Raw genomic sequence first — 127,500 nt, forward strand, 5'->3', positions numbered from 1 at the left:
CGGGGACTGAGGACTGTTCCAGGTGACCTCACCTAGGTACCTTCTTAACCCTGATAATCTGCCAACCGAAAGTTTGGGACTCTGACCATATGTCATTGTTTTTCGTTTCCAATTTAGGGTGAACCTTATGTAGATGAAAATTTGTCGTATGAATAATATTACTGAACAAAAACATTCTGTAAATAACATTATAAGCAGCAGTCATTAGTCTAACTAGACCATACTGCACTGTGCGTCACACTACAATAAAGTATATTGTCAATTAACGCTGTAAATAAGTTCAAACACGTATTATATAACAAAATAATGTAGTAACTGGAAATTATCAACAAAGTAATGTACAAACTGATACATAAATATAAATAAGGTCATTTGTTTTGTCACATTGATAGTTAATAATAATTACTGCAGCATTAATATTAATATTTACGACACTGTTGTAAACTCTCAAACAATGGCTGTACTGTGAAGGTTTATTTTATGGATTATTAGCAGCAAGTTGTGCCTGAGTGGAGGACAAGAAATAGTGAACCACCCCCACTGTCTTCAAACCTGTGGACCGACCAGCGGGAGGAGTTGGGGAGGACAGGAGGAGTTGTGGAGGGACGGAGGAGCACACACACACACACACACTTACAGGTGTAATTAATAATTTTTGTATTATACTTCTACAAAATTCCTGTATTTAATTAACATTCCACTTACTTACAGGACGCAGCCTAAGAGAAAGATTAATTTTAAACTTCTGTGCGACGTTACTGCCCACAGCTGTGTGACGTTACTGCCTACAGCTGTGTGACGTGTTACGCCTACAGCTGTGCGACGTGTTACGCTACAGCTGTGTGACGTTACTGCCCACAGCTGTGCGACGTGTTACTGACTACAGCTGTGTGACGTGTTACTGCTACAGCTGTGGACGTGTCACGCCTCAGCTGTGACGTGTTACTGCCTACAGCCGTGTGACGTGTTACTGCCTACAGCTTGTGCGACGTGTTACTGCCTACAGCTGTGTGACGTGTTACGCCTACAGCTGTGTGACGTGTTACTGCCTACAGCGTGACGTGTTACTGCCCAGCTGTGTGACGTGTTACTGCTACAGCCGTGTGACGTGTTACTGCCTACAGCTGTGTGACGTGTTACTGCCTCAGCTGTGATGTATTACTGCCTACAGCTGTGTGATGTATTACCGCCTACAGCTGTGTGATGTATTACTGACCAGCTGTGTGACGTGTTACTACCTACAGCTGTGTGACGTGTACCGCCTACAGCTGTGTGACGTGTTACGCCTACAGCTGTGACGTGTTAGTGCCTACAGCTGTGTGACGTGTTACTACCCAGCTGTGTGATGTATTACTGACTACAGCTGTGTGATGTGTTACTGCTTACAGCTGTGTGACTTGTTACTGCCACAGCTGTGTGACGTTACCGCCTACAGCTGTGTGACTGTTACCGCCTACAGCCTGTGACGTGTTACTACCTACAGCTGTGTGATGTATTACTGCCTACAGCTGTGTGATGTATACTGACTACAGCTGTGTGACGGTTACTGCTTACAGCTGTGTGACGTGTTACGCCTACAGCTGTGTGACGTATTACTGACTACAGCTGTGTGACGTTACTGCCTACAGCTTTGTGACGTGTTACTGCCTACAGCTTTGTGACGTGTTACTGCCTTCAGCTGTGTGACGTGTTACTGTCTCCAGCTGTGTGACGTGTTACCGCCTACAGCTGTGTGACGTTTACTGCCTACAGCTGTGTGACGTACTGTCTCCAGCTGTGTGGCGTGTTACTGCCTACAGCTGTGTGACGTTACTGTCTCCAGCTGTGTGACGTGTTACTGCCTACAGCTGTGTGAGGACATAAGTCGATATTCTTTACAATTGAGCAAAATGTTGAATTCACTACATGTATAGGCTACCTTAAGATGCATCAGCAGTTCTATATGTAACAGATATAGGTGTAACAGCTAAACCTCTAGGTGTAACAGCTGTTATAGATCAGTTCTGTAAGGTACTCTCCTGGACACTCTGAAGGTGAATCATAAACTCTAAAATAATCCTCAAGACAAAATTATATGTCTTACGTAAGCTCTTAACGCTTTAGTAAGACATACTGAACACTGCGTCAGTTCTATGGTAAGTTGTTTATGTTTATACTGGAGTGTAATAAACAGCACACTAAAACTCAGCTATGAGCGCCCAACAGCTTCCCAGAGTGATGTCATTTCCTGGTTGAGGCAAAGGGCGCACGAGAACAGAAATTGTCCATTAGGCAGTGTTATTAGACATATAAGAGGCAGGTTATCCACGCTGGCTTAGTCCCTCAGTGGATAATTTACCCTGGGGAGCCAAAACTGACGTTGATTTAACCTTTGAACTTATAGGGAGTCAATGTGTTTATTTTCAATCTGGGATTCTTGAGATGACAGGTAAGTCCATATTAACATTGTCAGGTTAATAGAGTTGCCATGATATCTGAATTGTAAAGTGGCGCGGCCCATGAACGGCTCAAGAAATGCCCTACCTTTTCCTCCTAGTCCCCTTGCCTACTTGCCCTCCCCCTGTCGTCCTGCCCTTCTTGCCCTAATTCCTACTTCCTCCTCTCCCTGTTTCCCTTGTCTGCATCTTTGCCCTCTTTGCCTACCTGCTCCTCCCCTGTCCCCTGTCCCCACCCCTGCCCTTTGCTTACAGCCCTCCCTCCCTGCTGCTCCCCCTTCCCCCACTTCCTGATATTCAATTTGGTGGTCTATTATCCTTGGAATTATATTTCCGTTCCTGAAATCAAGGTTTTGACCCTATTTGACTTTTGAAAATCGGTGGTCATTTTAGCCCCTCACACCCGACTCGTGTGTTGGGGAGAAACAAATGACTACAGTCCCCACTAAAGCTCACGCCCTACTGAAGGCGTCACACACACACACCAGCAGTATCTTAGTGGAGATCGTCTAATAACTCCTTGTGTTTCCCTTAGAGCTGAATAAAATCGTCTTACGTTTAGAACTATAAATTTCTACATAATAACATTTGCTATTAAGACCAAGACGAACGTAAACCAAACCGTGTCGAAATAGTCAATGTTCATAGAGACTAATATCTAGGAAACATTTTGTATCTGTAAACTCAAACCTAATCACTAGTCTATCTAACCTCAGCTAACCAATTCGAATGATAATCTGAATAAACCTATGTATAATATTTACCTTGTTTTAAAAATACACAAGGGGACGCACAGTTTATCAACGCGGCCCTTAAACATATATATATATTTACCACAATCTCTGAGAGGAAAGACTGACGCCCACAAATAACAGTATAAGCCGTCACTAAAATTGATAGTTTCACGATACCTAAAGACGATTCGACAGTTCAGATGTAATTTAGATCAAGGTGAAGAACAGAGTGAAAAGTTAAACTAACCTAACACTCAAACGGATGACGAACAAACATGTGGGTATTCATTGTTGTAACTTGGATCCATAACGACCCTGAAAACTATTGTAGCTCGCCTCGCCTACTTGCTTTATATTATTGTTCTTTAAATTATGAGGAAAAGTAAAAAGTAAAGTTAAAAGAGATGGCGCGTAAAAAAGGGTTTACAGGGCCACTCACTCCTTGACGACAAACACACAGACAATGGAGGTATATTCTAAATTTACTGACACAAATGGTTTAGGGTTTTATAGGTATACTTAGACCATTGATTAAGATACATTAAACTGTTGTTGTTGTTTTACGTGATTTTGCCGTGACTGAATCCGACTTCTCCTAACAAAATTTAAACGAGAGCGAAGCCAATCCCTCCCACCCTCCCCTTAAATATGTGAAAATATCACCTCTGAATTAAATTAAATATTCAAATTAATTCGGTTGGTATATAGTGACAATCGGTGTTTATTATGGAAAATAAATACACATGGAGCTAGCATCGTACACCCTGATAGGGCAGCCGAGAATCTCTTTGTTAACACTGGGGAATGGAATGCAACCTTATAAAAGAGTAGAATCCAATTGTCCTTTTAAAGTATTCATTCAACTTTACGTATCCTCTACGTATTCCCCAAATGAATCATATATTTTAATGTAGTATTTAGTTACAAAAGTGGTTAATAACGTGAATGTATATGTAAAGTTTAATAGCATTGTATTCAGTCTTTATCAATATTATTATCATAGGAATATAAATTAATACTGGTATGTGTGTTATTTATTTATATATTGTTATTTTATTTATTTTATTATTTTTAAGAGGGGAGAACAGAGATAGACCGGGGGGGAGGGCAAGGCGAGGGGGGGCGGGGGTATAATCTGATGAAACGTATCGTCAACAATCAGTCGTTCCAACAAAGCCATTCCCGTGAGTCAGACATAAATTTAAGCCATGAACGTGAGTTACAATCGGTTCATTCACGCCTAAGCCGCATCCCGAGTCAGATTTGGAATTCTTAGCCAAACTCGTGAGTCAGATGGGTATAACCCACACTTGTGAGTCAGAATTATGTTTGAGCCATATTGAAGAGTCATCCTTAAAGCTAAGACATAAATTGACACGTTTATAACAGGCCTATGAGCATGTCTACGTATAAGTCTTGAATCATTGTGAAATTTAAGTTATAATGTCAGCCATAATTCGGTGTGGATCAAGACATAAGCCAACACTAAACACTCAGACGTGAACTATGAGTCAGCACAAATATTAAGACATGTCTCATCATAGGAGAGTTAAGACATGTCCCATCATAGGAGAGTTAAGACATGTCCCATCATAGGAGAGTTAAGACATGTCCCATCATAGGAGAGTTAAGACATGTCCCATCATAGGAGAGTTAAGACATGTCCCATCATAGGAGAGTTAAGACATATCTCATTATAGGAAGCCTTATTCATATCACATCAAGGGAAGAGTAAAGACATGAATCAACCCTAAGAACTTAAAAGACATGACTCAGACATAATTGCTCCATAAATCAGACCAGTGAGGCTGATCGATAATAGCTTTGGAGCGTTACCGAAGAGTATAGTGAGGAGGTGGAGCAACTAACGCCCTAAGGTCAGGTTCCTCAGGTGGGTGGGTGAGGAGGGTGGGTGGGTGGGGTGGGTAAGGTGGTGGGTGGGTGAATGCAGGAAGACGAACGCCAACCAGAGATAAATGATGAGGAAAAGTAGAATGTTTTACGTGAGAGCCAAGAATTTTTGTGGTGAGGAACTGAAAGTGAACCCGAGGCAGTTGTGTGATGAAGGAAGTGACGAGGTGTGATGAAGAAAAGTGACCGAGGCAGTTGTGGTGATGGAGGAAAGTGACCGAAGGCAGTTGTAGTGATGAAGGAAAGTGACCGAGGCAGTTGTGGTGATGAAGGAAAGGACCGAGGCATAGGTGATGGAGGAAAGTGACTGAGGCAGCTGTGGTGATGGAGGAAAGCGACGCAGTTGTGGTGATGGAGGAAAGTGACGAGGCAGTTGTGGTGATGAAGGAGTGACGAGGCAGTTGTGTTGATGAAGAAAGACGAGGCAGTTGTGTGATGGAGGAAAGTGACGAGGCAGTTGTGGATGGAAAGGCCGAGGCAGTTGTGATGGAGGAAAGTGACCGAGGCAGTTGTGGTGATGGAGGAAAGGGCGGTGATGGAGGAAAGGACGAGGCAGTTGTGGGATGGAGGGAAAGGACGAGGCAGTTGTGGTGATGGAGGAAAGTGACCGAGGCATTGGGTGATGGAGGAAAGCGACCGAGGCAGTTGTGGTGATGGAGGGAAAGTGACCGAGGCAGTTGTGGTGATGGAGGAAGCGAGCAGTTGGGATGGAGAAAGTACCGAGGCAGTTGTGGTATGGAGGAAAGTGACCGAGGCAGTTGTAGTGATGAAGGAAAGTGACTGAGGCAGTTTAGTGATGAAAACACAAAAAACACAATGGAGGAAAGTGACCGGAGGCAGTTGTGGTAAATGACCGAAGTTGTGGTGATGAAGGAAGTGACCGAGGCAGTTGTGGTGATGAAGGAAAGTGACCGAGGCAGTTGTGGTGATGGAGGAAAGTGACCGAGGCAGTTGTGTGATGGAGGAAAGACCGGGCAGTTGTGGTGATGGAGGAAAGTGACCGAGCAGTTGTGATGGAGGAAAGTGACTGAGGCGGTGGGTGATGGAGGAAAGTGACCGAGGCAGTTGTGGTGATGAGGAAAGCCGAGGAGGTTGTGGTGATGGAGGAAAGTGACTGAGGCAGCTGTGGTGATGGAGGAAAGTGACCGAGGCAGTTGTGGTGATGGAAGGAAAGCACTGAGGCAGTTGATGATGGAGGAGACCGAGGCAGTTGTGGTGATGGAGGAAAGTGACCGAGAGTTGTGGTGATGGAGGAAAGTGACTGAGGCAGTTGTGGTGATGGAGGAAAGTGACCGAGGTAGTTGTGGTGATGGAGGAAAGTGACCGAGGCAGTTGTGGTGATGAAGAGAAAGTGACCGAGGTAGTTGTGGTGATGGAGGGAAAGTGACTGGAGGCAGTTGTGGTGATGAAGAGAAAGTGACCGAGGTAGTTGTGGTGATGGAGGAAAGGACCGAGGCAGTTGTGGTGATGAAGAGAAAGTGACTGAGGTAGTTGTGGTGATGGAGGGAAAGTGACGAGGTAGTTGTGGTGATGAAGAGAAAGTGACCGAGGCAGTTGTGGTGATGAAAGAAAGTGACCGAGGAAGGTGATGATGGAGGGAAAGTGACCGAGGCAGATCAAGAACAGGGGAAGGACTGTGGTTGTTGTTGTTGTTGAAGCGTCTGGTGTTTTTGTTGAACTAGCGGAGTTACCTGGCCCCCCACTCTGGGTTATTGATGAAACAAAACACCCGGCCATCCATAATCCGGCCATGTCCATAATCCGGCCATGTCCATAATCCGGCCATGTCCATAATCCGGCCATGTCCATAATCCGGCCATGTCCATAATCCGGCCATGTCCATAACCCGGCCATGTCCATAACCCGGCCATGCCCATAACCAAAAAATGAGGTAGGGAAGGAGGAGAGGATGGTGACGGGGAGGGAGGGGCTGGTCAGTCCGCCCCTTGTATAGAAACAGGAGACAGTGCATCACTATCCCCAAGACCACCCGCATCTCCCGAACAAATTTCCGTTATAAATTTTCAAAACTAAGGAAATGCATAAGGAACATATAAACATACAGACAGAATGTATCTCATATATATAAATTTTGTCATATAATGGTAAATGCGACTGTGGTTGACCAATCTATACCTGACAGCAGTACGTCACGGGATGGGAGGAGGTGCGAACGTAACCTAAGATGCAGTGTGAAATAACCTGATGCGGCGACCAAGTGTTCAGAAACAAAGGGCAAGGGCTGGACACTTCACAACGAGGACCTCAGGTGACAGAGAGTATTGTCCCTGTCTTTATAATCAGGTCGAGGAGACTATTGCAGGAGTTTTCAGACTCTGGTACTTACTTGGAGAAGAGATGGGAAGTATGTGTGTGTGTGTGTGAGAGAGAGAGAGAGAGAGAGCTAAAAGAGAGAGAGAGATGGCATGGTATAGTCAGAGGCAGTAAGGAGCCACTCAGCCATAAAATAAGCGTCACATTCCCTTCATGTGGTCTTGTATGTCAAGGAAGAGAACTATTCCCCACCAGTTTTAACATTATTTTATACTTCATTTAAAACCTACTATGATCTTTTTAAACCTTCTTCTTTGTTCACAGCACCATTAATAACGTTCTCAACATGTGCATGTCCGTGGTACTTGTGTATTTCCCATATCATCCAGACCATGTGTGCAGAAACAAGAGGACAAAGACGCATACACAGAAGCAAGTGGGAAAGCAATGTTGATGAGAAACATAATACCTGAAGTTAATTATAATCTCCCTGTGTGAGGAGGAGGAGGAGGAAGTAGAAACAGTAAACACAGCCGCTGCAACACGTCAGGCACCAGGTGAGTCAAGTGCCCACTACATTACCCAGGTGTCAACAACTCAATCACTAATGACGCTCACCAACACATCAACCTGAGGCCAGTGAGAACTCCTAAAGTCACTATTGATGCTCGTTTGTTGTTTTGTATCGAGCTTTTAGGGATGATAAGTATACAAGTTATAGAATCCTTTACATACGTGACACAGACGCTGCCATCATCCCAAAACCTAACCTGACCTGACCTGACCAAAACCCTGCTGACCTAACCTGACCTGACCTAACCTGACAAAACCTAACCTAACCTAACCTGACTGACCTGACCTGACCTAACCTGACCAAACCTAACCTGATGACCTGACCTGACTGACCCTGACCTGACCTGACCATAATTCTTCTATGTCTTAGTGCCATCTCATATTGTAAATATCACTTCATAAATAACTGTCTCAGACTACAGAAGAGGAACTATGAGAGGCAGTGGGGAGGAACTATAAGGTGAGGCAGTGGGAGGAACTATGGCAAGGTGAGGCAATGGGGGAGACACACAGGAGACACACATGGAAGACAGGGGGAGACACATAGGAGACACACAGTGGAGACACACAGGGGAGACACACATGGGAGAGACACAGGGGAGACACAAAGGAGACACACAGTGGAGACACACAGGAGAGACACCACAGGGGGAACTGGGGAGACACACAGGGGGAGACACAGAGACACACAGGGGGAGACACACAGGGGAGACACACAGGACTGCCAGGGGGGAGACACACAGGACACATGGGAGGACACAGGGGCATCAGGACACACAGGGAGAAACACAGGGGAGACACACAGGGGGAGAAACACGGGAGACTACAGGGAGACACAGGGGAGACACATGGGAGAAACACAGGGGAGACACACAGGGGAGAAACACAGGGGGACAAATAATCCAAGACTGAGGTGAAATAGAATGACCAAAAAAAAAAATAATAATTAGATAATGTTTTTATTTCCCATCTAACTGTTGTCTCTGAGGGTTGTGATGATGAACTGAGACTAAGAAGACCTACAGCAACATCACCGGAGGAGGTTAACACGAACTTCCTTATTTACCTGGTGGAGATGGGACAAAAGTTTCCTCATATCTCCACTAATTAATGGTGATTACACGTTCTTTCAGGAGAACATAAAAGACCTAAACGATGCTCCGCCGTGACCCCTGTCCACTAACGCATGACATTAACAAAACATTATAGGGGTTAATATTATGTTAAACTTGATCTTTTCAGTTATGGGGTTATGTCCGAGGTGTTTTTTTCTGGCAGTCATTAATATTAGCCAGTGACTATCGTGACAGGGTTAAAATCCACTTGTTGTGAAGGGTTACTGCAGGGACAACAAGCTCTGATGATGTCATTTACGACTAGAGAGCTTAACAGTTATCGACGGACTTTAATATAATGAAAAACCGGGGTCTTAAGCCAGCCAGAAGTACCGGAATTATTACTTGACAGGTAGTGCGTGAAGTGATCAGTGTCATCCACCTGTGGGCCACCTGAGGAGATATTGGTGATAGTTATTGGAGAGTCACGGACTTCAAGACCGAGTACGTAACGGTGAAAGGTGAATGAGTGGGTTAGGGAAATCCAAGCTCTGTCTGAGATTGCTAACACAGAGCCACATGCGGCATTCACCCATGGAGTCAAGCATCGCTGGAACTACCTGATGCGCACTATCTCTATATCGGACCCCTCCTCCACCTCTGGAAGAAGCTATCAGCGTTCAATTCCCAAATTAGTGAAACACCTCCTTAACCCCAGCAGAAAGATCATTCCTTGCACTACCGAGACTGGGAGGAATGGGATTGACCAATCCAGCGGAGATTGCTGCCACCGAACATCAAAACTCAGTTAAGCTCCACAGCAGCCCTCACCAACCACATAATGCCTCAGAACGCAACAAGTGAGGTGGATACCAGTGAAGTAAACAAGATTCGAAGGTCCATTATGACAGAACGACAGCACAGCCAAAGTGATAAGTTGCAGTAACTGTTGCTGCAAGTGAGAATTTGAAAAAAAACTAGCTATATAGCGCAGGAGGTGGGCGCCTCGAACTGGTTAACTACAATACCGATTAGGACAATGGTTTCAGTCTCAATAAACAAGAATTTATTGATGCCATTGCTCTAAGGCGGTTAGGCCATTAGATTTGCCCTCCCAATGCGTGTTCTCTTCCTATGACGTCGATCACGCCATGGTGTGCAAGGGGCTTCATATGCATGAGGCATGACGAAGTAGATCTCACAGCAAAATATGTTGAAATCTGCCGTGATGTTAGGGTGAACCGAACTCTCCTTCCATTGGACGGTGAGAAATTTCCAACATAGGACCTCAAACACATCCAAGAAGCCCGTGTTGACGTCAGTGCTCGAGGATTCTGGCCGCAGGCTCTTCGACATCAAGTTTTTATCCCATGGCCGCATGTCACCGTAACCTTAGCTCTCGATGCTGGGGAGAACTTCACTCCTCTAGTGTTCACAACTGGTAGGATGGGACCAAGTGCAAGATGCTTCTACGCCAGACGCCGAGGTGCTATCCGAACAGAATCAGCAGAGGTTATGTTACAGCCTGGATGAGATGTCGACTGTCCTTCTCTCTCCTTAGGTCGGCTTGCTCTGCCTCAGGGAGCAGGAGCATCGGCACCAAAGTCGACAACAGCAGCAGATATTGACTATGAGCAGCAGTACTGAACATAGATCTGCAGCTAACTCAACACAGCTGAGGTAGCTTTATGTATTAGGATATTTAACTTTAGGTATTAAAGGCGGGAGGCTATGTGGAGGCCATCAAAAAAGTAGTAACAATAAATAATAATAATAATAATAATAATAATAATAATAATAATAATAAATAATATTATAGTAATAATATACAACTACAGGTTTTCCATGTACAACAAATAAGAATGGAACAATGGAATACATGAAGCCTTTGTCCACTGAACGTTTGATGAATATAACATTATCACTACACTAACCCCCTCCCCTCCAGACAGACTACATGTATTTTGGCCCCAGACTCAAACCCTGAACTAACAAGTGCATTTTCTTCGTATTTATGTCAGTGTTTTTGTTGGCTGTCAGATATGTAAGCGGGGGACATATTGCTTTTTGTTATGGTTCTTTTTCTGTTCTTTTTCGTTTGATTTTTTTTTACAGTATTTATCGCTCAGAAATATATTGTCTCTCATCATATTGGTACACCTTGGGTCAGCACGACAAGATACCTGTTTGTGTTAGTTTATTTTTGGTAAAGGAGGAATGAGGACCCGTTCGATATTCAGGAGTCAATGGTCATCAGAGTGTTAGTACGTGTTATCACTACTCTTCTAGGGTCATCAATATTCTCTCTCTCTCTCTCTCTCTCTCTCTCTCTCTCTCTCTCTCTCTCTCTTTCAACTACCAAGGTTACTGGATAAAGATGAACGTGTCAATCGGCGGGGTGAAAATCCTCGTGTCTAGACGAAATGAGAACAACACTTGTTTCCGGCGAGTCTTAGCCCACACACACACACACACACACACACACACACACACAGGCACTGTATTGTGTGCTTGTGGACGAAGATCAAAGATTATTGCAACATCTGGGAAATTTCGCCTCAGGGAGTCTTTTCATCCCTATCTTGGTCTATATTGAATACATTCAACTCTTAACTTCAATAATCATTCCGCCTTTCCTTCCCTCGTCGACTCACCTGATGGTTCAGTGATTTTAAATTCTCGGGAAATGGTCAATCTTGTTCCTCATATTTTTACTTTTAACTCCGCCCTGTATAGTGGGAGGATGGGTACAAGACCTCTGAAATTTCTGCCATCAAAATCACAACTACATACAATTAAAATTTAAGGATGAGCTAAAACTGTCTTGTTGTGGCCAAACCCTTCACACTCCAGGGAAAGATACAACTATTTATCTATTCCAAAGTAAGATAATGTATCCAAATATCTTCAAATTATAGCCACATCTTCCCTCACCTCAACAAGAGTAAAGATTTCTAACACAGTAATCCATAGTAGTCATATTCTCAGACTCCTTGAAATAATTGCTCAGTGGTAGGAAGTGTGGCTGGCCTCCATGATGTCCACTATAGTACTGATTTGTTACTCCTCACACAGTCATTCCACCAGTCAACACAACAACATTTCCTGAATATCTAAAAGACTCTGGAACAGTTTCTGACTGGTAAAATTACACCCTCCGGTCTTTTCACTTTAGTTCCTTTACATTGTTCATTTTTGTTCGTGAGCAGAAAGCGAGTAAGTTTGGTCGTCCTCTCAGCTGACTAAATTTTCTCTCTATTCTAGATTTACCTCAGAGTTCAGTACTACTAGTTCCAGCGATGATGTTCTCTCAGTGATCAACAACTTGTACAGATGAATCAACCCCTTCAAGATCATGAACTCTCTCTCTCTCTCCTCTCTCTCTCTCACACTCACACACATACACTTAACCTAACCTAACTGAGTCACTTTAAGTTCGTAAATTTACTCATCAAGGAGAACTGTATCGTGTAGGGAGTGTTGAGGAAGATAAGGGAGGAGAGTGAGGAAGCTATGGGAGGAGAGACAGGGGGAGGTATGGGGAGGAGAGAGTTAGGGGAGGTATGGAGAGGAGACAGGGGGAGCTATGGGGGAGGAGAGAGAGGGAAGGTATGGGGAGGAGAGACAGAGCTATGGGAGGAAGACAGGGGAGCTATGGGAGGAGAGACAGGGAGCTATGGGGAGGAGAGACAGGGGAGCTATGGGGAGGAGAGACAGGGGAGCTATGGAGGAGGGACAGGGGAGGTATGGGGAGGGAGAGAGGGGAAGGTATGGGGAGGAGGAGAGACGGGGGAGCTATGGGGAGGAGAGTTAGGGAGGTATGGGGAGGAGACATGGGGGAGGACAGGGGAGGTAGGGGAGGAGGACAGGGGGAGGTATGGGGAGGAGGAGAGACAGGGGGAGCTATAGGGAGAGACAGGGGGAGGTATGGGGAGGAGAGACAGGGTAGGTATGGAGAGGAGAGACAGGGGAGGTATGGGGGAGGAAGACAGGGAGGTATGGGGGAGGAGAGACAGGGGAGCTATGGGGAGGAGGACAGGGGAGCTATGGGGAGGAGAGTCAGGGGAGCTATTGGGAGGAGAGACATGGGAGGAGAGACAGGGGAGGGTAGTTAGTAGAGAGAGAACATACTTCGCCTCCTGTATCAGTCAACCATCAATGTTGTCACCGCGTGTTGCATTGTTATCTAAGGGTGATGGCGGCACCTATCTTCTGCCCTCACCTCTCACTCTTGTACCTCACCTCTCACTCTTGTACCTCACCTCTCACTCTTGTACTTCACCTCACCACTCTTGTACCTCACCTCTCACTCCTCGTATCTCTCTCACTCCTGTACCTCACCTCTCACTCATCTCACCTCTCACTCCCTTGCATCTCACCTCTCACTCTTGTACTTCACCTCTCACTCTTGTGCCTCACCTCTCACTCTTGTACCTCACCTCTCCTCATGTGCCTCACCTCTCCTCTACCCCCTACTTTAGTGCCTCCTCACCCCAGCAGCCCCCGTCACCCCAGCACCCCACAACTCCCCTAACTCCAGCACTCCCTTCACCCCAGTCCCCCTCACCCCAGCATTGCCTCACCTTAGTACCCCCTATCACACCAGCACACCCACCTTCACCCAGCGTCCCCCCTCACCCCAGCATTCCCTCACCTTAGTACCCTATCACCAGCACACCCCCTTCACCCCAGCAACTACCTTACCCCCAGTATCACGATCACCCCAGCACCCCCTCTTCCCTCCTCCACCCCCACCCCTGTAAGCGCCCACACCACACCCTCTCCTCACCAACCAATCTCTGCTCGAGTCCAAACAACCACACTAAAGACACCTCAATTCCAGCTCACTAAGACACACAAGGCAGCCAGATGTCGCCGGAATTACTGAGAGACTTCAGTGTACCTGTGTGGGTTCTCATATCCCCGGCCAGAGAAAGATAATTAACGTAACTCTTATTGAGGCTCCTGATGCAGTGTTGCCATCCTAAGGTCAAATTTGCTGACGCTGGGTAGTATATTTATGGTGTTTGTGTGTGTGTGTGTGTGTGTGTGTGTGTGTGTGTGTGTGTGTGTGTGTGTGTGTGTGTGTGAAAAATTAACATATTAAACTATTTGTCTAGTCCCTAACATTAGCTGTAATCCTCCATTCCACATGGGATTGAGGCTGTGATTGCAGTTGCTGGCAGGAACGTCCCCGTCTGCAATGGAGGATTACAGTAAATCCGACTTTCATTCGAAAACGTCGACTTTTCTAAAATGATCCGTAAACATCTTTCTTTCAAAACGAACCATAAACACAACGCAGCACCCGAGGATCCTATCATAAATATAGGAATTAAGACCATACAGAGTCGTGTGTGTTATGTCTCACTACAGGCGCCGGCAGTGTTGGTATTTTGTCGTTGTTGCAGTGAACTTCGTGATTGATCGGACATTGATTTCTTTATTTAAAATCCGGTAGATGTGACCCGCTGTTGTGCTTACGGCTGTTGGAGTCACTCAAGTGTAGCTCTGTAAAAGAAAGATTCTTACAGAACACTTTTCACAGGTGAAGGTGTTGATAACTTCCATGAAACTGACAATACGTTGAATACTCAACCTCAGTACACAAAGAAGCAACGTGGCCGCCACCTTATTTGACTGCCTTCACTTCCCCAACTAAATCCATGTACCCCTTCACAGCTGGGCCAACTGGGGGTGCCTCGGGCATGAATCATTGACCTTAAGGACAGGAGGTCAAGGCTGTAGCCACACGGCCGCCGCACGGGTAGTTTTTCATAAAATCAGCAACTTGTCAAAATTATTTGTGATGTTGACTATAATTTTTTTTTAAATTTATACAAGTTTATAAACAAATTAATTCATAAACCTGTATACGCGTATGTATTCACCAGTTACTGTTCCGTACAGTAATTGATGATACATGCATATTAAATTTCGGTGCCTCAGTAATTTCTCAACAGTAAGTCGAGAGGCCCACGAACACGACTGCCCTGTAAACATTCTTCCATTCTTTTTATTTAATAGACCTTTCAAAACACTCACTGGATACAACCAGCTGGTCATACCTGGTGGTTTCAAATCGTCTTCAACAGCAGGGCCACCAGGGGTCCAGGTTCAGAGGAGGCCCAGACCTTATCACCAATACAGTACATTGTTCCTGTATTGTTTACTTAATACTGCATCAAAAAATAAAGTAAATAAAACAGAACTACGCTGCACGGTCAAATAGGTTACATTGACCGCTAAATAGCCGACAATCTCCGCCCCCCCCTCCCCCCGACAAAGAATGGTAAACACACAACGAACACACACACACACTGCAAGCTGGGCCGCCGGACTAGCAGACGTTATTACACAGGCATCGGCTCACTGATATATTTTCAGTTTTACCATAAATTAGGTACTATATTGACTCCATAACTTCAAGCCGTGCAATGTTAATATATGATGTTTAACAGCGAAATAACCTTGGCTGTTCTTTGTTCTCTGGATCTTAGTATGATCAGTTAAGCATTTATACTTTCTGAAGGTTAAATAGTCTACAAAAGTGACATTTCAGATAGTCAAATTTCCTATTACACTTATTAGAACTGAAATGACTACGATTAACAAAGTCAACACGAGTAAGGAAGGGGGTCATGGTCGGTACAACTGCCAGGGGTCAGAAGTCATTTTTAATCCATCCTCATTCATATTCATTAAAAAATTTCACGTTTTCTCTTTATAATTTAAGCTAAGAAAAAACTCCACCATAGAGTACAGTCTCAGTGCCATTTCAACGTCTTTTTGACCGTCATCTTTGTGTTGTAGTTTTAATGACTAGTTAAATACGTTCTCACATCCCCATATTATACGACCCCTTGAGACGCCGGGATCAGGTATATTGTTTAAGGTGATCGAGACAGTAGGAAGCAGGTGAAATATAAATAACATTCTTAACACATTATATAGGACAAATTAGGTTGGGTGAAGGAGGGTGTACTGTTACTATATCTGAGCCTTCCCATAATGCCTTTAAATTCTGTTATGATATTATATTATTTTACCTAACCTAATCTAACCTAACCTAACCAATCTAACCCAACACAACCATATGACAACCTAACCCAACCTAAATGACCTCAAAATTCCACTGAAATTCCACCATCTTCTTTATCAAATGGACGCCATATACCCAGGTTATTTTTTTAAGTAAATACGTCTTCTTATCCACTGACGGAGACGAGAGAGAGAGAGAGAGAGAGAGAGAGAGAGAGAGAGAGAGAGGTTGACTGTGCCACGAGTAGGTTGATCCATTATGACTATCCATTATAGCAAGAGTCCTTGTTAGTCAGTGACTCTCATAATGTTTATAGTCTGGCCACTTTCATCTCCTTACCTCCTAACCTCCTGATCTCTTGCCCTACCTCACCTCCTAACCTCCTGATCTCTTGACCTACCTCACCTCCTAACCTCCTGATCTCTTGACCTACCTCACCTCCTAACCTCCTGATCTCTTGACCTACCTCACCTCCTAACCTCCTGATCTCTTGACCTACCTCACCTCCTAACCTCCTGATCTCTTGACCTCCCATCCTCATTTTCTGATTTTCTGACTCGTGACCTATCTCACCTCTTCGGTTCCCCACCCACACACCTCCCCACACCCACACACCTCTCCACCCCACACACCTCCCCACCCACACACCTCTCCACCCACACACCTCCCACCCACACACCTCCCACCTCCCCACCATCACACCTCCTCATCTCCCCACCCACACACCTCCATACCCCCACCCACACACCTCCATACCTCCCCACCATCCCACTCACCTCATCTCCCACCTCATCACACCTCCACACCTCCCCACCCACACACCTCCCTCACATCTCCCCACCCACACCTCCACACCTCCTCACCTACACACACCTCCCCCACCCACACACCTCCACCTCCCCACCATCACACCTCCTCATCTCCCCCACCCACACACCTCCATACCTCCCCACCATCACACCTCCTCCCATCTCTCCACCCACACACCTCACCTCCCCACCCCACACACCTCTTACCTCTCACCTGTGTTTCAATACTTTCACAGAATATAAAATTAAAAAATAACAACCAAATGAAATAGAAAATAAACAAAGAAATATTTAATAATACAAAATAATAGTTTTCCGTTCTGGGGTTATTGCTATTGTATTGAACAGTTAATAAATGGAAAAAAAATTAGATATAATTCGATGTGTTTTTGTTTTAATTTGGGTGAAGCAGTGGGATGGATTAAATACAGACTTAAGGACAGGCAGAACCGGATTAAGGCACGGGCCGGATTAAGGCATGGGCCGGATTAAGGCATGGGCCGGATTAAGGCATGGACCGGTTAGGCTATGACCCAGACCCCAGCGCTCTTAGGGGTCTCGGCGTGAGGAAAACTTAACAGGAAGAAAATAATGTGTAGAGATGAAGTAAAATTCTCTTGTTATTCATAAAGAACTTCTTCATATTCCTCCTCTACTTCAGGTGTGATATTGTTTCCATTTTGTTTTCATTTTACACTGACACTTGATTATGTAGACTAGTACCGGGCTCATGGGAGTAAAAGTTAATATTCAAATTTGCCACCAGAAGCCACATAGGGAGAGAGAGAGAGAGAGAGAGAGAGAGAGAGAGAGAGAGAGAGAGAGAGAGACCGTCACACCCAGAACGCTAATGGACACCAGAAGACAATGAAGAAACAAGTACAGGGAATATAAGAGATAAACTGAACAATGAAACAAATAAAAAAAAAATCAGTGAATTTTTCGTGTCTCGAGCAAAATGTTCATCTGCAGAAGTTAATTGAAGAATAATTGACACCTTTTACAACTGAAGAATTACCCAGGAAGTCCTATTACTGATTGTCGGGGTCATAGCTACGACGATACCAACAACATGGCTGGAAAATATTCAGGGATATCCACTTGCACATTTTGTTCTTTGTTTGGCTCTCAGTAAATCTTGTTGGTTCATGTTCTTCAGAAGCTTGTGTCAATATTTTTTTTATTTCAAACATTTTACATTTTCATCACGACATCTACCCATTGTTGGAAGCTTCTCACAGATTCACAGGGCGGTGTTGTCCCTATATCTTTGTCAGGTACAAGATAGTCAGCCGTATGTGATGGAACGGGGGCACTGAAGTATAAGTTCTAAAGGACCCTTACTGTACCCTGAAAGTTATTTCCCGAAAACAATGACGAGACATTTCAGACACACAATGAATCATTCACTCATACAGTTTAGCTTAAAACATAAAAAATTATAATTTTGTGATCTTGTGCACTGTCTGAGGCACAATTCTGCATCACTTTAACATCACAAGCAAAACACTACAAAGGGAGACAACCAAACTATCCACAGTTGTTCAGTTATATGAATACTTGGGTGACATTCGTAAGTCCTAACGAAACGAATATCACGTGTCTGGGGAGAAGTAAAAAAAAAACGGGGGGAAATTTCACGTATGATGGAAGAAAAACCGTAAAATGGATATTGTTTATTAAAAGAAACATTAAATAAGAATTGAGGTTATTTGAAGTAATTATGGATTCCTTGGTTACATAATTTAACAGCAGAAAACAAGTATATTCAATACTTCATGAACAGTTTGGGCTTCTGTATCAGCTATAAACCCGAATGTATTGTCAGCATTATACATCTTGGTGCAAACCCACAAACACAGATTCAGATGAAAATTTTCCTCCTGATAAATTCATTCATTTCCCAGATTACTTGTCCAACATTAACAAGGAGGTCTTTCATCATAAGTTGCTATACCATTTTCGAACATCCGAGACTGGTGAGGTGTTTCCAAATGTTAAAATAACACTGCAGATTTAACTGACATTTACAGCGGCAAACACGGAAGAAGAATGTTTATTTCCAGTTCTCAAGCGAGTGAAAAATAGCTCACGTTCCATTGTTGCACCAAGACCGATTGTACGACCTTTTCATTTCGGCCGTTAAATCCGTTATAACTTGGACGCTGAATTTCTAGGATGTTATAGAAGACTTTGCTCGTAGAAAAGCTCGTAAAAAGTGCCAATCTATTCTGTGCTTCCACCTATGTTTTAAAGAAATATATTGTTTCATGTTTTGGATCTGAAGTAATGATTTTCACCATTATAAACATTGTAACCACATTTTTTTCGAGTCTTTTGGTCTCCCTTAGATACTTTTAAAGTAGTCTAGGACACCGCACACTCTAAACCCGGCCCTAAAGACAGGTATCAAGCACTGGTTTTAGACGGAGCAGAACCAGACTTTTAGTTAAGAAGGTCTCTGCGGAGTACCTCTTGGATCTACCCTGGGACCCCTAGTCTGTGGTCTACGTTAAATATGTGGACGATAAAAAGATTTACAAGAAAGTGATAAGTCAGAAAGACATGACACCAATTCTAAATTATTTGCATGAACTTTTAAAATGGTCGCAGAACTGACAAATGCAAAATGTAAGACTGTACAGAAAATGAAGAAGAATAACCTAACACATTCAGTCATCTAACTCACTTGTGCCTCCCTACATGGACTACTACTGTATACTCAAGTAGAAGACCACACCTACAAAACACATAACATCACTACAGAAAGTGCAACGCAGAACGACGAGAATTATTTCCAAAATAAGTCTTCTAGATTACCTAAGAAAGGACTAACAACTCTTCAAGCAAGACACGACAGGGTGGACCTAGTGGACATTCAAAATCTCCAACAAGATGAAAAATATTAACCCAGATCACTTCATCAGGGCACCAGGAGCTACAGAGTTTCAAGTTTGCAAAGTCTTCCGTCAGAATGAACATAAGGATATTTTTTCCTGCAAAGGGTGAGAGACATATGGAGCCGTCTACCAGCTTTAAAATACCCCCTAGACAAGACTATCAAGAACAATGAAGGTGTCTTACACAGGCCACCAACCTACACTCCCCTGGTGTGGTATGCTAGGTAGCTGAGTTACAATCTTTCCCTCCAATGACTTCGAGAATTCCTTTCGTAAATCGTTGGCAATATTCCCATTAAACTGTATCTTTTCAATAATTTTAGAAGGAGTTTACGTATTACATTAAAAAAAATACGTTTCAATACAGTACTAACATCAGTGTTGAGACCTAGGACGTAACTTAGATAAATAGATTTCCTCTGGAGTTGTAGACATGCATGTACAATGTGAGATAAGCCCTAGTGACCATCGACCACATATATTGGACCATAGTCGTAATAATATATAATAAATGAACATTATAAAAGAGAAACGAGTACACACTGAATATCTGCAACACTCAGCGCTCCCTGTTTAAGATGTACTGTAGTAATCTGTCTACGGCTTCAGACTATTCACATCAGATTGTTTACAACTATCCAGCCAGACGAACAAAAAATACTTGAGGATAATAAAAACTGACTCTGTAGACGGAGCACCTCAGGGATTATTGGATTAAAAACTAATTCTCGATATAAAGTTTCATATATAACGCTTAATAAATTATTCAAAAATGGTGAAATAATATGAAAAAAAAAGTTAATCTCAGGAGATTTTAATACAAGTACAGATTTATAACAGTACACAGTGACCCCCGTCTTATCATACACCTGTTGCATGAACCTCGGTAACGAAATATGGTGGAGGCCAAGAACTGGTGGTCACTGGGTACACACACTTAAAACAACCATCCCTCACGGTAAAACAACGTCCAGCAGTCAAGTCCGGAGAGGCGTTCATCTCATTGACAAAACTCAGCCGAAAAAGTGGTGCTGGAGACACTACTATTATTTAAGTTAGTGATGCTGGAGACTACTATTATTTAAGTTAGTGGTGCTGGAGACACTACTATTATTATTTAAGTTAGTGGTGCTGGAGACTACTATTATTTAAGTTAGTGGTGCTGGAGACACTACTATTATTTAAGTTAGTGGTGCTGGAGACTACTATTATTTTAGTTAGTGGTGCTGGAGACACTACTATTATTATTTAAGTTAGTGGTACTGGAGACTACTATTATTTAAGTTAGTGGTGCTGGAGACACTACTGTTATTTAAGTTAGTGGTGCTGGAGACTACTATTATTTTAGTTAGTGGTGCTGGAGACACTACTATTATTTAAGTTAGTGGTACTGGAGACTACTATTATTTAAGTTAGTGGTGCTGGAGACTACTATTATTTTAGTTAGTGGTGCTGGAGACACTATTATTTTAGTGGTGCTGGAGACTACTATTATTTTAGTTAGTGGTGCTGGAGACACTACTATTATTATTTGCTAGTGGTGCTGGAGACTACTATTATTTTAAGTTAGTGGTGCTGGAGACACTACTATTATTATTTTAGTTAGTGGTGCTGGAGACTACTATTATTATTTAAGTTAGTGGTGCTGGAGACTCTATTATTTTAGTTAGTGGTGCTGGAGACACTACTATTATTATTTTAGTTAGTGGTGCTGGAGACACTACTATTATTTTAAGTTAGTGGTGCTGGAGACTACTATTATTTTAGTTAGTGGTGCTGAGACACTACTATTATTATTTAAGTTAGTGGTGCTGAGACTATTTGCTAGGGTGGTGCTGGAGACACTACTATTATTTAGTTAGTGGTGCTGGAGACTACTATTATTTAAGTTAGTGGTGCTGGAGACACTACTATTATTTTAGTTAGTGGTGCTGGAGACTACTATTATTTTAGTTAGTGGTGCTGGAGACTACTATTATTTTAGTTAGTGGTGCTGGAGACACTACTATTATTTTAGTTAGTGGTGCTGGAGACTACTATTATTTAAGTTAGTGGTGCTGGAGACACTACTATTATTTAAGTTGGTGGTGCTGGAGACTACTATTATTTAAGTTAGTGGTGCTGGAGACACTACTATTATTTAAGTTGGTGGTGCTGGAGACTACTATTATTTAAGTTAGTGGTGCTGGAGACACTACTATTATTTAAGTTAGTGGTGCTGGAGACACAACTATTATTTAAGTTAGTGGTGCTGGAGACACAACTATTATTTAAGTTAGTGGTGCTGGAGACACTACAATTATACTTGAAGTTAATGGCGGTATAGATGCCAATACAGTTCGTCCAACACGACAGGCCGTGGTGCCGGGACAACCACCCTCAGACGTGGACACATTAGGACGGATTTCCTTGGAAAATTGTGGTCCTGGAGGCGACAATACTGGCGGCCTGCACACACGAGATGCTCCCAGTCCTTAATTCTCAGAGCTTCCAACTTTAAATTTCTCTCTTGACTGGGAATGTGAAAACGTATTTTACTGACCCATTTAAACAACGACACCAAAAAACAAAGTCGGAATTCCCTCGCAAAGAAATTTTCGTTATCTCGTCCACGGTTAGGGGGAATAAATTATCGTGTGAATCATACAAAAAACCACAAACACAGTTCAAGAGGCTTCTCACGTCTTTATATGTTATAGTTTTACTCTTGACGCAAAATCGCAGTTTCGTTATCCTCTCTAAGTCGTAACTTCAATGCACCAGTAAGTTACGGGGAGAATTGACCTTACAAATCTTAAGAAAATTCGGTCTTGGATCTTAACTCTGAAACAGTACCAAGGTACATTATTCAGTGTCTTGTGTAGGAATGATTGTCTGGAGACTATAGAGACCTTTCAGTGTAGTTTGGAAAGCAGTGAGAAAGGAAGGAAGGAAGGAAGGAAGGAAGGAAGGGAGGAAGGAAGGAAGGAAGTTCACGAGCCATACAGACAACGGAAGACATACTGGGACTGTAACGAGGTGATTGAAGTGTGGGGGAACAAGACAAGAGGATTGGCATTGAAAAGACATAAATAGACATTTTTGAACACCGAGTAACTTCTTAAAACATCTCTCTTCACCACCTCCATCCTCACTCCTCCATCCTTCATCCCCATCCTCACCCCTCCATCCTTCATCCCCATCTTCACTCTCTCTATCCTCACTCCTCCATCCTTCATCCCCGTCCTCACCCCTCCATCCTCACTCTCTCTATCCTCACTCCTCCATCCTTCATCCCCATCTTCACTCTCTCCATCCTCACCCTTTCCATCCTCACCTCCCACCATCCTTACCCCTCTATCCTCACCACCTCCATCCTCGCCGCCCCCACCCCAGCGTCCTACATCTGCTTCAGGAGACATTTCATCTCCTTAATACCTATCTGGCAACACCTGCGACTTACATTTCCTCACTCTGATGTATACAGTGTTGCCATCCCACAACAATATCTCACCACCACCACTGTAATCACGTTGAGAAAATTCCATTACGTTAAGTCAACTTTCTTTCAATTCGTATTAAACTGGTTACAATTATATAGTATTAACAACAAGAAATATAAATAATAATAAAATAATAATAATAATAATAAAATACTACTACTAACATAATTAATTTAACAAACCCGTTTTCGTGAATTACCCAAAAATTCAATTTGTAACAATAAAAACAAAATTTAGTTATCTATTTACTTGAGTTTGTCGAAGTCTTTCTTCCTACCCATACTAAAAATTTGCAGCATTTTTTTTTTTTTTTAGTTTCAAACTTTAAATTTTAATCTTAAATTATCTCCACAGTCTGCATGAAAGTCAATCTTTATTTAAGTCTTTTGGTTATTGGTCGTCATCTACCCCTTCAAATTTATTTTAATATTTTTGCCTCAGTTTTAGAGAAATTTTGAAGAATGAAAAGAATATATACGGTAAAGGGCACAACCACAGGGCAAGATCTAACAGTCCCAATTGTCATTTTAATCGGATACATACATACATACATACATACATACATACATACATACATACACATACATACATACATACATACATGGCTCCGCTACCGCATGTTAAACAGTAATAACAATGAACATAATAATAATGGCGCTGTTACTAATAATAACAGCAATAATATGTTTATATCCGAGGATTGATTAGCAGAGGGTGGTGCCTAGTAGGTGGGACGCGGCAGCTAGCAGGTGGGACGCGGCGGCTAGCAGGTGGGACGCGGCGGCTAGCAGGTGGGAGGCAGCGGCTAGCAGGTGGGAGGCAGCGGCTAGCAGGTGGGAGGCATAGTAGGGTGGGAGGCAGCGGGCTAGCAGGTGGGAGGGGCAGTGTGCCAGCAGGTGAGAGGCAGTGGCTAGCAGGTGGGAGGCAGCGACTAGCAGGTGGGAGGCAAATAGGCAGGTGGAGGCAGCGGCTAGCAGGTGGGGGCAGCGTATACAGGTGGGGAGGCAGCGGCTAGCAGGTGGGAGGCAGCGGCTAGCAAGTGAGGCAGCGGCCAGTAAGTGGGAGGCAGCGGCTAGCAAGGGGAGGCAGCGGGAGACAGGGAGGCAGCGGCTAGCTGGTGGGAGGCAGCGGGTTGAAGGGTGGGAGGCAGGCGGCTAGGCAAGTGGGAGGCAGCGGCTAATAGGTGGGGAGGAGGCGGCTAGGCAGGTGGGAGGCAGTGGCTAGCAGGGAGGAGGCGGCCTTGCAGGTGGGGGAGGCAGCGATCAGCAGGGGAGGCAGTATAGCAGGTGGGAGGCAGCGGGCTAGCTGGTGGGAGGCAGGTGCTAGTTGGTGGGAGGCAGTGGCTAAAGTGGAGGCAGTGGCTAGCAGGTGGGAGGAGGCGGCTGGGGCAGGTGGGAGGCAGTGGCTGGGGCAGGCAAGAGGCAGCGGGCTAGCAGGTGGGAGGAGGTGGCTTGCAGGTGGGAGCAGCGACCAGCAGGTGGGAGGCAGTGGCTAGCAGGTGAGAGGCAGGCTAGCAGGGTGGGAGGCAATGCCAGCATGCAAGAGGCAGCGGCTAGCAGGTGGGAGGAGGCGGCTAGCAGGTGGGAGGCAGTGGCTAGCAGGTGGGAGGCAGTGGCTAGCAGGTGGGAGGCGGTGGTATCTGGGCGGAGGATCTTCTCTACTATTGATTCACAAATATTATAGTAAAGTCACTCTGAAAGACACGTAAGACCCTGGTAAATGCTTCCTCTAAAACCCAGCTAAATGGCCCAGGTGTTTCCTCTCCCACCCTCACTCAGTCCCACTCTCACTCCCACCCTCACACCTCACACTCACTCTCACACCTCACCCTCACACCTTCAGTCTCTGCCTTATCGTCTTCTTTGTCTCTTATTATCATTCGTATCTTTGTTTTCTTTCGGTTCAATTAATCTCATTCTCTCCTGTTTTTTTGTCTTATTTACTTTCGTCTCTCTGTCTCTTGCTGATTGTCTTTCTATTTCTTGCTCATTTCCTTTGTCTCTCGCTCCTTCTTCTTTTCCTTCCTTTCTCTCTCTTTCCAGCTGCCTCGCTCTTTCATGCACCTCTCTCTCTCTCTCTCTCTGTTCAGTCTTTGTTCAAGGCCCTGTACTCCACCTTTGTCCAGTTGCACCTGCCACGCCTCCCTCCTCACAGACACACACACACGCCCACACACAGAGTTGTACCCTGCCACGCCTTCCCTCCTCACAGACACACACACGCCCACAGACACAGAAGTTGTACCCTGCCACGTCTTCCCTCCTCACAGACTCACACGCCCACAGACAATCACAGACACACATGCTTTCAGCCAATCACAGACACACACGCTTACAGACAATCACAAACACACACACTTACAGACAATCACACACACACATACCCACAGCCAATCACAGACACACATGCTTTCAGCCAATCACAGACACACACGCTTACAGACAATCACAGACACACATGCTTTCAGCGAATCACAGACACACACACTTACAGACAATCACACACAGACACACACACACGCCCATAGAGAGATGCTAACACGCCCAAAAACAGACATTGCCACACTTGCAGACATATTCAGGCAAAACGACACACACAAAGTGACTCAGACATCTGCAGACATAACTAAAGACGCAGGCACAATAGCAACAAAGGAGTATGGCTATGTGTGGATGGTTGAAAGGGTGTGGATATGTGGATGGTTGAGAGGGTGTGGATGGGTGGAGGAGGATGGTCTTTGTGTGAATGGTTGAAAGGGTGTGGATATGTGGATGGTTGAGAGGGTGTGGATGGGTGGAGGAGGTGGGTATTTGTGTGAATGGTTGAAAGGGTGTGGATATGTGGATGGTTGAGAGGGTGTGGATGGGTGGAGGAGGATGGTCTTTGTGTGAATGGTTGAAAGGGTGTGGATATGTGGATGGTTGAGAGGGTGTGGATGGGTGGAGGAGGTGGGTGTTTGTGTGGAAGGGTGGAGGTGGGTCTTTGTGTGGATGAGGTGAGTCTTTGTGTGGATGGGTGGAGGTGGGTATTTGTGTGGATGGTTGAAATGATGTGGATATGTGGATGGTTGAGAGGGTGTGGATGGGTGGAGGAGGTGGGTATTTGTGTGGATGGGTGTAGGAGGTGGGTCTTTTGTGTGCATGGTTGAAAGGGTGTGGATGGGTGGAGGAGGTGGGTCTTTTGTGTGGATGGTTGGAAAGGTGTGGATGCATGGATGATTGAAAGGGTGCGAATGAGTGAAGGAAGTGTGGCTCTGAGTACCTGGATGTGAGAGAGGTGACAATGTACGGTGAAAAAAAATGGTGTGGCTATATGTGGATAGGTGAAGGGGGTATGGTTGTATACGTGTGTGTGTGTGTATGTGTGTGTGTGTGTGTGTGTGAGGGAGGCGTGGTGGCATTGTGTGTAGCTGAGAGGGAAGGGTGGTGGCATTGTGTGTGTGTGTAGATGAGAGGGAGGGATGGTACCATTGTAAGCGTGTATGTGAGGGAGAGGCATGCGTGGGTGAGAGGAAGGAGTGGTGGTGAAGCGTAGGTGAGAGGGAGGAGTGGTGGTGGAGCGTGGGTGTTGGGGGAGGGGTATTGTGTGTGGGTATAATAGAAAGATAGTAGGGGGTAAGGGAAGGGGAGATGGGGCGGGGGGTGTGAGGGGTGGAGCTTGTGTAAGGGGGAACAAGTGGTGATGTGTTGTTGTAGAGAGAGAGAGAGAGAGAGAGAGAGAGAGAGAGAGAGAGGAGAGAGGAAAGAGAGAGAGAGGAGGAGGAAAGAGGATTACCTGTGGAGGAAATATCGTTCGGAACAAAGAAAATGGTGAGTGTAGGAGGATGGTGTCACTGTCTTGCTGTGGATTAACTAAGCTAATAGTGTATTAGGGTTGTGTCATGGGTTAGTTATTGTCCGTCGGTACAGGCACTAGTCATCCGACCCTATCCCATATATGGGTGTTTTAAGGGCCTCATTTCATATTCCGCCGACCCTACTGGCGGATGCTGGTCTAGGGAGGTTGTCTATTGCTTGGCCGTATAGATCGGGGGTGGTAATGGACCCTTTGAGATTTTGGTGAGGGGAAGGCTGGTGATGTGTGGGTGAGGAGGTAGAGGTGCGTGGGTGGAGAGGTAGAGGTGTGGGTGAGAGGTAGAGGGGTAGAGGAGGTGGGTGGTGGGAGGTAGGAGGTGTGGGTGGGAGGTGGGTGAGAGGTAGAGGTGTGTGGGTGAGAGGTAGAGGTAGTGGTGCGGGTGAGAGGTAGAGGTGGGTGAGGTAGAGGTGCGTGGGTGAGAGGCAAGAGAGGAAGAGGTGGGTGAGAGGTAGAGGTGCGTGGGGTGAGAGGTAGAGGTAGTGGCAGTGTAAGAGAGTGTAGTGGTGCGGGTGAGAGGTAGAGTGGTGGTATTGTGTAGAGAGGGAAGTAGAGGGATAAGGAAAGAAGGTAATTGAAACAAAGAGAATTTTTTATTTATTTTTTTTTTAGTCAGAAAGTTACAAATATTTTTATACGGTGGCAATCATACAAACACGGCTGACCTTTATGATAGCTGTAACCTTTATTCAAACTGTACCCAATATAACACATTTACATTGAACATTTATGATAAGAAATAAAACCTTGGTCATAGTAAATGTTTAACCTTATTACGTAAAGTCTTTTTTATTAAACAAAAGTTTTTTTTTTTTACCTCCAGTAAGAAATAAAATAACAAACTGCATGTTCAATTTAGTTAATGTATTTGAGGGAAAATAAAAGTACCCGGGATCCAATAACTACAACAACAGTAATGAAAAGTACTGTAAAAAAAATCACAAATAAAACTATATTTGGTTGGCATATAATAAGTAATTAGTAAGGATATTTGTGATGTGTGAGGGTGGGTTGGTAGTGTGAGGGTGGGTTAGTAGTGTGTGTGAGAGGGTGGGTTGGTGGTGTGCTTGCGGGTGGATTGGTAAAGGATAGCAATAAAAAATACGGAAATAATACGGATAATAACAAAGGCGTGTGTAGTCCAAGTTTCCTGTAGGTGTGCGTATCACGGGGTGTAGAGCACAGCTGACAACCGCCAAATATTGACGTGGCCGGACTGACCCACGCGTCGCTATTCACACCCCGCCGAGGCTTCTTGTTACACTATTAATTCTTGCCTTTGTCTACGCAACCCATTTTGTTAAGGTTTAATACAATGAATCTGTGTCGATTTATTTTTAAGGGATTCATTATTTCTAAAAACATTCTAAAATATTAATTTGTGGTTATAAATTTTTCGTCTGACGTCATCAAAGATTATCCTCTTCTGAGAACGAGTATGACGTCACTTGGTTATAAATCGATTAAGTGTCTTTATTGTTATTTAAATATGCTTTAAGTATCTTATATTCATGAATACATCACTACCATTAAATCAGTCGACGTAAAAGCCTGGAGGCAAGTGAGAAGTGAATTTAAAATATTGTAACGCCCATTCAGTGCTCCAACACATAAGAACCAAATGAAATTATTCGGTACTTTTGAGCTACGTATCATTTAGCTCTAACGATACACAAATGCGAGTATGACGCAATTCAGGAAAATTAACCAAGTTTCTACTATAGTGCTGCACAATATACCGTGAGACTGTATAATTATAAGAAAATTATTAATGAATAATAACAATAATAATCTTTATCATATAGTCTCTGTTAGTCTTCGTCCGTCGTGTGTAAACTTTATACTGCCACAGCCTTTGATTGATACTGGACGGCTGTTAAGACTACCTGGTCTCCCTAGAGGTAGAGTAAGAGCCATCCTCCATGTGTCCAGGGTTAGTACAGGAGAACAGATTTAGGAGTAATGATAAGTAGGAATCTTAACCCAAGACAACAATGTGTATTTGCCTGAAACAAGGCTAACAAAGTACTTGGGTTCATACAAAGGAGTGTTAGTTACAAGACTAGCGAGGTCATCCTAAAACTATATCTTGCGCTTGTGAGACCTCACTTGGATTATGCAGTTCAGTTCTGGTCACCGCCCGACAGAATGGATATAGAATCCCTAGAAAGCATACAGAGGAGGGTGACAAGACTTATCCCGGTCATTAGGAACCCTGAGTACAGAGACAGATTAAAGCATCTTAATTTGCACTACATCGAGTGACATAAAGTGAGGGGCGATATGATCAAGGTGTATAAATGGAAGCCACGGTTAAACAAAGGGGATATAATAAAGGTACTTAAACTATCCAACCAGGAGCAAACACATAACAGTGGTTTTAAATAACAAAAAAATAGATTTAGACGCGATATAGGTAAACATTGGTTTGGAAATAGAGTAGTGAATGAGTGGAGCAAATTACTAAATATCATCGTGAACTGGAACACGCTGGAAAACTTCAAATATAGGTTGAACGGATATAATTATGAGCGATAGGGGTTGAGTGTAAACGGGCTGCTTGGTATGGGTCAATAGGCCCGCTACAGTTTCTTCCATTCTTACGTCCCAAACAGGGTTGTAGTTGCTTAGAACATTTCTACCTGCTGATAACAATGGTCATTGGTCAAAAAGATTATTGGTTCATGAATTATATTAGATGTTTCTTACTTATTGAAACATGCTAATTACATATCTCCCCTTAGTTTTGCTGTATCATATCTAGTTGTTAAGATATTGAATATACTGTATGTTGATATTAGAACTGACAAACTCACTGAGTGACATATACAGGAATCTAGAGCTCTCGAGACAAAAGACAAAACTGTGAAGTCTAAGATTACAACAGTAGAATCTCCTGCACAGTGACGCTTATGTTTGCCTCTTCAGAAAACATAAAGAATCTCATTAAGTTCTTCAGTGTGGAGCAGTTCAGTGTTTTACTGTTGTGGTTTAATGGTCTTTTAGATGCACAAGGTCATCAATCTGATCCATCTGAGCATTGTCTTTTTTAGTGACAGCTCCAAAACCACATTGAAAGTTGTTCTTAAAAATGGAAATCACTTACCTACCATATCAATGGCTCACTCAGGTCATTTAAAAGAGTCCTGTGAGAAAATGGATGTGGTACTTTATTTTATCAAATATACTGAATTCCAACGACATATATTTGGAATCGTAGGCCTACTCATGAACACGCAAGATAGTTTTACAATTCTTTTTTGTTTATTCTGTGTTTCAGACAGTCATGCTGGAAAAAGAACATTACCAGACTACTGACTGCACTCCACTTGATACACCCTTGGTAGGAAAAGGCTGCAGCATGAATCACTTTTGATCTCGCTATACTTATTACCATTGTACACCAAGCAAGTGTTAATGACAAACTTTATTAATATATTACTTATATATTGTAAAGGTTTCAAGTACCCCAGTCAGAAATTCCCAAACATCAGTGACGCTAAACTGAAGGAGGAGGTTCCAGTGGGACCTCCTAATGGTGAAGTTCTCCTGCACCGCCATACCATTCATCGAACACAAACGGAAATCCAGGAAGACTTTGTTTTAGTTAAGTCTGTAAAGTTGTACTCGTCTAAAACCACCCTGACTCTGCTTATGTATTTTACACAAATACAATACTTATTATGTGAGACAATATTCTCAAATAGTATAAAAAACTAGACGTGCTAGAGTAAACCAAAGTTTAAATTCATGCTTAACATACTTAAATTTACTAAATACAAGTACTTTTGTTTCTGAACTAGACGAAAAATTGTAATAATAATAATAATAATAATAATAATAATAATAATAATAATAATAATAATAATAATAATAAATATAAACATCTGAAGTTACTCGATTTTGTTAATTGATTCTTAAACTCACTTGAGAAACAAACTTTTATTTGACTCTTCCGTTACTCTTATTGACAAAACACAAATTCGCAATATAAAATATGTAAAAAAAAAAATATCTCTAAAGACTAACTACTATTTACACTTAGTTGCTGCCGTCTGTCTTCCCACTACCCAAGTTTCAAACAAATTTTCCAAGTCTCGTCACTGTGTATAAGAATCCACTTTCGTTTATATCTTCAGGTCTATATAACAAGCCGCAGAGTCGAGGGAACAGCTAAAGGTCAAGATCTACCAGCGTGCAGAAGTAGGAGTCAGTCGGATTACATTAACAAGTTAGTTTGACCGATGGCAAGATCATTATCAGAGACCGACTCAGGTACAAACACTGAATAATTATCACCTTCACTCTTCTCCACTACGTTCCTACAACAACATCAACATAACGTCACCACAAACTTTAAATAACATCTACGTCTACAAAAGGAAAATTATCATAAAAGTATATATATACGTGTAGAGTCGTGTATAGTTTGGGAGAACAAAACTAAAAGTAAAAAAATAAAAGTTAACATTGCAGCACTCTTTTGATCTGTGACTCTTGCCAAGCTTGTAAATAAACATGGATTAATTTCGGATGGGTTGTACTATATTGTGTGGACTGTTACGGGGAAGCATTTAACCAGAGTACATATTATTGATTAAATTACAGAATATAAATTTTGTAAGGTAGAAATTGCCAGAGTACATGATTAAATTACAGAATAGAGGTTTTGTAAGGTAGAATTTGCCAGAGTACATGATGATTAAATTACAGAATACAGGTTTTGTAAGGCCGAATGTGTGAGCTTTGTATTGTTTCATGTCTCATCGAAAGGCAGAATTGGGAGGGAAAATAAAATAGAATAAAAGGCGTCTTCGTAGATCAAAGTAGATGCTAAGGAAGAAGAACAAGAAGAACAAGCTTAAGAATAATAATATTAAGAAGAACAAGAAGAACATGAGCAAGAACAAGAAGAATCAAAACAAAAGCAATCATACATACGAGTAAACAATTCATACTTTTACATACCACGAGTAAACAATTCATACTTATACATACCACGAGTAAACAATTCATATTAATACTTACCTATACAGTAAATTTAACCCCATTAGCCAACACCAAACAAACCCTACACACGAAAATACTAACTCAGCATTAGTCAACCAAGTTCAAATCAGTTACCTTCTGAATGATGAATAACGAGTCAAGTTATTAAGCGAGTCAAGATGATACCAACATGACAAATGGCTACTGACAGAACCTCTAGTGTCTCATTGTAACGTCGGGAGAAGCCATTGGCCCGACGGTCTCATGACAGACAAACAACGCTAACCAGAACCTTTGTGTGTGTGTGTGTGTGTGTGTGTGTGTGTGTGTGTGTGCGGTCTGAGAAAGATAAGAGATGAGAACAACGATAATAGGATTTACTCCTTCAGTGAACAGAAAAATAATGAGGACGGGAAATGAGGGATCAGGGAGGAGAGGGGGGAGGAGGAGAAGAGAGGAGGAGGGGTGGGGAAGGGGGGAAGGAGGAGAAATAAGGATTGGTGTCGACCTTTAGTTTCTTCTGTCACACACTACAGAATAGGAGGAGAGGGAGGGGGAAGGGAGAAGGGGAGGAAGAGTAGAAGGAGGAGGAGGAGGAGAGGAGAGGAGAAGAAGAAGAGGAAGACACGGAAAGAAGTCAGTGACCCAACACTTCCTGACTTTTCTGGACAAAATAAAGAAGGAGGAGGATGATGATGATGAAGAGGTGGAAGAGGAGAAGGAAGAAGAGGAGGAAGAGGAGGAAGAAAAAGAAGGGTTGGGAGAAGTGGAAGAGAAGAGAGAGGTGAAACAGGGGCAGTAGGGATGGGAGAGGAGAAGGAGAAGAAGGAGGAGGAGGAGGTGAGGAAGAGGTAAAAGAGGAAGAGGAGAAGAAAGACCCCTCACCCACCTAGACGACCATACACCGTGACGAGGTGTATGGAGGAGGTGAGGGAGAAGGAGGGGTGAGGGAGGGAGGGGGCTGAGGAGGAGGAGGGGTGTGAGGGAGGAGGAGGGGTGAGGGAGAAGGGGAGGGAGAAGGAGGGGTAAGGGGAGGAAGGGGGGGTGGAGGGAGGAAGAGGGTAGAACACGGAGAAAAAGAGGATATAGGAGGCAAGGAAAAGAGGAGAGAAGGAGCTAAAGGGACGAGGAAAAGAGGAACAAGAGGGAAGGAAAGAGAGAAAGGGCAAGAGGAGGAGGGGATCTAGAAGGAAGTGGATGAGGAGGATTATAAGGATGGGAGAGAGAGAGAGAGAGAGAGAGAGAGAGAGAGAGAGAGAGAGAGAAAGAGAGAGAGAGAGAGAGAGAGAGAGGAGAGAAAGAGAGAGAGAGGAGAACAGAGGGAACGAAGAGAAGATATAGAAAAATGAGAGGGGAAGAAATAAAAAAAAAGGAGGAGAGAAAGAAAGGGAAGGAAAATATATAGGGTGAGATAAAGGAGAAGAAGATGAGAGAAAGGTAGAAGAAAAGGGGACGGAGAGATACCCTATAGTCGGCCCCGGCAACTGGTGGACGTAGGAGGGAGGAGAGGGAGGGAGGGAGGGAGGGTAGGAAGGGAAGGAGGGAGAGAGGATAAGGAGAGAGGGAGGGTACGGGGGAAGGTAAACAATAGGTGGTTGCAGCTGGTGTAGGGGGGTGGTAGGGGGCGGGAAACAAAAGCTGGAGTTTCCTCTCAAGAGCTGACGACCATGTTAGGTTCCCTCGAGGTAGTCACAGGGCCGAGATACGTCCTGTGTGTGTGTGTGTGTGTGTGTGTGTGTGTGTGTGTGTGTGTGTGAATAAGTAACTTGTGTGGTTAAGATATTGTGTGTATGGGGTTAAAATGTTCCTGGGTGAGTGTGTCGTGGGTGTAGGTATGTGTTGGTGTATTCTGAGGTAGGTGTAAGAAGGAGGACCTATGGGTACTAAACTAATTTGATGTGTAAAGTTTGACAATGATACTTAATGTGTTTGGATTATTTAAGTTTCTCAGAAGAACAATTATTGAAGAAAAATATATAGTTTAATAAATTGCATAATGAATCCAAATTGTAAATGAAGTAACGTCAAGCTCAAGAGAAAAACAAAATAGAAAATATTGAAGGAAAAGATGATGTCCACAGACTCAAGAACGAAAAACAAAACCTTATATTTTCCAGAGACACAAACATCGTAAGAAAAATATATATTGACGGGTTAAGTTTCGTCACAAGCAGCAATGTTTTCCCAATACCACAACAAGAAAGTTACAGCAGCGAGCAACGTGGATTTCGAGTCGAGAAATTTATACAGCGGAAATTTTATGAGCCAGCTTCCTCTAGTCTTGATAAATATTAATAACAGACTTCACGCAGTACATCAACCTCGTGCTCTGATCTTGGTCATTACGTGCCATGTGACCTCAACTTGTGACCTTGACTTGTGACTTTGAGGAGTGATGTGAACCTATAGCTTTTTGGTTTTGTTTCGTGACCTGGACCTTTGATCTTACCACCAGATAAACAGTTCGTGGTGATATCTCGGACTGTTCACTCTTGTCATGTGTTCATAAACTTAAAGGTAAAGAGACAGAGGGATAAACCAGCTGACCAACAAACAGATATCTGCAGTTCCAACACTACACCCACGTTGGCCTCGGAGGCGTAGATACACGATAAAAGACCTGAACCCGGTAATAACGCCACAGGTGCCTCAGTATTTTTATAACATGGCAGGTTAAACAGTTATACACTTGTCTGTTCATTATAGAAATACAAAAATAACCACGCCCACATCCTCTCGTATAGGTTTGTGATTGGACACTATAGGACAGCGGCCACAGCATTGAGGTGATTGGTCAATTTACAATACCTTCCTTTTTTAATGTTATCTTACACTGTTATGCCATAAATAACAAAGAAAATTGCACTACGTACCCGTTTAGAGAAATCTTAGAATTGTGCGCAATTATCTGAGATGTTTCGTGGCGTCAGGATGGAGAAGGATTAGACTGAAAGGAGTCAGTCAACTGTCCTGAGAAGGTATTACCCGAGTCTCCAGCTTTGTATTTTGTGTTTTTTTTAATGCTGTATATGACTTCAATAACACCCCAGGCATCTCTTTACTGTATCATAGACATCACCCCAGAACAATGTAAATAACATTGTCAGGAATCAACTAGATAACATTTTAATTCAGAAAAGATTCAAAATTTCAATAACCAGAACCAGGAGCAGATCCCAGTAAGGAGTTAACTGAGGCTAAAACTTCAAAAATTAAAACAAATAAAAAAGTATTAAGGGTAGCAAAAACTTCAAGAGAAATACTTGAAATTTACACGAAAAAGAAAAATGAGATATTTTGGTCATATAAACAGGGATGAGGTACAATAACAGAAATATTAATGGGCAAAGTTGAGGGTAGGAGGGCCAGGGCCAGAGTGGAGGACTGTGGTCGCCAACCCTCAGATATGAAGTAGGTAATCTGATTTATTAATAATTTTGTTCTTCTAAGAAATACATTACATATCAAAACAATTAACATCAGTTTATGTTTGGCGACAATGCTTCATAAAATTAATAGACAATCAAGTAATGAAACTTTGTTGTATATCAGTGTATTTCTATTGGTTATCGTGCCAGGACACCAGAGCAAACAAAGTGTTGCCAGGTGTTTCTAGAATGGTAAATATTCAACATACACTCATACAGAAGAATATATTAATGTTCACCTGCACAGTGCCAACACGTTCTTCTTATTAAACTATTATTACCTAAAAAAAAAATGCCACTGGACGCAATATCGACGAAACAAATGACTATCACTATCTAAAGCGCTGACTGTGTACGAACAAATACTACCTACACTTAAAATAACAACAGAACTCAACTCATTTATATTTCATCTATATAAAATAAGTGAGTCCAGCAATTGTAGATGTGGCCTGTCTCCTCTTGGCTCACCTTGGACCCATCAGTATAAGATAGCTGCCCCGCCCCTCCTGATTGACAACTATTAGCTAAATGGATTCGAAACCGCTGGCCTCAGTGGGTGGCTCGGCCCAACCATAGGCCCCGGGAGGGTGTGGGTGTGGCTATTTTTGTTTCAATTCGATAATGAAGACTCAATTTAAGAGTCTATAAATAATTATCATAAAAACAATAATAATGACAGACAACAATAATGATATGGAAGTGAAGATAATGATTGTGATTGATGACGATGATGATGATGATGATGATGATGATGACATCTTCACGAGAAGGTTGAAACGGTAGGAACACACACACACACACACACACACACACAAACACACACACACACACACACATCTCAATCCGTAAGCTAAAATCAATCACAGACTCACATTAATTATAACGCTTCAAGGTAATTTATTAAGCAGATTAGGTTAACTCATTAAGCTCATTAGTATTACCATAACCAGGTAACTCCACTCAACTGCACAGGAGCTGCAATAACTTTTCTCACGTGATACTTTCTGACCTCACTAAGTACCCTGTCTCACCTGTTCCGGCCATACTTCCACCTGTCACCTATTCCTTATGTCACCATCACCTATATTTCCTCATCCACCCTCTTCTACTAATTACCTTGTCTCATCTGATCAAGTCTCCCCCTCGCTGTTGATTCCCGTCATAGAGCTACCTGTCATCCATTCCTCATCCATTCGCCTCTCCAAAAATTTTCAACTCCACATCTTTCCTGCTACTTAAGAGGCTGGCTATCACCCCAGCTGTCAGGGCTGATCTATCGCTCACCTAAAGCACCAGTTCCACATTCGTACCTAAGAGATGGCAGAGGAACTACTTATACAGTCTCCGTGCACGTTATCCACTCAAACTTTTCACATTAATGTTCCTTGGATGTTTTCTTCCTTTGCATTGTTATTTTTACCATCGTCTTTCTGTTTCCACATTTACTTGATAACACCTCTAAATATCTAAGTTCATTCATGGTATCTAAGAGTCTCCATTCATATTAACATCACACTGGTAAATTTAACATCTTCATACACTTAGATTAACATCTGATCCAACAAACTAATTAAGATACGCCACCATTTTCATTAGCCCAGCCTCTCTCCTCAGCGAGTCATCCTGAGAGTGTGGAAGATAAAGTCAGTTTCATTCTGTCTCGTCTTATCGCTTTTGTTCCCTGCCGCCACACTGCCTCGCCCACATTAATCATACTAGACGATATACCATTTAACTAAGGTATCATCCAGTTAGTTCTAAAATACGTAATTATATGTTATTTCCTTTACTATTCTCTGTTTAATCTTGTTCTCTCTTTATATCTTCCATCTTCATCAATTCTGGGACATATTTACCCCATCTCCTGATACATCCTTTTCTCTTTATCTCTTTCTAGAACAGTTTACCACGCCCCCCCCCTCTCCAAAGTCTTTATGGACACTTGGGCAAAAAGTCCTCATCCCCCCCTTTTCTTTGCTTGTTTTTATCGACTATTTTTTTAACTTCGTATTCAGATTCTTATGATTTTCTGTCTGAAGAACTCTGCCTCTCCCTCTCTCTCTCTCTCTCTCTCTCTCTCTCTCTCTCTCCCACTACTGTTAATGTATCCCACCTTGTTGCTCTTCCCTTCCTCATCCATACACTTGTTCACCATACACATCCATAAAAACTCCTACCTCATTTAGTTCAGAGTTCACACACTGTTCAAATTCATACACTTTTAGTCTTTAATTTCTCATCTTTTATCCTGCACAGTTTTTGAAGTATAAATTTTACTTCACATTTGTCAAACTCCATCTTGAACACTATACGAACACTTGATCTAACACGTCTTCATTTAATACTTTTATACGGTTAACATGTTGTTCTTGATCAGAGTGGGGTTAATGTCTGCCCAGTTCATAAATTCAAATGATTCTTTCATCAATTCGAAGATATTGTACCATAAATGAGCTACGAGGTAATGACGTCAGATTCAAATACTTCCTACGTCATCAAATATATGACGTGGTGGATGACGCAGTAAACAAAAACAACAACAATGACAGAAGAATACGAAAATAAAAGTTTATGAATAGTATATGAAAAGGCAATAAAAATTAATTCTACTGACAAATTAAAAAAAACTAAACATATATGAACAGTTGTGGTTAAGAACATATAAGAGAAAAAAAAATATGAAAACATAAGAAACCAAACAAGAGAAGACAAAGAACTGTTGTAAAAGAAACCAAGTAATCCACTGTAGGAGGCGACGAGCCAGGACACAGAGGGTGTGCCGGCCGCCTGGGTGTTACCCTCCCTCACACACCCACACAACACGCAAAATTAGAACCAATAACGACTCTTGCATGAATATCTTCACACACAATACACACCTAAAGGAATCACATAATTCATAATAAACGTACGAACACAGACAAGTGTATACTAACCCAGATACTAATAAAATATAGGGAACCACTGACAGGAGGGTAACATATCCTAACCTGACCTGACGTGACGTGACGTACCACGTGTGTGGGCGGGGTTCTCACTGCGCGGCCAGACGCCACGTGTTCACTCCGCCAAATTCTCCACTCTCCTTCTCTCTCCTCTGCCGTCTGGTTGGGTCTTCTACACTCTCCTCTCCGTCACCGTAATTACCTTTCTCTCACTTCTTATTTTCTTTCTTTCCTCACACGTCACTATTCACTTGGCTAATTTCTTGTTACAAAACGTAGCCTCTCACAACCACTTCCCACTGAAAACAGAAACTTAATGGTCAAACCAATATCACTTAACAGAGGAAACACGTGAACATTATCATAATTCACATGATTGAAATTTACTGTACCTGTGTAAATATATATGTTTATTATGGAAGGTTTTATAAACAATTTATTTAGGTTAAGTTACCACCTCACCGCCGGGGTTAATCTACAAGTACTGTACAAACTTTATACCCAATTCTTTTACGATTATTTGTTCAAACAATTTTTCCACTTTTGATTCTGATTCCCTCACTAATTGTGCTGCCCCTCCCACCTCGCCCTGCACAACACTCACTGAGTTAACACACTTCTTCACTGTCCTGTTGACCAGCACTCACATCGCCCCCCTCCCCTACACATGACCCTAACCCTCCAATTGTTCATGGTCACTGATTTGCCAGCGCTTGAGGGTTTATTAGCACTTATTAATGCGCTTATCAACTGGTGTTCTGTTAAAGCTTAGTAACCCGTTAACACTTGAGTGTCTGTTAGAGGTAAGTGACCTGTACAGTACCTGGCGGTCTGTTAGCGCGTTAGAAGCAGCTTGGCACTTTGTGGTATGTTAGTTACCCAGTTGACACTTGATGGTGTGTTAATGCACAACACTAATACACCATGTGGTAATGTGTTGTCTCTACTACCTTACTGGTCATTACGTGAGGGCAATAGATCCTGCCTCATCCTCAGTAACAGACTGAGAGTATCACTGCCCTTGTAAGTAGTTTAAAAAAGCCCAGATAATGGTGGCAGGTTATTGACCTCTGGAGGGGGTGCAGGTGGTGGGTGAATGATCCTCCGGCAGTAGGAGGCCGTGGCGCGAGTGTCAGACTCGTGGGTCCGCCCCCGCACCCACCTGAGTTGGCACTGAGGGAGCCGTGGCTGGCTGGTCTTACACCGTCAGCAGCTAGAGCCGCCTCCACCACCACCACCACCACCTCTGTCTCCCGCACTGCTGCCGCTGCGTCGAGCTGCCACGGCATTTACTGAACAGAGATTATTGATCCCTCTCGCCAGTGAACACTTCCTCTCGCCACCGAACGCTCCCTCTCGGAAAGCTTCGCCTCACCCATTTTCGACGACATCCAGTTGTCAGATTTCGTTGGGTAGAGGACATTCTCGGATTATTTCGTTCCGGATCACTCGTTGGGTCTCGTAAAGATAGTAATCGTGGGTGAAATACGCACGGGCCCTCATCAGTAAACCCTTTAAGCCATGTTCTTATCGTTCGAGGGCAATGTTGTCAACAAGGACAGGAAAATATAATAATAAAACAACCTGTAATACGGAGGGGAATGTGTTCATTGGAAAAAGGCGGGGTGGGTTGCAGCTCAATGTGGCCCGCGGTCTTGACTGGGCGTATTAAGCCCAGGAAATCCATTAGGCTCTTCCTTGCATCCTGAATAATGGAATACTTTGTGAAATGGAATTTTTCACTGATCTCATTCCGCTCTCTCCACGCAGTTCTTGTGAGAATATTCAAACCATCTCGAGGGTGGAGGGATGGGGTATTAAAGTACTGCTCACGACACAACTAATCCTTAAAGTGAGGTAATTGTGGCGGTCTAACACACTCGTCAACCAGGAGAGCCAAGAGGTGCCATCCAACAGTTCGTAAATGTCAAGTGAGGCAGGTCGGTAACAATGGGATCCAGGACCCTCTGTCGGAGCCCAGCTGTTCAGCCATCACCTGTACAAGGAACTGTTGTCTTTGAATCTGCAGTCCAGGACCACCTGGCAATTAAACAAATCCTGAAATCACAAGCACAGGGACCACCAGCACAGGGAACACCAGTTCAAAGACCACCAGCACAGGGACCACCAACACAGGGACCATCTTCCAAGGACCACCTGTCGATCCCTTCAGAGACCTGTTGTTTGGGTACCACCTGTTCAGTAGCACAATCTAGAGAAAGACTAAACATGAAGAGTGACCAGCTGTTCGGGGACCAGTTCGTGACCCGAGTTGTTCTTGAATATAAACTTAGATCAAACATAATATAGTCGCCAAATGAGGAGTAGGGTTGCCTGGTTGGCCTTTTGTGGCTAAATATACCTGAAATTTGGCCCTTTTTTACATACGGTTGGCCTCAGAATATGTTGGATTTGGTGTTTTATATGGAGGGGGGGGGGGGCTTTGCTAATCAGTGCCCTGGACTTCATTTGGAATTAGAACCCTAAGTTTGGTAGTTCGTTCGTCTGGAAAAGTGTACTACACGAATGACCGAATGATTCATGCTATGTGTGTTGGGCAAAATGTAGCCAAGTTTTGCACTCACGCTAGATCGAGAATTGTTTTGTGACTTTCAGTGAATTTCCATAAAAGTTAGGAATTCAGACAACCAATCACATTTCTAGTAGATATTTTGTTTAATATATTGTGGGGGAGTGTATATATTCTCGTATAACTACCGCCGACACCTTGCTGAGGAAGAGAATGGTATTAATGTGTACGTTAGAAGCACTCGTCCACGTCAGAACTCACTCACCTGCAGTTTTATGTGTCGTATCTCCAAATTTTTTAATGATGAAGTGTCCATTATAAGTATCCCCTATCATAAGTGTCCCTATTATAAGTGTCCCCATTATAAGTATCTCCATTTTAAGTGTCCTTCATTATAAGTATCCCCCATCATAAGTGCCCCCATTATAAGTGTCCCCCTCTCGTACTAACCTAGACCGCACGCTTATAGACCTTAGTTTATGAAAGACAGTAACACATTATAAAATCAACATTCCAGGACAGCTCAACTTTCAGACGCAAAGAAACAGGGATTATACGGTGTCTCCATATATGATTAGCACACGGTTGGGTGGCTGTTTAGTGGAGATAGTTTAATAAAGTACCTTCTCTCAGCTCCGAAGATCAAGGAGGAAGGCAGTTCTCAGTGTGGCCTCTCAGTCATGGATACCTGGAGAGATAGACCTACCTAGCAGAGCCCATTAAAATAGTTGTAGTGGGGGTGAACAATTCAACACCAGGTATCCTCGTTTTGGTATCTTTAAGTTTCCTTTTCTTACGACTCAGTAGAGTAGACAAGTTTTTATGAAGTAAATGGCACATATTATAGTGTTCAGATAATAAACAAATAATATTATCTTTTCAGAAATCTTAAAGAGTCCTGCAGCCAAATTGTATACCTGTATTTGAGTTTAAAATGGTGGAGTGAAACTCGGGTGTATTGGTCGTACATTCAAACACTGGAACTGTTGTATAAGAAGAGACGGATCGACCCGTGTTTTGTGCTTGACGGAACCTAAGAGCCAGCCAGGTGAGGGTGCAAAGGGAGGATGCTTTTGAAGAATCAAAGTGGTGTGAAATTAAACTGAAGGGGAGAGACTTACTCATTGTTAGATGTATCTATAGAGCCATGAATTGCAACCGAGTAAACCACGGGAACATACGAGCCTTAATAGACAATGTAACAGCGCTCAATCCCAGCCACCTCCTTGTCATGGGAGACTTTAACTATGACGACATCGACCGGAGGAATGACAACCACAGCAAATGACCTTAATAATCCCGCTACTCTTTTTTGTAAAAACTCTGAGAGACAATTTTTCTATTCCAACATGTTAAAGATCCGACTCAGTACAGAGGAGAAGAGACACCCAAGCTTCTGGACCTCCTTATAACTAAAGAGGAGGGTATGGTGACCATGCTGGAACACCTAGTCCCCGTTGGCACAAGCCATCATTTGACATTGTCCTTCAGATTTAACTGTTACTTGGTTCATGATGAGAGCAGACCGAGGTTCAAATATTACAATGGTGAATTACGAGAGGATGAGGGAGGAGATGAGGGGGTATTCACCCTGAACCTCATAGTCAGTAAAGTAAACTATTTGATTGAGATATATATATATATATATATATATATATATATATATATATATATATATATATATACCCAAGACAATTCCCACCGGCTCCAGGGATACAAGGAGGCAGTTACACATGAACCATGAGGCGGTTGGCAAAGTTAGGAAGAAATCTCAGAAATTCAAGAGATGGGTTGCGACAAATGACGATGTACAGTCACCCCAAAAAGTCCTGTCGCGAACCATGAACCCTGAGATTCAGACTCTTGAATCCGAAGCATTTATGGACAGAATAATGTATCAGTGTCTACTGCTTCGGGTTCACGAGTCTGAATCTCAGGGTTCGTGGTTCGCGACAGGACTTTTTTGGGTGACTGTACACGTATGCCAGGTCCAGGAACCAAGCAAAGTCAGAGTGTAGAATGGCCGAAAAAGTTTCAGAGGCGGATGGCAAGAGAGGTTGAGTCAAACCCAAAGGGTTTTTACCGTTGAAATTAAAGACACGTGTGGGAGTATCACATCTGAGGCTTGAAGGTGGTAGTTATGCAGACTCAGATCAGGTTAAAGCAGAGGTTGTTAAACAAATTCTTTTCCTCAGTGTTCACAAGAGGGGATGCGAACACTCTCCCTGCATTTGAGGAAAGACATGTTGACACAACGCTGACGCACATAATGTTCTGAGAAGAGTGTATTAGAAACATTAACAAATTGTCAAAGCTAAAGCGTGCATCCTAGAGTGCTAAGAGAGTTGTGCAACGAGCTTACCGAGACTTAAAATCCCGTTCTGCAGATGCATGAGCGAGTTAAAGAGACCCGGCGACTGGAAAATGGCTGATGTGAGTCCTATATTCAGACATGGAGATCACCACTCCACATAAATACAGACCAGTGAGCATTGACCAGCATAGTGTGTAAAGTACTAGAGAGCATTATAAGATGTGTATCTATTACGAAACAACTTGTAAAGGACTACCAGCATGGTTTTATGTGGACTTTGCCAAGGCTTTCGACAGTGTACCCCATGCAAGGCTGAGAATTAAACTGGAAGGTTACGGAATTCGGGGGAGTGTCCTAGCGTGGATCAGAGACTTTCTTCGTGATCGCAAGCAGTGTGTGTGGTGATTAATGTCGTGAAATCGCCATGTGTGACAAGCAGGGTACCACAGGGTAGTGTACTGGATCCGTTGCTGTTTGTTTGTTTCATAAACGACGTACCAGAAGCGCTTGACTTGCCTCCAACATCCAGGCACATGGCATCATATCACAGGCAAGATTTTGACGTGAAATATCAACTGAATCGAAGAAAGGCAATAAATGGAGTACATTGTGAATGGAAAAGGGTTCTCATTGGAGTACCACAGGGTTCCATCCTTGGACCCACCTTGTTTGTGATCTACATAAACGCATAGACAGATGAGAGTACATTGTCAAGTTTGCAGACGACACGGAAATATTTGGGAAGGTAGCAGGTCAAGATCCTGTCGCAACAATGCAGAAAGACCTGAATGAACTGTTCAAGTGGTCCCGAGACTGACAAATGCTCTTTAATATTAAGAAATGCAAAACCCTAAATATAGGATAAAGTAACCCTAATCACAACTATTCTAATAATAAAACTTCCTTGGATACCTGGATAGCGTCGATAAGGATAAAGATCTCTAGGAGTTGTGCTAGATCATTCACTGAAGGTGGTGCAACAAGTGAGGGTAGCGGTAACAAAAGTTAAACAAAATTTGCGAATTATGAAGCGTACTTTTAAACAGAAAGATAGGAAAATGACCCTTCAATCGTACACATTTCAAGTACGTCCCAGTCTGGATTATTGTATACAAGCATGGAAACCTTTCCTCCAGAAAGATGTAACATCCCTAGAAAAGGTGCAACACACAGCGATGAAGGTGGTTCCGGAACTGTCATCTCGATTACCCAAGTAAACTGAGAGCCTTGGTACTAACAACCCTTCAGACAAGGCACAATAGGGCAGATGTTATTAAAACATTCAAAATCCCGAAAAGGACGGAAAACGTGAATACGGGACATTTCTTTGATGTCACGCACCACCAGCACGAGAGGACAAAACTCCAAGCTCACCAAGTTATCAAGCAGAACGAATATAAGGATATACTTTTTCATACAGAGGCTGGTAGACCTATGGAACACACAGAGGCTGGTAGACCTATGGAACGGTCCACTAGCCCAAGCTGTGGAACTAAGAACAGAACTGAACTGAACTTCAAAATAGCCCTTGACAAAATGATAAAAAAAAGGGAAGGGGAGATCCCACACTGGCCACTGGCCTCTTTCCCTCGGTATGGCCACCTCTAGTGGATGGCCTAGGTAAATAAGGAACACTGGACATAACAATGTGGTAAACGAGCGGACCAGTAATGCTGAAGAGTATTAGGTAAATGGGACTGTTCCACAGGTTGCAGTTAGAGAAGTGCGGATTATCTTCTGCCTCTGAAGTATGTTTGCATGCTGAGCGCGAGTGACTTGATTGTTTCCTCAAAACAGATTTGATTTTTCCCCTTTAATTTGTTATTTTCTTTGATTTATTTATTTTTTTTTCTTTTATGGGGATTAGCCCACCCGGGGACAGGTCACTGACCCAAATCGGGGTCTGGGGGTCGAAACTATAATAATAATAATAATAACAATAATAATAATAATTAGTTCATCTATATATATATATATATATATATATATATATATATATATATATAAACCAAAGAAGTCTGTCTGTTTGTCTGTGTGTCCGCACGAGAATCTCGGAACTACTTTACCGATCTGGACCAAACTTGGCATGGATAGCAAGTGTCATGTGGGGATCTCCAAAAAACTCCAACCAACCCGATCCGACACACCCAACCCGAAACGCCTGAGAGAAGAGAGAAATAGAGAGAGACTAACGGTCAGCCCGGAGCACACACGTAGAAAAGTCGTATTCCCTCCTATGATTTACAGCAATTTTGATCCTTAGGTTCTCTTTCATTATGGCTTACTTTTCTCTGCATCTAACCTCCATCAGTTACACCACACCGAGGTTGAAAAGTCGAATCCCATCCCACGTATTATAGCTAATTTTATCCTTATGCTCTCTCTCATTACAGCTTACTTTTCTTTGATCTCTAACTTTTCTAGGCTGTCCATTCTAACAAGGTAGGTAGGTAGGTAGGTAGTCCATTCTAACGAGGTATGCCAAACGTACGATATTTCACAGCGCTACAATCAATGTCGTTACGTCCTACCTTAGTAAATCTATTCCTTGTCATGGCCATCTATATAAATAACTGAAAGAGTGTCTCTATATAAATAAAAAAAAAAGAGCGTCGGTGGTACATGCCGAGGGACTGTTCTCGCGTTGTTTCTTAGCTTACTAGCTTGAGCCACTGTTTGTTCCCAGCTTTGCCCCAAAAATGTGGTCTACCCTAATGCACTACAGTGAGACAATGTGGAGCCTCCTGGAGGGTGGCGTCCTACCATGGCCTAGTGAAAGAGCCGTTTCTGCTAGTAGGAAATAAAATTCGAAACAAAAATAAATAAATAAAATAATAACAGTAATAATAACAACACTGATAATAATAATAATAATAATAATAATAATAATAATAATAATAATAATAATAATAAAGAACCATACAGAAAAAAACAAACAAGATTAATAGTGAGAAACAATTGAGACCCTGCAATTGTGTGTAAATGAGGCAGAAAGTCAGATCAGCAACCTGGGACTTGGTCACAATTTTCGTGATGCCATATGGCAGCAGGGTCTACCATTAGACAACACATTATGCTTCCAATATCTTCCCAGGCGGTAGTACCTCCCTGTTTGATAGCTGCCTACTACCTAACATTCGTTTTTATCCCAATAGGTATTTCAGATTTTTTTTTTTACCATTATCACTAAGATTCCCTAGTTACCAAGATACAGAGCACGATGAACATAACATGATAATGATAGTGAAGCCTGGAAGGGTTCATATCATAACTTGTGTGTTCGTACGTATGTTGCCCCGTGAGAGTTACCGTGGGCCTCCATGTGCCCAGGTGGGATGGTCAAAGTATTACACTATAAGTGTGTCAAATGAGGAGTGACTGATCCACATGTAATTTAAGGTTTTTGAAATATGTAGTTAAATTAAACACGATTTTTCATATAGTTACGTGAATGATGGGGTGTGGTGGAAGCATCGTGGTCTGGCACACACACACACACACACTGTACTAACCTCTAGCACCGACCCAGGTAGGCTAGAGATTATGGTTTCCATCTGTACAAAATGGGTAGTACTTTGAAACAGAGGGAAAATGTAGGGTGCAATACTCAAAAGAACACCAAACAAACCTTTGAAAACCTTACCTAACCTACATAAAGGTTAAAAATCGCTTTTGCCAGTTCATGGGTCCCCTCTTCTGAACACCGAATACAACACCAACACATTCAACACCGAAAACAAGAATAAGTAGGTAGGATTTTAATGTGTTAGGTAAGGTTCTTGAATGTTTGTTTGGTGTTCTTTTGAGTATTTTACCCCACATCTTTCCTCTACTTTAAAGCCCTGCCCTCTTCCCTGCCCACTTTGAGCAACTAATATTGTTGGTAATTGAGGAGGTCTTATCGTGTAAAATGCTCTAAAAATATAGATTTAGCAGGGGAAATGCCAGAAAGAAAATAAATCAATTCCTAACTAAAAAAGAATCCTAGTGATAATGGTAAAGAAATCCAAAATACCTATTGGAATAAAAACAATTATTAATCTCTGTTGCTATTGAATAAATATAACACTAACAGTTATTAATATCACCATTACCAGGGGCTAACTATGAGATATGAAGGCTTTTCCATCAACGTGAAAGTAAATTTACAAAATTTTCGTAGACAAGTTCAAAATTTATTGTCTGTACAGAGGAAATACCATCAATTCAGGTGCTTTATTATAAGTTGTATATCTACACATTGAAACATACCAACATTACCAACATGTAGTGGAGAATAATTATATATGTAAGGCATGATCTCCGTGAAATTTAAACTGGATTCGTATACATTGTATTACATTAGATAATTAGAACAACCTCAATACAGAGAGTTTTATCTCATAATTTTTAGTATACAGTATTACTAACCTTTTACACACTTAGAGACCTTCGTTGTTGAAGTATAATAATAACACGGTAACAACAACCATGATAACAACCTCTCTAGCGAAGGTAATTACTTAATGGATAGTAAAATAAAGAAACTTGGTATTACTTAATGGATAGTAAAATAAAGAAACTTGGGCATTATACCAAGTAAAATAGTATAACACATTATTTCACTATGACTGCCAACCACCACCAGTTACCTGTCTTACTAACAATAACACTAAAGGTAAATAAACAAAGGCACGTGCTTTTTGCCTTGCTCTGTGTGAGTGAATAATAAAAAATAAATACATTTTACACATACATAGTACACTTTTTTATACAAGAAATAGTTTACGAGAAATTATAGGTTTAAATCTAAATAGGTAAATGGTAAGTTATCGATCTGTTTTATGCGTCATGTAGGACAGTGGGAAATCGATTATTGGACAAGGTGTTCCCAGGTGAGTACTGAACCATTGTGCTACTGCAGTCTTGCCTCTCAACCCACCATTTCCTATCACTTGATGTCAAAATTGTTCCAAGACTGACTGTGGTAAGCTGTGTTAATTTATTACCGGTACAGTATATCATTACAGTAAGGTTTCGATTCAACAAAATAAGTTTTTATGAATGTTATTATAAGAGGGAAGAGAGAGGTGTGTGTTGGTAGTCAGGGTAATTACTATGAGGGCCACATTATGTCTGGTAGCAGTTGAGGACAAGGGTTCAGGTAAGGTAGGTAACTATAACTATTTAATGAAAATTAGGTTAATATTGATGACTGACTGGCGCATTATTTGAGATAATTTATAGTATCACACCGGTCTTTATTTCAATATTAAAAATAGAATTATTTTCCGGAAATTGCACATTTTATCAGCTCTCAAACCTGGGAAAAAAAAAAGACATCCCTGGAATTTTTCAAGATTCCGGAATTTTCCAGAGTGAAGCATTATTTCATCTCTCAAACCCTGCAAAAGTCCTCCATCCCCTAATTATTTCTGGGTACTGGGAAAATTTTCTTGGAATTTTCCAGAAAATGCGGAAAATTCAAAGCAAATTTCAATCACAGGTTTCAGAAAGTCCCGGCTAAGAAGGATTTCGGCTAATGGAGATATTACTGAATTAGTATCCATCTGGGTTGCTTGATGGCAAACTTGATAATTTATAATTCCTTTGCACATTGACCATCTATAATCATCTTCCCTAACTCCCCCTATAATCTGGTGTCATTGGCGATAACTCTCGTCATGTGAGGCCATAACTCCCGTTACTTCACGTGTACAGTCACTCAGTTTGGTGGTTCCTCTCAAATGTTGATAACTTGACACTGACTGACTATAAGTGGGTAAATACAATATTATTGCATAATATCATGAATACAGTATATTGTATAATATACAGTATAATCATGATGACAGTCATAATTTCTTCTAAAATGATCTTGCATAAAGTAATAAGACCAACATGTATGATATTGCTTTAAAATGAATGTATCATTAAGCACGAAAAATACTTGTTGGTATCGGCAGTACAAATAATTTACATTCATGATACAGTAGAAGTCCAAAAATCCGGACTGCTTGGGGATTGGGTCGGTCCGGATTTTCGGATTTTCGGATTCTCAGGCAGTACTTTTAAAATTAAAATTTAAGGAGGAATAAAGAAGAGATGAACAGGTACATTTTGATAGTTTATTCATTAGCAAATATAGCATGCTTCATTTATCAAAACGAGCAGTTTTAATGAAAAAGCTGTGAATTCTAGAATTTTATTCTTTGCCTTTTTGATATCATAAATTGTAGACTTTCCAATGTTGTATTTTCCATTAGAACAGTATTGCTCACACCACGTACTAGTTTCTTAATTATTTCAAGTTTGTCACTCAATTTCAACGTGTTCTTCTTTCTCTTCACACAACGAAGTTTATCTACTTTAGGAGCCATTATTATGGGCTTGTACAGTAATCTGTAAATGGAAAGAGTAGGACTCAAAATATTGTTCTATTCATACTGTGCTTGATATAATACATTCACGGAAATGTAATATTTTTGCTGAAATTACGTATGTATTAAAGTGGAAAGTGGGATAAAATCGTGACGAAAACAATGACTTTCGCTTTCTTTCGTTCAAAAGATGTTACCGTAATTGCTTTTCGAATGGTTTAGTTAAAAAACTGTTGTATTACAATAATATTCCCTCCTAATTGACTTGAATAAATACTTGAATGAAAATATACAATATTTTTGTTGAAACTACCCGCGTTTCAGTGTAAAGTGTTGTAATAATAAATGGTAAACAATTTGCCTTCGGCACTCGTGTTTCAGTTTATAGGACGTAGAGCGTTTTTACTGAAGGTTTTGTTGTTCGCTTACCCTCAAAAACGTGGGTCGAACTATAAACGAGGAATATCATAAATTAACGATTTCTTGGTCAAAAAATCAGGGTCGACAGATAAACGAGGGGGGGGTTATAGATGAGTATATACGGTATGTTGTCACAGTTTGATTGCTCGTTTTAAAGTGGAGACCACGTGGTCGCTTGTTGTCGCTGTGCAGCTGTGGCGCTCACGCATGCGCACATACACCCAAAAGCCCGCTAAAAAAAAAAAATAATAATAATAATTAGTTTTCCAAAGTCCGGATTCTCGGGTGGTCCGGATTTTTGGCATCCGGATTTTTGGACTTTTACTGTACTGTACAGTATGTCTGAATCCCCAGCAATGTCATATATTTCTCAAAACATTATTTTTCTATATTTTGCACATTGATACTAGTTAAATTATATACCAGAAGTGTATTCTTAGGCATTTCCGATAATGAATCTTAAATAACTAGCCAGTTTAAGCATATATGTCAACTTTACCCCTCTATAGTGTTACCAGATCACTTGCCTCATATCATGCAGGTGGACTAGGACACTCTTCTGCAGTTGACTGTACTGTACCTCTGCATTCAGTACATCATTTACAATTTTCAAATCTGGTTGCCCCTCCTTTGATGCACTCAGCAGTTATATTTAGTATGGTTAGGGTTTCTAGGTACAAAATATAACTAACATTGTCAACTATTAGTTTTCATAATATATTATGGTTTTAATTAGATTTAATCTTTTACAGAGGTTTTCAACTTAGAATCCAGACAATTATGGCAAACAATTACACAGCATTGAGGACAGCAGTATCAAATTCCAGCATACCATCAGATTTTGCTGTAAGTTTACAATTAAAGAAAATATATCACTTCATGCTGGTTTCTTTCCTATTTTGAAGTAGTGCAGTACAGTATTTGCAGTTCCCTATTGATAAGACTGGCATATACATGTATACATAGGTGTTGGAACCGAGAGTATTTGTCTCGGCATCATTTAGAGAACAACAGTTTTCTGTAGTCCCCTCCTCCCTAAATGAACGAAGCAGCATCAGAAATGTGCCCCTGGTGATGAGTGTGAGTTTACGCTTATGATCTGATAAACCCCTTGGTGTGATTAACATTGGTGAGATTTTGATATGATATAATGTTCATATATAATAAAGATAGATTAATCTGGGGGAATAACATGCTTTAGAAAAAAACTGTGATTAGTTATTGAAGGGGTATCAGCTGTGTTTTAATCTGCACCTAAATTTAATGACAACAGTACAGTAATTAGATGCTCAGAATTTTAAAATCTTCTCCTCATAGGCAAATTCTAAGAGTTATAAAGTTTTTCATTACATACCAGAAAAAAATTTTCCTGACAAGCATTTATAAGCCAATTCAGAATTTTCCTAATTTTGTCATAATTCTTTATTCAAGTATTAATTAAACAATATGCAAATTTGACAGTAATGTACAGCTATGTAAGTGTTTGTACAGAGTTATCAGATAATAGTTTTTGTTTTGTGTATTTTTTACTTCACTAATCACTCATACCCCTGAATACAGTACAGTACTGTAATTAGTAGTAGCAACATCTGTAGACTTTGAGATAATCATGAATCAGGTTGTGTGTGTTTATAATACCTTTGTAAATTTGTAACTCGTCAGAATGGAGAGCAAGACAGTGATAGCATGTGGGGCAGTGTATCAGAGTGTCACAGTGATGCTGGCAGTCAAAACATCTCATCAGTAGAGTCAGCTTCTCATAACCTGCTGACAGTTCGACCTAACCCTGGTGAGGTTTTTGTGGTATAAATTCTTGTTAACTTCTACAAGATTACTGATCTGAGGCAGTTTTTGTTATGTAACTTTAAGTATTTTTCATTTCAAATTGGATCAGAAATATAATTTGTAAAGTTACTGTATTTGCCGGCATATAAGACGCACCACCGCATAAGACAAGGATATTTTGTGGAAATTTTTTTTAGTACGTTTCGTCATTCAATTATTGAAAGTGATTTTAAAGTGGTTTTGTAGGGGAAAACATATGATTTTGTGCATGTAAATACAATATATACTGGAATCAAGTAGGAAATCATATATAGTAACATTATTCTAACCCAACTCTACCTCTGATCAGAGCAGCTGCTTGTTTATATTTTGGTCAAGAGAATTACCGACAGGAAGTGAAACTCGTAGTTTTGGCTGTGATGTTTTGTGTTGCCACGATCTGCCACCAGGGTGTAGCACCATTGCTATTGTTTTGGCGTCATCGACTCATTGCAAATAGCTGACTGGCGGCTAATTTTTCTGTAAACATTTCTTTTATCTTTCTATGGTAATTTTTCATTTAAATAATAAACAAATGTTTCTTAAAGGTAATACAGTCCTTACATAATGTAAGACATGTATCTGGTGTGGTTTACATATGGTGGGAAGAAGGTGCCTACTGTGAGATGTTGTGAGCTTCCCTCTGCCGTGAAGTCAATGTAAGCCATTATTTACGTCTTCGGCATATTTGCCGTAAGTTTGTGATAATAGATTGTGATAATTTGGCTTGTTTTTCAGTATTTTATTATTAGTAATACTATTAGTAACACAATTTTTGTGCTTAGTGGACTACTGCCTGTCCCAGACTCCCTAGCTAGGCACCTCAGCCTACGGCGCTCGGCCTCCCATCCGTAATACGGGTGCATTAGACGCAGAGTAATTTGTGATACGCTTAAAAAAAAAAGCGTGTCTTATATGCCGGCAAATACGGTAATTATGAAGTGTGAATACTATAAAACACTTTATGAGTACAATAGTTATATGTTATGCTTATAAAGGGTTATAATCTAAAATTTAACTAAGAAATTTGGAATTGTCCAAAATTCAGATATTTATGAGAAAACAATACTGTACTGTACACTGCTAATTTTAAAATAATCCAGACTCATTTTCTAGACTCATCCCTTCATACACTACAGTATATGGCAAACATCCTTCACCAGGGATTTGTGAGTTCTGAAGCCACCTAGAGTAAGGGAGGTGATTGTTCCAAGTGTTCTAAGTGGTGATGTGGCATGGATGATACAGTGAGAGAACAGACTATCTTTCCAAGGTTTTGACAAATACACTGCAGAACGGTTGAGCCATTTGACACACGCATGTGTGGACCCCATAAACAGTTGGCAGGCCTGTGGAACCTTGGAAAGGGGTTGCCAGTGACACCATTCACTGTGTTGGGTAGTTAGAATTCATTACATTTTGGCAAAATCTGGGAAGATGCTTCATTCACTAACTGCTTAGTGAAGGGTGTTGACCATTAATGTGATACATATATGATACTGTGCAGTTCCTAAGTACAGTGTTTGTATAATCAAGTTAGACTACAATTTTGCTCTAACTGTTGATATATAGTCTCATACTTTCAAAATATCCAGATGAGGGAGACAGTGAGATCGAGAAATTGATAAATGCTGCAGAAAGATTGGCTGCAGAGCGGGTAAAACTCCTGTCAGGCAGTCCTCCAGCAACAGATAAACTGAGCCATCAACCAGCTTGTACTGTGGGATGTAGACCTTTCAGTGGAGCTAATAGTGTATCTCAAAGACAGCACAATTCAAGCCATAAGATAGAAAGTAAAGGCACATATGAAGTGCAGATGCCATTTCAAAATAAAGCTAAGGTTATTGACTCATTGGACTTAACACAAAGTGATGATATTAACCTTGTTTCAAGAATGATTTCAACTCATCACAGTCATTCAAAAGAGAACTTATCCAAATTTAATGCATTAGAAGATAAACTTCAAAATTCATTTAAGTCAGAAGAAAGCCTCTCAAGTTCATTATGTGACTCAGTTTTATCTAAAACATCAATTTTATCTTCACAACCTAAATATTGTATCAAACCTAGAGAAGATACAAAATTAGAATGGAATAGTTTTAGCAACACACTCCAGGACCATGCAATTTGCAACATTCCAAGATTACCCCTGGAACATGCAGGTGCTCTAAGTGTCACTGATGAGAAAATCGTTGTGAGCAAAGATGTGAAGGAAGTGTGTAACTCCACTATCAAAGAGTCAGCGTCAGACAACTTCGAGATTCAGATAGTTCCACAACAAAAGACTTCAAGAGGAGGAAGTGAGGAAACTGAGCAAAATCTACCACAAGCTAGGTAAACATCTGATTGTATGCATGAATCTTGATTTTTATCTCTGACGGAAGGGAACATTGTTAAGTGCATGTCTAACTACACAAATATGTGAACCTTTGTTACAGGTAGTCTTGCAATATCTTAAGATTTTGCAATAAAAATTATGCAATTATTACTATATGCAAATTATTTCTTTATGAATGAAAGCTTGATCCCAAAATTCTATTTTCTAGCAGATGTCCTTTAGGCAGGTGGCTCTTGTCACTGCACATGCAAACTAGAGGGTTTGTTCCACCATGCTTTAATCTATGAGGCAGCTGAGGTTTACAGAAGATCCTAGTACAGTATTGTCCATTCCCTCCCACCACATCCATCATCTGAATATGAGTGGGAATAGATGCAAAAGTGGCCTCTTGAGGCAGAAACTCTTATAGTTTGTATCCACACATCCCCCTCCCCCCTACACACACAAAAGATGTGGGATGCCCTGGAATGTATAATCCCAAAACCCAGGTGGAGAACCTGATATCTGCTCCTGTGTGTAGAGAGTGGGATCACATTAGGAGAAATTTTTAATTCAGATGTGGGGTTCACAGTTTAGAACCCAACTTCTTCTCGCTAAAGAAACATTCTAACCCAACCCAACCAGTTACAGTGGTCCCTCGGTTAACGAGCACAATCCGTTCCAGCAGGTTGCTCGTTAACCGAAAAACTCGTTAACCGAAACCATTGTTTCAATGGGTTTTTGGGTAATTGGTTCCAGCTCACCGAAAATTGCCTAAATTCAACAAAAAAGGTAGAAAAGTACACTTACATTGAGGTGTGTATGTAGAAGGCGCCTGGATGATGATGATGATGGGAATTAGAATGGGGGTGGAGGAGAAGGGAGAAGAGAAGGCATTGGGGTGGAAGAGAAGTCGCCCCATGGCGCCATTTCACCCATAAAATTTTAGTTCTCATGGTGTAAATCAAGATTATTTTCTTTAAATCAACACTGCACTGCATTATATATTGTCAATATGTAAAATAAATTTCAAAATGACCAATAATTTGCTTGCAAACACAGAAAAAAAATGTTTAGTTGAAGAGAGTCTCAAGCAAGATGTTACCTCCACTGAAAAGACAGAGAGAGACTAATGCCTGTGTGGTGTGTTAACAGGCTGGATGGCGCGCATGAAACTAGTTTCCTTACCTTCAATTATGTTCAATAATTGTTAAAATGACTAAAAAATTTAATATTAAACTTTTAAAATTATTGAATAGTATAAACTTCTTGATATTTACTAAAATAGTAAGGAATTTAAGCCCTAAAACCGATTACTGTATTGGCGGACTAATACTACAGCTGGTGGACCGCCAAATGCAAGCGAAAACATGTTGAGGTCGGCTCTTAAAAAACTCGTTAATCGAGGGATTGCTCGTTAACCGAAGTTAAGAATCTTATGGAAGGTAAATCGTTAACCGAGGCGCTCGTTAACCGAGGGATCACTGTATAAGGTTCTCAAAAGAATTCTCCTGTGTTCAACATAAGAACTTAGGAGAATACATAGTTAACCTCAAAATGATATAATATTACGTACAAGCTCGCCTATTTATGTCAGTATTTAATATGTCATACAAAACAAATTGGTTGAAGCTATTTAGGTTGCTAGCAGATTATTGAATCCTTATAATGCAATGAAAACAAAAGGCAAAAGCATCATGCAAGCCTATAAACACTGAGAACTGCACGGATTAGCCCGAGACTTCATACCCGGTAAGTGCTCAAAGCAAAACAGTCCATGTAACAAAAAGTTGAGGAAAACTCGAGATACCTGCTGGAACTTGGTAAAGGGTGTACTATATGAGGCACATAGAACCCAAGTAGGACAAGTGCAGCAGCATCGTAAATGAAAAAAAAATGCAGTTAACGTTTGTGAACCTTCAAATTATCATAACTTGGGAACCAGTGAAGATATTGAAGATATTTAGTGGTTCTGCCTGCCTTGTCCTACCCTTTGGCTGAGAGTTAACCTCTTCACCACTAGATGGATCACTCCAGTTGTGACGCATCAGACACATTTTAGAAATAGCACTTTTAATCTTATCAACACTTCCATAATAGGACTGACAGTCTCTCCTGGACAGAGAATGACTTTTCCTATTAATTTCTGTAAAAATCTTGTTTTCAGGCATACTGGTGCTTGTCCTGCTTCATTTTTGTGCTCCCCATAAATATACAGTATATACCCGGTAGGATAAACTGTCTTACCTGTTGTGGGAAACCACAGTGTACAGTATTTATGAGATGTTAGGGTGAAACAAACAGTGAATTTAACCTCAGGAGATTCTAGTAATTTTGGCTTAGAAATTTATGCTTAAGCTTATGACATGTTTTGCTGAGCAGAACCCCAGTTCAATCCCAAAACTTCAAAGCCAATTGACAACAGAAAAGAATGAGATTGACCTGCAGTAAGTACCTTCTAGTTCGCCTACAATGAAACACTTAGTTAGAGATCTGTAATAAGGCATTGTTATTTGTAAGTTATATGACTTTAGTAGTAAGTGTAACATAGTGAATATGACAAACAACTATAAATTGTAAGATTATGAGCCAACCATTTTTCCACTTTAAGTACTGTACTGTACTATTTTCTAAATACTGTACAGACAAAGCCTGTGTCACTCGGGGTGGCAAATAAGTCTTGAACCTCTTCTGGTATTGTTGTACAGTACAGTACAATACAGTGCACCTGTACTGTATACTGTGTAGTTTTTAGTAAAATGATTAGGTGGGTAGTATCTCTCATATAATAGATAAAGGGGAATATTTGAAGCTCTGTGCTTATGATTCTGGCCACCCTACATTAAAGTGGGAAAAGCCTTGAATTTTATGTTAATGATAGAAATCATCCCAAGACATTAATTTAGACAATAATATTAATCAGATTCAACTGCCAACTGTTGCGACCCAAATGAGTAGCTGTTAGGAGGAAACTCTAACAGTGAGTACAGTATTTGGAATTCTTCCTCCAAGCCATTGGGTTGTGCAATAAATGCATTACAAAGACCATTATTTATTTATATTTTTTTAACAAATGGAAGTTGCCATATGTGGGTGTAGGAAGTAACAAGTTATCACATCTTCCATACATGTAGATGTGTGGAGAGAATAGATAAGACCAAATTGGTCAAGAGATACAAGAGTCTAAATGGGGAGGGGAGGGGAGGGGAGCCAGGGGCAGACCAAGAATGACATAAAGAGAGAGAGAGAAAGGTTATAAGAAATGACATAAGAATTAAGAACCTGACAAGAGAGACTGCAAGGGTCGTGCAACATGGAGAGCTACCATGAGGTAAAAGTGGCTAATCCACGCAAGCGTGGAAAATGGCAATAAACATTGATGATGATGATGATGACGGAGTCCTTTGGGGGGTTAAAAAATTTATGAACTTATTCTCAACCTCATTTTTTTATCTGATGTTGAATTTAGTTCATTAAAAATACAATTATTTCTGCCCCCTTTTGATGAATAATCATAAGTTTAATCAGTCAACTGCTGCATAGCCTTGTAGAGTAGTACACATTAAATGATCTTGTGACTTAGAAACTTTATAAGTCTTCTATATTTAAGTCTTCTGGTGGAGATGTAGTATTTTAGGTCTTTTTTTCAATTGTTGTTAAACAGACTTGTTACAACCAATATTTATTGACTGGTAAGGTCAGATCAGTTTACATGTACAGGGCAAATTTCTATGGCAATTACCTAGGTTAGTCCAAGATCATTGTGACCATCTTTGTAGACATAAAAGATATGGAGTTTGGGGGAAGTGTCTGTGATTATGTGCAGTGAGTAATTGCTTCGTTAGATTTATTTAACTGTGTTTCCTTTACAGGTATTTAGTGATGATATAATTTTGGATGCTTAAGTACTGAAATGTTTAGATAATTTTGTACCACAATTTTCAGAGCATTCATTAATGGAACCTGTGTACCTGAATGACTTAGACATTAAACTTAGGGTTCTTAATGTCTTTATCTGTGTCATTAAACAAATATATACCATACGTACTCATGACTATCATTGTTGTACTAGTATAATTATTATATCTCTACAGCTTCACACTGTCTATATCTGTTTAAGTGTAAGGTGAAGAGCAATCATTTACAGTACTGTACATCTTTTTTCTCCACATGCTACTGAAGCTGACCACAGGTAGTTTGGATTTTCATCCTATAAAATGCCTGAAATTAGATTTAAAATTATAGAAATGCTTAAAAACCAAACTGATTAAAATTGGTGCACATAAACCTCCATTTTCAATTTGATTAAGTTTTGCTATAATTTTTCCATATTAATACTCATGACGAAATGAACTGCTGGAGGAAATGAGGACTTTTTGACTGAATAATACTTTGATTTCTGATGTTGTTGCATGTAAGTATTGTATTGTAGTTATATTCCTGGGTGACCCGTGAATGATTGATAAACTAATGGAAAAAGTAGATATGTTCTCTAATACTTTACACATTTAAATATTGAACAGTTAAATACCCAGTAGTGAAGAGACAATATACTGTGCATATGTACAAATGCTGTGCATTTACATTATAAGAAATTCCCTGATGCTAAAATGTGACTAGAGGACCAAGAATTTAGTCCAAAGATGGAGGGTTGAGTGGTAACAGGTTAGGCAGATAGGGCAGGCAGCCTACTAGAGAGTGAGGAGACATCTAGTAATGGTGTACTGTGTAAAAAGGGGGGAGGGGGGGGAGAACACCGCAGTAGTGCTGGGGGAGGCTTTCACAGCTTTATTGGAAAAATAGGAAATGCCAGAGATGAAGTTGAGGATGTAGATTTGACTGACCTTCCTGAAATAAGAGGTGGTTGATGTCCGCTACTTTGACATCTTATCCACTGTTGCTGAGTCCCTTATCAAAGAAGGAAGTGACCTATGGGCTCCCACTGAGGTACAAATACAGTACAGTACTGTATTCATCTTGTATATTAATCCAGACATCTTTCTTATGAAGGTCACTAATACCATTTTATTTAGCTGCTTCTCTGATACAGGAAACTCACTCTTGAGAGAAATATCTCTTTGTTTCACTTAAGTCAGGTGTATAAGCTCCTTGGGATGTGATTCAGGGAGGTCATTTACTTGTTTCTTAGTCAGTCATCAAACCTAACTTTGCCAACCTTTTGTGCCAGCTAAGCTTTGTCTCTCACTTCGGCAGCACATGCTGTTGAGGGGATGGGAGGCTTGAATGAGGTCAGGAGTGGTGGTGGTGGTGGTTTTTGGTTTCTTAGCATTTCAGATAATGTATTTAATATTTTGATGTCCTTCGTAAATTAAGTTTACAGTATTCTGCATATTGCTGGCAATGCAAATTTGGTTGTTACAATTCTTGATGCAATTAATTGCCTTAAATGATTGAAAATTTGGGATTGATCATAAATCCCTTTTAATGATTGATGACAGGTGATTGTAGTTTATGACATGCAGTAGCATCTAACTAACTTAGCCCTCTTACACCTTGGAGATCAATCACCATTAATCAGATTGAGAAAATCCAACATAATTTTGTAGCCATAAAAGCTTTGGACTTAATCAAAAGGATGATTGGGAGGGTGGCACCAATATGAGTAAAGGTGGATGCAGCTCATACTACACCTACTGGTACACCCACGAACCCAACTTGAACTGTAAATGTCCCTCCATAAGAGAGGTTGGGGGTGCCAGTTTTAATGAAAGTCCCATGCTGCCAGATGAATGAGTGAGTCAGTGATGAAGTAACATGAATAGCTGCTGGTACAGGTAAAACTCTTTACAGTACGTATTAGTAAAGAAGCAGTAAATGTATTGTTTGAAATGAGTGTTTGCATATTTATTGCATTTCCACCTCATTAACAAATGGATGATTCAGAATTCTGAATCTTTATTGATTCCTCAGTGCTTTTCCTGTCCATCTTACTTAGCATTATGCAAAGTTGATTTTTTTTTGCTTAATTTTTTTTTAGATGCTTATTATGACACTGCTCATTGTTTTGACAGAGTTTGGGCAAGATATGATATTTTCTTACCTTAACAGATCAGTACTTAAGATTCACCCAACAAATTTGAATTTCATATCAATAAATGAAGACTTTCACTTAAGTAAATGATAAAATATATAAAGTTACACACAGTATCTGTTATTTTGGTACATACAGCAAGTTACAGTTATTAAAGATCTCCAAACCAACATTTCAGTTAAATAGTTTGGTTAACCAATTAGAATTTTGCAATCATTATTCATATAGTATATATGTAGTAAATACATTTACAGTACAGTACAGTATAGTACTCTATATGTAAATGATTTTAGTGCTAAATTCATTAGTTATGTTAAACCTATAGTATAGTTTAAATATTTTATTAATCGTATTTCACTTGTCTTCTTGGGCAGCGACGACTTGAGAGAAGTGTCAGTTGCTGTGCATGATGAGTGCAGTTCAATGCTGAGTCTGGCTCTTACCTCTACCAGCAGCCTCGGCCGCCTTACAAGGTACAATATAGTTTTTCACTATCTATACAGTAATATCTCCATTTTCCGGAATCCCCGTCAGCCGGAACTCTCCAATACTGTACAGTACCCGGAATTGAAATTGGCTCGGAATTTTTCCAGAAAATTTTCTCAATTTTGGGTCTGTAAACGAGTTTCCAAGGTTGATTCCGTTAAGGTTCTGATAAAATCTCTCCAAGTCTCTCTTTTCTGGACCTGGGAATAAATTTTCAGGGAGTTTGAAGAGATTGCATCATGCTCCAATTCATCCCTGTGTCAGGTGCGTGTGTGGCCTAGCTGCTTGGACCACTCCGTCATATTCTGCTTGGACCACTCCGTCATATTCTGCTGCCATTGTAGGAGGTTGTTACCTTATTACCTGCTGTTTTTACCTACATATTTGTTGAAATACTTAAAGGGTCTGAAATATCCAGAGTCCCATTTACAGAGAGGGTCAGCATGAATTAGTCTGTTACTGGGAGGGTTTATTGTACAGTTAACCCTCACTTTCAGCGGTTAGTGTAACCCGGAGGGTCCCGCGTAAAGTGAGAAGCTAAAAAGTGAATAACACAACTATGTTGTAGTAAAAATATTATCTTAACTTTATGATGGTATGCACACACAATTAATAATTAAGAGAAATATCAATAATATTAGGTTTTTTAACACTTACATTAGTAGAAAAAATGGCTGGGCACACGGGGATGGGCGGTTGGTTCCGAGGCAGAGGGCAGATTATTGGCCCTCACCTGTATCACTTGTATCAATTGTATCACTGTCCACCACAGAGGCTTGCAGGGCCTCTTTGTCAAACTCACCAAAGTCCATATAAGTCCATATCCTCACCATAATTATCACTATCACTGACTTGGGCCGGCTGTGGTGGGTGGCTGGTGAAGAACTGGTAATGTTTTGATGACTGGGCGACCTTGTGCGCACCATGTTCGCGCCGCTTACACAATATGGCGGATGGCGGGAGGTTTGGATCCAAAAATTGCGCGGCTCGCCAGTCGCTCTCCGCGTAAAGGGGTACACGCACCGCGGAATGTGAGCATCCTGGGTTCCGGCAGGGCACCGCGTAAACGTGGAAACGCGGAATGTGGGACCGCGTAAAGTGAGGGTTGACTGTATTTGTATGTACAGTAAACCCTCGCCAACCATGAGTATCCACTGTTTTTACTCTGTATACCATTTCATTCACTAAGGCATTTAATTTCAAGTATCCACGGATTAGTGTGGCGTCTGTATCCCTCTGTAAATGTGAGGAATGAATATAAATAATATCAATAAATAAAATAAATGAAAAGTGCATTGCCATTTGCCAATCGTTTCATTAAGGACACAGGAAATAGAAGCGCTCCCCCCTCCCACAATCATGGGCTAACTCCCGTTGAAGTAAGAAATGTTTATTCTCTTTTTTTTTTTCTTTTTTTTTTTTCACATTCTGTATGAACGATTGTGTGTACATGTAACAGTAAATTGCTTTTAATGAAGTTCAGTATGTACCATATATCTACCCAAAACTACAAGTTGAAAAAGAACAATAGCGCAGCTCACACCTTAGCCTGATAAGGAGATGCCGAGATCCCTGACACCACACCCCCTCCCTCTCCCCCTCCCATTATCAGATATTAACTCCTGTGGATGTAAGGAATGTTAATTTTCTTTTGGATAATCATGTTTTATTGTTTTGTTTTACACATTCTGTATGAACAATTGTGTGTGCATGTTACAATGTAAAAAAATCAAATTAAATTTCAAATATCTGCCTGAAAATACAAGTTGAAAAATAGCAATAACACAGCTTGGCATGCTAGGGGCATGTAGCTACAGGGACAGTCTAATTTGGAGACCTGCCAAGTTCACAGACACACACACACACACGTTCACTTCACATACATACACACACACCCATGCTCTTGATTTTTCTTATTTGATAGCAAGATGCGATCTCCACAGAGATGTAGAGTACTGTAAAATTTATTTTACTATTTAATTTATATGTAGCTATTTTAAATATATTTGAATCATATTTAACTAATTGTACGATACAGATATTGTTTAGTGAAAGAACAGGCAACTTAGCTAGGCTTTGACAAGTGTTATCCATGGCATGGAACCTAATCCCCCATTTCCCATAACCCTTTAGTCTTGCTAACCACAAGGTTTTTCATGAACCTAACTCCCACAGGCAGCGAGAGACTACTGTACTTTATTTCATGTGTATTTAGCAATATACTGTATAATTGTTTTTGTATGAAAAACTTAGCCCTAGTACCCCCAAAATTCCTGGCAAGTAATTCATTCCCCTCTTAAGGGAAAGTTAGTTATACAAATTGCAGTTTTGCATATCAGAAAGGTTTTCAGGAATGAAATCCTTGCAATGAGTGTGAACTACCTGTATTGTAATTTTCTTCTTGAAAATGTGATTTCTGGTTTATTGCTCATAAAATAAGTGTCTCTTAAAAGTTGCTTTAACTTATTAGGTGATTCCTCAGTCCTTAGACAAGGTCCTCCACCATTAACTCTGGTTAATTTGTTAATCCAGAGGATAGACTGATCACTCCTCCCTATTCCCTGTACCACCAGCCTCAGCTGTAGGGGAACATGATATATTGAGTGTCCCTGAAGATTGTAGATGCCATAAAAAACAATTGAGAAGATACTTAAATATTGATTTTTTTTTTTAAAGATTATTGCGGCAAGTCACAACACTGCAGTTAAGCACAGATACACCCCGTGTTGCAGAGAATGTGCTGGAAGAACTGATGGAGTTTGAGAATCAACACAGCAACTTGGAGGGTCAGTTAGGAACTGCTGCTGCACAACTACAAATGGCTGTAGCTCAGGTAAGAGCTTCTCTCTTTTATGAGTTACTGTACTTATACTTGAACTGTATTTTAGTTATCATTCTTATCAAACACATACTATATTTAAATTATGTTAAACCTTATTATGCAAAAACATAAACAGTATTGTACAATGCTTCCTTGTTAGTTTTGTGTAAGTTTCCTTGAAGAAAAATTAATAAACTAATAGTACTTCAAAGGTGACTTAAGAGCATGATAAATATATTCTTGAAAATTAAGGATTAATGCTAAAATTCCATTTTATGGTTGAGCAGGAACTTAGCAGTGTGAATATCAATGCAACACTAAACCACCAGTCTAGACCCAGAAGACTTGATATACAGTGAACCCTCGAAGATCCGGACTAAAAGGGGGGGGGGGACCACCTGTCCGGAAAAGCCGATTGTCCCAATTTTCCGGCAAATAATTTTTTTTTATTTTTTATTTTTTTATTATTATTTTTTTTTTTTATGGGGATTAGCCAACCCGGGCTAATATTCCCACAAACAACAATTGTCAACTCTGTTTGTTTCCCACCTCCTCGGGCACCTGTGTCCAAGCAACTGACGGGTCAAGCAGCGCCCATGGGCCTTATGGTAAGTGTTCTTTGCTCTGGTTTGGGAATGTTTCTTGGGGAAACTTCTAGGAGGCTTCTTAGTCCAGAACCCCCAAATATTTTGTCCGGATCTTCCGAAATCCGGATTACCCGGGTCCAGATCTTCGAGGGTTTACTGTAAATGGTTGGAAAAGATATTATGATTAGTCTTCATCCCCAATTGCAACTGTCTTCCTGAAATGGAGAGTATAGAAGAAAATATTTTTACTCTTGTAAATTAGAGGAAGAAGGCCTGAATGAACACATGATATTTTATGAGCTAATGTTCACCATTGCCTTGTCCTGTACACCCCCACCCAACCCCCAATGCAAAGACATTTGAAATAAATTGTTACGACCTCTAAGCTATATAATGTGGCATGTTAATGTCTCTGTGTCAAGGAGACAGTGAACAAGGGAGGGATAAATGTGGGATATGGCAGGGAGGCCAGCTCTGTCCCTCACACCTCCCACTAGTCTCATTTTCACTTATTTAGGCTGTAAGCTAACACTACTGACCATGGGAGATTGGTAAATACCCGTACAGCTGCATTTTAAAACGACGGTGATGCCAAAGTGCCGGCATGATGCTGTCCTGCCGTTTTAAAATGGCGGTGACACCTAATGGGCTAATTTATTCATAAGAAGCTACAGTATATATGGTGGTACGTATTGCTAATAATATTATCAATAATGTAACTGATTTGACAGGTGCAGGGCATAGAAATCCTTATAGGAGAACAACAGCAGGAAACTTTACAAATACAACAGAGTGCCTCCCAACTTTTAGGACAAGTTGAATCTGGACTAGAATCTAGTGGCTTGAGACAAATGGTGGCCATTACTTCCCCAAGAAGGTAAGGACTTACTGTTTGTGGAAAATTGCTGTTATTAATTGTTACATTTTTAAATCATGTGATTCAAAGAAATAACGAGATCTCCTCTTTTTACCTTATTATTCCCTTTGTCACATACTGGTACTTTGTGGGTCTTCACTAAATTATGTAAACCCTTCCAATTTTCTCTGGTACAGGTGGGTTCTTGCTATACACTATACAGCATTTCACATATATGTCACTAATAAATGTAGGAAGAAATTTTCATTATACAGTACCTGTACGTCAATTGTTTCACATATACAGTACATCATCTGCATCATTCACTGTTTTATACAAGATCTGTGTGTACCCAAATATGATGCAAAAGTAGTGTTAAAAGCACTTACTATAATGTAAAAAATAACCATAATAAGTAATAAAAGTGCCCGACAGGTGTTAAGTTTCTACCATGCAAAAATACTCCAGTCACCACTCACACAACTGAGTGCTAATGGTATTGTTATAGTTACGAAACCACAGAATTTGCAGAAGTCATTACAATGTGCTAGGTAAAAAATAACATCATCAGGAACGCATCTCTATACAGGGATATGAAATGAAACAAAATTCATTTCTCTAACACAGTTAGAGCAGATTTTGCGACTAAAAGTTTATACAGTATACTTTTTGCTGGCAGCCTCGTATTTATTCAAGACTTCTTCAGGTTATGAGATCCACTAATGCCCCACCCAACAATATGTGACCTGACATTGCATCAGAAGGTCAGTAATATGAGACCACTAATCCCCCACCCCACCTCCACCTGACATTGCATCAAGTCAGGTCAGTAACATTAGACCCACTAATCCCCCACAGCTCCGTGCGAGTGGAAAATGCCAGTCGTCACAGGCTCATTTATGAGGTGCCTCGCATGCCCACTACATATAGATTTTTATTTTTTTAAATATATTTATTAAACTATACTTTTAGATAAACTATTCAGGATTCTTCTAGTAAAGAAATGGAGTTTCTAACCTTAATTAGAACTGCTTTTACAGACTCTGCTAGTTTAGACTCTTGGAAAACTTTCTCTAACACCCAGAAATATTCTGGGGGATGTGGGCTAGCGTTTGTCTTTGCAAGGTGCATAGTTTAGATTCTCGGAAACTTTTCCCAGTAACCGGAAAAAAATCAGGGGATAAAGAATTTTTCCGGGTTTGAGAAAGTCTTCTGGATACCCGGATATCTCTCATCCCTAAAAGTGCTCTGTGCCAATTGTTCCAGCTAATGGGATATCACTGGATTTATTTGCGATATATCAATATTAATCAAACTTTATGTATGAGCCAATGAGCTGCAAAGGGGGTGGGGTTTCTACTGAAAGCTAAAAAACTAACTATAAATACACCCTATACTATAAATATAGTTTTACAAGACAACTAAACAAAATTGTGTATATCTTGTGATGTATTTGATTTTTCCTACCTCTATTCAATATAGGACAGATATTATATACTGTGCTGTAATTTGTTCTTGTATAAGATCACACAACCTTTATTAAACACTTGGGCAACTGATCATATGGCCTCAGTATTTTGTATAATTATTACCTATGCTAAATCCCACTTCTTTTCATATTTTGTATTTTTTGGGGGGTTACTTCTATGATGATTCATGAATGCAGGTCTTTCAACAATGTAGATTGGTTAGAGTATGTATGACATAAATTATATACAGTACATCAATACCTATACAGTGTTCATTTATTACAGACGGAGTACATCCCGTATGTTAGAGGATATTTCATCAGCTCTCACTGTACTACTGGGAGAGCTAAATAGGAAAACTTTGCGATCTCTCAAAGTGGAAGAGGAACGAAGACGTATTTCTGAGGAATTACAAACTGCAAGAGAAGCAGTATTAGAGAGAGAATCCAGGTCAGAAGTGTTAAGATATGTTCTCGTTATAATATGTAATACGAAACAGTTTAAAGGAGGAAACCTTGATAGTTTTTGCGATACAGTATCTCCATGAGGACTCCTCTAATTAGAATTGTATGACACTTGGGATTTTTTAAGGATAGTCCTTTTTTTCTGAGATAAAATTCTTCTTAGCTTAGATCCCTATAATTATTTTTCATTACAATTTACAATTACAATAATCCCCTCTAGTGTATTATTGTTTTTTTGATTACTTGCAATATCACAGGTAACTTATAAAGGGAAGATTTAATATGAAGGGAGGTGATAAATTTTTTGCCCACCCAACTCCCAATGTGAGATTGTAGGTTGTTAAAAATGTGAAGAGGTTGAATCATGCAGCTCATATTCATAGATGAGTTTTCAAGGATGAAAAGTAAATTACTTAAGGAGTTTGGTTAAGTACCCTGTATTGCTAGTTTTTGAAGTGCCCTCTTCTCTGGAAATTTAAAGCTTTACATTAATTCTCGTTCACTAGGAGAAAAGTTGTAAATACCAAGTACAAGGTATACTAATCCAAATGGATGGTGTATATTGCTGCTGGAGTATGTCAACCCCCTGGTGACGAGCTCAACAGATGGTGCTCCAGGTGGATGTCACAGGTCACTCCATCTCCCCTTGCTATAAAGTGGGATTTAATATAACGATCTTCCATTTTACCCTGCAGATTAAGGACTAGTGAACATGAAGTTTTAAGAGTGAAAGAGCGGAATAGAGCAGATATAACCTCACTGAGGCAGTGCTTGGCCCAGGCAGAAGAAAACCTCCGTGAAACACAGTAAAGTATCCCATTTCTTTTTGACACTAATACTGTAGTAATAAGAGGCATTAGAAAAAATTAACTGAAAAATCAGACACCAAAATCTGAGTTTAAATACTGTACACATGATAGAATAGACATTAGTGATGTGGGAAGCTTAACCCTCTGGTGCTGTTGACCCGTAAAAAAGGAGAAGAGGGCATAAGACCAGGTGGATGAATTACAGATCTAGAAATGCCTGCAAAAGAAACACAGGTATGTGACCATTTATCCGGTACGCTTGGATCTGGGGGTTGCCAGATAGGAGGTTTTTCTGGAATTTGTAGCACCAGACCTAAAATATAAACTAAACCATCTGTAACTGGTTGTGAAGATTCTGTTCAGATCACTAGATTCACCCCTAAAAGTCAGCTTTAACTGAACATAGTAGCATTAAAACTTAAAATTAGAGACATATAAACAGCAATAACAATAGCATATAAACAGTACAATAATAATGAAAAAAAATATATATATATACGTATATATAGAAGTTTATGTACACACTGCATCGCAGTTGCCCATGGTACTCGCCTTGGTAACACAACAGCATCCTTAGCAACAGTGCTCCGCCACAAACTCTGACCTCCCACACACCCTCCACATGCAAGGGTGGATCAGGGGAGAGGGGGGTTGTTTCCAGAACCCCCCCCCCCTCCCTTCATCAGAAAATTACAATACTTTTTCTTTAACCCTTAAGCCCCGGGTTAGGGTGTTGCTGGCAGTATCCCCCCACGGGGTTAAATCGTGAAAAAAATCGAAGTTTAAAAAAAAAAAAAAATGGCGGGAAAATAGGCGGACGTTCTGGAACGTCACCCGGGGCCTAAGGGTTAATGCACTATTGTACTTGGGCATTTTTGTATAGTAAAGAGTAATTACTATTGACCTCAGAATATCTCTTAATATCATGTGCACAAGGCTTCAAAATGACCTAAAAAAGCCCATTATATTGGTCATACTTCAGAAAATTTCTGTCGGGGGGCTTACAGCCCCCTAAAGGACTAAAGGACGAAAAAATTTATTTGCTATCTTGCAAGGATTCCAGCAATGTAAATTATATTCTGTTAAGTCTGTGACATTTTATAAAATAAAAACTTTAAGCTTAAAACTACCTTCACCCTGTTTTGGGAATGCTTCTGAGCCCAGAACCCCCAAGTTTTTTGTCCGAATCTTCAAGCGTTCACTGGAGGAAGCTTATGGAAGCAACAATACTGTACGAGCTTGTCATTCCTACTAAATATAAAAGTAACGTATCTTATACAGTATTGTGTTTTGTTTTATTTTGCATATATGATAACAATTAATAAAATAATTTTTCTTTAATTTATAGCTAAATTTTTGGGCACAGCAAAGGTAGCCACAGATTTGTTTTGCATAATTTAAGAGTTTAGACCTGATTTGCATTTAGGTGAAGTTCAACAGTTTCTGAGGATTACTTAATTATCATTAGATTTCTAATTATTATCGTTGAAACTCATGGATAGTTTGTTTTCATATTGATACATATAACATTTCAAGCTACAAAGTGTTGTCACTTCTACTTGTGACCATTGGCAGGCTTTACACTTCAAAACTATTATAAATTAGATTGGAATGGGAGAAGAGGTTTTTGAACCAGTATAAAAAATGTAGGTGAAGAGAAGATAAAACAAACAAAAAAGACATAAAGAGCTGTGTTTTATCAACAGATGTTGCACCAGTAATAAACAGTATCCAGTAGTATTTAGTTGATGATCCAAAGTTGTTTGTGTACTGATTTTTTTCTTGATTTCTGGTAATTATAAGCTACTGTAAAATGTATCTGAAGTGTTGGTGTAATTTACAGGTACTGTATTTGTAAAATTGGCTCAATTACCCGAAGTGATTCAGTTCCTACATTAACCATTTACAGGCTGGAGAAAATAAAGATCAGTGAGATATCAAAGAAAGAGGCAGTGGAAAATGCTGCTACAGTGATACAACTTCAACACAAACTGTCTGACTTACAGCGTGAGGCAGACTCCAGGTATGTTTAAGATTTTTTTGCTAAAATGAATTAACTTGAAGTAATTAATGCAAAACAAGGGGATACCTCTTCTCTGGATCATCAGGATTAGACACCTCCTCACTCCCACTATCTGTGGGCTTATCAGGGTCTGGACTACAATGAATAGGAAGCCTGAATAAAATATCGTAAATAGCCGGAGTCTTTTTCCTGATTAAAATATTGTAAATAGCCGGACTCTGGAGTGAGCATAAACTTGACATCTCCATGAAAATCTGGTGACTGACTTCTCCAGTACTCTGCCTGCACTTTGAAAAAATCTCAAGAGGCCTCAATATGACTAATTATATCCTTCTCAAACATTTTAAAACAACCCTGCACTCTGCAGAATCATTTCATTTATTTATGAGTATAACCTGGAGAGGGGGACATTGGTAGTCTCAGATATCATGGGTGTAACCACAAATGAGTGATTATTATATATATATAAAAGTTTTACTGTACTGTATTCTAATAAATTGGGTATTGGAACACTCGATTTGATCATGACTCTTGATGGATCTGGTAATGACATGAGATTCAGACTTGGCAACTCTCCGTCCCTCAGTCTTTGTTCAACCTGTATATGTTAAACACATGTTATCATGGACTGTGCTTTACCCTATATTGTTTGTCTCCTGAACATATTTTATAAGTTTATTTACATTTCTTATAGTTAGAAGTGTTTTGATTTAAAAAAAATATTTTATCATTAAAAATCTGTTAGAGCTACACTCCACTAATTTCATCATTTTCCCTCTTCACTGCTATGTTTTTTATCGCTTGGCAACTACTGTACACTAAAACATTAACAAGCATTGTTCCTCATTTCATGTTTTTATTCTATTAATGATTGATGTCAAACTAAATCAGTTATTATAAAAGAACACATTAAAACTTACAGTAATAAAAGAAATTGTAAAGAAAAATGTCCGTCATGTTGGTGTTTCAACCTACTACCTCCTTAATTCCCACTGAATCACCTGTTATAACACAACTTTTCAATTACGAGATATTCTTCGGGAACACGACTACTGTACCGTGTTATCGAAGAACTGCCTGTATTCACTAGTAATTCACAGAAAGCTTTATTTGTTGTTGTTTTATATTACATTATGCTGTTGTTGTTTTAATTCAAACTATTAGTTGGCATTTTAATCTTGTACAGATAGTTTTTATACAGACATCTCACAAATGTTAGAGAAAGACTACAGGCTCTGCTAACCCCTGGAGTTGTGCTAAACAAGAGCATTCTGTGACATAACATCTGCAGTTGGTTTAAATTGTTTTTGTTTTTTTAATTGAATTTGAATTAGGGTGTTCATGAAAATTCTGGTATGTTAAAGACCAGATAACAACAAGTTAACTGTTTATTACTTAATATATTGTGCTACTAATTGACTGACCCCACATTAAATACTGTAGATACTCGTAATAAATATGGATAGAGTTAGGAATAATTGCAGGAAAGATGTTGTGTGAATCTTAAAATAAAACGTGAAAAAATAAATACCGTAAGTCTATCAGTGTTACCAGATCACCATCTTATTATTACACCCTGCCATCCTTGCCTCTCCCTAGCATCAGTTGTTTGTCATGTAGGTTATAGATATAGAATATGATTTATGAAGCACGCACAATAAATGAAGGAAAGTCTTTAAGTAGTATATTTGGTGTTTTTATTCATATATTTGCGTTGTAATTATTATTTCAGAGTGAGCCAGTTGGAACACAGGTTACAAGACACTGCTAAAGAGAAGCAAACTCTAGAGTCAACTTTGGTTGAATTGAAAAACAATTTAAATCTTCGGACAAAACAAATTAATCTCATTGATGTAAGTAAAACAAGCTTTTGCAAGTAATATTGTTTTTTATGTTCCCACTGCATCATTCAGTTTTTGTAAGACTTAACAAATTTAGATGAAAACTAATTACAGTTACATCTCACTTTACTGGACTAATAATTATACAGTATAAAATGGCCTGGATCGTTCGAAAGTCCAGTAAAAAAAAGTATTTTCCTGAATAATATACTCCCCTCACCACCTCCCTGTACAATATAGCCTCTCTAATTTGCAGCATTAGAAACATATATACCTGTACAGTACTGCACTCTTGTACATACACAAATACCGGTACATTTACACACACACACACACACACACACACATATTATGCAGTACAGCATACACTATGCATCCACAAAAACTGTCTGTGTTTAGTCAGCTGGAACTAAGTAGAAAGTATTGTAGATAATTGACCTGTAGAAAATATATAAAACGTCTAACAAGACTTCCAGCCTTAAAGGGTAACAGCTGAACCATGTCCACATCATTTGAGGCTGATGGTACAATGAGGAGGGAAGGGTGATCAGTATATTCTGGTGGATTAACTGAATATGTTACCCCCTCATCTCCTTTATCCATTATTACAGTGCACAAAATCATGATTATTTATTAAGGTTTATGAATTTCCTTGATTTCCTATGAATTGGAATGGGGGGGGGGGGAGAGTTTAATTAAATATCTTAATCAATAGTGGACTTCATATTTAGATATGCATATGCACCAGAATTCAATTAGTCATTTAAAAACATACAGCTGCTCCTCGACTTACGACAGGGTTAGGGACCTAAATCCAGGTCGTAAGTCGAAAATGCTTAAATAATACATAGAAAATCTAAAATGGGTGTCTCTTTTTCTTCTCAGCACCACAAAATTCTCACTTTTAAGCTTGCCAGCCATTTTAAAGTGAATTACAAACGAAAATTTTGTCAGTACACAGCGCAATCACTAACATTTGGACTCGAAAATACGTAATTTGTAAAAATTTGGGTACAACTGAGGCGGTCGTATGTCCGGGTGGTCATAGGTCGAGTATGACTTAAGTCGAGGAGTTGCTGCAAATATACTTATCTCTCCTGTGTCACATTTTCTCCCTCTATTGCACTTGTCATCTCTTACTGTAGCTTAAATACCTCGGAGTAATTTGACAAAAACTCTTATATTTTTTAAAAGTGTTTGTGTTATAGTTTTGTCTGTAATTGATAAATAATTTTATGGAAAATCCCCAGGAAGAGAATACTTTGCTTATTGAAGGACTTAGATCTACCATAAAGCAGCAGCAGGAAGAGTTGGACCAATTACGACTTCAACTTGACTCTTCTCTTACACACAAGAAGAACTTATCCTACAGAGTAAATGAATTGTAAGTACCCTGTATTACTTTGAGTGGCATTATTTTCAAACTACCTCTGCCTTAATAAGATACTCAACACATGGTACTAGAAAGAAGTGCTCTCTCTCTCTCTCTCTCTCTCTCTCTCTCTCTCTCTCTCTCTCTCTCTCCTGTGGGGTCCTTTCAGTGAATGTTATTATTGTGTCACTGTTTATTATCAGTTATCCTAGTTAAGATATAGCATCTCTAAGTGTTCACAGGTAGAACCTCCCAGTACCTTGGATTCAAAGTCAAATACTGTACTGTACTCTATACAAGTACTTGGTTTACCTCAGTATTTCACATTGTGAGCACAACATTTTTTCCACTTAGTTCTGTGTGTGTGTGTTTAGGTGAAAATTATGGTAAATGAGCTGTGACCTGTTAAACTTAAGCTTCATGGCAGGTTTTTAATTACTGTACATTGCTATTATAAATGAAGACTCACTACATAATTTATCCAAATATTACAATTGAAATACAGTATTAAAAACAGAATCTATGGCCAATGCCTTTTGCAGGGCAACTTGTGAATCATAGCCATGAGTCCTGCTGGATTGAAATCCTGGGTTTAACCCTTAGCCATCATAAAGTGTGATGATTTCATGATTTGGTTATGCTTCCCCATCACAACCAAGTCCTGAAAGGGATCTCTAGAAGCAACTGTTCACCATTTAAAGAAGGAAGCAACAAGTCACAAACACCACATCATTAGACAATTAACATTCCTTGTTATTATGTGATTTTATATGGAGCAGTTTGCATTAACATGACAAACAAATACAGGATTTTTTTTTTACACAGCTCTCGCTACATCAACTCAGTTTCCCCACCCAAAATTCACCTAACATATCTATCATGAGGGGCACAGAAATGTCATACAATGAATTACAACCTAATCAACACTGAATCATGTAAAAAAACACCTATGGTACAGTACTATAATAGAATCTAACTTAATGTAATAGGCTGTATGGAGGGAAGAAGTGGACTTTACTTTGCAGATAACATTTAAGGGGATGTGCACTGCTGGTCGGGGCCCAGATACTCAAAAGTATTTACAATACAGGTACAGTATCCCTCGAGATATGAAAATTCGCTGATATGAATTTCCTAAATTGACACCACTATTTCATGTTACGAAAGCTTTCCCGCTTATGCGAAATTGGGTCCCGGAATAAATTCAAATTGCGTGCCCCGAGAGTCAGCTGAGGCGGCCACATCCCCTAGTTCTCTCCCTACCAGGCTGAGATAGGAGTTATTTATGTTGCCCTGATCCTGGCTCAATATTATTATGAAATAGGATTTCATGATCATTCGGTCATATCTCAGCATTCATTACTCTTTCTATCCTGTTAGTATTACTAATTTAAACTAGCTAATTTTTATTGACAGGGAAAGTGAATTGTCTACAGAACAAGAACAGCACCAAAAGTTAATAAAAGAAATATCGGCTTTAAAGGCGTCAATCAACAATCTGAAATTGGAACACAGCGAGAGAGAAAAAGACCTGCAAGATAAAGTTAGTAAATAATGGCATTCTTTGTAAACCACTTTATGATCTACTGGCTTTATTGATACATAAGTTCACCAGTAACACACTATCTCAACATATCAAAGCCATCACATTGTACTTCCTTGAGCACACTGTAGTTATCTTTCCACATGTTCATGGATCCATCGATTTCCAAAGGTAAAAGGGTCTCTGATTGTTGTGGATGTTACCATTTAAAACACAAAATACTTCTTAAAACGTTATGCTGGCTGACCATTGTCAGTCGTCAGCAGTCTCTGAAAATGACGATTCCTAATGAGCCACTCACCCCACACAGAATGATCTTGTACAGGCAGAGCATTAAATTACAACTGATTAACTGTATTGTTCCCATGGCTGGTTGTGGGAAGCAGTAAATTACCTGTTATATTTTATAACATTAAGATGTACACGTATTAGTTGGTAATGTTAAAGTGCTGTCAGTCACTTGTACTTAAGGTCAGATTTACAAACAACTGATCATTTGTTTATTTAAATTATTAGACATGTACCATAGGTTGTGTTCCCCCACTTAAACTATCCATAATACTTGTAAATTATAAAAGGGTGATTAATCATGAAATTCCTCTTTTGATTGAAGGTGAGTGGAGAGCCCAGCTTCTCACCTTCCCATCTGTAGTGGAGCCCTGCCGGCAGCTTATCTTGATCTAACATTTTCTTAGATTAGTAGAGAGAGAGAAAATATGTCATGATGACTGTTTAAAAGCTCATCAATCTTCCTGGTCTTGAGTTACAACATTATAATCAATCAGCAACCCTTTACCCCTCAGAAAATCAATGGATCTGGTTATGGTTGAATTAGATCTACATTATAGCATTATCACTGCAAGGGTGGATCCAGAATTTTATGAGGGAGGTTCCGATTTTGGGGGAACAGAAATACTGTACAGGGGGTCCTCGGGTTACGAACGGGTTCCGTTTCTGTGGACGTTCTTAAAGTCGGATTTGTACGTAAGTTGGAACACATGCTATGTGCATATTGTACTTACAGAACAATGTTTAAAACCCAACTACTGTATGACAAAAGAAGAAATAGAATGACAAAACACAGTAAATGAAAGTAAAAAATATGTTATCAGATAAATAAAATAACCTGTAAATTACAAGTTTAACCCCATTCATATTTGCGGGCGTTCATAAGTCGGACGTTCATTAGTCAGGGACCCCCTGTATAGTCAAAGGAAATAAGGTAACAGAAAAAGTCAAAATTTTGCCTAGGAAAAATTATTTTATTTCAACACCATTAACAAGTAAAGTAATAAAACCAAAAACAATTAAAGGCAGTTGTTAATTGTTGTACAATACTGTACAGTACATGACTTCCTCGGATTGACAACTCAGTACAGGTACATTATGAGGGTTTTCATGAATGCATCCCTTGCGTACATCGAGGGTTTTACTATAATAAAGAAGGGTGGACATCAAACAAACACCAGATCATGCGCATGATAGGAGAGCATTGAATCAAGTGGTTTATGGAGATATCACAGCAGTTAGAGTGAGTGAATGAAGGTACTGGTAAGTGAATGGAGAGTCTGTTTGTTCTTGATTATAAATACCCTTCAGGCTAGTAGAAAAAAAGTGTTGTAAGAATAAAAAGAAAAATACCTTTTCCAGATTGACACCAGTGCTGCAACACGATGTGAATTGGAAGGTCAAATAAGATCTTTAGACCTCACCATCTTACAGCTAAGGACTGAACTACAAATGGAAAAGCACAGATCTACAGCATTATCTGAAGAGACCGGCTGTTTGCAAAAAAAGGTTTGTAATACAAAATTAAGTACAGTATATCACGGCCTATAAGGCGGCGGGGTGCATAAGACGCCCCCCCCAAATTTCCATTTAAAAAGTAGCTTTTGAGCTCTATTTGCTGTATAAGACCAGTACCCCAAATGTGACACTTACCCACTGACTCAGTAGTCCTTTACCAACCATCCTTGATTTTTTAAAATAAGGCCAATTCACTTCAAGTAATGTCATCAAATTATACTCGCTGGTGTAGTGTAAACACTAGTGACGTCACTGAAGCGTGGTGGGAGTGTTCCCTCGTCTGGGTGGTGTGACTATTTATACAACATGTGGTTCAACAGCAACCACCGTATTCTAATTGTGATGTTTCATTAGGATTTGAGTGAAAAAGGTTACCAGTATGTACTTACTACATACATTTATTACACAAATATATATATATATATATATATATATATATATATATATATATATATATATATATATATATATATATATATATATATATATATATATATATATATATATATATATATATATATATATATATATATATATATATATATATATATATATATACTGAATATACTATGTACAAAAAATGAATGTTCAATGAATTATTTATGGTGCATTAGGGTACTAGCCACTTCTGATGGGCTATAAATAGCCTTCTTTATCTCCCCTACATCTCACCCTGAGCCAGACGGAAGGGTCTTGGTAAATAACATGTTTGCTTATTTTCCATTTACTTTAAATAGATTTACCGAATTATTTGTTTTATTTATTTATTTATAATATACTGTAATATATTAAACACACTGTAATTATTTTCTTTAATTTATAAACTGTTTTGCGACAAAGGAATGTTCTCCAGTAGTGTTTCATTAGGATTTGAGTGAAAAAATATTACGTACTTACACAATTGTTCCTCTTACTTTGACAACACAACATACATACAGTATATTATTTCTCAGTTTTGATCTTTTTTTTTAATTTTTGTATTTATTTATAGTTAGTTACTTAAAATAAGGCCAATTCACTTCAAGTAATGGCATCAAATATTACCAGCTGGTGTAGTGTAAACACTAGTGACGTCACTTGAGCGTCTGTAATTAACCGTCGATAGTTTCAAGAATTAATGCACTTTTCCTTTCTTGTCTCCTCACTGGCAAATGGGGGGGGCGTGGGGAGGGGTGTGTGATGATAGCTGTGTTTATTACAGGGGTATAAATCTCTTTTACGGTATGTTAGACAGGTTTATAATACATTTTTATTATTTTAATATACCGGTAATCTTAATTTGAATCCAGCTTGCCAAACGTAAGTTTCAGTATAAAATAATTAGTGGTAAGACCTTGTGAGTGGCTTACGATGTTTTCATCACCACTCTTGACACACTAAACCACAATATTTAAGAGGTAAGAATTTTAAACTTGGTGGTTTAGACGACCCCCTAACTTTGGGCAGATTTTTTTAATGTTCAAATTTCGTCTTATAGGCCGTGATATACGGTACAGTAAATTATTTTTTTTATCTATGCTTAGTAGATATCTTAAGATTATCTTAATAATTCCTAAAAACTATCGGTACTTAAGTTTAGGAATAAATATAGGAACTACATAATGGAATTGGTGATATAAGAGAAATAATTTTTGGAAGGACATGTAATTGACAGCACGCACCTGTATAGTATGAACAAAGTAGGCGCTGACTGCGACGGGGCTAAGTGTCATTTTCCCCAAAATTTAGTACTCCCCAACCTTTCCTCTATCTGCAGGAAAACAAACTGTCCCAGTAGCACAATATTTGTAAGGCTGAGAGCCATATTAGTGAAGGTAGATAAAAACGTCTCTACAGCACGTGATCTGCGCCTCGAGGCGGACAGAGGGGGAGAAGGGGACAACTGTGAATCATGGCAGTCTGGATGGAAGAGGAAGAAGCAATTTGGCAGTGTGTTGGAATAATAGGGTGCAAAGAATAAGAAGCAGATTTCAAAAGAAAGTGTGGAAGTGAATGTTAGACAGAGCTGACCAGAGTTTGCTCAGGTGGTGTGGAGAGAATACGAAAAGCAAGGTTGGTAAAAAGGAGTGTATAATTCAGTAAAGGAAGGTAGGAGAGAGAAAGAGAAGGGGGAAGGTAAGACTAAGGAGGAGATTGAGGAATGGGGTGAGGAAGGAACATGCGGTAAATTGGATGGACATCCAAGAGTTAGTGGTGTGTTTGTTCAAATGATTGGAAAACATTACATCAAGTACATATACAGTACATATATTCATTTTGAGGAGGATGGAGATGCTGCAGATGGCTGATGCTAGGTTGTGTGACATGACCAGTATTAACTAGTAAGATTTTTATGGACATTTTTGTGAAAGGGGGGAACACCATAACACTTTGTGAAGGAATGACAGCATGTGAAGGGAAAATCTGTTTCTCCTCTTATTTCCAGTTACCCGCATTATTGTTATTCTTTATTACAACAGGTAAAAGATCTCCAAGATCGAATATGGAGTCAGGTACAAAGACGACGGAACAATAGCAGTGACAGCAGTAACAACTTTAGCAGCACCAAAAGCAGTGACAGTCCTCGTAACCTCGGAGGATCAGCATGGGGGAAAGAGGTCACTGTAGAATATGGTAGCTGCCTCAGCCCGCTTCCCACACCTACAGGGACTCACCAGTATGATGAGCACGTCCAGGTCAGTTTACATAGAACTTTGGATACATTCACTTCAATGAGCTTTGTAAATAATACAACAACTTTACTAACACTTTCAGAAGTTTCTTTATTAGCCTTTGATGTTAATCATGAGCAGTGAATACTTTAATTATCAGGACTCTTTAGTTTTGTTTTTTAAGCTTGAACACTGATACAAAAGTTCCAACCAAATTTTTATGAAGATTTGTGAGCATATTAAGATGTTATAACCTTATGATCACTCTAAGTGGCAATTTTTGGGTCCCTAATAGCCTTGGTTAATGAGGACCCTCTGTACATCTTCTCAAAATTACCAGTTAAAAATAACCATAACATAAGATACAGCTCACAGGTGGGGTATGGTTGGAAATGTTCCCACTCAGCCTGGGAATTTCTTGGTACTCATTTGAAATAGGATTTATGGGAGAGTATTCGTAAAGTTGGAAATCCATAGCCCGAGTCATCCATACCCTGGGGATTGTCTGTACATATTGTCAAATCTGTTTACCAAGGCATCCTCTTGTCAATGACTGAAGATATTTAAAATGGGATGATTTGAACTGCTGCCTGTTATTTAACATGGGGAAAATACTCTGAGGCAAGGCATTCCCCATGTTAGTCTGGGGCACGATAATCCAACATCTTGGGAATTGTGAACTCAGAAAAACACTCATTACATGATCACTTTACCTAATCATCCTTTTACAGTACTTGACAGTTTTTCATTTTAAGGAAGCTACTTGGTTCTCAACATTTCAGTTGACAGATGTTTTACTGTAATGTACAAAGTTTTACAAAGTCAATGACCAAAATTTTAACATTTCTTCTAAACTGCCAACCAAAACAGTGGTATCTGCAAACAGCAACTGACTGACCTCCCACAGGCATCTTATGTTCCTTTTTCTCAAACTATTGACAATAAGATTGAAAGTTTGGGTGCAGGTTATTTTATCATGAATGGATCAAGTAAAGTATATTTCCTTATAGTGCATGATGAAAGAAGTAGGAGATGGTCAGGCCAGAGAAGAACAGCTTCACACACTTTTGCGGGAGAAGGACGCAGCTCTTCACAGCCTTCAGCAGGCACTCTCCACCAAGATCAATACAAAAAACCAAGGTAAACTAGCATACACATTACCCTCTTAACTATGATAAAATTAACATGAAAATCTGTCGAGTACCTTAATATGATTGAGATCAGTTTTTTTGCCAACCCTACTGATAGACTACAAATTCTAGTTTTCTCAGGGACTTATAACATCATAACAATCAAGTAAAAACTATTTAGTATCACCATGCCAACAGTTCAATTATGAAACAGCTAAGTACGCTACAGTACACTCCAGGACTTAAATCGTGGTTAGCCACACGGAACCTACACTAGTGACCTTCGTGTTTGTTTCTTTACAAGTACAGTATTTTAAAGTATTCTGTATTTTATTCCTCTACTAATTAAACTATATTGTAATCTTTTGTTTCTTTTATGACAAATATTATTCATTTACTGTACATTAAAATAAAGCATAATGATATCACAGATATATAAAAGGTATTAAACATTACAATTGTTTTCTAATTTTACAGAGCTAGAGATGCTCACCAGTAAAATATCTATATTAGAGGATCAGCTGGGGTCATTACTCTCCGGTCTTGAAGCAAGCGCTGCTATTGGAAACATAACAACAGAGGTTGGCCGCCTGCTGCAGGACAGAACTTGTCACCTCAACTCTCTTGATCACTCCTCACAGTGGCTCCAAGAGGAAATGTCCTCTCTAGCACTGGTTAGTGGTACCTGTATATGGTAATACAGTAGTAACTTTATCAGGGACAGTATATGAGCATATGGCCATCTTTTATCTAATTTCTTGTGTGCTTTCAAACAACGCATAAACTAATATCAGGGAACTGGTCCTAAAATTCCATATTATGATCCATTTGTTATCAAGCATATCAACAATTACTGATGATGTAGCTATCTTACAAACTTTACCTGGCCCCATCATTTCTGGCAGACAAGGGTTTTTAAATGATAGAGGTTACCATTAAAGGTCAGAAAGACTTCAGGGCCTAGAAAATGGCTCCAGAAATTATTGTTCACCCACTATCTTGGATTTGATCCTAAAAACGGGACTCCTGTCTAGTTGCCACAGGACTGCCTGTTCTTCCAAGTTTTGCCTCTTCTTTCTATACCACAAGGTGGGAAAACCACTTTTAATCATAGAAGGGATTTCAGGAAAAACTAACTGTCAATATCCTGTCTTGAGTATTCACTGTGAAAATAGCCGATTCCTTGAATGGGTGGGTGTTGCTGGTTCCCATTCAGCAAGTCAAATGTACCTTAGTTGACTGGTAACAAACAATAATCAATATCTGAAATGTCAGAAAATTAAACTTTAGCCATATTCTAACACTGAGGACTGAGTGACTCAGCCACAACACCTAAATCAGTGCTAAATTAGAGGCAAAACACTTACCTCCAATGTGTGCGGAGTGAATTAGGGGACCACCATTTCACTGATACGTTTGACCAAGACTGAAGGGGATTGAGGTGCAAGAGATTAGTATGGCTGATTCAGAGGAAAGGCAAGATAAGCCATTGCTCCTGTGATGTCATGTACTCATCCTACCTTCTCTCTTTCCTGGCTGAGTCGAAGAAGCATTTGTTTCTTACTATCACAGAGGTGCAACAGAGGAGGTTTATTAACCATAAGATTAGTCCCAGTTGCTAATGTAAGGGCTTCTGGGTCCTAGACAGCATATATTCCTACTGAAAGATGGTTGATCATACAGTACACAAAGGTATAAAAATGGCTTTTGGTGAAACAACTTTCTTTATTTTATTTTTTTCTCAAAATAAACCACTTATTGGTAGATGTTTTATATTTTTAATTACCCATATAGTTTGTGTTGTCGAAAATTACAGTACAAGTTCATCATTATTCTTTAAAATTATATTTGAATAAGTTTGAGTGCTCAAAGACAAGTCTGTACCTGTATAGATATTTTAATGAGAAAGATGATTTGTCCAAAGCTTAATGAAGTGATTGATAGAATATCAACATTTGTGTTCCAGGAGAATCAGACCCTGAATAATGAGCTACTTGAAGCTAAGAGGCATCACACAGAAGCATCAGTGGAATCCCAAGAATCTGCTCGTAGAGCAAGGCAAGAGGCTCGGGAAGAACGACTCTCCGCAGCACATCTCAGAGAGAAATGCCTAGAGTTACAGGTATATGCAGTACACTACTAATTTTAATGTGCCTAATGCAAATCATTTTTGCAAAGTTATTGTGCCATTCATCATTGAATGGCATCTTATATGCCATAAAATATGGTAGGTAAGAAACTACACTCTCAGGAACATGTATTGATATTAATTATGTTATAATAATCTTGTTGAAAGCTGATTCACTGAAAGTTATCTTCTTCAATAATGCATGCTGAGCTTACAGTGGGTTAGCACTGTAGTTTTAATGAACTTACCTCTTTCACAGGCAAAGTTGGATTCTGTAGAAATAACATTGGATCATGAACGCCAGGAGAGACGATTGAGTGAGACCGTGCATGGAGTCAAGGTTGGTTGGATTATTTTTAAAGGTTTCTACTGTAATTTTAAGATCTTGTGAATAAAAAATTATTTAATGTATCAGCTTCTAGTCAGCTACATTGTAGCACTTGAAAATTTAGACTAAATTTGACACTTTTATAAATTGTGGTATGAGCAGAGGCTTTTAAAGTACTACTGTAGATATTTTTGTATTATTAATTATTTACAGTATTAATGTATTCACTATACAGTACAGTACTGTACAATGCTGCACAGTACTCACGTATTCTACACAGATGAAAAGAAATGATATATCAAGATCGATATTGCACGGTGTATGTAAAGGATATGAAAGATAATGCTTGAATGCCTTTTTCATTCAGCACAGGGAGTTCAGATCACTGCTTGATAGTGCTGCAGCTCTCCAGCAGGCCCTGGATGCCCAAGAACAAAGTGGGAAAATGCTTGAAAATGAGAACAGCAAGACTTAGAAAAAAATGAAGCAAAGCGACATAATATTTTATTTATTGAATTATAGGTTATTATTAAATGAGAAGTCGCTTTATCATTTATTATTTTACTACTGTATACTACATAACATTTAAAATTAACAATACAGTGATACATGGAATTAACTGACACATGCACAATTTAACATCAAACTTTGGATTATCCAGTAATTATATTCCAATTTAATTAACACTGGAGTAAATAGAGTTAATTCAATGGTGAGGACATGATCTCGGCAGGACATGAAAAGTTTCACTACAGTGTTTTGGGGTTTACATATGTTCACCTGAGTGATACACATGTTTAGTGGAATTTTCTTATTAGCAGAGATAGCATCAAACCCCATGGGCATAGTTCTGATGATGAAGGATACAAAAACTAGAAGCTTGCAGTTATTCACAAATATAAATATATCCCCCATTGGATTAACTCCATGAGAAAGAATCCAGCAAAAGGAATCACTGTCTAATGTCCATTTTGATCATAACCGCATATCCCTATACAGAGCATCATCATGAATGTTTGACATTTCAACAATATGTTTCTCAGAGATGGAACATGAACATATAGTTTTGACATATGTGCCTAATAACTTTCAACAGAGGAAAAGGACTGACAAGATCCCTGTTTCTTCAGACAAGCAACCACAGATGTATTGTTAAAAAAAAAAAACACACACACAAAGAGTCTTCCCTCTAAAATGAAGTACGAAAAGAAGAACCAGAAGTTCCTACAATTAAATATGGAGGTGCTTTAAAAAAGGAGACCATGAACCCTTTCTCTCAGATCTATCAGAAGAAATGAATCTCCTAATCTAGATAAGATACATCTTCCTACACTGACTGACCATAATGTCCAAGAGACCATTGATGGCAGCCAGATATATTCCTCCACCATTTTAAGGCAAGTCTAACAGCAATTCTAAGATGCAAAAAGTAACTTATGTACAACCTGCTCACACTGTCAATGAGAGGCCATCCTCTAAGTAAAGAACACAGTTCATCAGAAATAGAAATGACATTCTCATTGGAACACATAGAGGAAGACACTTCATTATACTGTACAAAGAAATGGACATTCTCAGGGCAACACTTACTAATTCAGCCCTAAAATTCCACAGTAAACTTAATCACTGAAACCTATGACCACAAGAAAGCTTAAACCTTTTTATCACTAAGAAACTTAAATGGGCACCAAATTCCAAGAATGCCTGAAATTAGCCCATCATCTACATCAGTAATCTGTAACCTTTCACCAGTGGTGGACCAAATTATCATTAGGGTGGTCAGGGCATGGGGTGGGGCCAGAGTTGGAGCAATAACTGGAAAGTGGATGTATAGTACAGTGGAGAAGTAATGAAATGTTTGCAGAGATGAGAAAAATATTTGTTGTTGTTGTTGTTGTTTAATTAATAAAACTGACATGTAGCAACACATATGCTGTACTGTACTTTTATCATAGAATAACAATGTGATATATTATTGCTGTAATAATTACAGGTACAGTATATGCATATTGCAAAGTAAAAGTTTGGGAGTAGAAATGTCAGTCTTGCAGTTTGGCTGCCAAAGTAGTGATGTTTACATCCAAGAGTTTTCATAACCAAGGAAAGATATCAACAGTTAATGCTGAATGAAACTTTGACTTCATTTGTTCCATCCTCAAAAAGTTCTGTTCACGGGTACATATAGGTATTCCCAAAACCTGTATTCATGTCAGTGGAAAGTCTCTTTAAATCAGGTAAGGCTGAGACAAGAATTGCAAAATTTGATCATACCACTGACATCAAAGGGTTGAGCACAGCATTGGTTTGTAGTTTGGCCATTTTTAGATGCCGTATCTATTTCAACTTCACATAAGTTGGGCCATTGGTCTAGGTAGACAATACATAAGATCCCTCTCTTATGGTTCTAATCCAAAATTAACTGCATTCAGTTTGAGAATCAGGGCTTTAAAACTGGAAGCTTTCTTTCTGTGTAGAGGCGAAACACCTTAATTTCCCTGGAATAGGATTGTGACAATAAGCATTCTTTAAATAAAGAGACATTTACCACATTCTAGCTGGAAGGATCAATCTCACTTCAGGTGCAGTCATCCTAAACTTATCATCATGGAGATACAGTACTCAAATATATTTCATATCAACATTCAAGTCTGTGAAGCTTACCTCTCTCCCTGGCCGTAGGGACATGAAAATACAGTACTCGATTACAAAGGGGACTAGAAAATACCTGACTACAAAGGGACTACAGCTTATTTGTTTATCCATCATTTCAGAGACAAAACCCCTAAACAACTTTCAGTTCTATTAATCTGGAACTGAATGTCAAGACAGAAACCCTGGGATCATGATTCCTAAATTCCTGAAGTCATGAGAAGCGATCACCAACTGGTACACCCAACCTTAGGTCCACACTCTCAAACTTAGTTCCTTCTCTGCCTGTGTCTCCACCAAACTGAGGACAATCAAGCAGCGAGAGAGGCATAGGAAACAGACAGGTTAAAAATAAAAGCAGAAAATCACTCCAAGGAGTTAAAAAAAATGGTTACAAATCACAAATTACAGTGTCTTGCTAGGCCCGGGAATAAGCTAATTGATCAAAAGACTTAAAGATGAAGCAAACAAATGGGTTTGGCCAAGAATAACTCATGGATGTGTCTTCACATCAAAGAAAACCAACTTCCTCACACCAAGATCTTCACAAAAATTAAACACATTCACTAACAACACCTAATAGTAGTTTACATTAATTCACAGGCTTATCAGAACCTCTCTCTCTCACTGACCAGAACTAGTTCACATCCTAAATGCCCAAAACAACACACCACACTCACTGAACACCAGACCTGATTTGCACTAAGTACACTAAACAGTAGTTCATGTGAAATGAAGTTTTTAATTAGAACTCCAGTAGTAATTGTAGTCCAATAAAAAAAAATTATTTTGTAGAACAGTCTGATATGAACCATAATATTTACTGCCTTCAGTTTAAGTGAATTAATACAGTATATATTTCTAAATGACTTGTAATCCTCAAAAATTTTGCTTTGAGAAATATTAATCTGAAAAAATTTTTTATACCAAAGCATTATTATGAAAACAATACAATCTGTGAAGACTTAAGTGCAGACAAACAATTCACGTATAAACGAAGTAAAATTTATATTTGTGTAATTTTTTAATCATCTCTACTTTTGTATGTTGATAAAAAACACTATAATAAAGGATTGATATTAGATGTCTTTACTTTTCTTAACCTGTGACTACTGGATTGAATATATGTTTCTTAACACAATAAAGACTGTTTTAGTTGCTCAATTGGCTCATACTGTACATTTTTTGATCCAATTGGTCTCCTCCATTCTCTCCACATGTCTACACCATCTCAGCCCACCTCTATACAAAACCTTGTAAATACTCTCAATACCCAGCTGCCCTCTTAGCTCTAAACAGGGTTTCCCATCTTTCAATGTCACAATGAACATCTATTTCACCATTCTCATTTCAATTTGCTCAAATGTACATATGTCATCCTCTTTACTCCCCATGCTTCACTGCCATATAATATCACGCTCCTCATACCAGTAACATACATCTTTATATGAAATATTAAATGATGTAAGGGAAAATATGCCAAAGGTTAGAGTAAGCAATCTCCAGACGACCACAAAATGAACACACTGAAGGAACCCAAGGTGAATACACAGACGGTTCAGAATTTTGGTACTGTACAATGGCAGGAAGAGCATCTGAGATTGTAAAGACTTGAAGTGCTTAGTTATGAGGCTGTAAACCAGGATACAGCAAAGATTTTAAAAGCATTTTTTTCCTCAATGATGGAAAGGGAGGATGCAAAAATAACCTGCCTAGTTTTGAGGATAAGGCAAATTGATACAGCACTGAGGTACAGTATATAGTCATCAGAAGTATTTAAAAATCAAATTGACTGAACTCAAGGTTCATAAATGTTCAAACCCTGATACCTGTGGTGTGCATCTTGGAGTGTTAAGGAAATTGAGGAACCGATTTTCAGAACCTCTTAATATCTGGTTCTGCAGGAGAAGGAACTAACAAAGGATCTCTAGTGACCTGAAACTAGTACAGTACTGTATATAGTGAGTCACATGTTGAAAATGAAAGATATCCATTGCACATAAATTTTAAGGCTAGGGAGCTGGACCTTTATACTATGTAAAGTGCCAGAGAATATTATACAGGCATGCAATACCATAATGAACCATCTGACAGAACAAACTTGTAATGGAATACTATCATGGGTTTATGCCCAATAAACCAAGGTTGAGACTACTCTTATTAATGTCATACGCAGACAGAAATTGAGTGAAAAAATCAACTACAGTATATTGTTCAGAGTGAGACACCTAAGGGACAACTAACAGGCACCATAAGTTATGAGTCACACAGAAAGAAGAGAGGAAAAGAGGAAGAAATTCAGTGACATCGTTAGTAGTGACTATGATTCACTTACGTAATATAGTGGTGACCGTGATTCACCAACCATAGTGGTGACCATGATTCACTTACGTAATATAGTGGTGACCGTGATTCACCAACCATAGTGGTGACCATGATTCACTTACGTAATATAGTGGTGACCGTGATTCACCAACCATAGTGGTGACCATGATTCACTTACGTAATATAGTGGTGACCGTGATTCACCAACCATAGTGGTGACCATGATTCACTTACGTAATATAGTGGTGACCGTGATTCACCAACCATAGTGGTGACCATGATTCACTTACGTAATATAGTGGTGACCGTGATTCACCAACCATAGTGGTGACCATGATTCACTTACGTAATATAGTGGTGACCGTGATTCACCAACCATAGTGGTGACCATGATTCACTTACGTAATATAGTGGTGACCGTGATTCACCAACCATAGTGGTGACCATGATTCACTTACGTAATATAGTGGTGACCGTGATTCACTTACAATAGTGGTGACCATGATTCACCAACCATAGTGGTGACCATGATTCACCAACCATAGTGGTGACCGTGATTCACCAACCATAGTGGTGACCATGATTCACTTACCATAGTGGCAACCATGATTCACTTACCATAGTGGTGACCGTGATTCACCAACCATAGTGGTGACCGTGATTCACCAACCACAGTGGTGACCGTGATTCACCAACCACAGTGGTGACCGTGATTCACCAACCACAGTGGTGACCGTGATTCACCTACCATAGTGCACTGTGATTCACTCAAACCATGGGGTGGTGACCGCGGACTCACCTACCATAGTGATGACCGTGATCTCCAACCATAGTGGTGGACCGTGATTCACCAACCATAGTGGTGACTGTGATTCACCAAATCCATGGTGATTGTAATTCACCAACCATAGTGGTGTGACCGTGATTCACCTTACCATAGCCAGACCTGATTCTCCAACACAGTGGTGACCGTGATTCACCAACCATAGTGGTGACCGTGATTCAACCATAGTGGTGACCGTGGATTCACCAACCATAGTGGTAGTGACCGTGATTCACCAACCATAGTAGTGACTGATTCACCAACCATAGTAGTGACCGTGATTCACCAACCAGTGGTGACCGTGATTCACCTACCATAGTGGTGACCGTGATTCACCTACCATAGTGGTGACCGTGATTCACCTACCATAGTGGTGTACGTGATTCACCTACCATAGTGGTGAACGTGATTCACCTACCATAGTGGTGACCATGATTCACTTACCATAGTGGTGACCATAATTCACTTACCATAGTGGTGACCATGATTCACCAACCATAGTGGTGACCGTGATTCACCAACCACAGTGGTGACCGTGATTCACCAACCATAGTGGTGACCGTGATTCACCTACCATAGTGGTGACCGTGATTCACCAACCATAGTGGTGAACGTGATTCACCTACCATAGTGGTGAACGTGATTCACCTACCATAGTGGTGAACGTGATTCACCTACCATAGTGGTGAACGTGATTCACCAACCATAGTGGTGACCGTGATTCACCGACCATAGTGGTGACCGTGATTCACCTACCATAGTAGTGACCGTGATTCACCTACCATAGTGGTGACCGTGATTCACCTACCATAGTGGTGACCGTGATTCACCTACCATAGTGGTGACCGTGATTCACCAACCATAGTGGTGACCATGATTCACCAACCATAGTGGTGACCGTGATTCACCAACCACAGTGGTGACCGTGATTCACCAACCATAGTGGTGAACGTGATTCACCTACCATAGTGGTGAACGTGATTCACCTACCATAGTGGTGACCGTGATTCACCAACCATAGTGGTGACCGTGATTCACCAACCATAGTGGTGTTTATAGGCTTCTATTAAGTCTCCTCTTGCCCTTCTATAGTATAAGCTAGGCAACTGCAGACGTCTCCACAATATTATTACTGTATGTAGAGGTTGATGTTATTGATGTTATCGTGTATTACTGCACTTCAATAACCAAGGTCTTGATGTTGAGGTTATAATGAATTACTACACTTCAATATTCAAGGTATTTAAACTCGTTCTAGATTAGTAAATACACTAGTCATCAACAATTAAGAAAGAAATATCTGCCTGGGTATGTAGAGCAACACCAGGCGAAGGTGAGTCATAATACCAAGACTCACTACAGTAGGTGTACATCAGTAAGAAGCGAACTACCACTAGTATTCATTATGTCATGAAGATAATCCTTGTGAGTTATAAGAAGTCCTGTGTTTATATTGTCAGTGTCTTGGATGTTAAATAGTACAAATAAAACATATCTAGTTATGGTTGAAGTCTTGGTCAAAACTTTAAGATGGATAATTTGGATCTTCTTTGCACTCGAAGCATAAAGTGAAATACAGTCAGGTGTGTTCTTGTGTATCTTGTGAACTTTAGCTTAAGTCAGTCCGATGCATTTTAACATTAGAATTAAAGATGAGAAAAACTTTACATACGGCGCGAACCATTGAACATTTGGATTCTGGCCAGACCAATTCTCTCAGAGAAAATGGGGTCTCCATCTTAATCCCAGCTTATCCTAATTCACAGTGAAAACTTGAAGGTCCTTGAAAGCTGCCTACAACTTAAGGCAGATTATTTTCATCAAATTTTCCTTTCGCTTTGTAATAAATTAAACACAAGCGTATGTTTCTTGTGAATTATTTTGTAGTCAATTTGTTTTGGGAAGTTTCATGATGTTCGTTTATTACAACGTACTTATGTGTGTGTGTGTGTGTGTGTGTGCGAATTCACGTATTTAGCATGTGTCCACTGTCCACGAATGGTGTGTGGTGCAAATGCGTGCTTGCTTTGTGTGTGGTGTGTGAGTGTTTGTATGAATTGCATCTGATGTCTATTGTACGGTTTTTAAGTACTATAGTGTTAATAGTTAGTAGTAAGAATTTTAATTAATAGCAGTAGGAATTGCAGTTAATAGTGGTAGGAGTTGTAGTTAATAGTAGTAGTAGTAGTAGACCAAAAGTATGTAACGGTAAAGGTAAACGAATGGGTCAGGCAAATCCAAGCTCTGTCGGATATTTCTAAAACAGAACCACATGCGGCTTTTGCGGCATTCACCCATGGAGTCAAGCATCGCTGGAATTACCTGATGCGCACTATCCCTGATATCGGACCCCTCCTCCACCCTCTGGAAGAAGCCATCAGCATCAATTTCATTCCAAAATCAGTGAAACACCTTCACTTAACCCCAGCAGAAACGTCAAGCCTTGCACTACCACCGAGACTGGGAGGAATGGGATTGACCAATCCAGAGGAGTTTGCTGCCACTGAACATCAAAACTCAGTCAAGCTCACGGCAGCCCTCACTAACCACATAATGCCTCAGAATGCAACAAGTGAGGTGGATACCAACGAAGTAAGCATCTGATGCTGCAAGTGCCAGAGAACTTGAACAAAAAAGTAGCTATAGTGCAGGAGGTGGGCGCCTCGAGCTGGCTAACAATGTTACCGATAAGGGCAAAAGGATTCAGTCTTAATAAACAAGAATTTGCAGATACCATTCCTCTAAGGTACGGTAGGCCAGTAGAAGGTTTGCCCTCCCAATGCGTGTGTGGCTCTTCCTATGACATCGACCACGCCATGGTGTGCAAGAAAGGAGGCTTCGTATGCATGAGGCACAACGAAGTAAGGGATCTCACAGCAAATAAGATGAAGGAAATCTGTCATGATGTCAGGGTAGAACCGACCCTCACCTGGACGGTGAGAATTTCAATCACAGGACTTCAAACACATCCAACGAAGCCCGTGTGGACGTCAGTGCTCGAGGATTCTGGACGCGGGGACAGCGAGCCTTCTTCGACATAAGGATTTTTTATCATATGGCCGCATGTCACCGTAACTTAGCTCTCGATGCTGCACATAGGAGGAACGAGAATGACAAGATCAGGGTATATGGGGAGAGAATTCTGAATGTTGATCAAGGCAGCTTCACTCTTCTGGTGTTCACAACCTCTGGTGGGATGGGACCAAGTGCAAGACGCTGCTATTCCAGACTCACGGAGGTGTTAACTGAACGGAAGCAACCTGTGATTGTTTTTTCTTCGCCAATTCTGGGATACGCGGAGGAGTGCTTGAAAGGGCACAACGCAGGTCATTTTCTACCTCTAATCTACTAAGTTGCTTCGTTTTAATTTGCAACAGAGTTGAAAAGCCTGACTCACAAAGATATGTCGACACAAACGGAAGCAATGCACGGATAGCTCTTTCTGCCACTTTTGGGTAGGAATCGCACATCAAGGGCCAAAATTTTGTGATTGATTTCTCATCGAACATATCTCTTGCTCCCGAATCAGTCCCCCTGAAAACCTGAAATCTCCCCCCTGGGGGGGAATTCCCCCCTAGTTGAGAACCCCTGCTCTAGCGGGATGGGACCAAGTGCAAGATGTTTCTCTGCAAGACTGGCCGAGGTATTATCTGAACAGAAGCTGCAGCCCAGAAGCAACGTTGCGGGCTGGTAAAGATGTTGAATGTCCTTCTCTCTCTGCTTAGGTCTGCATTGCTTTGCCTCGAAGGAATGAGATCATCGGCCTCTAAGCCGACAACAGTAGCAGATATTGACTATGAGGCAACAGTCAATGAATGACGCATAGATCTGCGGCTCAAACTAACTCAACACAGCTGGGGTAGCGACTTTTGTTTTAGGATATTTAATTTTAAGGTAATAAAATGGCGGCGAAGGTGAGGCTATTGGGGAAGGCTGGAGGCCACGTTAAAAAAAATAAATAAATAGTAATAATAGTTCGTTGGACCCGACAAGAAAGACGTCGCTCAGAGCCTCAGATTGACATTTTCTTAATCTAAAATTATTGAGCTCGCAAATGTGTATACAACTATACCAAAGGTCAAATAAAATTTATTTGTAAAGTAATTTAAGTTCACATTCTTGCCTTCTAATCCTCTTTTCTGTCCCTATTAATTTTTCTCTCATTGACAAAATGCAATGGACCCGACAAAGTAAGGTCAAATGGACCCCCCCCCCCCCGTCTCCTATGCCTATGGCAGTAGTAGTAGTCGTTGTTGTTGGTGTTAATGCGGTAGGTTAAGTGGTTGGTATGATAAAACGAAGTGAGTCTTACAAAAAAACAAACAAATTAAAAACGAATATAGACAGGCTTTTGAAGATGATTTCGAAAGGAAATGCAAGTGATACAAGATGACAGAACGTAGATTATTAGGGTCTTCATTTTCACTTCAACTCACCCCCTCCCTTACCCTGATGGTCAGAACCTCACTTGAAGCATTCACACTGCTTCCAAGATACAGTTAATAACTACTGCCATGCGACTGGTGGCTGCAGGACATACAGTATACACGCCAGGCATTTATTTATGTTTCTTTGGCAGTTCCTTTTGATTTGATCGTACTCTTGACAATGATAACATCTAAAGGTCTACCGCGTATTGCATCACTGAGTACGGGAATCAGGCAAGCCGAAGGAGATCAACAGTCTGACTTTAAACACGTGTTACGTTTTTGAGTCTCCAAAATATCTAGCTCTTCACAATGTACAAAGTCAGGCGCGTAAACCACGCAACGACTTTGGTTGAATGTTTTAGGTGGAGTCTATGATACAGGTACCTCAGACAAACTTTTTTTAATCGTGCACTATTTCTCGGGGAAAACAATCCACCAATAAGAGGCTCCCATCAAAGTGTTTCTACATCTTTGGCTGCCTTTCACAGGCAGTCACTGTCTCATCATACAGATTGATAGCGTTAAGGTCCACCACAGAATTCCCAACATCTGGGTCGAGCACAATAAACTTTTCAATTAACGAAGGCTCAAATACCCCCAGCAACACTCCAACAGCAGATGCAAACCCTCCTCTAGCAAGGTGACTGCATTGTTTGGAAGTGGGCTTGTTCTTGAAAGGATCGACGAGTCAGGGTGGCTAGATTTTCAGAGGCCTGTACAATGTGCAACAGTGCAAGACCCCAGCCTCAAACGTCCACCCAACCCGAACACCCACACTGGAGTCCAACCCCTTGTGGTAATTCTTTGTCTGGAACCTCACTCGCACCCAGTTCGTCATGGGTGACGCTGCTACGGGATTACACACACACACACCTCAAAATCCCCCCCTCCCTCCCCGCTCCCAAGGACAAGACGGCTATCACGACGGGGTGGCAGTTGCGTGCATGCATGTGTGTCGTGTATGCTTTCATCCAGAGAGGTGTGCGTATGAGTGAATGCCTTGTATGTGGTGCTTGCGTATACGTGTATTGTGCGTGGTTTGTGTGCGTGGATACTCTGTGTGAAAAATGTATGCATGTATGCTTTGTAAGTGGTGTGCGAGTGTGCATATAACTTGTGTGGTGTGTGTGTGTGTGTGTGTGTGTGTGTGTGTGTGTGTGTGTGTGTGTGTGTGTGTGTGTGTGTGTGTGTGCATGCGATATGTGTCGTTTCTATGTATGCGTGCATTATTTGCCGTGTATGTATGTATGTATGCGCACTCATCAAGTTAATAATATACCACAATTACCACAGTGACTAAAACATAATATATCACAGCTTCCAGAGAAAAGGTGAAACACCTACAGAAAACACATGATAGATCTAAAAACAAATAACTCCTGATATATGATCGAGGTACAGATACTATCACGCGCGAGTAGGAAGGCGGATGTGTGAGCTCATGTGTGGGTTTGTACTGAACTAAACACAAAAGAAATTCCCCGAGTTCAGCCGGTGAGGTTTATGGACACATCGACTTTTTTTCTGGTTTGCTGCCGATGACATTCGTTCACTACAAGATGGAAACTGACTCACTGTAGACTTAGAGAGAGAGAGAGAGAGAGAGAGAGAGAGAGAGAGAAATACACGAGAAGACCAAGAGGGTAAAGAAAACTTTCTTCCTCTGCACCTCTGGGTCTTGGTGGGCGCCACATAGTCGGACACACCTTGAGGGTTGGTGAGGACCGGTTAGTCAAGGGATAGCTGGTGGTCCCTTGTTGTCTATGAAAATTATCCCAACACATTAATTTTGCTGGTTTTATAAAGATTATTTGCTAATTTTGTGTTTACTTTTGCAAGGGCCACAAAATGTTGTATTTCCATCACAGATTCTAATTTCTAGAGTCCTATCTCTGTGTTTGTGTGATTGCGTCTTTCATTGGTTAGTAGTTCGCCAATCAGATGGAGCCGTTAGCTAGTACGTAACGTATTGTTTATGTTTAGATACTTGAGGCCAATTTTATGTATGGTTGAGTGGAGAAGAAAATTTATAATTAGGCAACTTGAACAAACATCCGGCTGGACTATGAGTGCCACACTACATGGAAAATACATGGTAAACGTTTTTCACTGTGACGTCATAGTAACCCATATCCCTTTCTAAATGGAGCGAAATTTAACCCCGGAAGTCATGTAGGTGTGGCAGTCGGTGCTGGTGTACGAGGTTGTCATTATGTACACGGAGAACTAAAACAATTTCCTTAATAAACAAAAACAGTCAATATCTTTAAGCACTGTATCCTCAGTTCCCTCAACAGCTAAACAAGTTGGAGTCATCAAGGCTACGCACACTTCCACCCAAACACGAAAACAATAAATATCCCATACAGTATTTATGTTCCGCTACATTTAAACAATTAAAGTCTTTCAACACGTATTCTATGACAGTAAACACATAAAAAATCAACAAGTAAAACCTAAGAGACGTAAAATCCAGAGAATAACGTCGCAATAAATAAAGCCTGAACATCTCCCCCCCACCCCCACCCCCCAAAAAAAATAAATGTAAATATAACTGCAGGAAAATTAACAGCGATATCATAACACTTATCCTCGTACCTACACACACACACACATACACACTTTACTAAATACTACCTTAATATCCACCACACACACACACATGTAACAGTTTCGGATAAAGTTGCTTCGTTAATCCTCAGCCATCTCGGGTCCTTCTCTACGCGTTACTTTTCCACACAACAGTTACAGCATCAAGCGCCCCACGACCTCACACGCGCCCCCACGACTTCACACGCGCCCCCACGACCTCACACACACACACACACACACACACACACACACACACATTTCCCCTAACCCTTCTCACGCGTACATAAACACAAAAAGGATGATAATAATAATAATCATAATAATAATAATAATAATAATATTTCCTTTTTCAGTAAAATTACCATACATGTTTATAATTGGTTTAGCATGTTTATAGGCTGTGCAAGTATACGGCATACACAAACCGTGGAGGTATAAAGTTTACAATGTACAATACCGAAACAGTGCAGGTATACAACCATAGTACAGTAATTAGTAAGGCAATTAGACCAAGGACAGCCGACAAAACCATCTGATGCTTATCTTTAGTAGAGTCCCTTGCTTAGGCTTGAAAACTAATAATCAACGTTAGCATATCTACAGGAATAAAATAATTTTTTTTATAAATATAACAAGCATTCCATTGCGCTTGGACTAGCCGAGGTTGACAGATCACCTGAACAATGAAGCATTCTGTGGTTAATAATACAGAAACTCTTTTCTCTTGCTGAACCCAACAATACGATGGCAGGAGCAGCCTTCGTCACAGAAGGAGGTGACCCGGTCCTTTGGAGAACTTCAGATGAAAGCTCCACTTTACAAGCAGAACTAGCTGCCATACTTGGAGCCCTAGGCCACGCTTCCATAAACAGTAAAAAAGGCGTTGTAATACACACTGAGTCTCGATGTACTATTGAAGCACTACAGTGTAGAGACCCTAGAGACATCATTCATCTCATAACATCCGTTGTTGGTCTACTGCAGGGGTTAACATAACAAGATTGGCAAGTTACCATCAACTGGGTGCCCAGTCATATCGGAATCTCAGGGAATGAACGAACTGATGATGCTGCCAAGGCGAAACACTGAGATGGATATTCCACCCAGTCAGGAGTAGATAAAGATGACCACACGGACACGAACTGCCCAGTGGAAAAAAAGAAAAAGAAAAGATTAACACCAGAATCACGAATTATGAGAGACCACCACTCTTGAAGGATATGACAAGATGGGAAGAAAGCCTCCTTCACCGACTGAGATTGGGCAACCCATGCAAATGGGAAATGGGTATACAAGTACCAGCAGAGGAACTCACATGCAAGACCTGCGACAGAGAAGCAGAAAACTCACTGCAGCACTACCTCATACAATCTCCTGGAACACAAGTAGCTAGGAGAAACATGCAACCCCGTGTCACAGCAAAGAAGGTTGCCAAGAGATTGATCACCAACTAGTCTTAAGAAACTCTACGGTTTCTTACCAAGCATCCACCCCCATACTAGTGGGGAAATTACAGTACAGTAAAAAAAAAAAAACCTTGGGTTTTACCAGCACTGGGAGGACCAATAATAATCTAGCCCAAGGTCACCGGAGGTAACATTCCTACAAGTCTTTAAAAAAAATCGCTTGCTGTAGCTTCATCGGTTATGTATTTTTAGTTTTAGATGTGAATTGTTTGATACCATTACTGGTTCTAATGTGGTCTGTTAACTTGTACCAGTCCATTATAGCTGTATAGAAGAAAGTGTTTTTCGTTTGACCGCGGACACCAGGTACCATAAATTTGTGTTCACTCCCCCTAGTGTCCTGCCGGTTCGTATCGGTAATCCTTGCAAAGTTTGTTGTTAGATACTCTAGTCACAGTCTGTTTAAAATCCAAAGAGCGTAATTGAGCCTCAGCTGCTTCACACTTAACATGTTCGGTGAGTATAAGGCTTCGTGACCACTGTGATCTTTTGCGTTCATGTCAATAATGAACCTCACCATGACGACCAGGAACAGTCCAAGTGATGTTGTATGAGCGGCAAGCAAAGCCTCCAACGGGCATCAGCGATCAGTTAATATGTACTTAGCATTTCTATTAAGGAATTTTGTTCTGATATTACTTTTCTTTACTATATTATCTATGATTAATTCTCCAGATGCTTAAGAGTTAAGAATTGCCCTAAAGTATTTCACTCGGGTGACAGTTGAGGTCCATCCATTCCCACATTGTAGATAGAATTTGTTTACTATTTTGATTTGATTTTATATTCAAATAATATTGCTTCAGAGTTTTTCACTAACATCACCATAAGACACAAGCTGCCAATTAACACTAATGGGCTTGTCAGTTACATGTCAAAGGAAGAACAAAGCTAAGGTTATATGCAAGTCTGTTCCTATCGAGATGTTGTACAATCATACCATGTTTTCATTTACCCTGAGTACCTAAAGTAAGGCTAGTGACTTGATCTTACCGCACTATCAATCTATAAGCGAAATAAAAACAAAAAGTACCAATAAAATAAAAGTTCTGCATATTTAATCACTATAATTACTTACATAAAGAAATTCACAGGTAAAATAAGTATGAGTTAAGGGTTTTATATACGTATAACTTTGTATTACACACACTGTATAGTTTATAATGACAATAGTGACATCAGTTTTGGGTGACAACAAAATTTACAGCGTTCGTTATCTTGCTGTCAGCTGGAGGCGGGTGTCCCTAGACATCCTTCTTGCTCTCTGAAGACTAACTTATTTCTCCCTGTCTTATTTATTTGATTTCCGAGATGAGTGGCTACCCTGACTGCACAAATACACATACACCTCACACTCTACACGCACCCACACATACACACACACACACACCAATACCCCCCTCACACACACACACACACATCTACTCCCTTTCCTCCACACCACACAAATTACACACAAGTATCCCGACGAACAAGGCGACGAAAGTTCCTCAGCTGTCGATTCTGCCACAAAAAAAAGGTCCAGTTATTTCTGGGCCCGTGAAGGTGTGTCTGATTAGGTGTTGCAGTTGTTCCTTTGTGTTGAGACGAGTTTTGTTGTTCCTGTTGTTTATGTTTGTTACTTGTGTTTGTTCCTTGTGTTTATGTTTGTTACGTGTTTGTTTGTTACTTATGTTTGTTACTTGTGTTTATGTTTGTTCCTTGTGTTTAAGTTTGTTACGTGTTTGTTTGTTTTTTGTGTTTATGTTTGTTACTTGTACTTTATTTGTTTGTTATGTATATCTTTGTTACGTGTGTTAACATTTGTTACCTGGTGCTGGAGGAGGGAACAATAAACAATAGTGTGGTCACCAGTACAGTGTCACCTGGTGCTAGAGGAGGGAACAATAAACAATAGTGTGGTCACCAGTACAGTGTCACCTGGTGCTGGAGGAGGGAACAATAAACAATAGTGTGGTCACCAGTACAGTGTCACCTGGTGCTGGAGGAGGGAACACAAGTCACCTGAGCCGCCCACCTTCACCAGGCCAACACACCTTTAACGAGTGGCGTGTTTACCTGATACGCCAAGGCAAACACTGATGAACATAAAGCTGCAGTGTACATGGGTAAGTGTACATGTATTGGTGACGTGGTTTCATGTATCAATCCGCATTACGTGTCTCAAGAACCTAATTGTTAAAGTATGGTTTTATAGGATCTCCTGAAAACTAGACACCCCGGCTTATTTCACCTCAAGATCAACTTCGTGGGTTAAATTATGTCATCTTGGTTAGGTTAGGTTAGTTGGTGAATGACAACAGTTGCACATTATAAAAACATCCTGATGTTTTCCCGGTTCAACCAACTAAGAAATGTCGTGTTGCGGACAGATCACAATGTTAAATAAAGTACAAGCTTCATTGCCCCCCGCACCCTTTATGTACGAGTATATCAAGGTTGTGTTATATATTGATAGCGTAAGTGTGAGATGATGTTTCTTATGTCATTGTGAGAGTTATACCTTGTAATAATGTACGGACGACAACGTTTAGCCATGACAAAAGGCATCCTCCCCTCGTCTTCCCAGCAGCCGCTAGTAAGACCGCCACGCTATGTAGCACTGTTGGCGACTCGAGGATGGATCGTGGTGAAGCTCCTTCCCGCCTACTGCTTAACTTACACATACAAACAACCTTAATGATTTCGCCTGAGTTGTACATCTTTCTAAATATGTTGACTTTGGTTACAGAACTTTACAATTCACACTCAAAGTTACATTCGATCATCCTGTCAGCATTACGACTGAGCCATAATCAAAACAGTTAAATAAATAATTAAAGTCAAGTAACAAAGTCATGTCTGACCAACAACACAACATGACAGACGTGAGTATAAATGTTCTCACTTTATGTCACCAATTAATTTTCATAAGTTTCATGTAATGTTTCTTAACAAGCTCTAGTGAAGTCTTAATTACCTGAGTGAGGGTGTTTATAGGTGTGCGGTTGAGGCAATTGTCGGCAGGTAGAGCACTCAGGTAACATGATGAGTGGTGTACTAATTGGGAGGTGAAGCCCAGCGCGGGGTCTAAGGTAATGACGTGTTATGGAATGAAAAAGTGGCAAGGAGAAAAAGTTAATTTCTTTCTTCAGTATCATCATGAGCTGGACTTACGTTCTGTACACCGTGAGTAGAATACTATTAATACTTAACAAGTCAATAGCAATACTGTTCAAACTTAAGCCAGTGGATCAGTGGTCATTCATTATTCATCTCGGACATACGGTACTGACTATTTAATGCCGGAGATTACCAGGTGCAGCAGCTACCATCTCCCGTGTGAGCTAGACTGTCATTTTTTTTCCAAGTGAAGTTACGATCACTCGAGATCATATCCTGGTTGCATTTTATTGACATTTAAATCCCCGTAAGAATAAGACAAGGAAATATTAATTTTATTTAACTCTTTATAGTTTTTCAATTGTTTCTGTCCAAAGATGAAAATTAATTAAGAAGCTGTAAAAAAATAAAATGATTCTACAACCCGTCACTATAGATACTGCCATCTAGCGGCGGTTCATTCTCCGTAACAGTGTTTGGTAGCCTCCGCGCCTCTCTTCCAGCGGTTATTCATTATGATGAATTCTGCCTAACTGAGTCATGATGAGGCCGCCCCAGACAGTTTATCTGACATGACCTAACCCTTCACCAACACCTGCCTCCACCCCATCAGCATCCACTATAGCTCTCCTCCCCATTCTCAGAGATTGGTGCGTTTATACTGACGCTACGACACAAAGATGGATTAATTATCAGATATCTTGAGGTATATTTCCCTTATTAGGGTTAGACAAAAAAACGTTGGATTCTCATTAAATCTTACCTTTCTCTTCCCACAACATATGCAGTAAAAATGCATCTAATGTGATCACTTAAGTTACGACATAAAGAAGGCGTCTTAAATGTTCTTAAGTCTTATTTTTCCCGAAGCTGCAAATCTCTACTGCCAAGAACGAACTCAACAAAGAGGTCATTTGATCTACGACATCCTTGTTACTGCTGGTGACCTCCCTGACCCTCATGTTACTGCTGGTGACCTCCCTGACCTTCATGTTACTGCTGGTGACCTCCCTGACCCTCATGTTACTGCTGGTGACCTCCCTGACCCTCATGTTACTGCTGCTGACCTTCCTGACCCTCATGTTACTGCTGGTGACCTCCCTGACCCTCATGTTACTGCTGGTGACCTCCCTGACCCACAGGTTACAATTATGCTAACGTTCAACCAACTTTTCCTACACTAACTAATCAACCATAAACATTTACTAAATACAAGATGCATCGTCCTAAACGTAATAAGCGTGACATTGTCTTATTAATATACAAGTTAAGAGTTAAGTTTTATTTAAGTTCCCTGAGCGGATGAGAAGTTTAGGAGCGGAAATACGAGTCAGACAGATGGACACCTTCATCAGCCACCATCCTGTGTGTTATTGTCTTGGTTCCTTTGTCAGCAACAGTCAGACACAACTTGGCCATCGTCACAAGTTTTAACATTTAAGAACAGACGCTCAAGACACCAAATTTAGGTCCCCCCCCTCCTCCCCTTCCTGCCCTCTACCTCCTTCACATATTCTTCTCGGTCTTCCCGTTTCCTCCTAACATCTACTTATCTTTATCACTCTTATTCTAATATTTACTTCCCATTTTTTGTTCTTCTCCCCAACATTTATTTCATATTTCTTATTTATTATGTCTTCCTTATCTACACAACATTACCATTACTTCTAACTCGTTTTTTTTTCATTTTACATCATCATCCCACGACTCACCCTATTACTACACTGGCCGGGGTGGCAGATCGTTCTTCAGTGGAGGTCAATATGCCGGATAATATATTCCTCTTATCGTCTGGACCTGGTAAAGAAATCCTGGCCCTTGGTTGTTCCCCTGATTCCGGGCCCCTCATCTCTCCGAACCACTTCTCCCTTCCCTCAAACTTGTTTAACTTTATGACACACCGGACCAAGAATTATGAACAACACGGGTTTTATATGTATTCTTGTTAATTTCTCTGTGTTAACTTTACGTGATATACAGAATATATCGTATTGGTTACAGAATGCATCATACAATCAGGAGTACCAACCTTACCAAATGAACAAGGCCTCAGACAGGGGGAGGAGAACTTCTCAGTATTGTACAGTATGTGTGAAAAATAATTATTTGTTTCAGCCCGGCCCCCCAAGGGTACGGGCTCTGGTATACCCCCGGGCCCAGGTACACCCCCGGACTCTAGTATACCCCCGGGCCAAGGCGACCTAGAGTCCTAGACTCTATCAAGGTGGCTTTGCCCGGGCCCTGGTACACCCCCGGCCCTGCTTGTGGTGTGTTGTGACAATGGTGTAATTAATGATGGGTCGAAGCGCGTAATATATCTATAAAATATTCCATAATCGCTCCATTTATATTGAATTTGGAGAGAAACAAAAACAAAACATAAATTACCTAATCAAAGATGTTTACAGTTCAAGTATGATTTTAATCACTTTTCTGATAATCGATGGTTTAAACACACTCCTCGGATAAAATACACACCGGCCTACACTAACTACTTAACATCCACACAAGTTTGCTTCAATGGAATATAAAGTTTTTCTGTGTTCGTCTTGATACCTCCAAAATGTTCTATACTACTGAAGGTATTTATAAACACTTGTTATCTTAAAAGTAGGTTCTATTCTCGTACGGGAGATATATATACAAAGGGACCAAGAAGCTCACTTCTGCACCACAAGGACTGGCAGTCTTCACTCTCTATGTATTACTGCGCGCTGCATGTACAGATGCCAGCATTCACAAGCTGAATACATAAAGTAAATATGATAATTTATATACATAACATGGTGCATAATAAATGGGAATATTACATAGAATTAATACATGTTCTGTAATACTTTACTATACATAATTAATAGAGTAATATAAGAGTAATATAATAATACACAACTTAAGGTACTACTTCGTGTCCATATCATACAGTTTTCAAATTATGTTGTTAGATTCAATACAGTTTTCGCAGAGAATATCTAATATACTAAGAGAGGAAATTGTACAGTAATTTATTTAAGACTGTGGTGACTTGTTCAGCCTGTCGGAACATCTTGGGTTTATTTAACTTTTTCTTTATTATTATTCACGGAGGACATTGTTCAACACAGAGGAGGAATGATAACGAGAGGGCAAGAGGGGTGAGGGTGAGGAGAGCAGTGCCGGATTTAGACCTGTGGAGGCCCATGGGCAGCCTCTTTGTGGAGGCCCCCCTCATTATAACTACCCAAGAGGGTGGGGTGGCGAGCGAAGCGAACCTAAACATCTGGGAGTTCCGGGGGGCGCTGTAAGCCCCCAAGGAAAATTTTGAAATATCAAGGAGTAGCTAGTCTAATTTCTATCACGCTTCTTGCTGAACATAGTTTTACGTGATGGAATAGATAAACATGAATTTTAAAGAATGAAAATAAAAATAATCCAACTAAATAAACAAATAAATTAAACATTGTAATATGTGGAGGACCCTGGGCAGCTGCCCACTTTGCCCACTCCTGAATCCGGCCCTGGAGGAGAGGGTGAGTGGGTGAGGAGGGGGCACTTACGGAGCGAAGGATAATGCGGTGAGGAGAGGGAGGGAAGGTGAATGTGGTGAGGAGAGGGACGGAAGGTGAATGTGGTGAGGAGAGGGAGGTGAATGTTGAGAGGAGGGAGGAAGGAAGGTGAATGTGGTGAGGAGGGAAGGTGAATTTGGTGATGAGGGAGCAGGGAAGGTGAATGTGGTGAGGAGGGAAGGTGAATTTGGTGATGAGGGAGCAGGGAAGGTGAATGTGGTGAAATGGGAATATTTCTATCGCATTCACCACTAATACAATGTATTAACTACACATATTTTTCCACTTGTTTAAAATTCCACGTTGGCTTCATAAATCTGAGGCCGTATTCGCGAGACATAAATACGTGTAAATGACTCTAATAAAAATAAGCTTCACACCGTAAAGCTTCAGAATCCTAACACATATCAAGGGACCTGCTGAAGCCTCTATTAATTACACTAACAACAATGAATATTTTATTTCTTATCCCTATATTTTATCGCATTCTCATCTCATCTTTCAATGGTTATAACTCTAAACATATGAGTATACCCTTTGAATTATGAAACATTTTCTTTAATCACCGTATTATTTCGCCAGCGTGTACAGTGCCAGATGTGTTGTAGATCAGGAGAATCGGCAGACAACATCACCCACACACATCACCAACGACCAGTAAGGTGCATTAAACTGCCCCCCAAGCATTTCAATCTAAACTTTTATAGCGCCATAGACTATAATTAATCTCGAGATCCTCCAACAATCTCACGATAACTCATTGGTTTGCCAGTACATCTCCTCTGGGCTGACGAGGAGGATCGTATACTCAGAGTTCACATCTGTTTTCATTCTTTAAATAATAAGGAATTTTGTGATAAAGATTTTGGGTCTACTCGTTTCTCTTTAAGAAGGGTGTGGTGTGGTGTGGTGGTTGTATGGTGCGACGTATGGTGTGGTGCTGTGTGGTATGGTGTAGGTACACAGAAGGGCGTGTGTGGACGGAGGGGATGTGTGGAGGAAGAGGAAAGGTTCAGGTAAGAAAATAATATATAGATGACTACTTGTGAAGAGTGTACAGACCAGAGAAGACACGGGAGACAACAGAAGGATAGAATTTACGAAAGTTATCAAGAGAAGATGGTAGACGCTAACAACCGAGGGGAAACAACAACAGACAAGAGTAATCCGAAAACAACAGCTTTTTTTACAACACACGAAAGGAAAACAGCGCAAACAATAGCAGACGACAGAAGACTAACAGTACACGCGGGGAGATGACATTATCAACCATCTCTCTAAACATTCGTGGCAGTGTTCGTTTATAAGAGTCATCCTGACAAACAGATTCGACAAAGTTGAATAGTGGCCAGTACATTCAGGTTACTTTTTAGTGAATTACCGTAATGCCGCAACACAAGCATGCGTTGGTAGTCCTGAGCCCTAAATTTGGCAGGCCTGGGCAAGTCAAACATACTGTAAGACAGGTTAGATTCGAGACATTTCCTCTAAAAATAAGTAATGTAACCTACCATAACAAACACTGGTAGTACTTACGCATTGTGAGGAGTGTGATGAGCAAGACCAGAGTCACGAGAACTCCTGGGGTATGAAGGTTAACATCATGTAGGTACACGGCGGTCTCTTAAAAATTATTATTAGGATATTTAAATTATTCTTTGTCGTCATTTTCTCATCTTAATTGATATAAATTGTAATTCAAAGATCTTTCCCATTCATATATAACTAGATGAAAAAATTATTAGGGTAGAGGTAGGTACCCGAAGACTTCGCCAGAAAGTTCCAATAACCATCGTCCGATTTACTAAAAATGTAACCTGAACATTTGGTTTAAAAATTGGGTTACACTTTTGGGATACTAATAAGGATAGGGGTATAGGTGAGGTAAGTGTGTGGTGTTAATGAAGGCGTCCTCAACAACACGACTGTGAATTATTGTGATGGTTCGACACTATACAACACATGGCTCACACAACACATACTACACCCACATACGATTAATGAAATACTTCGTTAGTAGTGTATCAAAACGTAATGAACTGGAGATCTATTGCCGAAGAACTATTACTACCACCCGGGTGGGTTGACGATCTTCGCTAGTACTAAGTGTTTCATAGACCTCAGGAGTGTGACACTTGATAAAGTTCCGGTTCTAACCTTGTCGGAATTGAATGTTAAGACCGTGTTGTCTGCAGCACTTCCTCATCCAGTTAAAGCGTTCCTCTACGGTTTTCAGTGAGTCCTTGGGGAAGTGCAGATGTACCTTACTTGGCTGGTTGGCAGAGGGCAGGGTGATAGGGTCCGTGGCATTAGTGTCTCCACTCCGGCTAGTGTTTCCCATAGAAACATTACCGTCACTGTCATAATCACTGGGGTCTGACTCTTGAAGGGTGTTGGATTCAGTATGACCAGGCGTATCAGAGATGTCTGCGTCCATGAGAGAGCCTCTTCTGGGACGTTTACGTCGAACCCCTCATGCTAGCAAAAACTTGCCGGCTGAGGGGACCATTGTGGGACGATCGGGAAGTCAAGAGCACCTATGGGCACGTCTGTCGCAGTGCGTGGCATTTTGACCTTGATATGACCTCTGACCTACTTACTCCAAAACTCTTCGGCCAACATTTAACCCAGATAATAAATTTCATCCAGGAAATAAACCCGATTCTTTGACACACTGGTGAGACACAAAGACGTAGAGTCAACATAGTAAGCATTATACTTTCTTCGACTTGAGACGTAAATAAAAAGTTAGTACACAAGGAAGGAAACACCACTGTCAGGGACTTTATCCCAAATCACTGTCTGTAGCGGCTGCCCCGAGGAGTCGCCGTCAAGGGACACTGTGGCAAGTGATGTGATGTGCCCATCCTGCCATATACCTGGGAAGTATGCCACTATGGCGCGCCTCGCCTCGAGTGCCAAAACCCCAGTAACAATCCCAGTGTTATGGCGGGCCTTAACATTAAAGATGGGGGTATTCATTTGTTTTGAAGTTTTTGATGATGTACGCAGCTGTTGAGAGGTGTGGTCGGTTCCCTAAAGGTATTAAACCATTGTAATAATAATAATAATAATAATAATTAACGATTTATTGAAAGAGCATGGCAGCCGGAAGACTGAAAATATACAATTACATAATTGGGGAATGGGTCTCTTGATTTACAAATGATGTGTGTGTGTGTGTGTGTGTGTGTGTGTGTGTGTGTGTGTGTGTATAAATAATTAAGGTAATAACTACTAAAATAATAAATTAAAATATATATAAGATAATAAAGTATTTAAAAAAATACAATACAATTAAGAATTTCCACGAGTGAGTACATAAACCTGAGGGAAGACCACTTGGGATGCCCTACCAGTGACAGCCGTAGTAACAATACACAGTGAAGCACATCTGGAAACATGAACTTTACCTCTGAAAAAAAAATAGACAAAGGCAGCCATCAGTACGACGCACCACGGGATGTTTCATTAATTATTTCTGCAAAAAATTAAAATACCAAACAGGAAAACTACTCAATGCGAAATAATGTATTCATGAAGGCACCTCTGGTAACCTACACTCTTAATTTAATAAATAGTAATACACTTATTACATATACAGTAATTTGTACCGTTGATTAAATAGACAATACAAGAGAATGATGGAACCGAGAGTGGTTGTACCTGGCACCCCCCCTCCCCTCAGGTACCCCGGCTGACACGAGCTCCCAGTGATATGCAAATTGCGTCCTTCTCCCTCTTGACGCTGGCATTTAAATCGATGTTGATGACACAATGCCAGCGTCTGTTTGGACACAACCCAGCACCTGTCACCCACGTCGAGTGTTGCACATTAAACACACTTGCTATTCTCTATACTGTACTGGCAACGTTGAATGAGGCGTGTATGACGAGGTGAGAACGATCAAAATGTGGCTACCAGTGGCTTGCGTTATTTTTAATACCTCGACTATGATGACGTCGACGACTACCATTGTTACTACTACTACTACTAATATAATTATTATTATTATTATTATTGACTACTACGACAACTACTACTATTTTTTTTAACGTGGCCTCCAGCCTCCATCAATAGCCACACCTTCGCCGCCATTTTGTTACCTTAAAATTAAATATCCTAAAACAAAAGTCGCTACCCCAGCTGTGTTGAGTTAGTTTGAGCCGCAGATCTATGCGTCATTCATTGACTGTTGCCTCATAGTCAATATCTGCTACTGTTGTCGGCTTAGAGGCCGATGATCTCATTCCTTCGAGGCAAAGCAATGCAGACCTAAGCAGAGAGAGAAGGACATTCAACATCTCTACCAGCCCGCAACGTAGCTTCTGGGCTGCAGCTTCTGTTCAGATAATACCTCGGCCAGTCTTGCAGAGAAACATCTTGCACTTGGTCCCATCCCGCTAGAGCAGGGGTTCTCAACTAGGGGGGAATTCCCCCCCAGGGGGGAGATTTCAGGTTTTCAGGGGACTGATTCCGGAGCAAGAGATATGTTCGATGAGAAATCAATCACAAAATTTTGGCCCTTGATGTGCGATTCCTACCCAAAAGTGGCAGAAAGAGCTATCCGTGCATTGCTTCCGTTTGTGTCGACATATCTTTGTGAGTCAGGCTTTTCAACTCTGTTGCAAATTAAAACGAAGCAACTTAGTAGATTAGAGGTAGAAAATGACCTGCGTTTTGCCCTTTCAAGCACTCCTCCGCGTATCCCAGAATTGGCGAAGAAAAAACAATCACAGGTTTCTCATTGACTGTAATCTTCATCTGAATAAAATTAATTACAAATTTACAATATCCTGGTATTCTATTGAACTTTTTGTTTATTGCATTATGCTTCAGTTTGGTCTGTTAAGTAATTCATTATAAATAAAAAAAAAACTATTTTACTTTTATTCAAGTTTCATAAATCCATCAACATTTTCAATTGGTATTTAATTTGTAAAACTCCACTATAAAAATAATCCATGTAAAATTGTAAATGTATATGTACTAATGTGGAAAAAATAAAGGATTTTCAGTATTATATGCATATTATTTGGAATGCACTTTTTGAGGCAGACAATCTTGGAAAGGAGGGGGGAATGACATTCTGACATATGGTGAAAGGGGTGCATGGGGCAAACAAGGTTGAGAACCACTGCGCTAGAGATTGTGAACACCAGAGGAGTGAAGCTGCCGTGATCCACATTGTGATTTCTCTGCGCATACGCCCTAATCTTGTCGTTCTCGTTCCTCTTATGTGCAGCCTCAAGAGACAGTTACCGCCGGGGACACTTTTCCCACACTCATCTTGTTACCAAACTTTCTGGCAACATCCTCAGTGTTTTGCTTTCCGTCTCCTACGAATTTTAGTCTCTGCTGCGGTGTTCTTGCCTCGCTTTGGAGATCATCAAGGGGCCCCGTTCTGTCACAGTGTCTGTCTCCTCTTCATTGTTGTCACATTTTCCTTGCACTGACTGCGTGTGTTCTGGCAGAATAAATAGGGTATTACTGCCAGTTTATGAAGAGCTAATGGGGCTAGGGCGCTGTCGTGAGTGTAATTGTGTATGAGGCGAGTCATGTCCCTGATCATTTCTTTGGTGGCCGCACACTTTGATGGCTCAAAGAGGGCCAACTTAGGTGTTTCAAAGAGATTACTTTGGAACCACCGGACAACTTCTGTGTAGGCGTCTTTGACCCACTTCTCTGTAGCTTCCCCAGACATGCCTTTCCAATGTGTTGACTCTGTGTCATTCATCTCATGAACAGCATTTTCCGACTAAGTGGGTACACTGCTATCGTCCGGGATGTCGTCCTCAGGTGACAGATCCCTGCCCAAGGGATTTTGACAGCTGGTCCGTTTCATAAAACCCACACACCATATATTATTTTTCACACAAATACAGTTTGTGCATTTCTGGTTCCGGCCAGAGCAAGGGCACCCACAGTTGCCAGACATGGTGTCAAACTGGGAGGGGAGGGGGAGGGGAGCAGTGGAAAAGGTAGATGGTTGTGTTTTGAGCCTGGGAAGGTAAATTGTGGCGTGGGCCAGGGAGGGTTGGCTAGCCGACGGGTAGGGTGGGGGCGGTTAATACACTTGGCCGGATCGAGTTACAAACTATGGCCTAGCATGGCACTGGCGGTCCAGCGCCACCTGATAGACAGTCACCAGCTCTTCAATAACTATCACCAATATCCACTCAGGAGGTTCATGGGTGCATGATACTGTGATCACTTCACATTATTATTATTAAAGTTTCAATAAGACAAAGAACAGTGAAGAACACTCCAACAAGACACAGAACAGTGAAGAACACTCCAACAAGACAATGAGGGTAAACAGACATTGGTGAACATTAAGGTAATATTATATAATTTTTGTCATCATCGTAAAATATAAAGTTCATTTGTATAAATTTACGAAAACAAATATTGTTAATGGTTATCAAGGGACAGAAATACGTGCTTGTTGAAAACGAAATTATTAATAAAAGCCAATAAATTATGTCTTAAATAATAGACAAAATAAAGTGGAAGTTTTTACAACGTCGGGGAACTATTCTTGGGTAATAGTGTTTAATGCAAGATCCCTGAAGGCTGGGAGAAAAGAACACGTGGCTACAGTAAGGGGGAGGCTGGTGTCACGAGGATCGCTGGGGATGTGTGGCAACATCACGAGCGGATGACATTGCTCTCCCAAATGATTACTTAATGTTTGTGGGGTTCATATACAATTTTGGGGATAAAACCTAATGGCTGGAGTAGAAGTTATCACCAAAAATACGATGCTACGTAGATGTAAATTGCAGTTATAATGATATATATACGAGTATGTTATTGTCCATCATACTAAACGAGCAAAGCTAATGTAACTCATCTCGAAAACATACTCGTATATAAAGGATAAACAGAACCAGTCTTAATACAGTCCTGCGGGTCTCTGTATTGGATTAGTGACATATGTATATGTATATATATATATATATATATATATATATATATATATATATATATATATATATATATATATATATATATATATATATATATATATATATATATATATATATATATAAACTACTCAAACGTGTTGCCTCTGATGCTACAGTGACCAAGTTTGGCTGAAGAATAGTGTGCTCAACTGTGTCGTAGGCATTAGAAAAGTCGAAAACAAAAATCCCCAGTACAGTACAATATAAATTTATTAGTAACCTTATAAATTATACTGTTTTTAGTGAGAGGCAATGGAGCCTATTCACTTGATATGTTTTTGTGGGATTCAACCTGAGAGGGACCATTACTGTTGTGAGTATGATAAGGTGTGTTAGCAACGGGAACTGTATTGTAGGAAGGCGGTGATGAGTTATGTCACCTCGCCCCCTAACAGAGACATCATCAGTTCTGGTGAGGATTGTAGAAGAGGTTTCCACTCTAGGAAGGAATGGCGAGGAATAAAGAGGGAGCAGCCCCGTGATTGAAGTTAGTCAGCGGTCGCTCCTCGTAGTGTCTGGCGGCTACAAAGGCTGGACATAAGTCATCGTTTACCAAGATATACTGTATGTTCCTCTCATTGTTATTTTGTCCCAGTCAGCAATAAATCTACGTTGTTAGTAAGAAACTCTAGTAACTGTGTCTCGATGCCAATTCGTTGATGTTCTAACGAGATGAACCCTTTTATGGGCAGGTGATGTGTTGACCTTGTTGAGGTACATCTTAATTTTGTATCCACCTTGTTCCTAATGTTACAGGGACCCTCGTGGAGTCCGCTATACCTGACCCTCCAGGATGTCAAATGTCTCCGCTGTTTCCTTGTAGACCTCGAGGTAATGGTTGCAAGTCTGAATTAGTGGCGTCATAAGAGAGGGGGGGGGGAGAATTAGTTAGGAGTTTTATCCACAAACAGGGATAATGTGGTCGAGGTAGTGTTTGTTTTAAAACTTCAAATATTCACAGCTGAGAAATAACAAAGTTTAAAACGCCACAAAAAACCTATAAGGGTTGACTTATCTCACTCAAGCTCAAGGTTCAGGTTATGAAATAGTACTTATAACTTACATAACACCAGCGGGTTTTCTCGATCCCTGGGAAGCGCTGCCACCGGTGTTAATACGAAACTTTTAAGACTTACCCAACTAATTCAATATTGGTTCAGAAACAGAGTTGGGGATGAATAGAAAAAGTTCCCAACCACTATCATCAACGTCAACTCGTTAAATTTCAAAATATAGGTGGGTTTGGTTAGGTTAGGTTAGGTTTGGTTAGGTTTGGTTTGGTTAGGTTAGGTTAGGTTTGGTTTGGTTTGGTTAGGTTAGGTTAGGTTAGGTTAGGTTTGGTTTGGTTTGGTTGAGTGTAAACTTGAGCTGCCTGGTATGGGCTAATACACCTGTGTACTGCAGCTTCCTTTGTTCTTGTGTTCTGCCGTAAAATGCCTCGAGGTAAAACTGAGATCTTAAGGGCGGTATAGGGGGCAGTGAACCAGGGGGCAGTGAACCAGGGGGCAGTGAACCAGGGGGTAGTGAACCAGGGTGTAGAGGCAGTGAACCAGGGTGTAGAAGCATTGAACCAGGGTGTAGAATCATTGAACCAGGGTGTAGAGGCAGGAACCAGGGGCAGTGAACCAGGGGCAGGAACCAGGGGGGAACCAGGGGCAGGAACCAGGGGGTGAACCAGGTGTAGAAGCATTGAACCAGGTGTAGAGGCAGAACTAGGGTGTAGAGGCAGGAACCAGGGTAGAAGCATTGAACCAGTGTAGAAGCATTGAACCAGGGTGTAGAGCATTGAACCAGGTGTAGAGGCAGTGAACCAGGGTGGTGTAATGGGCAATGAAACCAGGGGTGTAGGGGCAGTGAACCAGGGTGTAGAGGCAGTGAACCAGGAACCAGGTGGTGTAGGGGCAGTGAACCAGGGTGTAGGGACAGTGAACCAGGTGTAGAGACAGTGAACCAGGGTGGTGTAGGGGCAGTGAACCAGGGTGTAGAGACAGTAAACCGGGGTGTAGAGACAGTGAACCAGGGGTGTAGAAGCATTGAACCAGGGTGTAGAGGCAGTGAACTAGGGTGGAGGCAGTGAACCAGGTGGTGTAATGGGCAGTGAACCAGTGTGTAATGGGCAGGAACCAGTGGGTGGTAGGGGCAGTGAACCAGGGTGTAGACCAGGGTGGAGGGCAGGAACCAGGGTGGTGTAGGGGCAGTGAACCAGGGTGGTAGAGACAGTGAACTGGGGTGTAGAGACAGTAAACCGTGGTGTAGGGGCAGTGAACCAGGTGTAGGGGCAGTGAACCAGGGTGTAGGGACAGTAAACCGGGGTGTAGAGACAGTGAACCAGGGTGGTGTAGGGGCAGTGAACCAGGGTGTAGAGACAGTGAACCAGGGTGGTGTCGGGGCAGTGAATCAGGGAGGAAACGAGAGAGTGATGGAGCAACTCGGGGATTCACGGACCTAAGACCTTGTGACGTTGGTACAGCAGGAAATGGGCGTTCTCACAGGTCGGAAAATCCCTCTTCTCTCTCCCCACGTTCTCAATCACTTCCCATCAACTCCGTCATCACAATGCTTCTGTTATCATCCCAAGATTTGTGCGAGTCAAAACAACATCACGAAGAAGATAAGTTGGTTCAGAATATATTAAAGTTAATCTTGTTTTCATTGTCTTAATTGTAATTCTTTCCTCATCTTTAAGTAATGATACTTCTTATTATGAGCATTTCTAAATTAAGCGAAATGAAAAAAAAAATATGAAATTAAAACGATCAACTGCTCATATAAAGTAAATACCTGTGAACATAACTCTTTATAAACATCGTTAGTCACACGGCAGCGATCTAATAATAGGAGCTGACCCCCATGAACTCTATTAACTAAACTTTCCTAGTATAGTTATGGAGAAGCTACTGATAAAACACCACAGAATCACATGCAATATAAGACCAATTGAATATGTTTTATGGCAGTATTCATACGTCGGGACTACCTGATTGGCTGACCCACTGAGTATATCGTGATGCGGACCTGTATAGTACGTAGATGTATAAGGAATCATATTGTTATGTGTTATGTGTACTGAAAATAAATATACGTAAAACACTTAATCTACACATATATACAGTGTAATGAATCACCAACGGTACGCTACGGAAACTACCAATTAATTATTCCATGACGTACGTTATATAAAAAATGTGAAGAGGAAAGATATGGTACAGAAAAGGTATTTCCCAAACTAGGCCATTTCCACAAATTTCTACCATCATCTATACCCCCCCCCCTTCCCCACACACGTGCCCAGACTCTCTCTCTTACACACAAAAAACAAAAGAACAAATAACAAAACATCTTCCCACCAGCAATACAGTACAAAGATTGACGATCAACCCACAACTGATATACAAAAATGATAATTTCAATTCGAAACAAATGGATGTTAAGGAATGAAATTAGTGCACAGCGGTCAATGGTCACTTGACGTCAATAGTCACTTGACACACCCAGGGACCGCTGCACCCACCACCGGAGTAGTAACCAAGAAAGACTCCAAACTACTCCATGAAATAAATAAGGACTTCCCTACTCCACCAGGTGAGGAATTATGAACCATCTCCAACAGACCCCGTGTGAGCTGAAGGACCTACCAGACTGTGACCAGCCAGAGGGATAGAGCGCACACACACACACACACACACACACACACACACACACACACACACACACACACACACACACACACACTTGGGTGGGGGATTGGGAGGGGCTAGGAAGAGTACGAAGAGGGGAAGTGAATAAGACAGTGGAGGAATGAGGGAGAAGGGAGTGGGGGCGACGGGGAGTGAAGAAGAGTGAGGGGGTGGGAAAGAGTGAGGGATGGGGGAGGAGTGAGGGGGAGGACGGGTGAGGGAGATGGGAAGTGAAGCTGATGAGGAATGAAAAAGTAACGGGACGAGAGGGGAGAGGCATGAGGGGGATTGAATATGAGTGAGAGGGAGGGGAGTAAGAGGGAAGGGAAATAAGGAATAGTGAAGGGAAGGGGAGTGGATCACTTTTCCCATCTTCCCTGACTACCTCACCTCTGAACATTGCTGACCCTCCCTGAATATTGCTGACCCTCCCTGAACACTGCTCTCTCTCTCTCTCTCTGAACACTGCTGACCCTCCCTGAACACTGCTCTCTCTCTCTGAACACTGCTGACCCTCCCTGAACACTGCTCTCTCTCCCTGAACACTGCTGACCCTCCCTGAACATTGCTCTCTCTCCCTGAACACTGCTGACCCTCCCTGAACACTGCTGACCTTCTCTGATAGCTCTCGATCTTCAGTAAACACTCTCGACTCCTAGTAAACGTTTCTGACCCAGAGTGAACATTCCTGACCCACAGTGAACATTCCTGACCCAGGGTGAACATTCCTGACCCACAGTAAATGCCCCTGACCCACGGTAAGCGCTCCTGACCCACAGTAAACGTTCCAGACCAGAAGTAAACGCTCCTGACCCACAGTAAATCTCCTGACCCAAAATAAACGCTCCTGACCCACAGTAAACGCTCCTGACCCACAGTAAACGCTCCTGACCCACAGTAAACGACAATGACCCACAGTAAACGCTCCTGACCCACAGCAAACACTCCTGACCCACAGTAAACACTCCTGAGCCACAGTAAACACTCCCTAAACCTCCTGACCCACAATAAACGCTTGTCTCACAATAAACACTCCTGACCCGCTGACCCACAGCAAACACTCCTGACCCACAGTAAACGCTCCTGACCCACAGTAAACCTCTGACTCACAATTAACACTCCTGACCCACAGTAAACGCTCCTGACCCACAGCAAACACTCTGACCCACAGTAAACACTCCTGAGCCACAGTAAACACTCCTGACCCACAGTAAACACTCCTGACCCACAATAAACGCTCCTGTCTCACAATAAACACTCCTGACCCACAGCTCCTGACCCACAGCAAACACTCCTGACCCACAGTAAACGCTCCTGACCCACAGTAAACGCTCCTGACTCACAATTAACACTCCTGACCCACAGTAAACGCTCCTGACCCCACAGTAAACGCTCCTGACCCACAGTAAACGCTCCTGACTCCTCCTGACTCACAATTAACACTCCTGACCCACAGTAAACGCTCCTGACCCACAGTAAACACTCCTGACCCACAGTAAACGCTCCTGACCCACAGCAAACACTCCTGACCCACAGTAAACACTCCTGACCCACAGCAAACACTCCTGACCCACAGTAAACACTCCTGAGCCACAGTAAACACTCCTGACCCACAGTAAACACTCCTGACCCACAGTAAACGCTCCTGTCTCACAATAAACACTCCTGACCCACAGTAAATGCTCCTGATCCCCTGTGTTCATTATTCACTTATTATTCACTAACATTCTTTTTACTGAAACGAAAATAATTTACGTAGAAGACAGGATGTTTAGGACCACCGACCGTCAGTACCTCCTACCGACTTCTACCCTCTTCCCCAACCGACCAGTGACCGCCTATTGGTCTTCTACAATACATTATACTTCTCCGATATAATGAACCACATCGGCTGGGTTTAATGTTCCTACTGTGTTTTAACCAGACAGTAAAGAGGGTGATAGACCTGTGTTTTTCTTCTCATTACAATTTTTTTTATTTCCGGTTTCATTTAATCTTGTGAGTTCTCGTTCTGCGTCTGATTCCCCACCTCTTTTTAATTATCGTTTTCTCTCTAATTCTTGTCCTCTCTTTAATTATTATACTCTTTAATTATCGTTCTCTACTTATTGTCCTCTCTCTAATTCTCGTGCTCTCTCTAATTCTCGTCCTCTCTCTAATCATCGCCCTCCCTCTCTCTCTCTCTCTCTCTCTCTCTCTCTCTCTCTCTCTCTCTCTCTCTGGTAGCTCACTTAAAAGACCGTCAAATGAAGTAAATTTTCCACCGGTGTGAATTCCTGAGGGTACACAGCTACTGAACACGCCCGGCTTCCAGACCACAGCTCAGAGTACCTCCTGCAGGATATCCGGCCAATTAAGTATTAAATGGTTGAATTAATTTGTATAAGACATATCGATAATATCAGTCATTTCCTTTCCTTAAATGTTATTTTTGGGGGTTAATTTCCAATGTTTAGTGACAGAGAATAAACACAGCGAACGTTTACCCACATCATTTATACAGCCAATCATTAAATGTTTACAAGTTAATCAAATCAGTATTCTGAGACATAAAATTCAAGGCTCAAATGAGAGAAATTGAGAATGTTGACCAATGTTTACAGTGTATTTAGTGTGTGTAAACAAGACGCTGAGTTGAACTAAGAGAGACGATGAGAAACTAAGGAATTATGGTGATAAATGGTTGTATAATGTATCAGCTGAGGGGGAAATGGGAAGGGGGGTTTTCCTGTGTGTATTTTGGTGTGTCTTAAGTTTCTCTTGATATTCTATTACGCGACTCCTAACATGAAAAGAAAATCAGGGAAGACTTCCTGGGTAATAGTCGGGATTTGAGACATTACACTTTTAACATTGGGGAGCATTACATGTGTTAAAAAACCTGATATATATATATATATAAGGATGTAATGTCAACCCAAAGCTATCACGGTTGGTGGGGTGAATTAACTAACGTGGGGTGTACTACTTAACCTTTGTAGGGCAGCGGCATCCTTATTTATTAAATCGTGGTTAGGTTAGGTTAGGTTAGGTTAGGTTAGGTTAGGTGACAAGAACCCCCAGCCTCACAAAGGATTAAAGTGAGTGTGAATGTCCTCCTTAAACCACTGACCTTGACTCGAGACCAACGAACAGTGTGAACATTCTGACTATAATAAAGTGACGCATAATTTTAAACGGTAGAACAACTTAGTAACATCTGACCTTGATGTTTGACTTATACCACGAAAATTGGGTGAATTTATCATAGAACACAATGACACGAAGTACAAACAGACTAATGAAACAAAAGCCATCCTCTTCCACGTAACAATATACTTTTCCACTATAACACCTAGACAGGAAACCTCCCCCAAACACAGACATTTTTTTTTTTTACAATGTTTGGTTCTTCCAGGTGTAGCTAAAGTGTTCATGGTGACTTAGGGTTTTACCTGTTCTGTAACACTCAAGTGTGTGGAAAATACACACACACACACACACACACACACACACACACACACACACACACACACACACACACACACACACACACACACACACACACACACACACACACACACACACACACACACACACACACACACACACACACACATACTACTACTACTACTACTACTACTACTTTGCTGTCACTCGGAATCGAGTATGACGATCACCCAGCTATGATAAAATGATATGAGTTATTAAGGATGTTACGAGTTGGGGATTTAGAATATAGTTAAAAGTCTACCCAGATCCCAACAGGTAACAACAATAAAAAAACAAAGACAATCGGACTATAAAAGGGTAGACAAAGGATGCGAGTTTTTGTTGTGTATAATAAAGTACCATAAAATCCTTAACAAAATATTCAGCTTCCTATAAATTACCCTTAACCAAACTTAACCTAAACATTAACAGTATATACATATTAATAAAACATAAAACAATCGTGAAGCAAGGTGGAGGTGGGAGAGGCAATACAAGATTACAAATACTTAAGTGAGGAGCTGAGATGGCTGACGAGCAAGGCTGAGTATTGTAGAAGACGGTAGGTAGTCACTGTGCCGTAGGTTTAGAGGATAGATGATCCTGTGGTCACTTCCCAGAGCCAAGTGCTCTCTCCTCGAATTGGAGCTCACAAAGAAGACTTGGAGGAAGTGACGCAACAACCAGGATATGGAGAAGGGAAACCCCGGAGTGGTAACTAAGACGAGTCATACTCGTGTTTCGTCCCTAGATGGCATTGCTCGTGGTGCTGGGTAGGTAGATCAAGACAATAGATGGCGTGGTTCGTAGTGCTGGGTGGAGGGGTTCGTAACAAGGATGTCACCTTCATTGATGAGTTTTGAGGTGACTAAAGAGGCCGATACGGAACCAGCAGAGTTCTTCACAGATGTTACACATGTGGAGGGCTACTTCTAGTGCGGGAGGGGTGATGGCAGCGGCTTTCCGGCGTTGGCGCTTGTCTGCCTCGGTTTGCAATCGGGCAAACTCGAAAGTAATGACACCTTCTCGAGTAGGGCTCCTCCAATCGTTACGATGTGGAGTAATCGACTCCCAGGTGAGGGGGGTCGATTTGGCACCTTTTTAGGTTTGTCTTAAGACTATCCTCATACCTTTTCAGTTGCCCGCCAGCGTTACGTTTACTATTCGTTAAGTGACTGTAAACTAGCTGCCTTGGGAGTTTACTGTCGTCCATGCGGGTAACATGACCAGTTCAGCGTAGTTGTTCATGGATAATGGTAGCCTCGATGCTCCTACAGTTGGTGTCAGCAAGAATACTGACATTTGTTCTCTTGTCTTCCAAACGAACTCGGAGGATGGAACGTAGACTACGTTGGTGAAAGTTTTCAAGTGCCTTGAGGGGCCTCCTGTATGTGACCTATGTCTCACTGCCATGTAGCAGGGTGGGGAGGACCACTGCTCGATATACGTGTAACTTTGTAGATAATTTCAACTCCCTACAGCTGAAGACATGGTTTCGGAGCCCGCCAAATGCTTGAGATGCACATCTGATCCGATGCTGAATCTCTTCATCAGGGGCAGCGTGGAAGCAGAGATACCGAAAGTGGGTAACAATAGAGAGGGTGGTACCATTAAGCTAGATGGATGGCGGAGGTGTGCCTGAACCAGGGGCAGGTTGAAAGATAATCTGAGTCTTACGTACATTAACCTCAAGGCCGAAATGTACATACACATCTGCGTAGGTGTACAGGATCTCCTGTAGGTCGCTTTCAGTGTAAGCAACAAGAGTGAGGACGTCTGCATACTGAAGTTCAGTAATGGAAGCTGCCGATACCTTTGTTCTTGCCTGGAGTCGTCTTATGTTGAAAAGACCCGCCTTCACCCGGTATTCGATGTCCACCCCGCCCGGTAAATTGGCACTGCCTCGAGTAAGGATGGGGATGAACTCAGACTGGGTGCCATTGTGCGTCTTTAAGAGCTTGGGGGATTTCCTCCTTTTCCCATATAATCTCCAGGAGAGAGTGGAGACGGCTGGTAAGCAGAGGTCCTCCTGCTTTATACACCTCGGCTGGGATTCCATCAGGCCCTGAGGCTTTGTTATTTTTCATCTGTTTAATGGCAGTAGCTACCCCATCCAGGGATGAAGGATAGCTGCAGTGGGTGAGCTGTGGATGCTGAGGGACCTGCTGGGTAGTCATGACATCCACATCAGTGTTTTGGTTGAGCAGTGAATGGTAGTGCTCTTTCCAGCACTGAAGGAGGCCTTTATCGTCTTTAATTATGGAGTTACCGTCGGATGAGCAGAGGGGAGCTGTGCCACGAGTGATTGGCCCATAAAATGTTTTGGTGGAATTGAAAAATTCGCACATCTTGTGCTGATCTGCAAGCTTTTGTGTTTCACATGCTTTATTTTTAAACCAGTCGTTCTTTAGATTGCTAAGTTCCCGCTGGGCCACAGCTTTTTTCTTCCGGAAGGTATCAACTTTGGTCCGAGACTGACGTTTGTTCTGCCAGTCAGTTAAAGCAGCACATTTATCATTGATGAGTACATTGATTGCCGGGTCATTTTCATCAAACCAGTCCTGGTGTACTCTTTCGATCTGACCGAGGGTCTCTCTGCAGGTTTTTGTCATGACAGTGTTGAGAATATCCCATTCAGCACTGGGATTTGGGTTGTTCGTCGTCGGGTTGTTTATCAGCCCATGTTCGAGCTGCTCTTTCAAAGCATGTGCTACTCCTGGATCCTCCAAACGCTTAGTGATAAAACCTCTTCTAGAGGCTTGCTGCCTTCGCCGTTTTGGGGTGACGTGAAGTGAGAGCTTGGCTCTGACGAGCTGATGATCAGTGTCTCAGTGGTCTGAGCCACGCATGGCACGGGTGATGAGGACATCTCGGCGATCTCTTTCTCTGACTTGATGTAGTCAATGAGATGCCAGTGTTTGGAATGTGGGTGTTGCCACGAACTCTTGAACTTGTCGGCATGCCTAAACAAGGTATTGGTGATGGTGAGGTTGTGTGCAGCACACTTGCTGAAGAGGAGTAGGCCGTTGGGATTACACTTGCCTAGTCCATTTCTCCCTATGGTTCCCTGCCAAATGTCAGCATCTCTGCCAACTCTGGCATTGAAGTCACCAAGGAGCACAACCTTATCTTCTCTGAGGTCGAGGTCGGCGTAAAAGGCCTCCTTGATGTCATCCTCTGCATTCAGTGTTGGTGCATATGCCCTGATGAAAAAGGCATGACGTGAGTGATTCAGTGGGACTCGGAGCGTCATGAGGCGCTCGTCGATCCAAAAAGGCATTTCAGATAGCCTGTATAGAATGCATTGGCGGATGGCAAAGCCAACTCCATAAATGCGGTTTCTCTCCACAGCAGGCTTACCCTTCCAGAAGGTATAGTTGCTTCTCGTCTGGGAGCCGGGACTCACTAATGGCTGCTAAGTCGATGTTATACCTAGCCAGCTCTTTTGTCACAAGGGCAGTTCTTCTTTCAAGATGCTCATTTGTGCCAGTATCCAGAAGGGTTCTGACATTCCATGTCGCGACCATAAGAGGTTGTATAGTTTGTTTTTGTTTGGATCTGAGATTTTGATGATTGTGTTTTCGACCGCATTAGGATGATCTTTCTGGGTGCAGCTGCCCAGTCATTTTATTTATTTATTTTTTTTTTTTTAGGCAGGCTATGTTTAGGGAACTTTTTCTAGCCCCCTCCAATGCGGGGTGAGTAGAGTGGCTCTTCGAAAGGGCTGTTCAGTCGCACAGACAGGACAGGATTGCACTTCTGCCTAGATCCCAGGGCATAAACGACCATCTTATCTGTGCCGCCCATGTGCAGAGTTGTGGCTAGAGACTCCCGGCAGTCATCTCTGCCTGTCCCTGTCGCCATAGGAGTTTTAGAAGTATAAGGGTTTGATGATGCTGAAAGGTATGATGATCTAGATGACGGCTGTGTGCGAGTTGAATTATGTGGCGAGGCAGGAGCGCAGGCTGCAACCACACAGCTTGGCTCTCACTTTGTTTTTGGCCCAGTGGTGCAAGTGTTGCAACGACTGGGGAGAGGGAGAGTTGCAATGGACTGCCGATAGCCCAGTTTGTTGGGTTTTGCCTCAGTAGCCTGTCCATCAGGCATGGCCTTCGTCCGCCGGTGTAGTCGTTGGGTTCCCATGGTGGTCACCTCTTCCGCCTATACCGCCGTTGGGGTCTTGTTGGAGCTCTGTAAGCATGTCTGCCTGATGCGGGGCTCCACCGCAGAATTTTTGTTTGGGGTTTACTCCTGTAGCCTTATACCTACCAAGGTTAATCTGCAAGGCAGCAGGGCAATGGTTGGTAAGTGCCAGGACGTGTCCACATGCCAGTGGGCCTATGCGCCGTCCCTCTGAGGCTGTTTGCTCCTCCGAGATCCCCTGCTGGTCTAGCCTGGGCCCACGAGCCACCCAGTTACTGTGTGTTGCCACGAGGAGGCACAGCAGGAGTTTTGATGGTGAAGAGGCTGTGAGCTGGCAAGGGAAGATTTATGCAAGTTGCTTCCCTGTTCGCGACGAGGGCTGGCCAGTGGCAGTAGCTGAAAGCGAGAGGGAGCAAGCAATGCCTGCACCTTAACACTAACGTAATGCTGCCACACTTGACGCATCTCACACACACACACACACACACACACACACACACACACACACACACGGTAGCTATCAATCGGTAAACATAAGCATTATGTCATGATATACAGTAGGAAACATATTCCTGGCACATGATGGGGAGGGCGGAGGATACCTAGGGCGATGATTTAGGGAGGAAAGGAAATATGGTAATAGGAAATGGGGGAAGACACGTGCCGGAAATACATTAATATTTAACGAGGTAAGAAGTCCAAAGTGTCGTGATATGGGCTTCTTTGGTGTGTGTGTGTCGCTTAAGTACTGCCGTTTGACTTATTGAAAATTCTCCCATTCTTCAGGAAAAGGGTTCAGTACCGTCGTTACCAGTTAGATTTCCCGCAGAAAGACGACGATATGAGGACTCCGAAATGAAAGGGAGTTACCGTTAGATATAAACCGGGTTTGTTCGTGACCACTACTACAACCGTCCTGAGTTATTTGCACCACTGTCACAGCCGGCTTGAGGTATTAGTTCAGGTCGACATACATCATAGTAGTGTAATAGTGAATGTTCCATCGACTTTGATGTGTTCCTCAGCTAATCCGTGAGTTTTGTAGTGATGAGTACTGTACACCTATTACTGTGCATGGTCCATCATCAACACTACACTACACATTATCTATAACACCAAATACATCATAGATATTTTGTATATAAAGGCTCAGTGTACGTAATAAAAATTGACTGCAATATATTTGATACTTGAGTCACGTTATATAAGAAACACTGCCATTATCTAACCCACTCTATCCTGTTACCGGTTTTGTCTTGTTTATTAATAAAAGAAAAGTAAACTAATTAACGGTGTCTTGTTATTAATTAAGTCCTGCTTGAGGCGGTGATTAGGCAGTTTGGACCGCCCACAGCATTATAGACTGTCAAGATCAAAGATACGACGCACAAAAAAATACGTAATTGGTTTAGTTGGTCGTTGCCACAGCCAGCAGTAACCCGAGAGAAGTTAAATGATGATCGCTATGTTGTAATCTGTAAGGAAGAGGAAGTTATATCGTTTGTTTATAGCAACTTACAGGTGTGAAGAGTTGGTTGTCTTTATCTGTTAGTTGAGAGAACCTACACGAGACGTATATATACATTGGACTTGTTAAAAACTGTCAATTTACTTAACCCTTTGAGGACGATGTTTTAACCATTTGAGAATGATGATTTAACCTTTTGAGGATGATGATTTAACCCTTTGAGGATGATGATTTAACCCTTTGAGGATGATGATTTAACCATTTGAGGATGATGATTTAACCTTTTGAGGATGATGATTTAACCATTTGAGGATGATGATTTAACCCTTTGAGGACTATGTTTTAACCCTTTGAGGACTATGTTTTAACCCTTTGAGGAATACGTTTTAACCCTTTAAGAACGATGACCTAACCCTCTGAGGATGATGATTTAACACTTTTAAGAATATGTTTGAACTCTTTGATGATTACGATTTAACCCTTTGAGGACTGTTTTAACCCTTTGAGGTCTGTTTTAACCCTTTGAGGACTATGTTTTAACTTTGAGAACTATTACTCAACCCACTCGTCCTCAAAGGATTAATAATATCAACATTGGAGAGAAATGTACCACGAGTGACCACCGACAAAAACCCCTCAAAATAATGTTCACAGTATATGGCGATCAGTGTTGTGTAGAGGTTCAAGACATTAAAAACACTAACTTTATTTAATCCTCAGTATCAGAAGGTGGGATGATGTACAGCTGGGACAGAGAACATACAGTACTACTTATTTTACTTAGCAGGTGTTTATCAGTATTTACAAGCTGCGAAAAAGCTATGAGTGTATAGAGTAAGTTTTATAAGGTTGTTTCATTTCTCTGAACACGGAAAAAAAAATCATATTTACTAAAAAAAAATAACCTTCCAGATCTTAAACTTAAAGATACAAGTATAAAACAGAATGGAATATAGAAAGTTATTAGGAATTGTATTATATTGTAGACCACAAGATTGATGATCAGAGAAAGGCTTAAAGTATAGGTGAGGACAAGATGGTTCTCTCTCGTGGTAGTGTTGCACATGATGGTCAATTAATCCAGGACACGGGAGAGATAATGACAACAATCTTGAGGTGGTACTTGTCGTCTACTGGAGCCAGTCTACACAGCATCACCAGACAAGATAAGATGTTCTGTTTATCTTGAGTGAGACAAAAGTATACATATTGTGGTACTAGCAATGTACAGTACACTGCCCCTCATGTCATGCCGTGAACAATGAATACCGCCCCTCATGTCATGCCGTGAACAATGAATACCGCCCCTCATGTCATGCCGTGAACAATGAATACCGCCCCTCATGTCATGCCGTGAACAATGAATACCGCCCCTCATGTCATGCCATAAGCATAATGTCACAAATTAAAAAAAAAAGGCCAAAACACTGTCACTAGTGTGTCCATATTTCAACTTCCGAGTTCAAAATGGTTGAGATAAAACTCTGACAAACAAACAATAAAAAAGAAGAAGAAAAAGACACAAACAAGAACAACTGCAGAGTAACCATCTTCCGCATGCGTTTCCCGCAGCTCCCGAAGTAGGTCTCAACTTCCGATATTAGTGAACATGTGAGTAAATTTCCCCCAAGGAAACTCTTAACGAACATGTAGATCATTGCCCTATTAAACACCGACAACACTGCTTACGAAAAAATAGGTCATGCCTCAACGACCCTGAAATCACCATCATTATTAATCTGTACGAGGAGGATAAAGCAGTGGACGTCATTCATAGGGATTTCTAAAAGAATTTAAGAAAGTTCGTCACTAATGGCGCCAAATTACACATAGAAGCTCACAAGATAGACGGTGAAGAGGGTAGGAGCTGGATATAAGCAAAGGCAAGTTATAAATGGACGAATCTCATTATAGCTTTTCTTGTGACTAAACCAAATTTCTGGTTCCGCGAATAACACACTGGTCCTCTGCAACTCTCGACTCAATCCTACTAAAATAGCTATATGTGTCAATGGACGGCAGCACTCAACCAATAGAAACTAAGATATAGAAAGATGTATATAATCGTTGTTAGTAAGGAGGAGCGTAGAAGACATACACTAATGTTTTCTTGTAGCTGTTGACTGCGATCTTGACGACGAGGGAGATAAATAAATTAGTAAAGTGGAAGAAGAATAACGAGATAACGAGACAGATGCAGAAGACTGTGTAAAGAATAAAGAACAAATAATAGACTTAGAAGCAGATAATAATAATAATAAAGGAGAAGCAAAGAAACACAAGGATAAAGAAGATAATCATGAAATTGGAAGAAAAAAAAACTTAGAGGAGACGATTATATGATGATAGGAGTAGAAATTCTTGTTGGAAAGGTTATGAAAAAGTCTGGTAAAACAGGAGGATCATTCTGAGTGTGATAAAGACATGTAGACTGTAAGATAATCATTATATATCCTCACTCCACGTCTACTCTGGTACAGGATTAAGATTAATTACCAGCCTTTGTGTAAAAATATGTAAATGAAACCACCAGACTCCACAATGTAGATCATATCGATAGAAGTCTCAGATTTTTTACTTCTTACCAGTTTCCCCTGAGAGAGAGAGAGAGAGAGAGAGAGAGAGAGAGAGAGAGAGATTTTGTGTCTGTGTAATAATAATAATAATAATAATAATAATAATAATAATAATAATAATGTTAATATTAATAATAATAATTAACGGTTTATTGAGAGAGCATGGCAGCCGGAAGGCTGAAAATATAGTTACATTACATAATTGGGGAATGGGTCTCTTGATTTACAAATAATATACAAGTAACATAAGTGATACAAATATGATATATAATAACTAGGTGGGGAGAAGCTCAAACTACAGGGCATTTCAACATAGTGACAGTGGAAAAAGTAAGATTGACTGGGAGTGAATACACTGGTTGATTACAAGTTATTGATAATTTTTACAATAGTTGGGACTGGGCTGTTCTATAGCGATCAGTTCGCGCTCGTAGGGGCTGGATGCGGTTGTGGTGTCAAACAGCAATTCTCAGGCGAGGGATCTCAGGTGGTTAGTAGGAGCCGGTGTCGAGGATAGTGCAGAAGCTTCTCACAAAATTTGCAGATGAGGTCGTGGTGATGGTCAGTGAGAGCCGAGAGGGTCAGTGTGTTGAGCGCTTCTTGATATGTGGAGTAGGAAGGGGAGAGAATAATCTTGCATGCCCTCTTTTGCACTTTTTCTAGGTGTTTACGTTGTGTGGCATTTAGGGAGGAAGACCAGGTAGGGGAGGCATAGGTGAGCTTGGAAAGTATGAATGTTGAGTAAACACTGAGGAGCTCGGATGCAGGAACTCCGAGGGACTTAAGTCGGCGGAGGAGGTGGAGACGGAAACTGGAGGATTTGACAACTTCACTGACGTGTGGTTTCCAATTTAGTTTGTTGTCTATGGTGACGCCGAGGAGCTTAGTGGAATCTACAACCCTGGAGTGTGTGGGGACCTAAAGTAATGGAAAGGGGTGGGACAACATCGGAGGAGAGGTTGATGTGCATAACCATGGTCTTGGTATGGTTGATGGTGACATGGTTGTTGGTGGCCCAGTTTTGGAGACTGTTCAATAAATGCTGAAGGGCGGTATAGTCGGGAGCAGAATTGTTGACGCTGATCCCAATGGTGGAGTCGTCGACATATTTCCAGCGAGCGGGGGTTACTCTTAGGGCATCATTGATAAGCATAAGGCAGCAGAGTGGTCGGTAACTGAGGAAGTCTGTAAGCCATGGTATAAGACTTCTTCGAAACCCAAGGTCGATAGCTTTGTTGTTGATTAAATTGTGGTCGATTAGGTCAAATGCCTCAGTGAAGTCAATGAAGGCGACAGCTACAGACGTTTTTCGTTTCTCGAGATGGCGGTATATGTAGTCGAGAAAGCTGACAAGACAGTGTGTGTGTGTGTGTGTAGTGTGTGTGTGTGTGTGTGTGTGTGTGTGTGTGTGTGTGTGTGTGTGTGTGTTTCCTCAGTGATCATTTACGATTACATGAACACATCCGGGGTCTGGAGGAACAGGAATCTCACAGTATTGGTAAATATTAGACAATCTTCCCGCCACCGTCACCAGAAGTCTCACCAGAACAAGTGAACATTTGCCTCCTGTGTACCAAGGGAAGTCAGGGTGTCGGTGTGCCTGTCTGAGGGTAGGACATTAACCCTTGTAGCAGTGGTAAATAAAGCCTGTTGTCCCTTGAGAGTTCCCGTTGTAACATCTTCCCTTTCTTGGTAGCCATTC

The 127,500-nt window shown here is 40.8% G+C and overlaps 1 protein-coding gene across 4 annotated transcripts; it reads left to right on the forward strand.

Annotated features, from left to right (window-relative positions):
* Positions 1-47,932: 47,932 nt before the first annotated feature.
* LOC121870625 (ERC protein 2-like) lies at positions 47,933-85,668 on the forward strand. 4 transcript variants are annotated; one of them, XM_042372481.1, is made up of 20 exons: positions 47,933-48,079; positions 50,808-50,901; positions 51,718-51,844; positions 53,475-54,213; positions 60,623-60,721; positions 63,411-63,567; positions 64,874-65,019; positions 66,753-66,917; positions 67,627-67,737; positions 69,650-69,763; positions 71,496-71,616; positions 72,855-72,988; positions 74,393-74,519; positions 76,170-76,316; positions 78,785-79,000; positions 79,987-80,116; positions 80,584-80,780; positions 82,073-82,228; positions 82,494-82,574; positions 82,930-85,668. In XM_042372481.1, the coding sequence occupies exons 2-20, from the start codon at positions 50,836-50,838 to the stop codon at positions 83,035-83,037; spliced, it is 3,141 nt and encodes a 1,046-aa protein (XP_042228415.1). In that variant the 5' UTR covers positions 47,933-48,079; positions 50,808-50,835; the 3' UTR covers positions 83,038-85,668. The 4 variants fall into 4 exon arrangements, with proteins under 4 accessions (XP_042228415.1, XP_042228418.1, XP_042228416.1 ...); XM_042372484.1 differs by having other exon boundaries at positions 54,042-54,213; XM_042372482.1 differs by having other exon boundaries at positions 47,936-48,072.
* The last annotated feature ends 41,832 nt before the right edge of the window (positions 85,669-127,500 follow it).

The sequence above is a fragment of the Homarus americanus genome, unplaced genomic scaffold (assembly GCF_018991925.1).
Source record: "Homarus americanus isolate GMGI-L3 unplaced genomic scaffold, GMGI_Hamer_2.0 scaffold56333, whole genome shotgun sequence".
NCBI lineage: Eukaryota > Metazoa > Arthropoda > Malacostraca > Decapoda > Nephropidae > Homarus > Homarus americanus.

Excerpts from the sequence above, each read along its gene's own strand:
- LOC121870625 (XM_042372481.1), top strand. The coding sequence starts at position 50,836 with ATGGCAAACAATTACACAGCATTGAGGACAGCAGTATCAAATTCCAGC. Across the intron at positions 60,722-63,410 it reads AGCCTCGGCCGCCTTACAAG|ATTATTGCGGCAAGTCACAA; the intron begins GTACAATATAGT and ends TTTTTTTTAAAG. Across the intron at positions 80,781-82,072 it reads AAATGTCCTCTCTAGCACTG|GAGAATCAGACCCTGAATAA; the intron begins GTTAGTGGTACC and ends TTTGTGTTCCAG.